This window comes from Lates calcarifer, linkage group LG15, assembly GCF_001640805.2.
Source record: "Lates calcarifer isolate ASB-BC8 linkage group LG15, TLL_Latcal_v3, whole genome shotgun sequence".
Classification (NCBI taxonomy): Eukaryota; Metazoa; Chordata; class Actinopteri; family Centropomidae; genus Lates; species Lates calcarifer.
The window spans coordinates 15,541,386-15,648,637 of record NC_066847.1 but is presented as its reverse complement, the minus strand read 5'-3'; the positions used below and the strand labels follow the sequence as shown (position 1 = coordinate 15,648,637).

The following is a 107,252-nucleotide window of genomic DNA, read 5'->3' as shown; positions in this document are numbered from 1 at the left end:
CTTTATTAAACCAGTTTGCTAAACATCACTGGCAAAGTTAGAAATACCAGAGAGAAAAAACAAGACTATTTTCAGGGTATGCAAAGGATCTCAACCAACACATACAAACAACCCTTAAATCATAACTTCATAGTTAGCTCCCCATCTCCTTCCACAGAACACAAGACCCCCTCATAGCCGACACATGTATGAAGTCCTGTAACTTGTCCAATGTTTTATAAAAAGCATATTGCAAAACATTGGCTCTTCAAAAACCCACATACCTGGAGTCTGATTGCTTGCACGTTGGAACTTGCAGTACAGAACTGTAGAATGGCGTAAGTCCAGACAGATCAAGATCCACACTCTGTACCAGGAAAAGTTGCCCAGCTCTTCTCAAGAGCAGCTGAGCTGTGTCTAGCCAGCTTGGACGACTGTTGTAGAGGATACATTCTCGCAGTCTGAAAGCAGCAGTTTTGGGCTGAATGTCAATAAGTCCTTGCCCACCTTCGGCTACAGGTAGGCACAAGGATGCTGCCCGGATCCAGTGTTTACCAGCCCAGAAACAGTTCAGGATTGTCCTTTGGATATCCTCTATGAAGCCCCTCAGTAGTGTCAAAGGGATAAGTTTGTGCCAGAGAGTTGAGGCAACCAAGTTATTAGCAACCAGAACTGTACCCCTTAATGACAGCTGGGGGTAGTAACCATTTCCATTTAGGCAACCAAGCGCACACTTTGCCCCTGATTCCCTCCCAGTTCCTTAATTTGTACCCCTCAGTGCCCAGAAAAACTCCCAACACCTTCAGCCCCTCCTTCTCCCAACTAAGACCTCCAGGCAGAAAGGGCACTGCCTGATCCCTCCATTGACCTAAGAGTGTATCACTTTTTGCCCTGTTCACCCGTGCTGATGTTGCCTTCTCATAGAGAGACAGAGACAGTCTGTTTAAGCAGACAATGTTAAGGAACGCTCAAACCCGCAGGACCTGGGCAAAGAAAACCCACTGAGCTGATCCCTCAACCTGCACAGCAGAGGCTCAATTGCCAGACTATACAAGTGACCGGAGATGGGATAATTCAATTCAATTCAATGTCATTTATATAGCGCCAAATCACAACAAAAGTCATCTCAAGCCACTTTTCATGTAGAGCAGGTCTAGACCATACTCTTTAAAATAGATAATTACAGAGAGAGATCCAACAGATCCCACCATGAGCAGCACTAGGCGACAGTGGCAAGTGGCAGTGGCTTTTAAGAGGCAGAAACCTCGAGCAGAACCGGACTCAGGGTGGGCGGCCATCTGCCTCGACCCATTGGGACAACCTTGCCTTATGCCCTGCTGTACAGAGATTAGCCGGCTCAGCCCTGCCCCCATTTTCACCAAACACTGTGCATTACAATAAAGTAAATTTAACCAAGACACAAACCCATCACCAAAGCCAAAAGCCCTAAGTGTGGAGAACAAGTAAGAGTGATTCACCCTATCAAACACCTTTTCCTGATCCAAAGAGACAATACCGATATTAACATTGTAACAACTGCACACATCAATGGCAACTGTGATAAGAAAAATATTGTCCATAATATTCCGGTCCAATACACAATAGCTCTGATCCCTATGAATAATATTTCCTAGTGCTTCTTTCAGTCTGTTAGACAGAGCTCTAGGCAGTATTTTATAGTCTGAACAGAACAAAGCAACTGGCCTCCAGTTCTTTAAAAGTGCCAAATCCCCCTTTTTGGGCAGCAGGGAGAATATTGCCCTCTGACAGGACACTGGGAGAGATCCAGTTTTATAGCACTTCAAGAAAATTCAAATCATGGCTGATGATATTCCAAAAAGTTTTAAAGAAGTCTGGGCAGGCCGTCGATCCCTGGTGCTCGTCCAGATTCCATCTGATTGACAGCAGATGTTAGCTCCTCCAGAGTCAGTTCTTTGTCCAGATCAGCCTTTTCCTCTGCACTGAGCTGAGGAAGAGCCTTCAGAAGCTCTTCACAACACTCCTGGTTAAAAGGTTCTGATCCAAACAGGCCTGCATAAAAGTCCATGACATGCTTCCTCATCACAACTGGGTCAGTGGTAATACTTCCCCCTGGTAGCCTTAAGCATGTCATTGACTTTCTCTCTGCCACTGATCTCTCAAGGTTAAAAAAAAAAAAGAGCTTAGGGCATCCATGTCCTTAAGCTGATGGAGAAGAGGAGGAGGGAGGAAAGAAAGAAAGAGGGAGGAGAGGGAGAGAGAGGCAGGAAAGGGAGAGACAGGAGAGGAGGAGGAGGGAGGAAAGAGAGAGGGAGGAGAGAGATAGGCAGGAGAGAGGAGAGATGGGAGGAGACTGAAGAAGACAAACAGAAGGAGGAGACAGCAGCTGCAGCTCATCCAAAGAGGGGCCTTGTTTCAAACCTGAAGATCCGGTACCTTGAGCACCAGAGGGACCAAATCATCAAGGCCATCTTGAAGACCCACAAGAAGGAGGAGACCATTGATGCCAGTATTAACAAAGTCAGGTGATATACTGTTGTGTGTTTCTTTATATAGTCCAGTGGTCACTTTGAGTGTTTTTATTAAGATGTCAGATTTGCAAGTTTCCAATATTGACAGTGATTTTCTGTTTATTTCAGACGACACTCCTGAGATGAAGGAGATCCAGACATGGAGGCAACAGGGCAAGAGGAGGAAGCTGCTGAAGAAACACAAGATGGAGGAAAAGATAAAGTGCAAGAGGGAGAAGCGGAGGGAGAGGGAAGATCAAGAGGAGGCAGCCAAAGACGATGAGAAGAAAGCTGGTCTCTTTGAGGGGTATGGTGACCTGAACATGGCTGTTCTTTAAAGTGCAAATTTTAACAGAAATGAGAAAAATAAGATGATGAATGAAGTGTACATAGGTCAGCACAAAAACAAGGATAGATGATAACAGTAATGTTAGACATTGCAATTTAATATAATTCAACTTAACCAACCAGTGTTATTTGATTGAATCTCAAATTGAATCCAGTGCATTATTATTAATATTATTAGTAGTTACCAGCCAATAGCAATTTAATCAATACTGTCTTTATTACTTGCTATTTAACATTTACTTAATATTTAAATTAAAAGCTGAAGATAATGTAATATAATCTAACTGAAGACAAACAAATCACTTAGTGTAATTCTTTAGGTTTAACTGGCTGAGAAATCATTTCAAAGGAGGATTTACAATAAAAGAACAGAAAACAAAAGAGAGGAGAGAGAAAAAACAAGTAAGACAAAAACAAAACCAGAACAAATTAGAAAAAAAAAACAATATATATATATAAAAATAACAATATATAATAATAATAATTTAGAATAAAGTTATTTGTCCTCCTATGAGGGGTGGTGGTGGCAAGATACATTTTTTTTAAAAAGGAATGAGAAGCATGCAAAATAATTGCAGTGTGTTTTGTGTGAGGAGAGGCAAAATGATAAACATGGAAAGTATTTGTAGTGTTTATTATCCAATATAATACAATTTAAACAAATGCAATAGGTATACATTTAATCTTCCCTAGTCTGATCTAATGTAGTGACACATGATCTAGTGTCCAGAGAAGTAAGCAGGAAACTTGTGTGATAAAATACAGCTGAAACTAATATGATCCAGGCCTATTAAATATAATATGATAGGTACACACCACTGTCTACAGCAGTGGTGAGCAGGTGAACAGGGTTAGGGTACTGGGAATCAACATCACAGAGGAGCAACAGAAAGCATCCTAACTGGAAACAGGACATCATCAATAACCATCTACTGAGCATCAGTGATTAGTGAGGTGATAAACCCAGCCCATCCACAGCCTGTTCACCCTGCTGCTGTCTGACAGCCAACACACAGGTATCCACAGCTCTACCAAAAGACTTGAAAGCAGTTTCTTTCTTCAGGCTTTGAGACTACTAAATTTACCCTCCACACTATACGACTAATTTAATCATTCATTTCTATAACTTAAAAAAAAAAAACATTTATGTTTTTTGTGAATAGCATTCAGACAAAAGATGTGTAATTTCATTTTACAATCTTATGATGCATATTGATGATTAGATTGAATCTTGAATATGTAAATGGAGTCTTATTCTGCTTATTCTCGGTTCTGCTCGAGGTTTCTGCCTCTTAAAAGGAGGTTTTCCTCTCCACTGTCGCCTAGTGCTGCTCATTGTGGGATTTGTTGGGTCTCTCTCTGTAAATATCTATTTTAAAGAGTATGGTCTAGACCTGCTGTATATGAAAAGTGCCTTGAGATGACTGTTGTTGTGATATGGCGCTATAGAAATAAAATTGAATTGAATTGAATGTTTATTATGTTACTGTATAATTTGATATTTGAATTACAGTGTTAGTAAGAATGTGATAATAGCAGTGTGCAGTAGATGTGGTATAAACAGTCCTGACCAAGTAGATGATGTACCGATCTGTGGGACATGCCTGTCATGCAGAGTAAGACACATATAAATGAGACCACCAGAGGGCGCTGTTGGATTAGACAAAATCACGTGGAGTCCTGAGTCGTCACATTACCAGTCTGAGGAGCTCAATTACAGGTCTCAGCAGGAAAGAAATACAGCTGTGTGGGCTGGCTTGTTGGACTAGGGGTATGATTCCTTCTTAGGGTGTGAGAGGTCCTGGGTTCAAGTCCTGGACTAGCCCTGCTTTTAACCTCTGGAGGGTCACACACAGCTGAGAAGTAGCTGTACAGTTAATTTCTATGGGAAAAGGAAAAAACAAGGCTTCAACCTCTGAGCTCTCAGCTTGTACAAAAGCTGAAAGTCATGTGCATGCAGGTGGAATATGTTCAGATGCCATCAACATCTTGTGAGGGTTCCAGGCCACAGAGTTGGCTCTGATCAGACAGCAGAGAGGGTTTACAGTCAGTGTGTTTTCACTGAAGGCATCTCAACATTCACACAGATAGCAGCTCCTTACAAACTGACAAACATGCTTCTCCATCATTACAGGCTGAACCACATTACAGGCTGAACCACATTACTATGAAATGTTCCATGAAAGAGGAGCACAAACTAACAGGAAGAAACAGCACTATCTGGAAAGCATTGGCATTATGTTGAATCCAAGTCTTGACTGAAGTGTTCAGTCAGTTATTAGGAATTTCAGTCCTGGCCTGTTGAGTAATCTGCCCACTACAGCTACATGGCAGCGAATCATGTTGAGGGTGTGCTGTTTAAATGGCTGAGAATGAGTCACAGTCACAGACGCCCAGGGAGTGGAGAAAAGAATATGATTAATCCAAGGATTTTGTGTTTAGCTGTTTCATTTTACTTCTGCTCGTTTTTTGGTTGTAACTAACCACTCCTGCATGCTCTCTGCTTCAGAAACCATTTATGTTTATGTTTTGTCTGTGTATTCTTTTTAAAATATTCAACTACTTCTGAAAAAAACTTTGCAATTCAAATGAATGCTTCAGCAGTTGCTCTTAGCTTTCAGCTTCCACATTTAGTCTCTGCATGTAGCTGTTTTTAACGCTGTTTGTCAGCATTGCTTCAGTGATTCCTCAGCTATCAGCAGTCGCACTGTATTTTCTTCGGGAAATGCTTTTTCTAGTTGTACATCTGCTCTCTCTGTCAGCACACATTCCCTCTACTTCTGCACCAGCTGATGATTAAAAACCAGATATGTGAGGAACACTGACATGTCTTTACCTGTCTTTAATTACTCAAATTCTGTTTTCATGTGGGTATGCTCAACGTTTTGACATATGTTAGATCTCAGATATGTTTCATTATTTGTTACTCTGTTGAGAATGTCTGTCAATTTCCTCAGTCCAGTGTAATCTTATGTTTGTATCCAGCTGTTCCTTGTGACAAAACTCTCTACAGATCTAGATTCCTGAGATTGTGCTCTTCATTTGTCTGAGTTTGATTAAAATATATCAACACTTAACTGAGAACACAGTCAGTAGATCTTTTTTCTTTATTTGAGATTATAAAGTTATTTACAGTTCCACAGTCCAAGTTTGTATTTTTTTTAACAACTGTACTTTATTCATGCTTGGTGAGTATAATGTGGAAATAACTATATTTGAAATATGCAAAACACAAATGACTCTTATTTCAGCAGTTATAAACAGTACTGTGACCACTTAAAAAATATTCCCCAGTTATTATCCATAATAAAAAAGATGTATTATTATTGTAACATCTCCTATTCAACAAATACATGTGGAAGAGCAAGCTTCATGAAATCATAAATTAGATTTGGATATTTCAATTGATTGGTGATTTTTACTTTTAATTTGAGAAAAGTGAGAGGAGAAGAGAGAACATGCTGTAACGCCACTTTTGTGCTTTGACATCGAGCAGAGCTCCAACGTCGTGAAAAGTAAAATACATGAATTTTTCCTGAACGTGGAGAGAATATCCTGCTTATCCACAAGTCCATTCCATGACAGACGAATGAAGTGGGGGACAGAGGATCTTCACTGACACTGACAGTTCATCACAAATCCTTTCCCAGGTTGTGTATCTCATCCAGAACAAAGTCCATGTCTTGTTTGCTGACCTGAGGACTGATGATAATCATCCTGAAAAAGTTGGCCTTGTCTCCATGCGGCTGGTAGCCCACCATCATACTGCCCTTCTTCATCATGCGCTCCTTTATAACGGGGGCCACCTACAGGAGGAGGGAGGAGACACTGCAATGACTGACAGCACTGACAACGTACTGACAAAGAGTTGATTTTAGAATCATGTCCACATGTTAAATATCCCCACAAAATCAGTTACTTACAGTGTGAAGCTTTTTCCAGAACTCAGGCCCATCTGAAAGGTTCCTCAGACTTGGTGGAATGTACCAGAAGCAAACATTTGCATATTCAGGCTGTAGAGAGAAATGCAGAGTTCAAAACAGGTGAATCTACCCCAGATAGATTTGATCTAAATTCGTCGGAAACATGCGGTGTAATGAATTCACAATATTTTACCTGAGTAACAGTGAAGTTGGTAAAATAAGAGACTGTCAAAAACTTACATCCATCAACAGACGGAAACCCTCTCTTTTCTCGACCTCTTGTGCCAGATATCTGCAGAGAGAGCAAATTTAGCTTCAGAATACCATCTGGGTATAGCACATATTCCTTATAGGCTTACATGTTAGTGAGCTTTGGCGGGTACTAGTGCCGACTGTTATCATCAGTGTTCTCAGTAGTGTCGGCTGACCCAAGAAGTGATTTGATGTCCAGTAATAACTCATTATTTCACACTGTTAATGTGAAATTAGAGCACATATAATTCACTGCAGCCGCCTCCTCAGTCAGCATGAGGAACACTATAAAAATGTACTGTAGAGGACTGCTGTGCATTCATTTTTTCTTACTTATGGGCTCTGAATTATTCACTTAAACTGTCAATATGTTTGTACCCTTCAGCAGTTAAAGGTCACATGTTCATGGCTGGTGTTGATCTGATTTAACCAAAGTGGGCCCTCTTGTCACTGAGTGTTAGCTGCAGCCCTGCATTATGTGTATTTCCTCAGACAAACCTGGCCATGGCAAGGGCTCTGTCCACCCTCTGTTCCAGCTCTCTGGTTCCCAAAGCCTTCCACATGAGCCAGAACTTGAATGCATCGGGCTTCCTGCTGCACTGGACAGACTTGTCTCCCGTGTCGTAGCTGACATCATAGAACTTATCCTGCTGGAAGAGGTAGGAGGCCTGGGCAGAGTGGCAGCGCTGGAGGAGATGCTGATGAAGCACAGTGATGAGGTTTATGCAGCATACAGTACATTCATCTCACTGATTCTAATTACATTTTTTGTGTATTTCAATATTGAAGAACATTTATATCCAAAGCAGTGTGCATACATGAAGCAGGACAGCCCCCAATCCACCCCCCCAAAAAAATCCTCCATGGTACCACAAGTTTACATAGCAACAACAAAATGAATGTGATTGACCATCTAAATGCATCAAGTCTGTGTCACTGTTCATATAGATAAGTTTTTGTTCAGCAATAGTTCAGCATTTTGGGAAAAACACATGCTTTCTTTCCAAAAGTTAAATGAGAAGACTAAAGTGTTCATTAAATATATAACCACTGCCAGAATAAGTTCAGCTTAGCTTAGCTTAATTAACACAAAGAGTGGAGGCAAGCAAGAAAGAGCCAGTCTGGCTCTGTCTCAGACGAGATATAACATGTTAATTAATGAACAGTCAGGCTAGCAGTTTCCCTATTTCCATTCTGCGTGCTAAGCTAAGCTTTTTGCGGTTTGTATTGTCCAGATCATCATAACTGATGGTTTACCATGAAATTTAGTGGAGATGTCCAAGGCACACAGATGATTTACTATTCTAACTCTGATGATTCTTCGACTTTTCATCAGTGCTGTTATTAGGTCAAGTTTTAAACTTGTGCGATTGTGTGCTTTCTAAACAAATACCTGCAGAACTACAGTCAGTCCCATCAGCCTCAGCTGTACTTTATGTTTAGTGATAAATAACACACTAAAATGGTGAACATGGCACTCATTATACCTGCTAAACATCAACATGTTAGCATTGTCATTTGGAGCATGCTAACATCAGCCCTCTCAATCATCACATTTGACCCTTTAGAAGTGTGTGGTGGTGTATTTATCTGCAGAGACCCTGCCCTCTGCCTGTGTTTTCTTATTTCCTCCTTATTTTTGTGAGCCAGGGAGGAGGGGCCAACTTTGAATTACAAACAGCAATCGACAAATTCCACATAGCATAACATTAAACAACATCTGGTGTGTCTGGTGCAGGTGGAAACATCAGAGAACAACTGTCCAGAGGGAGCAGAGTATGCACAGTAGATGTGTGTGTTCAACACATTTTTAGGGCTATGCATGTTAAGAATCACTGGGTTGTAGGTGTTGTTTTATGTGGAGGTTATCAAACTGAGTTCTCAAATGATAAGTGAGCTTGTCTTACTGTTTTGTCTCTGACCAGGAAAGCAGAGCACTGCAGGCATGCCATCAACATCTTGTGAGGGTTCCAGGCCACAGAGTTGGCTCTGATCAGACAGCAGAGAGGGTTTACAGTCAGTGTGTTTTCACTGAAGGCATCTCAACATTCACACAGATAGCAGCTCCTTACAAACTGACAAACATGCTTCTCCATCATTACAGGCTGAACCACATTACAGGCTGAACCACATTACTATGAAATGTTCCATAACAGAGACGTTGCTTTGACATGTTTACCTGTGGATGCCTTTTAACAAGTGTTTATGTTTCTGAGACATCAGAGCTGCTCCTCCCCAGCATGCCTGAGGAAAACAAAAGAGAAACGAAGCATTTATAATGATGGTGAAGTCAGATTATTTGCTATTGAATACTGGATGGTGAATAAATAAATTAACTCACATCCACATGTAGCCACAGGTTGTACTTCTCACAGATGTCTGCGATCTCCTCGATGGGATCAAAAGCTCCGAGCACTGTGGTCCCTGCTGTGGCATTTACCATGAAGGGAACTGCACCCTGAACACACACGGACACACATGCACACACACAGCCTAAGAATTTTTCCTAATGATGTTGTATTGTGTTTCAGTTAAAGCCCAGTGCAGGTAATGTGGCTTCCTCACCTCACTTTTAGCGGTCTTTATTTGCTCCTCCAGAGCTGAGGAAATCATCTTCCCTCTGACAAACACAAACAACAAATCATGATTCATTTCGTGACAGAAGAACAAATGATTGAATATATCAAATGCATTCAGTGCCTGGGTAAAGTGAGTTAGTACTTTAGGTAGGATTATCAAGTGTGTGGGAAAAGCAGTTTTACCTGTTGTCAGATGGCACTACATAAACATTCTTGGTGCCAACACCCAGTAAAGCTGCTGCTTTGGAAATCGAGTAATGACACTGAAAGAGATTCAACAAGAGTCTATCAACGAAAACATAAAAGGTTATTGGTATTTTTTAGGTGGCATTAAATGTCTTCATCAGAGAGACACAGGAGAGGATTAACTGGAAAAAAGAAAAGGGAGAGATAGGGAATGACATGCAGCAAAGGTACCCAGTCTGACTCAAACCTGGGACGTTGCAGCTCATGGTCAGCACCTTATACCCCTGAGTCACCGAGGTGCACTGCAAAATCTATTCTCTCTTAAGTTTAATGATTCCTTATAAAACCTACCTCACGTGAAGTGAAGATGACCAGTCGTGGAGCAGCAGAGAGGCCAAGCTCTTTAATGTGTGGATAGTGATGGTACCTGGCTAAGTTCACAGCATACATGTTGGACATTGAGCCACCTGGAAGGAAAGTAGGTGCTATGTGTTAAGACCAAGGTGCATTGATGCTAAAACCCTGCACATATTGTATTCTACGCTGGATAAAATGATTAGCACACAATAAAACAGAAGCTGGCATCAACAGAAGTGTAAATATTAGTATGTGCCAGTGACTGTACCTGCATTGAAGATTCCATCTCCTCCTTCCTCCCAGCCGATCATCTCCATCATCTTTCTCAGCACAGCGTCCTCTATCAGGGTAAAGACTGGAGCCACCTCATATGTGTACCTGATGGAAACCACACATACAATATTATCATGGTAACATGATTTCACAGTTTGGTTCAGCACTGTATATGTAATATAATCCCTCTGGTTCTCTGCTCAAACATTTATAAATAACTTATTACAGTAAGTAGTGTGACTCACAGACTGGGTTTGAGGGCCTCTGTGATGAAGCTTGCCACCATGGAATAGGGCTCCATCCCAGCATACAGCTGGTTGAAGAAACGAGGATGGGCTGCAGAAATAAAACAGAGCAGATCCAGAGCAGGTTAATGTTTTTACTACTTTACATTACATTAATTGGCGTGTTTACTTCTTGTTCTATTGTGATAAACCTACAAAAACATTCATCTCTGTCATGCCAAAAGGTAGTGTAATGGTAGCATAAATAAAGTAGAGTCATAATGTCAGTGAACTGGTTCAGTAATATCAGTGACATAGCAATATGAACCATAATTTACTGGTCATTCCAGATTGAGTAAAGCATAGCAGCACAATGTATTTGAACTAAGTTCATAGTCTCCCTTTAATTGATTTGTCAAAGACAGCTGCAGTGTACTAGATGGCATTGCCCTGACTTCCAGCTCCATTGTACAAATTCTCAGAGTTATCTTTGACCAGGATTTGTCCTGTAACTCAAATTAGGGACATCCTGTCTTGATGCAGAAAAACTAGTCCATGCATTTGTTACTTCCAGGCTGTATTAGCTTCTCTACACTGACTGCCTGTTAAATCCAAAATAGAATTTTAAATCCTCCTCCTCACCTACAAAGCCCTTAATGGTCAGGCTCCATTGTATCTTAAAGAGTTTATAATTCCCTACAATCCCACTAGAACCCTGTTCTCCCAGAATGCTGGTTTACTGGTAGTTCCTTCCAGCAGTAAAATGGGTCCAGGAGGCAGAAACACCCTCTGTTATGCTGCTGTAGGCCTAGGCTGCTGGGATATTTCCCATGATGCATCGAGCTCCTCTCGCTTACTCTATTTGTATGTATTCATATCCCATATATGCATGTTACTGACTTCACATCTTCACTCTCACATAGTTTCATGCTCTTGTCTCTCCCCTCTTCTCCTGTCTCTTTCTGCAGGTATTTCTGCCTCTGGAACTACAGAGTCTGATCTTTGATCACAAACCACCTACTCCCCCCATGACCCTGCTCAACACACACTGCCATTCTTCTTCTTCTCATTATTATTAATATCATTATTATTATTATTATTATTATTATTACCCTGAGTCCGGTTCTGCTCGAGGTTTCTGACTCTTAAAAGGAAGTTCTTCCTCTCCACTGTCACCTAGTGCTGCTCATGGTGGGATTTGTTGGGTCTCTCTCTGTAAATGTAATAATATAGAGTACGGTCCAGACCTGCTCTATATGGAAAGTGTCCTGAGAACCGGTGCTAAATAAATAAACCTGATTTGACTTGATACAGGGGCCCATTGTCTCATAATCTGTCCATAATTTAGAGAAGTGCAAATCACCGTCTGTGGAGATGTAAATGAGGGAGACAGGCTTCACTGACAATCCCTACCAGGACACAGCCACACTGTTTGGTCACTTTTGCAAAGGAAACATTTCTTGAGTTTCACTCCCCAAATTGAATCAGTTCTTAATTCATTTAAGTTTGAAGACTTACTGGTCTTGATGCTGTATCTGATGGCATCTCTGCAGTGCTGCAGGATCTTGGACTCTGACTCTCCTCCATCTGTCAACTCAAGGTCCAACAGCTCCTTCAGCTGCTCGGGGGATCGCCACTCACAAACCTGGTCAGCATGGACAAACATCTCACTGTTAAGGTCAGCAGTTGGAGAATTTACCGATGTTTTGTTTATAGACTACAGACACCAGAGCAGAGTAAATAATTAGACTATTACCTTTTCTGTGACATCAGTGGCCTTTTTCACCACGTCTTCCATAATGATAGCAATAGATTGCTCAATAAAGCTCTCAACATTCAGAGAGGAGCAATTCAAGGCACCAATGTCTGTGACAACTGGAGGACATTTCTGTGGATCCTCTGGATCTGCAGCAGGGCTCTGGCTTTCACTGGGATTACCGTCTGAATTAGGAAAAATAAAAATTTATTAAGTTGTAACACCGGTGGCTTTAAAAAATATTTCTTCCTAAGCTGTATTTAGGCAGATCATATATAGAATCATACCAACATGATTCAGCTGTCTGTTAGCTATAATAAAGATAGAATGTAATATTGTGCCACTGGCTGGTAGAGTAGCAACAGCTTGTTTTCTGAGGACTTCTGGGCAAAGTTAACAAAGAGTACATGTGGTGTCAGTTGAGTCATACTTCCTTTTTCAGATCCCCATTCTATGAAAAACTGGTGTGGCGTACCCACTAGCTTAATTGTACTGTTTGATTAAAACAACATGCATTATGCATCAATGTAAACTCTCTGAAGCTAATAATTGTTTCACACTTACCCAGTTCATCCATGACTTTGCATTAAATAACAACATATTCCTCACTCTGTATTTGATTTGCAGCCATTTTCTTCTCCCCTGATAAAGTTGCCATACTGCAAAAAAGTTGCTCTTTGCCCAAATCTGTAATCTACATTGTGTAATTTCCCGCCCAAAACTGTATCAAAAATGTGTCATTACCAGCCCCAGTTTCACACCTCATGCATTTGGGTCATCCTCTTCTTTCATCAGTAAATTTCCATTAACAGTAGTTATAGAACACAAGCTTGTTAAAGCAGTAGGTTACTTCATGAAACAAAATGACAATATTAACTCTGAGTTCACAGACAGCCTCTACAACATATTCAGCAATAGCTTTTTAATTTTCATTTGAATATCATCTAAAACATTTATTTATTCTATTATTAAATTCAATTAAATATTTTCGTCCTGTGATAAAACAGATGCTATTACCAGTTTCCTCTCAAAGCTTACCTTTCAAATGTATCCCCATACTGCTGATACTGCTGTATTTTTCCTATCACTGTACAGCAAGTGTGTGTGTGTTTATATACCTCAGATCCCCCTGATGACACAGCAAAATGCTGCTCTACCGTTAATTTCCACATTAACAATCAGATTGGTATGAACTCAGTGAGCTCAGAGAGGAAATTTCCACAAAGTTTAACTGGAGCGATGTCCAGTTATCGTACAGGGTGGCCTTTACCTAGTTTCACCTTCTACACTGTCAGTATGGTGGCAACATTAAAGAGAAACCAAATGCAACCAGGTCAGTATAGGCTACATATACAACACTATAGTATACACAACAACATTATGTCATTTAATGGCTTTTTCACAGCTGCTTTCAAAAAATTATTTGTTCAAAACAAAGTGAATCTTATGAAGCCCATTACCCCTATACACATTTTGTGTGCTCATAAGCTGATTGTTTCATAACAGGCTGCGTTTAATTGTCCTCACTGATGACTCATTCTCCTGTTGAGACAAGGGTCATGAGTTACATCATGATCCTTGCCAGAGTTAACAGTACAGAATGTGGAATAATTATGTAATACCTGTAGTGGAAAATTTTGCTGCACTCATAGAAGCAGACAGTGTATCTATCAGTGAGCTATGATAGAGATTCAGCCCCAGTATTGAAGGGCTTAGTTATGCAAGCCACCAGATATCATTGTGCTTTCTTAAAAAGCTCCATGTCTTTTTCTGTATGAATAATAATTAATGGAGCTTTTATGCTTTTAATAATAGAGACAGTAGAGAGAGACAGGAATTGCAGGGAAAGAGAGCAAGAGGTTGCCCTGGTTGGGTTTTTAAAGCAGTGTGGTAAAGCAGCAATTGTTGTAACGAGAATACAGACAGTAGAAATTGGTATAGCGAGAAAATCACTCCGAATACATCTTGTGAATAAGGATCATTGAGCAGGTGAAGCAGCTCTCACAACATTTAAATCAAATTGTTCAACTGACTCATTCAAATCAATTTATCCCTGAAGTCTGCTGAAAAATGTTTTCTGCAGAGGGCCCAGTAGGTTTATGATGAAAAAGCCTGATCAGCACTGCAGGGCTAAGTAACGGGTCAAAACATCATTTAAAACATCATTTAAAATGAATATTTGGCTTCCACAGGAATGCTTTCCCAACTTGGCACATTTGACTGTGTATTGATAAAACCTGAAAGTAGAAAAGGCTGAGAAAATGTGTGAAAAGATATTTCTTACTGGATTTTAGCCAAAGCTTCATTTCATGATTGAACCTGAGCAAAACTACTGAATCTCATGCAAATGTTACCCTCTGATACTTGGGTTATAGAAAGACTCAACTGACAAAATTTATTTGACAAGTCATCAATTGTATATTTGCTCTCACCCTGCAACACGTCAACAAAATTAAGTTCAAAAGAAATTCCTTTTATCATAACAGGAGACGCCTGTACCGTGACTGTAAACAGATTTGTCCAATTACAATGACAGAGAAATTATCCATGCGTTCATGTGATACAGACATGGCAGCCAGGGGATTATTATGTATGTCCTTGAATACACAAGCAGTGGGCTTACCCATCTCCACCTTTAGCACATGTTAGTTTTATAGGCAGTCATCTCATGCCACACTGAATGAACAAATATCACTTTTTAAAACAGGGTAAGTGAAAGAGGGAATGCAGGTAACTGATGTACAGTAAAAGCAGAGATGTTGTGGTAATTATAGTTATGAGGTCTGTGACTGACAGGGAGGTTAGAACACTGACTCTTGCAGGAATCCAAAGCATTCTGAGTCTGGTTCTACTGGAAGTGTCTGCCTCTTGAAAGTTTTTCTTTGCCACTGTTGCCACGCACTGCTCATGGCGGGAATTGTTGGGTATCTGTAAATATTCTAATGAATACAGTGTAGACCTGTTTTACATGAAAAGTGTCCTGGAATAACTTCTGTTATGATTAGGCACAGAATAAATAAAAATGACATGACCGTGACAACACACTCCCTGAAACAGAGTTGCCTGGCCAACAGACAGAGGACTTCAGTCTAATGTACAATAACAGACATGGTGAGATCTAGTACAACAACCACCTTATGAACTAATAAAATAACATGTTTAGGCAGAAACATGAGCTGAGCTGCAGCTGCACACTCATTTACTCACACATATCCATATGGATAACTCTTTTTCTGGGGTTGCATTTAGGCAAGTGATTGTGAAGCAAGGCACACTCACAACTAAGAGTTTTAAAAGGAACCAGGAAATGAGTGTGTATGTGTTAAATAAAACAGTGGGTGAGGGAGTTATGCCTTGAAGCAGATTTTTTACCTTGGTGCTCATGCAGCCATGTAGCAACATAAAAACAAAGTTCATGAGGACCTTTACATGCATTCTCTAATGACCATGTGAGAGGGTGGAAATATGAGGTGCTGAGAGAACAATGGATTTCCTGTGGAGATTATGAATTTCACGACGTTCTGGCTCGTTCTGGGACCCTGTATTAAATGCACAGACTAATACCTGCTTAACCAGCAGAGCAAAAATCACTTCAGCAAAAGATTTCAACAACAGTCATCTCAGCTAGGTGGAATTACATGACAAGTGCAGACAGAAGAGAAGAAATAGCAGGGGGAAGGATTCATATGGCTCGACAATATAGTGTCAAGGTGAGATGAAAAGGGCAGAGCAAGGCAAGATGTTTGTTCTGAGTGATTGTATTGTCAAACATAGCCACATCAGGCCTCCTCCTTTCCCCTGCTCACTCATACTCTTAAGATAACCGCACAACAAACACACACACCAATATTCTATATGCTTTTCATTCAGCCAGAACTGAAATGCTAGTATGTTGTTTTTTTCACTCTACGTGTCTCTGTCTCTCCCAAACACTGACTGATATAAGTACCCCTCCATCCTGCCTTCCTCTGATACACCCTACATGGACAGCTACAGGTACAGTGCAGATCCTCTGGTGATAGTTGTGTTGGTTGGGATAATATGAATGGTACATTATGACGTTGGATCTTAGCTCATTTAATGGCAATCTTTAATTTTAAGTGTGTATATGTAAATATGTGTTATTTCAATTGTTTTTCTTTACCTTTGGACTTTTTGCGATGTGTTATATAACAGAACCACAAAACAGACTGATGGAGAATTTGTTCATTTCAACTTAAAGCCAGTTCAAGTCAACAGTTTGTTTTGTAGATGAAAAATCAACATTTTTGTTTCATAATAATACATTTTACTCTTACGGTTACTGATGTCACTTACTTAATCCTAACCTGTAAGAAAAACCATGTAAATATCGTTGTTTTTTACTTTTTGTCCCTGTATTAAAAGAACCTGTCAAACCTGAGGATCTGTCACATATATAAATTAGCAAGTGTGGCAGCCCCTCTCTTTGATTGTGGCTTCAGAAATATAGAGCATAGATACAGGTGTAAGTTAGACCTTACAGTTTTTTCTTCCTCCTGCTTTGCATCTGTTGGTGATGTCCCAACACTTTGCACATTTTTTCTGACTCATCTGTTCCATCCTGCAATTGTTCCTGTCTTCTACATAAAAAGCCTGACGAGGCATGATCCTCCAACTCACTTCCTGTTTTTAAATCCTCTCCTTTTTTCTCTTTGGCTTTTAACACAGTTTGAGATGTTGGCTTTTCTTGTTTTATCATATTGGCTTTTATCGTTTTTATTTGCTTTGTTTTATGTTTGTGTACAGCACTTTGGTCAACTCTGTTGTTTTTAAAGTGCTTTATAAATAAAGCTGATAAAGGTGGTGTTAACAGCAATTGTGGATTAGCCACAAACCATGCAAATGTATGTATGTATATATATATATATATATGTATATATATATATATATATATATATATATATATATGTATATATATATATATATATATATGCACACACACACACACACACACACACACACACATATATATATATATATACACACTGCACACTAAACATTAGAAATACCCATCTGTAAAACATAATACAATTCACACAAAACAGAGAGAGTGACCTCCTGGTTGCTCAGATATTATTCTGTTTTCTGTTTCTCAGTCTGTGCCTGTTTTCTTTAACTTTTCTTCTCTTCTCATATTTCAGTGCTTTTAAGAACACTTTCACAATGTGATGTGTAATTTGTATAATGTGTAATTCTAGCATGAGCAAATGAAAATGTAATGAAATGAATTGTAAATATGATCAGTGAAGTATTCTGTGGGGTATCAAACCAGAAATCCAGCCCTCTTGATGTGCCTTTTATATGAAGTATACATAACTGCTCAGGCAGGTTCTGTATCAGTGAAACAGTAACAGCTGCCCAATGAAACATGTCAGTTTGTGTGAAAACAGGCAACACATACAGTGTTACAAATTTGGACAGAGCATGCATGTTTTTAAAATCATTGCACATGTATATTTGTTTAAAATGATTTTTTTTACCATTATGTATGTCTCTCTCTCTCTATCAGCCATGGAGATAAAGGGTCTCTTGGTGTGTTTGGCTGCTGCACTCTTGGCAGGTATTACTGTAGAAGGCCAGCAATGTTTACAATAAATAGTATAGTGAGGATTAAATCCTTTGTCATGGATTATTTTATTTTGTAAAAACTCTTCTTTTCTTTTTTCTTCTCCAGTGTGTCATGGTTGTTCTACAGGAAAGGAATTTATCACAACATTTCTTCCTAACTACCACCATACCTCTGAAGCAAACCATAGACTCCATGTGGTTCTGACTGCTCAGGGCTCTGCTGCCAATGTTCACATACAGGTGAGAATCATATTTGTAAGGAAATGAGGAGAGCAATGCTGAGAACAATGGATTTTGCAGAACAACAAAGTGCTTTTTCTTTTACAACTTTTGGATATTAAACTAAGTATAAAGTAACAACAGAACTGGGACCACCTCCCAGGATTTTCAAAGTAAATGCTCAGTGTTCTAACATGTTGTATAGAGTTACCATTGCACAGTCACATTAGTTACACTTTTAAGTGTGTGTTTGTGGTTGTGTTGTGTGCAGGCTTTCATTAAGTGTCCCTGCTTGCAGTTGTACATCATGGACTTATACTAGAGGGAAGGGCTGCAATGTCAGTCAGGCTCTATTCTGTCCAAATATAAAGCAACAGCCAGTCATCAGCCTATCAAACAGGGACAGAGGACATTTTTGAAATTATTCAAATTTCTTCAGGCTGCAGTCTGTGTCCACACACACACACACACACACACACACATATACATGTAGCACTGCTAACATACACATTTCTGAACACAAAGATCAAAGATCATATGAGAGCTTAATAAATAAAAAAAATGCATGTTAGAATACCCATAATTTTTTCTTTGTAGTCCTATCTGTAGTATTAATCTATGAGGTACTGGTGAGAATTTAATCAACAGGTTAACTAACTTCTACCACAAGTATAAACATTAACCCACTAGGTCTGAGAAGTGTTTACAATAAAGACTAAACAAGCATTGACAGTATAATAGAGTAGCAAGCGAAAGCAGTGTTGTTGAGAACTGTTAAAATTCTGTTTGGCAGGACAGGCAAACTTGACAACATCATTCACACAGAAAGACCACAAACACACACATAAATATTAGTCACTTAAATAATACATTGAAACATTGCTTGTCACCTGTTACTGATTTTAAAAAGGATGAAATGAGGTTATATAATTCATTACTGAAACTCCTCATGACTCGATCTGCTGATTCTGTATACCTCTTATTAATAGTGTATTGTACATGCTCAACCTATATGGTCACCATTTTAACTTTTGTTTGTCTTCCTTCTGGCATGTTAAATGATCAGATAATGAGTCAAGGTGCTCAATCCCAGAATCTACTGATGAATCAGAAATATGACAACACTCCACTCAATTTGTTTAACTTTGTGTGTGTTAAAGAATCAAGAAGTGTCTGGTCATACATTACTATTGTCAAAATTTGTCACATTGTACTATTGTCAAACACTGAATATTTCTAGCAAAACTTTGTCAGTAAAGCCTGACTGAGCTGTGTCATGACATTAGCATTACTGTCTTTTTGCATTTCCAAGAAGGACAACATCCTGTTTGTTTGTGTAGCTTATGAATGTTGAACAACTCTGTACCTATTGACATATCTGCAGGTGGCGTCAGTGAGTTACTCCAGGCAGCTGACCCTCTCTGCAGGCCAAAGCCGCTGGGTTTCTCTACCATGTGGATCTGAGCTGCACAAGCTGTTTGTTACTGAGAACTCAGCTGTTCGAATCTCATCCAGTACTGAAATCTCTGTGGTCTCTTTCAACCGTCGCTTCGCCACAGGAGATGGCGCAGTTGTTTCCCCAAAAGAACTGCTGGGTACCAACTACTTTGTGTACACACCCTCAGGAGGTCCTGGATGCATGGACAAGCTATTTGCTATCGTTAATGACAATAGCTACAACAAGATCACCATCATACCTAGTGCTACTGTGAAGCTGAGAGGTAGTGTTGTGTGGAAACGTGGGAAGGCTGTGACCATTACCCTGGCACCCTACGCATCCTACCTTGTGCGAAGTCATGCGACTTTAACAGGCACACAGATCCAGTCCCAGCATCCTGTAGCTGTCTTAGCAGGCCACCAGTGTCTCTCAATGGGTTTCAAGTGTGAACATGTGTATGAACAGCTCCCTCCTGTGGCAAGGCTGGGTAAACATTACCTGGTACCCATGACCGGTTCGTGCAGGACCTCAAACTGGGCAGTGATAGTAGCTGCTGAAGACAACACAGTGGTGACACTGCACAAGGGAAAACACGCACACAAACAGTTGAGTTGACTCTATATCTACAGCACATGGTAGAAGACATTAGTTTATTAACAGGCAAACGCTCAACGCACTGGTAGCTCAAGAAGGCATCTTTTTTGCTTTAATAAAAACCAGGCAGAATTTAAAGGAGCAGTGTGTAGGATTTAGCAGCATCTCGTGGTGAGAATGCTAATTACCTTTCTCTTGAACTCTCCCTCATCTCCTACAAGTTTGTTTATTATTATCAATCATTATACAACCATGCCCTAACAGTCACTGTATGGGAAGCACTGTATATTTAGATATTTGTATTCAGTAAAAATGCAAACAGCCCCTGTATAGAGCCATTGTTTGGTTCAGTTTGTCTGTTCAGGGCTACTGTAGAAAAAATGGCAGACTCCATAGAAGAGGACCCTCTCTATGTAAATATAAACTGCTCATTGTAAGTGAATGAAAACACAATGATGATTAGTTATACACTAATGAAAACACATATTTGTATATCATATTTCATTTCTGACAGTAGATCCCCATAAATGTTACACACTGGACCTTTAAAGAAGAAACTGCTGCAAATAAATACAACAAGCAAATGAAGAAACATACTCACAAATATGATAACAGATGGGCATAAAGAAATGTCCTGGAAATATTGAAAACAAAGCAAATGTATAAACACTGCAGAACTAGCTTACAACATAAAAGAAGTTTCCAGGGTGACCCTAAAAATTGATGCACAAGCTGGCAATAGGGCATTTACTGTAAATGAAACTATCAAAATATATTTTCCTCAGTTCATCTAAACTTGAACTACATGTATCTAACCAGGTAAATTTGTTCTACTTTTAATCCAACAGGAAGCTAAAAGCTGGGGGTTATACCATGCAGAAAGTGCTCTTCAAACAGCCAATGATTGTCAAAAGCGACAAGAAAGTAATGGTGATGTTTATCAGCAACAACAAACCAAACGACCCTTTTCTAATAACGCTGATCCCTACGTGCAAGCTTGCCACTGACTGGACGGTGGAGACAGTCGACGGGATTCCAAGTACTGTTGCTATCATGGCAGAGAGGGAGGGGGCAGGCAGTGTGAAGCTGTGCTGGAAGGGAAAGTGCATCTCACCTAAGTGGAGAAATATCCTGTCAAATAACAACTGGGTGTGGTCTAATGTAAATGTGGGAAATGAGCAGAATCATCTGACAGTGGAAGGTGATGCCCGGACGGCAGTCTATGTCTATGGTGGGAAATATCGTCATGCATATGGAACTGCTGGAGTTTGTTCTGAAGGTGCACACACACACACACACACACACACATACACATACACACATTCACATGTAGATTCCCTTACACATACACCTTAAAGTGGGAGTATTCATTCAGATACAGTTTAACTTAATATCTACCCAACAATATAGAATATTTTTATATTAATGTCTGAAGAGATAAAACTTTATAGCATAACTAAAAGGGATGAGAGTCAACTGATGGGATATAATGCTTGTAGTAATGATGGCACAATAAAATGTATCTGCCATGGTACTACATGTATACATATGTGCAGGGTGTGCTTGTGTTTCCTGCAGGTGCCCCTCCACCTACACCAAGCCCGAATCCCTGCGAAGACGTGAAATGTCGAGTAAAGGAACATTGCGTGAACGGAGTATGCGTGCATACTTCCACAGCAACCTGCAGTGCGCTGGGTGACCCCCACTACCAGACATTTGATGGCCAGCGCTATGACTTCCAGGTAGGGTTTGGACAGCTTGACCAGTCATCACCAGCCATTTCATTGAATATGTTTCTGTGTGTGTGTGTGTGTGTGTGTGTGTGTGTGTGTGTGTGTGTGTGTGTGTGTGTGTGTACACTTGCTCAGCCAGACCTGGTGGGTGCTGGTTATCACCAACAGACCCCTTTTGCAAGGCTTACACTCAAACAGTGTCAGAGGATAAGAAGATAGTTGTCATGCTCATAATCACTGGAATAGCATATCATTTGGTGGTGTTGAAAAGCTCTGTTGGTTACCTCAGTTATGATGTTGGTATTAGGCTGCTTATCCTGATCAGCTGATCACATACTGTAAAAACAAATGTTCAGTGCTAAACAGAAATAATTGGTCCTGTAGGTTTTAGGTAATAAAGAGAAAAGCTGGTGACCACAGAAGATTAACTAGGGAAGCAGTCTTTGTGAGCACTTACTTCTGACTGCAAGGTAAATACAGTGGAGTGTTATGATTTTATTATCAACAACAAGAAAGGAGAAAGAAGATTGGGGTGTAAAATGATACACACATTTTTGGCAGCCTTGCCTCAGTGTCATCCCTGTATGTGTCTTAAAACTGACTTGTGTCTAAAGGCCCACTGTCCTGGACAGCCCAATTAAAGCATGGTGAAATGCTTATCAATTCAAACTCACCAGTGTCCACATTTGTCATCAAAAACCAAAACTGACTGCTTCAAAATTCTGATGTTGTGACAAGTTAAAGACTGACACATGCATTGCCCATTCTGACATGGCTAAAAATTTAGATCATACAGTCTGACCAAGTTTGTGACCCACCTAGAATATGTGTATATTGTCTTTAATCAGCACCACATCAGGTTTTGTTTCCAAAATAATCATCCTGGGAGTGGGGAGAGAGAGAGACCCTTGTTACTTTGCTTGTCTGATGGATTAGCTGTGGCCTAGTACCATAATTACAGCTCAGTGTTCCTGCTGGCTGTATGATATGATGAACCAAAAATCTTTATGTATTTATGTCTTCCAGGGTTCCTGTACATACATTATGGCAACTGTTGCAAAGGAGGCATCTGACCTTGTGTCTTTCACTGTGACGACCAAGAATAATCACAGAGGTAGCCGTCGAGTTTCATATGTGAGGACTGTAACTATCAGTGTTCACCAACAGACGATTATCATCGGCAGCCACACAGGACGAGTGCAGGTAACATACTCCCTCATCTGCTGTCTACTCTATCTACTGTAACCAACAGTGAATGAAATAATCAATGCAAAATGACAAACTATATAAAGGCTAGTGATTTATATTAAAATTGTGTATTTAAAAAAAATCATATCAGTGGATTTCTTAATGAGATTTTCATTCAGCTCGAACAGAAGGAAAGAAGGGGAATACCCAGGTTTACTTCTGCTCTATATACGATAGAGTTACCAGGCTGCTCTAACTATATATATATATATATATATATATATATATATATATATATATATATATATATATATATATATATATATATATATATGCTCACACACACACAAAGTGCGCAATGAGCAGCATATGTACAAAATGTAAAAGAACAGTGTATAGAGTGAGTAGAGTGAGTAGTGTAAATGAGCAGTCACACACTGCTTACAGTCTGTATGTACGTATGTGTGTGATTTCACAGTTCCAGGGGTTCTGGGGGGGTGGGGTATGAGGTCGGCATATCTTCATCATCGTTCATATGTACTGTTTCAGATGTACAGTTGGTTCTAGGTATTGTTCTTCTGTTACCTATAGGTGAATGGAGAACTTCAGCACTTGCCTGTCAGCTTGTTGGACGGCAAAGTGTCTGTAAAGAGGAGCGGAATCTATGCTGTTCTCAGAACTGACTTTGGCCTGACTGTAAAATATGACTGGAACATGAGGCTGTACATCACTGTGCCATCCTCCTACTACGAACACCTAGGTGGCCTCTGTGGAAACTACAATGGAGACAGCAAAGATGACGTCCCTGGAGGTGAGGAGGGGACCTAAAAGGATAATAGGAGAAGAAATGGTTGGGTAGAACAAATTGTTCAGTGTGGCTAAAATGTAATTTCCAATATCCAGTAGAGGTCACTTGAACCATTTTGTTCATTTCAACTCAAAGACTTGTCGTCACTATGCTGTTCATCCAGCCCAATGCACGTCAGTATGTAACAAGTAATACCAGTGTGACGTTTGGTCCTGTGTCTGACCATCTCTGGTCAGCCTAGTTCAGTACTCAGAGCTCACAGGTGCCAACAATCCCAAAGCTACTGAGCCATGGCAAGTGGTAAATAGAGAAGATTGCAGGTCAAGACTTCTCTAGGATGAGGAAGTTGTCCTCTGGAAAAGGAGATGGTCTTACCAGTCTCATCTTTGTGATGATAGAGGAACAAATGTGTCGAGAGGATCGGCAGTGTATGTATTTGGCTACAATTTCAGAAAAATTGGTTGATAGGTTTACTGTTGAGAATGCCAAATAGTTTCTGCATCACTGAGCAGCATGCTGATCCAGACTTCCATAAAAACTACAAAATCAAAATTATGTTGAAAAAGTTGCAGTAATGGAGGGCTCCTCTACCTGTACAAATAGAGGTATTGTTAGGACAAAGAAATAGAAAATGGAAATGCAAAAATGATGCATGAATGGCTGGGAGAAGCCTCACACCACTGAAGAAATTGTTGACCCAGTTAACAAGCTTATTGCTCACTACACAGAGTCTAAGATTTTAAAAAAAAGTCATCACTTGGGTTCTCAGACTAAAAGAAACACAGCTATAGGTGAAAAAGGCAAAACATGGAATAAGTACTGTTAGTACTGAAATATCCCACAGTCTGGACACTGGCTCACAAGGCTAATCAAAACTTGACTCAGACAAAGATACAGAACACCATGATGCAGAAAGGCATTAAGTGGACATTCAGTACCCCAGCATCCTTTCTTCAGGGCAGCATATAGGGAAGACACATTTGTACAGTGAGGAAGATTCCAGTAGGCAATGATGATCTACAAAATGTTTTGTGTGAAGTCTAACCCATCCTCAATAACAGATCTATGTCAGACATGCATCAGACAACCCCTATGATTTGGAGGCATTAACACCCATACTTAAGATCCAGTCTGAATCTTGATACAGTGCACAGTGGTGGATATTTCACAATAAACTCACTGCTTTTACACAGACTTTGACTCAGTATGAAAGTTTAGAAAACAAAAAGAAGGTTACCACAATGAGTTTCCTTATCCTCTCTGCATGTGAGATAAGTAAAGTTTCTGACTTGATGTCTTTATTTCAGTTTAACAGCTGCCATTTTGTTCTCAAGAACAATTGTGATTTCAATTAAAAACAATACTCTGAGCATGTTGATTGTGCATAAAATCCCCATTACTTTCAGGTCATTGACACACTAGCTGTAGTCTGGCCTTTTCCATTCATGTTGGACATCATGATTCCCAATTTCAAGTTAATATCTCAAACAGCTTTGGAAGTGATTAGCTTGAAAATGCAAAAAAAAAAAAGTAACATAAAATAAAATAAAACATGCCTCTGAATCATTTAAAGTTTTCAATTTAAACAGCAGTATACTTTTTGTCTCTTACAGGCTCCCATATCTCAACTGTGCTGAAGATGATCCAGCAGTGGAAGGTGAAAGATCCTGATCTGTTCTGTCATGATAACTGTGGGGGTCACTGTCCCCAGTGTTCACTGGAGCAGCAGGACCACTATCGACACCCCACACGCTGTGGGCTTCTGACAAAGGCAGATGGACCATTTTCAGCCTGCTACAAAACCGTTGACCCCACTATGTATGTGGACAATTGTGTCTATGATATCTGCATCAACAAAGGTAAACCAATAACTGAGGACGTTCACAATTTGGGGCATTGTTTCATTACATGTAATTTGCCTCATAATTTCACACTGCAACAGTCAACAGCTGTGTGTGCCTCTGCGCTGGTGACAGAAGTTCTTCAAATTTGGCACTTCTGCTGGACTCAAGGATGAACTGATTAGATTTTGGTAGTCAAAGGTCAGAGGTCACTGTGCCCTCACAGAACACATTTCTGGCCAAAACAAGAATTCAGGCACTAATTATGACAAAATTTCACACAAATGGATAACAATAGGATAAAATCATGAGGATATGACATTCCACCTCACTGTGACATCATAATGTTCATCAAAATCACTTTTCTGGCCATTATTCAACAGCGTATCTCAGGAACAGAAGGGGAGGTTGTGACCATATATCCTGCAACTTCACTGAAACCACGAGGTGGTGATTCTAATATGTAGAAATTCAGGTGCTGTAGTTGTGAGACATCTCATGTCCACTAATGTCACACTAATATGATATATAAATTGAATTCTTCTGTGCATTCCTTGGTGCTCACTATGACTGTTGCCTGAGGTAGAAAAACCCTTCTAGACTTAAAGCAACATTATTTCACTATTTTACCTTAAAATAACAGCTTCATTCCCCAGCCACAACCCAGAGGTGATACTGTTTCACTCATTTGAGAAAATTGTGAAACATGGAGAAGACTTGGCAGCACTTTGTATGTTGAGGTGGTCTGGCCTCACCTGCTGCAGTTCCTGAGCATGTTAGAGGATCCACAGTGGGTCCAGGCTTGTTGCAATATTTTTTTTTCTTCTTGTGTCAGGATGTCTGGATTTGTGTTGTAATCTTTGCAGTTCCTGTAAACAATAATGTGTTCATATTTCTGTGTGTTTGTCCAGGTGCAAAATGGGTTCTCTGTGATGCTCTGAAAAGTTATGCTGATGACTGTTTGTCAGAAGGAGCGAAGATCAGCCCTGAGTGGAGAACAGTTTCCAAGTGTCGTAAGTCACTAAGCAAAAATCAGTTTGCCACTCAGATCCATCAGCTTCCAGACAAACTAATGTTTACCTCAAGCTGTTGACAGAAATCTGTCAAGACACACACATCCCATCATCTGAATGTAACAGCTGACTCTTTTCAGTTCTGACAGACTGGTGGACAATCACAGACATTTTATCTCTATAGGGTTGTTTGCTTGAGTCACCTAGGTCAATGTGTCTTAAACTGCATGTGAAGACATATCAGGACAGCATTGTAAAAGGCAGATAAGTGGTATTGCAGACCACCTCTTCTTTATAGGCTGTTCACACATACAGATTCCAAGTAGCAGGCTGTGTTGTGGGTGTGTTGAGTTACACGCAGCTCTGACTGGATAGTTTGGAGATTCCATTTCCAATGATTTGGCAGCCAGTCGCTCGCTGTTGTACGAGTCTATATGTTTGTACAAATGAGGGGTTACTCCTCTATACACGTACTGCACAAAGAACACAGGAGTTTTGACATTGCACTTTCTGTAGATGTAGGTAGATGTCTGAGTCTTGACCTGTGTTTGAGTCATGCACTTGTTTAGTAGTAAGCATCATTCATCAGTCATCAGATCATAAAACAAAATGAAAGTTAATTTCTTCTTCTGTGAGTGTGTCAGAGTTTTTGGTCATTGTATCCTCTGCACACTCTGCACAGATCTGGAGGATGATCTGATTTTCACTGTAGTCTGTAGTTGATTTGACACTATGTGTTTGGTCCATTAAGAATACTTTTTCTTTTACCAGTTATGAAAAGAAAGTATAGTGGTAATTTCTGTTGTAAATTGGATATATAGCACTGTACAAAAGCACAAAAGTAAAGTGAGGCACCAAAACTAAAATAATGCCCTGAGTACTTTTTATTCATCAATTAACTTAATAATATATACATATGATCATTTCATCCTTTGCCTTTAAAACAGTACCAGTTTTTCAGGTACCTGGCAGGTAGGTTGTTTTAAGCAGTTGCCACAGTTCTGCTGAGGATTACATGCAGCATGACCTGGAGAAGTGTGGAAACGTTCAAGGTTTATGCAGATGTCCTCTGATGTGACCTGAAAACAACCACATTGAAATATTTTTTTCCAACCACCTCTAGCCATGCTGTTGTCTGTGTGGTGTACAGGCATCTTATATGTAGCTCACACTGTGAACATTGACCGAGTTTACAGTCACTTTTTCATCTGTTGCCTATGGAAATAAAAACTACAGGATGGGAACATAAATGTGATTTAAAATGGATCTGTTGAATAAATCTAGTGTTCTGAGCAAAACAATTCTCCACTCTCCCGTCCCCAGCCCTCCCCTGTCCAGCAGGTAGCCACTATGAGGCATGTGGTTCGGCCTGCCCCGCCTCCTGTGCGGACCTGGAGAGTGAAGCCAAATGTAAAGATCAATGTGTGGAGGGATGCCAGTGTGATAAAGGACTGGTGCTTAGTGGAGACAGGTAACACAGCAATGATGCTACTACTAAAAACTACTAATATGACAATACTAAACTGGCTCTTACAGGAACAGGAGCTTTATAATAGTTTGGTTGTTAGAAATTAAATATTTGGTGACTCTTATGTGTGAAAAACAAAATTTTGCCAGCTGCCATAATCACAGGCAGTGGCTGTAGTTACTGTCAGAGTTCAGCCCTCTGTATATGGATCAGAGCTAAATCATTGTAAACGAACACAAAAGTTCTTCAGAAAAACAAACAAACAAACAAACAAAAACATTGACTAATGACTAAAGACTAGTGTCTGTACACACACACAGTAATACACAGCTAAAGCACACAAAACAACATGGTCTTGGCTCTCTGTTTCATGTGTATGAAGTATAGTACACAAATATTCTGTGTGTGTGTGTGTGTGTGTGTTTCAGATGTGTTTCTAAGGCTAGCTGTGGATGTCAGTATAAGGGCGGATATTACCCATCATCCACCACTTTTTGGGGTGATAACACCTGCACCACCAGATGTCAATGTCATAATGGGAAAGCCAAGGTTGGTGTGTGTGTGTGTGTGTGTGTGTGTGTGTGTGTGTGCCTATGTATCCCATATTTCAGCATACTATTACAACATGTGAATGTGTGAATATATATTTTGAGACACATACCCTTCAAAAAATTTCTACACTGGATTTCTCCTTTTTTATTTGTTTTGTATTTGATGTGTAAATTTTCTGTTTCTTTGTATTTGTTTGTGTTTGTATGATAAACTGTAAATAAAATTAAATATAAAAAGCAGTTTAGACACATGCTGCCATTAGTAAGTGCTAATTGAAAGTTTTTTTTTTTTTTCATCTTCTTCATTGTGATCTAATATTCTGTTCTATTATGTTCTGGTGAAGTGCACAGAATTTGCCTGTAAGAAGAATGAGCACTGTGCCTTGAAGAATGGCATTAGAGACTGCTACCCAACATCCTATTCAACATGCCAGGGCACAGGAGACCCCCACTACCGAAGCTTTGACAATCGCTGGTTTGACTTCCAGGGTACTTGTACCTATGTTCTGTCTCAGCACACCAAGGGATCAGGCCACGACCTGGTCCCATTCCAGGTGCTGGTCCAAAATGAGAACAGAGGCCGAAACAAGGCTGTGGCCTACACCAAGTCCGTCTCACTCACTGTATTTGATATCACTATCAGCATGAGTCGCGCCAACCCAGGGAAAGTACTGGTAAGATCAGTTTTCAGTATTTACCTCTGTAGTCCTCCTCACCACTCCTCTTTGTATCACTCTATTGTGTAGTTCTCTTCATTTCTCCTCTTTAATGTGTGTGTATGTATGAGTATGTATCACACTTCAACGCTGAGCTAACAGCCACTCTGGAGTGGTAATATGAAGCCTGCCTAAGGTTGTGTGTTTTGTGCAAGTTGTTACAAACAACTTAAGAACCCAACAAAAAAAAAAATCATGGGATTTTTTGTGTTCTTCATTAAGACAGTTTATATGCTTTGTGTTTAGATTTACTTCCTCAGTATTACAGAGGCAGTGGGCTGGGGGCTGAGAGGTATTGTGAGTCAGACTAACTCATTACGGGCTTTGGATTTGTTGACAATAATAAGAAATACAGGATAACAGCAATGTTGTAGAAAATGAAACTACCTGGCAATGGGACAACATTTTGTGACATTACATGTTAACTGGGTCAAAGTTGCTCACATTTGTTGCTCACACTCTTAATCTTATATATTGTTGGTACCACTGTGGGATGACTAAATGTGGTGTTACAGGGGCAAAGTGCAGAGATAAGTGATGACTCAAGCAGGCACAAAATGATTCTGTCTGTATAGAGGGCCACTGGTGATAAAGTTGTAATACTGAAACTCCTTTCCCATCATGACTAACCCCACCACCACCACCACCTAGGTAAACAGTCAGTCAGTGAACCTGCCTTACTCTGTGGAAGATGGCAAGCTCTCCTTGTTCCGGAAAGGCTACTTCGGCGTTGTGACAACATCTTTCGGTTTGACACTGAAATTCAACTGGAACAGCCACGTCAGCTTGACTTTGCCCAGTTCATATTCTGATGTAACCACTGGTGAGTTGGGTGCAAGTGGTGAACATGTGACAGCTGCACTGTGGTCATAAAGTAAACAAACATGCAGAGCATACGACACAGGTAATCTAGGAATCTTTGGACTAAGCTCTGGCTTTCTAGTATCACAAAGCTGGTTCACTTTTAACTGATGTAGATTAAGGTGAATCACCATGGTAACCTGTGCTGCGTGGCCAGCTGTCAAATTCATACTCCAAACAAACAGGGGGACAGCATGTCACCAAAAGGCTGATGTCCACCTCCCTTTCCTCTTCCCCTGCATTTTTTTATATTAAGTTAGGCTAACATGTCCTCACTGCAGCTCTGCACTGAACTCACAGACATGAGATTAATGTCAGTCCTCCCTCCTAACTCTTGGTAAGAGGGCAATTATTTTTATTTCCACTACAGTAAAGTATTGAGATGCCTTTACTTTTTGCACACTTTATTGTGTTGCGGACTTCTTCCTCTCAGATTCTGGCTCCGTCAGATTGGATGGGAAGAGTCTTCAGGTCCCTCCACAGATGTTCTACAGTGTTTAAGACAGATTTTGATTTTAATACATTTATAAAACATGTTTAAAAACATGTTTTCACTTTGTCATCGTGGATTATTGAAAGTAGACTGATGAGCAAAAATACTAATTTTGTCAATTTAAATAATAATCTACAAGTAATCTACAACAAAGTGCAGAAAATGTCTGAATACTTTTTGAAGCCACAGTGCACAGTGCATCAGAATCACCATCTGTCCCAGATTCAAATTATGTTCATGCTTCCAAAAAGTTGCAGGAATGCAACTGAATTGTTTATCTAATGTGTGACTGGTGTGGTTGTTGCCTGTTTCTCTTTATCAGGCTTGTGTGGAAATTACAATGGCAAACATAATGATGACTTACTGAAACCTGATGGCACCCAGGCTGAACACGTTAATGCCTTTGGACACAGCTGGAAGGTATGTATTAGGTCATGAGTCTGACCAAAAGGACCCGTGAGAATCTCACACAAACCTGAAACTGACATGAAAAACACACAAGTGAAAAATTCATACAGTACATACTGCAGAATTACAAAACGAGCCCAAGCCACTGTTTTACATATAAAGTCTATGGCTCCTTCTCCAGCTCAGTGCAGCTGAGAGAGTGTTGTCTGTAGACCTGGTGAACTGGTGGGTAGGAGAATAAAGTCATACAGAAACAACTCCTGACCTCCAGCAAAGTTCACTGTAAAAGCACAAATTCAGTTACAGACATTCAGGGATAGGTCCAAGTCTATTTTAAAACAACACTGACATGTCCATATGTGCACTCAAAGTTGTTTGCTGTTATTGCTCCTCCTGTCTATTTTGGCCACAAAGAGATTCATTTCTAAATAAGGGTAACTGAAGGTCCTTCCACCTGACAGAAGGCAATATACAGCTCTTCATTTCCTGTATTATTTCAGTGTATACACATCTCATCTGCTTTCCTTCTACAGAGCATGATTGAGTGCTGATGTCACAATGTAGAGAAAACTCAGGAGGTGTAGTTGTCATATTATGACAAGCTGAGTGTGTGTGTTTTAGTTTTTAGTTTAACATGATGTACATACATTTAATTCGGCATGATGTAGTAGCACTTCCCTGCAGGCAGCTCCACAGCCATGCTCTGTTGATGTGTATGTGTGTGGTATCTAATGACAGACAGCTGACTGTTGCTGCCCCATGTTGTTTAATCTTCAAATTACACTTTTCATTTTTTTCTGATGGTCAGTCCAGAGCTGAAGCCACAGAGCACTGAGCCCTCACAGTTAAAATATTCTTGTAGGCTAAATCATTTATTGTACCCTGTTAATTCTCCTTTATACCTGGGGTCATTGATAACCTGGGACTTACATAAGTCTGATTAAACCATAATCAAATCATTTGTTTGTAAACTTTTCACAAGGTATTGTTAACAATAACAAACACAAAACAAATATTTCTGTAATTTATGAAATTATCATGATCATTTATTGAAAAAATAGTTTTTTCAGTTACAACCATCTGTGGATCATCCTACTGTGGATTCTTCCAATGTGTTAAGGCACACTTGAAAAATATCAACCTGTCCTTTAATGTCAGTCAGCATGGTTATCATCACATTATTATTTTATCCATCCTTCAAACTAAACCTCTCTATATGTTCACAGTTTTGCATATAAATGTTATTGAACCCAGACAGGAGGAGACCCTGGCTGCACCAGTAACTGTCCTGGTGGTAAATGTCCTGAGTGTGAGCCTGCTCTGTTAGTGCGTTACCAAGAGGATCGCTACTGTGGTATCATAGCTGACAAGAGTGGGCCCTTTAAGTAAGTACTTCAGCAGCTGCCAGGAGCTACGGGGACAGATAGAGGAGTAGTTCAACCAATTAAAGAAATAGAAATGATATATTCACATTCATATTTGTATTTAGGATGAAATTAACCATACAAATAGCACTACAGATTGGTGTGATACTGATCTTTAGTAAATCAATTACCAGACAATAGTATGTTGCTTGCTTAACTTACAGTGCTTTGAAGCCACATGTTGCCATTCAGAGTGCATGAAAATTAGCTAGCAGGCTAGCAGAGATTAAGTTTTCAATAGTTGTCAGTGGCTAAACACTTCACATAATTAGCAAAAAAAAATAAATAAGCAGTTGAAAAAAAAATCACCTTAAATGAATGGATAAACAGGTGAAATAGTTGCTAAAGGTTATTCATATTAGCAAACCTTAAGTTTGAAAGTTGAAATAATTAGCAAACATTTTTCAATAGACAGTTTAAATGATCAAATGGAAGTTTAGAAATTAAAAGATCAGCTTTTGCAGCACCAAGTGTTCATAGTACTGAAAAAAAAAAAAAAAACTCATTCCCTGTCAGTCAGTGGGAATTTAGCAAGTTTATTTCTCTGTGTATTAAGTGGTGTCTACAGACTGGGAGCTCACTGTGACTGCTCTGTTTCTCTCTCTGTCCACACAGACAGTGCCACAGTAAACTAGACCACAAACCCTTCCTCAGCGACTGTGTTTTTGATTTGTGTATGTACAAAGGCCATGTCTCCGCCCTATGCAACAGCCTGTCAGCTTTCAGCACTTCTTGTCAGGAGGCGGGAGCTACAGTGGAGAGCTGGAGAACCGAACAGTTTTGTCGTAAGACATGCGCACACACACAACCCATTTCCAGTCTTTGTGCTGAGCTAGGCCCAGACTTATCTCTGGACTGGATGTATGGAGGGAAATCTGATGTCAAACATAACAACTGAGTGTGCTGAAAACACTCCTGTTGAGTGTTTATCCTTCTGTTGTTTCACTGTTTGTCTTGATAATGAACTTTATGTCATGTTTGCATCATGAAAGCTTAAAAGTCCAGAGAAAGTCACAGGCCTGTTTCTGAAGTTTGCAAGGAACACTATAACTCAGTATTTCATGTAGATTGATTTCTGTGTTTGTCTCCGTGCCAGCTGCATCATGTGGTGAGAACAGTCACTATGAGGTGTGCGCCCCCCCTTGCCAGGTGACTTGCAGTGGTCTGGCCGCCCCTGAGGGCTGTGATGAAAGTGCCCCCTGCACAGAAGGCTGTGTGTGTGATGATGGATTTGTGCTGAGTCATGACAAGTGCGTGCCTATATCGGAGTGTGGCTGTCAGTACGAAGGACAGTATTATCAAAATGAACAGGTACTACAGCAGCAGTAATGTATCAAATTCCACGTCTACCAGCGCAAATGAATGTTGCTACAGCTTGTGTTTCTGACACTGCTGCCTTCTGACTTTACTTACTGCTACTGATGATTTCTTCTCTGCTCTTTTCTCCTTTCTCAGGTGTTCTATCCAGAAAAGTCCTGTAACACTCGCTGTGTCTGTTCAGATGGTAGCGTACAGTGTGATACTAAATTCCGTTGCTCGGCCAATGAGAAGTGTGATGTGAAAGACGGCGTTGCCACATGTATTCCCAAAGGTGTTGGTTCCTGTTCTGTGAGTGGAGTCAGGACGGTCAGGTCCTTTGATGGAATGGTAAAGTTTTTGTTTTTTTTTCTCACTAATGCAAAATATTATCCAGGATAATGTGTGACAATCTATTTTAAATATGAGCCTGTTAAAAAAAAAAACACAACGAGTCCCACTTTTGCTGTCAACACTTGCTGTTTTACAAGAAAGACAACTCACATTAAAACACATTCAGTGTGAAACACATTCAGGACATTTGGTTAAAATGCCTTCTTGACCTGCGTGCTCATTTGTTCTTGTTTTCTGTGCATGCAACCTCAGAATGTCCAATTCATTTTCTTTTTCATTCTTTTTTTTAATATAATTCTTTTTTATCCAATAAAAAGTGGGATAGTGTACAGTGTATCTCAATATTGACAGTATACTTTGCAAGTTTCCCAAAATTACTGAGATTAAGTGTAGTAGAAGAAGAGGTAACAAAAATAGTAACGATAGAAACATTAATAACTCTACTTGCAATAAGAATTATAGAGTGCAAAAATGAATTAAAGAAATGAGTTAAATGAAATAGAAATAAACAAGAATAACATAATGTGAAATGGTAACTAAACTCCACATGTCTATCCATCACACACTCTACACACTAGGTTGCCAATTCCTATTCTATTCTCCGGCAATATGATTATAAAAGGAGAAAAAGTCTGTAAAGGACTGAGTCAGTGCCACATGCTCACGTTTTTATCCAGACTCATTTCATGCTGTACAGCATCTCATTTCCAGTCAAGGCATGGGGCTGCCAGCCACTCATTACATTTTCCTCTGCCTTTTCCATCACCTGCACTGAGTTACCACTTAATAACTCAGCCATTCTCCCTTCATTCAGCACCAGGTTCCAGTTAACCCATTTAGTAAACGTCTCCTCATCTCAGCATCCTCATGGTGTTTCCATCACCAGAACTAGGTTGGCAGTTACTCTTACTTAGCTTTTCTCTCCTGACTTCTGGAAACCTGCTGTTTCTGTTTGAAGACATCAGGTTGTCAGTTATGCATCCAGCTAATTTCCTAATTTCATCCACCCTGGCCTTAAACATTACTGCTACCAGGCTGCCACTTACTCCACTCATTCATCAGACTGTTTTCAGTAGTGAGACTGGGTTTCCACTTGGAAAATCAGCAGATCTCAGGTCTGTTGTCTCCTGCTGTCTCTGTTACCAGCACCAGGTTACCAGTTACTTATTCAGCCATTCTGGTGTCGTGTCATTTTGTTTCCAGAATCATTACTGGTGCTATATACCCAGCAACCGTAGCCTGTTTCCATTAAAGGCACCAGTTAGTCACTGAGGTATTCTTGCTTCTCCTCAAAAATTTCTCACTATTTCCATCATGGGCACCGAGTTGCCACAAACAAATATTATATTGTATATTATAATATTTATTTGGCTTGTTGTTGGGTTGAAGGCGTGTAGTGTTGAATGAATGTGTCCACCGTGCTGATGATTTTCAGCTTCTAGATGTTTTACTTCACTTATACTACATGGTATATCACATTCAAACCTAAATCTCGACATGGAGGAATCTTGATTCATCATGTTTTCTGTAGGACAATCAAAGTGGAAGTCCTGCTGTATCATTAAATGTCTTCTAATCTCTCCACCTCTCCTCCTCCCTCCCATCCTCCAGGTGTATCCTCTGTTGGGAGACTGTGTGTTCACGCTGTCAGAGGTGGAGGAGACAGAAGGAGGGATGACACCCTTCTCTGTGTTGGTGCAGCAGCAAAGTGATAAGGAAGGGAATGTCTATCGCAACGTGGAGCTCCAGGTTTACGACGTGGAAATCGAAATGGAGACTGGGGTTGTTTGGGAAGTCAAGGTATGATATTTCTGTACTGGACACGTGTAGGGTGTATTCCCATAAAGGAGGATCACTGTTTTCAACAGGACAAAATAAAAAAAGATGGGGCCAATATGATCTATCAAAGGTCAACAGCTGTCTATTTATAACTCTCTACTTCAGTTGGCAACTTTGTGAACATGATGATCTGTCCTTATTAAAAAATAATAGTGCGCTAGCCTTGGGCACAGCAGCTCCTGAAAAGGGGCAGAGCTAATATGGTACCAACTCATCTGAACATACTTTGTGTCTGTGTGCCTGCTCTCCTCTGCGTCTCAGGTTGATGACATCAGAGTCTTCCTTCCTGTGTCACTGGCTGACGGGAAAGTGCGAGCACATCAAAATGGCATCAACATCATCATTGAAACTGACTTTGATCTGACGCTGACCTATGACACTGTGTCAGGCGTGTTCTTGCAAATCCCATCCACCTATAACAGCTTACCACGTGGTCTCTGTGGCAACTATAATGGTAAAGAGCCCTCAGCCGATGAGAAGCCAGAAGACATAGCAGCAGCTTGGGTAGTGAAGCAGAACAACACTACCTGTGAGACAGGCTGCGGCTCTAGTTCCTGCCCTAAGCCAGATGGACAGAAGGAAGACAAAGCCAAAAAGGACTGCGACATCATCAAAGACCAGAGCGGTCCATTTGCAGGGTGTCACTCAACAGTGAACCCAACGATTGATTACAAAGCTTGTGTCAGGCAAGGAAATATCTGTACATACCTGCAGTATCAAAGAGTTATTTTTGCATTTTTGTCCATCAGTAATAATAACACTGTATGCACCAAGTTACATGCTAAGATCAAAGCAATCAAGTCTGATAGGACAAAAGACATGAGACAGGTTACATACACTACAGCTTAGTCAAACTATTTGGAACTCAAGTTTGATTTAAAATTTCAAATATACTGACCTCAAATATGAAATAAAAATACACAGTCTAACTCTTAAAACACAGTTTATTCATATGACTATTCATCACATAGTGTAGTTTTTAGTGATTTCATATTGAACACTTTGGGGTACCATGACTTCCTGCTTCAACCTTTGACCTGCTGTATTTACTGTGGTTGTTCACACACAGTCTTGCTGTCTGATCATCTGACTGGTTTTCCCTTTGACCCACCAGGGTATCACAGCAATTAATTTGGGCTGGCCAGGGTCATGTTATTATTATTACTGACAAAACTGCAAAGTTAAGATCCAAACTGTAGTAAAATGGAACATTCCTTTCTTTCTGTGTTAAGACTGTCTCTGGTTTGTTTACAGAGAGATGTCCTCTGGCCAAGGAGATAAGCACATCCTGTGTCGTCACATCCAGAACTACGTCACTGCCTGTCAACTAGCTGGCGCCAAGATACGCGAATGGAGAAAAGACGACTTCTGTCGTAAGTCTGACCTGACTCATTGATGTTAACTAGTGCCAGATGTTGCTCAGTCTGGGGAAGAAATCTCTGATCATGCTATCTGTGTTAGCAGAGGTACAGCCCTTAACTAACAGAGAACTGTGAGAGGATTCAGTGGGGCCCTGCAGTCTTCCATGAAATTTGAATCTTGCAAAAATTGGGTTTGAGCCATGCCTCCAGGGGCTTAGGCAAATCCACATCCAAAGAACAAGACATAAGAGCAGCTAACTTGGTAATATTAATACCATATAATAGCAGCTATGGGAAGGGGATGGTTACTGATGTTGCTATCCTTCTTGTGTAAACACTTAGCATACACTCTGTTCAGGTTCAGGAACACAGCTCCCACAAACTGTGGCTGAGGATCCTCTCTATGGTGCTTCTGTAAAAGTGAACTACAGCAGCTGAGAGGAAAGTTTGATCTGTTTGAGTTTTCATGGGAAGAGAAGCTTCTGTTAAGCTGTCTTCACCTGGTGGCAGGTGTTTAGGGACCATGAGAGAGCTTTTGTTGTATGGATTTGATGATGTAGCCGCTGTCCACCTCCTCACCACTTATTTGTAGAGGGGATGTTTGGTCTCCGCAGATCTCTCTAAGCCCAAATCACATTGTTTCTCCAAGTGTCTAATATATAAACCCTATGACAATGACGTGCTGGATACTATACTTTATTTTGGCATATTTTTTTAAATTTCTAATTTGTTAATGCTGTTCATTCCTCTGTTTCAGGATAGCTACATACCTATTATTATTATTAAGTAATAATAACAGTAAATTCAGTTTGACAGGTATCAGCAGTACCAGGCCACCAAGTCTGCTTTCTACAGAGTGGTCACAATGAAAAACTTGATTTGATGAACAGAAATTCCATTTTGATTTTCAATTTGTCAGTCTGGTGTTCCACAAGGGTTTAAAAACTGAGTCTGTCTTGCCAGAAACCTAAATACGTGAAGCATACAGCATACATTTTGTTTTATTAACATTTAAAACTAGCTTATGTTCAATAAGAGAGATCTGAAATAAAGTTTTCAATGGTTAAGAGAAGAGCCATCTGGATATTATGAAATATTATGATGCACAGTATTATATTTTAAATTAAAACCAGCAGCTTTTGAGCTAAGACAGAAATCAGAAAATTTGCAACAAATACTGTGGTTTTTAGGCCACAGAAATCCCAACAAACCTTCTCAGCACTGAGCCTCTTGGCCTTGTTTGTCCTTGCAGCTGTGACATGCCCAGCAGGAAGTCACTATGAGCTGTGTACCTCCACCTGCACCTCCACCTGCTTCTCTCTGGAGCAGGCAGGGGCCTGCCCTGTGTGCCAGGAGGGCTGCGAGTGTGACGAAGGCCTCATGTCCGATGGAGTCCAATGTGTTCCTGTGGAGAAATGTGGCTGTGTGGTGGATGGACAGTATTATAAGGTAATCATCATATGCCTATACATATAGATATACCATCATTGTCAAAATGCTTATTAAGTACATCAGTATCTAGTGTGGTTGTTAGTTGTTGTAGTGCTCCTGAATTCAATTCAAAACAAATTGCTTGTGGTTTACATCTGTTATTGAAAACTGTAACTTCTTTCCAAAATTAAACAATTGCTAAATCCCATGTTCATTTTAAAGGTACATACACGTCATGCAATTTACATCTCTCTATATTAATGTGTTTCCCCTGTGTACTGCTGAATTAAGACACAAAAAAATATATTTTTTAAAGAATGAAAGATCATATCAGAAATGGGGTGAATTGATGTCGTGTGCAAAATGGCGGTAAATAACGAAACAGCTCTATGCGTATTCTAATACCCAGTGACTCTTTTCAGTCGGGGACATCAGTATTACAGGAGGACTGTACAGAGAGCTGTACCTGCCAGTCTGGACAATACAGCTGCAGCTCTACAAGCTGCAAGGAGGGGGAGGAGTGTCGCAACAAGGATGGAGTGATTGGCTGCTACTCCACAGGTCATATACCTACTTTGTGACATCACTTTTGGGTTTGGCCACAGATGCAATACATCTGTGTATTTCATTTGTAAACTTAAACAATGATTGAATAACACAACATATGTGTATGTGTGTGTGTGTGTGTGTGTGTGTGTGTCTTCTAGACCCTTGTGCTGAGGTTATGTGCAGGGTGAAGGAGCACTGTGAGGTAGTAGAAGACCAAGGAGAGTGTGTGCCTGATTCTAAAGCCTTATGCTGGGCATTCGGTGACCCACACTACACCTCATTTGACGGCTTGAGCTACTCATTCCAGGGAACCTGCACCTACATCCTCGTCAACACCACAGGTTTGCAATAACCTAACAGCGAGATGTCTATTTGTAGGCAAAGTGGTGGTCCCTCAGCTTCCACTGTGTAGCCAAGATGGTGACTGTTGAGGGTGGGAAGTGTTCATTATTCCACAGTCAGCCTTTGCCTGAGTCACCATCCCATCCACACAGTCACAGCTTGTTAAATAAAACACTGCACATACACATATCATGCAGTTGTCAGAAAGCTGATACACCAACATTAACTTGAATTATTCTGACTTGGTCAGGTCTCGATCCGTCCCTGCCAGAGGTAACTGTGACCACCAAGAATGAGCTCCGTGGGAACTCTGAAGGCTCCTTTGTGCGTTCAGTCACTGTGGAGATGATGGGCCACCATATATCCGTCCCATCGTCCCCTAATTACAGAGGCAGCGTATTGGTGGGTCTTACTTAACAACACAGACTGTGTCAACACTGCCAATTGGTTGGACAATCAGACAGGAAACTAAAAACAAATTAGCAACACATGGAAAATATCCAATTATCCTTTTATAAACCAATTTATCCTGAGCATGGACAGGGTGTTATTTGGATTGAAAACTAATGCATCCATGGTGAAAACCTAAAGGCTCAGTAATAAATGGAAAAATATGTCTGGGTCAATTTTAGAGCTAATACTGGTCTTTAGGATCAGTTTGGGTCATCTCTAGTACACGTACAGTTTTAGTTTTTAATATTAATCTTGATATTTATACTGATGTTATATTATTGCCAAAGTCAATGACATATTACTGAGTATTAGATTTTCACAGGAAAGCTGAAATAAAAACAATAGAAAAATCATGAGACAACAATACTTCAGACAGTGCATTTACACAACATAGAATAAAGGAGACTCATGTTGTCTCATTGGTTGTGTCAGACATGGAGATATTTCGCAGCCAAAAAAGCAATTTAGCTTTTTGTCCTGTGATGTGAGAGGTTTACCCTCAGTGTGTTTCAGCACACTGAGCCTGAATGTCTTAGTCAGAAACAAACAAACAAAAAGAATGTATATTTCCACCACTGACATAAATGCAGATGTGTGTTTTGGTTGAACAATTCAGCAGCATTTTGGAAAGTCAAAATATGGCTCCATGCTTTGGGAAATGACTGGCACTAATGGAAGGTGTAAGAAGGTACTTAGCTTAACCTAGTCACTGAGCGGACTCCTTTCTCTCTGTTTCCCAAGTGGTATTGAAGCGAGTGAGAATCACCTGTTTTTCATCTGTAATGTACAGAGGCACCAACAGGTGGTGTATGGTACATTCACCTGTACTGCTTTGTTTGCCTTAAATATTTTCAGCTACCTCTGAATTAGGGCATCGTGTTTGAACAGACCTGGTTATGGTGTAGAATTGTATTTGAATTTGTCTTCTCTTTCACAACCAACTCAAAATTTCTAGTTGATGTTATTGTAATCAATATATCCAACAGACACACACTCTCTCCCCTCTCTCTTTAGATCAATGGCATTAAGACAAAACTTCCTGTCATTCTTGAAGACGGTAGCATCTCCATAATAGCATCTGGAATAAAAGGAATACTGCAGAGTGACATTGGCATTGAAGTCACTTTTGACTGGTCCACACTTGCCATGGTGTCCATCAGCAGCAGTTACTATGGTAATGTTGGTGGGCTTTGTGGAAACTACAATGGCAACAAGGAGGATGAGCTGACAACCTCTGGAGGCAGCACAGCTGCTAATGTGACAGACTGGGCAGAGACGTGGAGCATCCCTGATGGCGACCCATTCTGCTACCATTTCTGTGACGGGGTGTGTCCTCAGTGCTCTGAGGAGAACCGAATAAGGTAATGATATGTAATGCTGAGTTTGGTAGTGACTCAGGTAATAACCAGCACCTTTATAGATGTCATTGTTATATTTTTAAGATGTGGACAGAATTTAGGGGATGAGGGGGTGTGTTTTTTAGATTAAATTCAGGGGTATGCAAGATATATACTACTTTAAAGAGTCTACTTTAGTGTGCTAGCATTCAATCATAATATGACAATTAGCATGAAAAACAGAGCACAGGTGAGAATGATGGGTGTTTTGAACAAACTGAAATTTTGACCTGATGAATCTCACAGCTACAGTTTGGGACACTAAGAGGCTCTACAAAACACAAAGCACACATTTCAAACAATATCAAACGCTAACCTACCAATCTGACTGCAGAAGAGTATTCAGTAAAGCTGGGACACCAGAGTCTATTGTAGTGTATTAACAAAGTCTATTAGTCATTTAAACCCCTTTTGCATTTCCCTTGACAACTTCAGTCCATCTGTCCTGTCTCAATAAGAAACCAACCTCTTCTTGCAGCAGACCTGCAGTTCTCTGATGGGAGGACAATAAAAACTGAACGCTGTTTTTCAAGGTTTAGTTCTGACTCTGGGGGCAGAGGGTAGACCAGTTCCAGATGACCTGAGGAGTTGGGATGGTTCATGACGTAGCAGCAGATCAGAAATATATTTTTGCCCTAAACCATTCAGAGCTTTATGAACCAACATTGAAATCAGTTCTCTGACAGACAGGAAACCAGGGTAAAGATCTGAGAACTGGACTGATACAATCTACCGTACTTTCTTAGTCTTAGTGAGGACTGTGTTCTCATGTGAGTGAACTGACAATAAACCTCAGATATTTCCATCTTTTCTTCTTTGTTGCTCCTCAGGTTCACTGGTCCAGAGTACTGCGGCATCCTGAGTGATAAGAAGGGACCTTTCTCTGGCTGTCATGGTAGTGTGCCAGTAGCAGAGTTTGTGTCAGACTGTCTGTATGATGTCTGCATCAATGAGGGACGGCATGAGGTCTTGTGTGATGCCCTGAGCGGCTACCTGGCAGAGTGCCAGGAAGCTGGAGCGCTTGTGTCGCCATGGAGAGAACTGGCCAACTGCTGTGAGTTACATACAGTAGATCTATATAGACTGATATACTACAGACAGACATTGAGTCAGTCACTTATCATCATTTGCCATTGTGTGCAGTATTTTCAGATAACCTCATAGCTCTGACAAAGTGAAGGGTTTAATCCCGATCCTTTCCCTGAGCATTAATCTATTTCTCCCTGTTTCTGTCCCATACATAAATACTTTTGAATACCAAGGGCAATAAAAAGAAAAGAAAATGCCAGAGAAGGGAAGATACCTGTAATATTATCCACATTAATAGAGATTTATCCAGATTTAGAAATAAGACAGAAAAGGCTGCCAAATGTCATAAAACCTTCTGGTTACTGATAGAGGAGACGCTGATACAGTCTTTCTCAATCTAAGGACAATCAGTCAGTAAGCAGTGTAACACCACCTCATCTGGATGTTGTCCTGTTCTAAGAGGACCAGGACCACACCTGCATCTGAAGCTATTTTCATCCAGTTTTGGTTCCTTTAAGAACCCACACAGAGGGGGAGACACTTCCTCCAGACTGTCAATACAACGCCTCATCCCCTCCTCTCTGTCTGTTCTAACACCCCCCCCCCGTTGTGTCTCCAGCTGTTCTATGTCCTGCCCACAGCCAGTACAAGGTGTGTGGCACAGCCTGTCCAGAGACCTGCAGTCCTCAGCCAGTAGGATGTCCTAAGATCTGTGTGGAGGGCTGTTTCTGTGACCCTGGATATGTTCTCAGTGGAAAAGAGTTAGTACAACATTTTCATCAGGCATCAGAGAAGTCATTAAACATACTCGAACTCGATAGCAACTGTTACATATCTACTGGCTGAGATAGGCTGTATTATTTTGATTATTTTGTTGTTTTTTGTCAGGTGTGTTATCAAGGAGGAGGGCTGTGGCTGTAACTATGAGGGCCGATATTACCTGCCGGGTGAGGAGTTCTGGGCCGACTCACAGTGTGAGAAGAAGTGTGTGTGTGATGGAGCAACACAAAATGTGAAATGTGAGCAGGTTGGGTGTCGCCCTGGGGAGAAATGCGATGTTGTGGACGGAGTCCAAGATTGTTACCCTATCAGCTTTAAAACCTGCACTGCCCGCGGAGATCCGCACTTTACCACCTTCGATGGACGCAAGTTTGACTTCCAAGGAAACTGTGTCTACAAACTGGCCAGTTCGTGTGGAGATACTAAAGGTCTGAAGCACTTTGAGGTAAGCTGAGGGGAGAACAACACTAAACAGTAAAGGAGCAGGCTGTTCAGTTCTCCAGCCAGAAACCACACTGTACAGCCATTTCAGATTAATGACATGAACTGTGTATCCGTACTCCACTGAAAACACGTATGACACATGAGTTTGTTTTTGATGAGATCAAATAATAATAACTTTAATCAGTTCATGACCAAAATTGAAACTGGAATTGAAATCAGTGATAGTCGGTGAACTGTCAGTAATCAGAATTTGGAGCTCTGTAATGTTTTCCTGTTTCCTGTCAAGTATCAGTAGACTACTGCAACATGAAACCCAGTGTGAAGGGGTGTGGCTGATAGTACATTTGTGCAGTTACTTTGGAAAATTTTGAAATGTAGACCATATACTTATAATAGAGTATTTTTAATTTAAGTAAAGCTCTACTTATTCTCTTCCATTGCTGCTGCACATGTTGAAGCACACATTGACCCAAAGTGGGAAAAAGAACAGAACAAAGAAATTTAATGGATCCTAATTAAATTATCATTTTTATGTGTCTCCTTTCCTCATATCTCCTCTCCTTCCTTCTGTCTGTCTTCTCCTCTCTCCTTTTGCTGAACTGAAGATCAACCTGGAGAATAACAACCGTGGCAACAAAAGAGTTTCATATGCTAAAGTGGTGACTGTTATAGTCTATGGTGTCACATATACACTTTCAGCCGACTACGCAGGCAGAGTACTGGTGAGAAATATGCACACACACTCACATATTGTCAGTCAGCCCACTACCAAACACACATACATCAGTGCATGTACTGACAGTGTGTGTTTGTGCGTGTGTGTGTGTTCCACAGGTGGACGGGCTTGAAAACTTCCTACCATTCTCATACAATGACACACTGGTCCAAGTTTATCAGAGACACAGACTGGCCATCATTGAGACAAACTTTCTAAAGGTATAAACACACACAACACAGGTTAGGGTCTTAACCTTGACCTGATTTTTATCTCAGCTTTTTTATTTTCTTGACATTTTTGAAAAATGTTTTCAATGTATGCCATACATACCCCCTCTATACTGAAACACTGTTCCTCTTCTGTACAAAAGCTGATGTTGATCAGTAAAAAGTTCTAATGCTAACTGTTGTTTCAGCCACATTGCCTCATCTTAAATGTGTTCACATAATGACCTGAAACACCAGGTACATCTCAAACCAAATACATATTTCTATAACTTTTCCTTTTCATTCCACCTTGTTAAAGGTCTCATTTGACTTTGTGAGTACAGTGAGGGTGGAGCTGGCTACTAGTTACCACGGTGCAGTTTGTGGTCTTTGTGGAAACCTCAACGATGACCCTGCTGACGACCTCATGCTGCCCAACGGGAAACTGGCCTCCAACGCCAACGAGTTTGGAGTGAGCCAGTGGGTGGCCGACGTGGAGGGCTGCTCTCGGAAGTGTAAGCAGCTGATGCAGTGTTTTTTTTTTTATCTTCATTACTATGCTGCACTTTTATGTAAAAGTCACAATGGCGGTCTTTGGTGGTTGGACCTTATAACATTTGTGTAACACTTAAGACAATTTTAGGTTACTCAGGATATTCTTCTCACATCATATCAATCCATACAAAAGAATTTCCACTCTTGTCTGAGACAACAAAGTTTTGGTTTGCTGTAATTGTTGCTCATACATAGTGATGGTAAGGTGAAGCTTTCTAAAGCACTGAGGACTCACAGTGTCAGAAACTAGTTCAGTATTCAAGGCCTCATGTAAAAAAGTTGCTATCTACACAAATGGTCACAGGTTTGCTTCTCCTTTTGTCCTTTTATTATTAGCAAAGATTGATGTAAACAGCAGCAGGTTCCTTATCTCAGGAGGCTGTCACTGTTACTTCCATTGACTGAAATAACACCAATGGCCGATTATATCAGCTGTAAAAATGCTGAAAACAAAGAGGGTTCGGAAAGAATTCAGATTAAAATTCTACTGAACTGAATCTGTGGCCAGTGGCTGTGTTGAATGGTCTTGTCTCACTACAAGGACAGGAGGTGTCAGTGAATGACCTGCTGCATATTATTAGATGTACAGAATATAAATTTATACACAGTTAATTTGTACATGTCAGTTGTTCTCTAACAGTGGTTTGTTATTGGGTGTTTGAAGACATCCATGTTTTATATCTGAGTCTCACTGTAAGAATCAAATGTGCATGTGATGTATAATGCTTTTGATAATGTGGTTGTTGGTTTTCTGCTGCCAGGTGATGACTGTGCTCAGCCCTTCCCCCCTGACTTCAAGCCACCCAGTTACACATCAGTCTGTGATATCATAACAGCGGAGGACGGGCCCCTGGCTGGCTGTGTAAACCTACTAGATTCCAAGCAGTACCGCGCCGACTGCATCTACGACATGGTCCTCTTTGAAGGGAAACAGCAAGCGGCCTGTGACATCATCAGTGACTATGTGGAAGAGTGTCAGAGACAGGGCGGCTGTGTGAAGTCATGGAGGACAAGGCAGTTCTGCTGTAAGTGTTGTGTAATGTGTGTGTGTTTCCCCAGCCCTCCCTTACAGATGATACGATTGTTCTTTGATTGGACCAACACAGAGTGATGAATACTAATTACACACTTAGCTGTGAAAGTTCACTCTTGATCTTAGAAACAGCAGCTTGACAAACACACTAAGTCCTACTTTGTGTTTACAAAGCTTCCAGCAACATCTCATGGCCTTTCTCTGTAGATGGAGTTTGCTCAGTTGTCATGGAGATGGAACAGGTGGTCAAAGATGATGGAGGATGTTAACCCCTGTCCATGACAATAATCAGTCAGGCCCAGTCTTGGAAAAAAAAACCTTTATTTATTTGTTTAGAAGAACATACTCAGATCATCAACCATACATTGTACCATGGAGACAATGATGTTTACTTGTTAGCTAACCACAGTTGACAGGCTAATACAGGCATGTGGTAGAAATATTTGGAAATGTGAGGAAAGGTGCTGTGTACAAATTGACCTTGAAGAGGATTTTGACTGGTTTTCAGCAAGTTGCTCATTTTCTAAATACTGAAACTGAAAATGAAGCTATCATGACACTGACACTGAGTTCCATGCATCCTGGATTGTTTGTAAATGAGGAACCTATTGCCTATTGTCGCCTCATCTGAAGGAACACAAGCAACTGTCTATGGACATATTTAGATTAATTAGTATTATCATTTTATTATACACAATTCAGAAAAACAAACAAACAAAAAAAAACATTGTGTGTAGAATGTTAACATTTCCAGTGATCATATCAAACAACCCATGTAAACCTTGGAATTCAAATGACAGAGTAAAATTTCAGTGCAGCTACAAACCAATACAGAGTGCTGACACTCCTGCTGTTACTAAGGTCCAAGTCAGACAAGAGAGGAGTGAAGGGTACGAAGTGTTGACCACATGAGACGGTAAAAGTGTCAGCTGTTATAAACAGCCACAAATAAAGATGAGGTGAAAAGCCACAGTAATAGTGAGTGGAGAAGCAGTAAATGGTTAAATATTTGTTTAATGACACACATTTTCCATGTCTCTCCTGGAAGTAATTTTGCACTCTTTTTCTCATTCTCAGGGATGAGGTGTCCAGCCCACAGTATGTACAGTGTCATCGCTCCTGGCTGTCCAGTCAGCTGCACCTCTCTGTCTTCACGGAACAACTGTAAAATCCCACCCAGTGAGGGCTGTGTGTGTAACCCTGGTTACGTGCTGAGTGAGGTAATCCTCCACACAGTCCTGCCCTCTTTGACTTACATGCAACTTTAACCTTGCTGTTACTTTATCTTCTCTTTTAAATAATCAGTTTCTCCAGAGACACATTTTAATGGAGGGAAAATAATGAATAACAATCAAATTCCATCCTTTCTTTACTGAACTGAACTGTGTCTTGTCCACTGTGGACAGTGCTGCAGAACTGTGAAAAATGTTTTGGGCACACCCATGACTGACTCAGACACTGAGGTTAATTATCATTAGCAAAGAGCTGTGTATGGTCACCAGCAGGAGATCATATCAACTGTCAACAATCAACATTAACTCTATGCATAACTTGATGACATGCCAAAACTGAACTGGTCTATTGTGTGGTTAATGTACTTTGCTGTCTGTACTCTGCCAAAGATCTGTGAGATTTGTGAGGGAAGACGCTCCACTCTGTATCACCATTGTACAATCAGAGTGTTTCTGTAGTTCCAACAGAGAGATCTCTTCTCTCTAGATGATCACATCAAGTCAGTTTCAGGAGAGGTGTTCTCCCAGCTGGACTTTCAGTCATATCATATTAATCATTTAAGATCATCAGCTTAATAGTTTTGAACCTGGACCTGGAGTATTTGGATTAGGATGGTTGTGAAAAATAAGGTGTGCTAGAGTTAACAGGCTGTAACTATTACTATTTTTTCTACTACTATTTTTTCTAATATTTCCACTCCTCATTTTCTGATACCTACTCTGTTCATCCACCTGATATATTTGTTATTATAAGGTGATTCATTTTTCTGAGTATGTGTATGTTGCTCAAGGGAACCAGGGCAACCAGCAATGTATAAAAAATACAGAGGTTATAAGTCCACATTCCTTCATCCCCCCACAAAAGTCAGTCTCTTCACATTCACACTCTTCATTTCTCTGAGTAAATGTTTCAAAGCCTTCTCACAAATGTATGGAATTTAACTTGAATGAACAAATAGCATAAGTATGTGTTTTATTATGAAAATCAGGGCAGTGGTAGAATGTTGCACACACATTCTAATAACCAAGGATCACATCCTCTACTCCAAAGTGCAGGTTGTCCCCTTCTGTCCTGTTAGCCTGACATGGAAAGCTGGATTCTGGGATGCACAGGCAGCATTAGAGTTATAGTCTCTGATTATTTACTTGAAAAACTAAACAGGACTCTTACTCCCAACATTTTATTCACTGCACATGTAAAGGCTGCAGTGAGCATTGTAATGATGTGACTGCTGGCACTGCACTAATGTGAGGTTGTCCTGACCGCTGACTCTGACCTTCCAGGAACGCTGTGTGCCACTGGCTGAGTGCGGCTGCCGCTTTGATGGCCAGTACATTCCTTCTGATGAGAAATTCTACGCCGACGCTGACTGCCAGAGCCTGTGTGTGTGTCACCGAGGGACGGTCACCTGTAAAAAGAGGCCCTGCAAAGGGCAGCAAACATGTGGAGTATGGAAGGGAGTGAGGGGCTGCTACAACAAAAACCATAAGTTGATAAAAGGATAGAACCAGGACAAACACATCCACCTTCTCCTAATTTGATCTATCTTTAGGGAGAATATATCCAGCCATGTTGTGATTGTCTATTGTAAGCAATGAATTATAATAACAGCTTCCTCTGTGGTAACAGTCCAAATATATCCAGGTACTGGAAGCTACAGAAATCTCAAATTAGAAATCGAAAAGTAATTAAATAATTATCTTGCACCTTGCAGTTTACTCCAGGTTACATAATGTACTCTGAATACTCTGTTACTGTTATGACTGTCAGAACTAAAACAACTTAATTCCATACACTCTGAGTTGCCAGTTTATTAGGTACACTGTACTGACCACCCCCTTCATATCAGTGAGGGGAGGCTAAATAACATGAACTGCTCTCGGTATAATACACTGCAGTTCAACAGCAGCACAGACAACCTCCTCCAGAATGATCACTCACGTTTAAACTGAACACAACCTTCACAGAGGAGGATTTACTGCAGGTCTGTGTGTATTACACTGCAGTTTAAAGTAGGAGTACACAATATACTATCAATGGAGTGTGGCTTAGTATCTTACAAAATAAAAGCTCTTATAGTTTGTATGGGATGAGGACTACTATTTACAACTCTCTTGTAGCTGTGGAGGATCATAATAACCTTTCGTAATTGTCTTCATTTTTCCTATCCCTTCCACAAGCACTAACCTGTGCAGTGCATGTCAGTCTTTGCTAATCACGTTTCTAATGATCATTAAAAGTGCTTCAGCAGCGTAACTGTGTGTTGTGTCTGTGATTGACATATATGCCTATATACTGAGATACTCACCAGTGTAACTACATAAATAGAGTATATTCTCTCACACTATATCCCAAACATTATCTGTATGTGATAATTCAGTAAGTGATTTTTACACAATGCACATTAATGTGTTGCCATGACAACCTCCACTGCTCTATTTCTATTCCCATATTTCTCCTTGTTCAGACTGCATATAGGTGAGCATGGAAAGGGTCTCACTCAGATATGTTTGTGGGACAGTGTCTTTTATACCTGTACGTTTAGGTTTGTTTTGGTCTCCGTGTTGGACATCTGCAGACACACTGTTGAGATTTGAGATGTGTGCACGTCAGCTCTCTCTCTCATACACAAGGCCAGGTTGTTAAAAGCATTCTACAATAAACCTGATGAGACAACAGATAAATAACACAGTTTTTATTCAGGTCAGGTTACAAAGACAGACTTGTTCATCTAATTGTCAGATAAACATTACTCATAGTCATGATTAAACAAATCATAATCATAAACAACAATTTAGAAATGTTAGAGGATAAGTCCGGTGTTATTCAACATTTTTCTTACTGTCAACAAATTCAATGAAAAGACTAAAAGCAACAATGTATTTGTCTTTATTTTGTATTTATCTCTCAGTGCTTCCTGATTTGCCTTCCCTGTCTGTGGTAAATTATGAAGTGAAGAGGGTATTCTACTGTTTACCTGGCAATCGTCACAATAGAGAGGAACTTAACAATCAACATGATAACTTGCACTGTTGTAAAATCCTGTCTCATGGTATTATCAACAGCTTCACTGTGTTTTGGTGCCTCACAAAACTTGTGATTGGGATCACCTCACTGTTGGTTTTCATGGCATTTGTTTACAATAAGAAAAATACAGAATATCACCAGCCTTATCCTTCAGGAACTGTTGACTGCCAGTTTGGAGATCTGGTGGAGAAATATGTCGTTCCATATTTCTTGTCTAGACTTGAAGCAGGACAGTTCAGCGTGTTTCCTGTTCAAAAGCTGACCAGTACATCCAGACTCTTCTGTTACAGATGATGGACAGAGGCACCGGCTACAGTATGGTCTCATTCACTGCAGCTGCTTCCTCAGACAGTATTATTGCAGTAATTAGCTGCTCTTTGCTTATTTGCGAGTACAAAGGTAAATACAAGGTACAATAAATCTGAGTATTGAGGGCTTAAACAGTCAGAAATGAAATATGCTGACTTGCCACATATAAGATTTATTAGAGGGAGATTTGCCCCAACCTAAAACGATTTGAAGTTGTTGTAGCTTGTGACTGCCAAGGTGCTATATGGCCAAATTTAGGCCTTAGACAATTAATATAATCTCATGTCCCTGACTAGATGAGGAAGTCTTATATCAAAGGATGAATGTCAAGCATTCACTCTGTTGCACTGACTTGGCTCTATTCATGAAGAAGGTTTTCTGTCAGTGATCACAAACTAATTCATTTTATTTGGGTTAACTGTGAATCAATAACAACTCAGTTAGTCAGCTTTACTAACTCTGACCACATTTTCTAACGTCAAGTCCCAACCATAGAGAAATTCAGCATTTGTGTTGAGGGCATTTTCACACATCTGAAAACAGCAGTTTTTGACCTCAGTCTTCAGAGGAAAGAAGCAGTAAAGTGGTAGATCATATTGGCTGGAAATGAGAGCTGTGTCAAGTCAAAGCAGAGGACACCAGAGGGGTATGTCTGAGGGTTAACAGTAGTTAGTATTCCAGTACTCAAGGAGGAGTGTCAAGATCCTGGTTGCTAAGTTACCCAGAGGGCAGGTCCCCTGTCGAGTCACTGTCATCAGAGCCCTTTACTGTGCTAACATCCTGCAGGCCAACCAGTGACATATCTAGTTGAACATCCTCTTCATCTGACTGCACCAGAGGTTCATCACTCTCCTCACTGGCCACCTCCTCCTCTCGCTCCCATACTGCGCTCTGGTTGGATGGTTGGTTGTTTGTGGGAGGGGCTTGGTTCATTTGGCCTCTTGAAGATCCAGAAGAGCAGGACTCAAGGTCTGGACCTGTTAGAGAAGACAATAGATGCTTCACTCTGCCCTAATGTCACCTGGGGACCTAATATCATTTAGTTCAACCTGTCACACTAATCAATCCTCCCAGAATTTATGTCCTGTCCAGAGAGAGGATCTGAATGTTCAGCTGACAAAGTTACTGACTGGCTGGTGATCTAGTAGCTAAAGACCCTGTGACAGAAGCAGAGCTACACGCTTACACTTACATTCATCAGGTGGCCAGTAGCACAGCAACAAATTAGCCATATACTTTATAAGCCAGCAAAATGCAACATTCAGTATCTTAGCAGCTACTGTATGTGTCTGGGTCTTCAGGATGAATAAGCGAGTTGGGGTTACCTGAGGTCAGTGATGAGCCAGTACTGATGTCATCACCGGTGGAGTTCAGGAAGTCATCCAGAGCCTCCTGGTCTGATATGTTAGTTACTGTCATCTGATCTAGAACACTCACATCAGCTCCTGTTGGCTCTACACACACACACACACACACACACACACACACACACACACTCTTAAGCATTATATACAATTAACCTTTCTTTAGGTGAGTGATTGTTTTGTTTAGTTTTCTTCAGCTGTAGCCGCAGAAAGCAGATGGCAAACATGGCTGCCTCCTTCACTCTGGGCCTGTCCCAATACCCACACTGCACCACATGCCTATTTATCTTCATACTGCACTGAATTATCATCATGGTCTTCTGCACAACACCACTCCAGCTGTCAGCAGCAAAGAGCCTGCAAGCTAATTTTATGACCTATAATCAAAAACACATCGGACATGTTGAATTCGTCATGACTCTGATCAAATGTTCAGACGTTAGATTCGTTCCTCACAATATCAATAGAGAGGAGTATAAAACACAGGACTTCTGATGACTCTTTAACAGCTTCAATGAATACAGTGACAAATAAGACTATTGATTTCCTAAAGGTGAAGAAATGTGAAACTGAACTCTGAGTGTTGATGACAACTGTTTCATTTCAAGGTCAAACTCATTCAGGGTTTGCTAGTTTAGAATAAGACTGCTATCTGACATTGCCAACATATATGTTACCATATCATATGTACATTTATCAAGGATTTTCAGAAACAGATGCTTTGAATAAGACTTTACAACACAGGACTACGGAAATGTATATTAGTGAAAGTCATATTTATACATGGTTCAATTAAAAAAAAACAATTAAATAGCGGTGCGGTCATGATCAACAGAAGCAGAACAATACGTCAGTGACACTACAAAGGCTTTGGTGACTAAGGACTAAAACTGTGTGTCCACCCACAGAGGCAGACATATCAGTTCATAAAGTATGTGTGTGCACGGTTCTGTTTTATAAATCTCAGTCACTCTGGAATTGGCCAAGCGTGCACCAGCCGTACAGCCATGAACAGATGGAGACACACTCCTAATCACTCTTCAACTGTAAGACTACAGGAGTGGCCTAATTATCTGTAATCTTACTGTGCTCATTTCATTTGTTTGAAGAGACCTGGATGTGCTGGGCTCACACCTGATGTGTGGGTGTCTGTGATGGGAACTGGGACTTACTGGAGGTATGTGACATGTGTACTGGATCTATCAGTAGTTAAAAACACAAGAAATCTTTATATGGACCTTTTAACATAATAGACATGATGCATGTTTATCTGATTTGCTGATTTTATACACACATATATTTTGTTCTCACAAAGTAACAGTCATTTTACTTGAGTACAATTTTGCCCATCACAGGACTGTTGTTCTCACACCTGGGGATTTGTTTTGAAAAGCAGCAGCTTAGTGTGAATGAATGCCAACAGGGAAAGGGGATGCATCTTTAGTTAGAAAATCTCTGCCATTTTAACTCACCTGAGAAATCTCTATTTCCACTGATGATTTTATTGGCTAATAATTAGAGCAAGTAAAACATACATGCTATAACTTACAGTGACTTACCTCTGTGCTGTAGGTATCCAGTGGACAGGTACTGCTCCATATCTTGGTGAAAGGCTTCTTCATAGACTTTCTGTCGTTCTCTCAGTTTTTGCTGCATGGCCTGCTCCAGCTCTGCCACTTTCTGAGCATGCTCAGAATTCAGCTCCGCTACAACAAAGAAGAAAGGTTTTCGTATACCCTCTAATCTCTACAGTGATTCATATCATACAATTAACAGCAGTATCAATCAGTGTGTCTGCTGCTGCCTTCTTTATGTCATACTATCATTCAGAATATTAAGATGCCAATCAGTATCCCAGTCGCTCATCGCCATCGTGTCACAGGCACCAGACATAATGAATGGATTTACACTGACATATGTCCCCAACCACCTAACTTCAGTGTATTAATGATGACTAAAGGAAAAACTGTTGGAAAACAAATGTCTATTTGTCTGTTACATTTTGACTCTACATCCAATACCATTTATTATGACAAATATTCAATGACAGAGAAATTACAAAAGTGGAAAAGTTTTTTTCACAGCACTGTAATAAGTTGGTAACGTAGTCAGTGATGTGCAGTAATCACAACGGTGTGTTGCACAGATGACCAAACAGCAGCTCACCTTCCAGTGCCTCCAGCTCCCTCCTGTTATGAGACAAACAAACAAGTTCCAATTAAAACACAAACATACTCACACAAATTAGCATTATGTCACTCTATCTCTCTGACTAAACAGAGTATCGTGTTCTCCTGTCAACCAGCATAGGTCATAAATGAAAAATATCAGTTATCAGTTAAGACATACAAATTACCTGATAATGGCAAAGAGGAGAAAAAGAAAAAATGGTCATGACTGTATGTGTTAGTTCTGTGCATCACAGACAGAAAACCTGGAAACACGTGTCACCGACATGCAGGCACAAAAGTCTGACTAAGAAATGCATTCCAACTCTAAGTACCAGACAGTTTTCGGCACTGTGGGTAAAGACACAGTTCAGTTGGTACTATCTATAATCTACTCAAGCATCTGCTGAAACAGCTCACATTCAAAAATTGTCATTTGAAAAAAAAAAAACAAACAATCAACCAGAAGTAGAGCAGAAGAGCAGCAGTGACTGATAAGTGCATCTCATACCTCTTCTTTTTCTTATAAACTTCAAGCTGGTTGATATGATGTTGTTTGAACGTCTGTTGTTCACACTCACAACACAGAGTCTCCAGGTAAACCAGTCTGCTCTCCATCTCTTCAAAGTCACCTTCCAAATGAGCTGGAGACACGAACACACACACACACACACAAACACACACTAAGTTTAGCTATCACCCAAAAATATGTGCAATGCATAATTATTTATAGACATGTATTTAGGTTGATGTGATTTCCAATACCAATGACCTGAAATCCACACCCACAGTAATTGGTCAGTATTGTGGAGGTGAGAGAGGAGCCAGAGTTCTCTCACAGTGAATGTTCTTTGAGATGTTTCTACACCTTGATTCAAGTCCTCCTGTGCTAAATTCAACTGATTGGACAGTGCTGACAGTGCATATCAGACATTAGGTCTGCAGAGCTCAGAGACAGGATTGTGTTGAGGCACAGATCTGAAGAAGGTTATGCAGCTAATTCTGCTGCATTGAAGATTCCCAAGAGCACAGTGGCCTCTGTAATTCTTACATGGAAGAAGTATGAAACAGCCAGAACTCTTTCTAGAGCTGGCTGCCCAGCCAAAACTGTGCTATCTGGGAAGACGGGCCTAGTTAAGAGAGGTGACCAAGAACCTGATGGTCACTCTGGCGGAGCTCCAGAGTCCATGTGAGAAGATGGGAGAAAGTTTCATTCACTCATTCATTATCTATACCACAGGGGGGCTTGAGACATCTGAGAACAGTGCTCTGTCCCACAGAGGATTTGATGTTGCCTGTTTGGAGGCATCTTGTAGATTACTGCCCTCTTGTGGTCGTAGTAGACCACCAGTTGTTTTGTCATTTTCATGTACATGGTCATGTCCCATTGACAAAGGCTGGGGCTTGTGAATCAGAGGGGAGAGAATGTGCACCTGTCCATGACTCCACCACTCAGTTATGATACTGCACACGTTATTATACACATGGATGGATCTGTGTGAAAACTGTACTTGTACGTTAGATAATTACTTCAACAGGTTTTTTTTTTTTTCTAAGAAGTAACAGAGGCAAGGAAACAAGCAAATTCCACTGTGATTTATGTCAAATGAGTAGAAGTTGTCGTACGCAGAGCCGGGCAGCCCTATATGCTCACTATACTAGATGCATAGGGCCCAAGTTTCATGTCAGCAAATAACAGTAACAGTAATCAATGTGCTGCGTTGATGTGCACCTCTCTCGTCTGTCTCCCTTGCCAGCCATACCCAGAGCTGTGTTCTGTGTTTACCGGTGGAGGTTAGACAGCTGCTTGTGTTAAACCTATATTTAAAAGCGCACTGTAGTGTGACAGAAAGGTACAGAATGATGACAACTCTGCCAAGATCTGTGTAGTATGTGTGTGCTACATGTGTTGGGCTACTGGCTTTATTAGAAGAAATGAAGCAGGCTCCATACCTATGTTAGCAGTGATAGCATCAAGTTCACTGATAAAGGCTGGTAAACTTTGCAGTTGTTCCTGTAGTTGAGTCAGAGCTGCTCTTCTTCTCTCCCAGTGTGCTGAGAGCATCACTATGTCCCCATCTACTGCCTAACAAACGCACAGAGGAGTGGGGGTAAGACAGAGCACAGACAACGGCTGCTACAAACATAAGCTGCAGCAACACCCAGCACCAGACTCACCATTCTTTCATTCACTATCTCACAAAGTTTGGCCAAATATCTTCTCCCTAACAAAAAACCTGACACCTCTAACACGTTGTTTGAGTTGGATAGAAACAGCTCGCACAGACTCGGCTATTATTGATTTCAACATGGCAATGTGGGTGACAACTGAAATATTTTGCTGCTCTTAGGGTTAAAACTAACGGTTACTCTCACTATCTGCTGCTTTACATTATGCATTTGGTCTAAAACATGGAGGTAAATAGTGAAGGTTGCTCTTTGCAGTTTTCATGCAGTCAACAGTGACATCTTCATATGTCTTGTCACTGTAAAGATATAAACTTTACAGTAAAGATATAAACTTTACAGTGATATAATACAGAGGAGAGCAGCAGATACTTACATTACTTAAATAGGTAACTGATAATTAAAATAGTTGCCAATTAAACTTCTGTAGTTTGGCCAACTCATCAATCATTTCAGCTCAGGTTTGTGCAGATGTGTGTTTCTCTAAAATACTAAGTTCTGAGTAGAAATCCAATCTTCAGCATCACTTCACTTGTTTGTTTGCTGAAATTATCCACATCAGATATTCAGGCATCCATTAACACAAGCACACCACCCACCACAGAACAGTGTATACTGTTAATCATTACTGATATCATTGATGGTATCTGATCTATCAGAACAGAGAACTGATCCTACCTCTGCAGCCTGAGCACAGTCTTTAGTTCTTTTGTGGAGCAGAAACCAATTCTCCTCATACCTACAGAAACACATTTTATATAGATCATTATATTCATATACACCAAAGCTGTTTAGACACTGCCTGAGTGTTTGTGTGAGCAGAGACCTGCTGAGGATTTCCAGTCCAGCACTGAAATGAGGAAGGCTTTCTTCAAACCTGCACAACAAACAGGAGAATCAGTATCAATGATTAGCACTGTCACTTCTGAATAATGTGAGCATCGATACAGTTCAGGAGGAGGTGCACATCTTTTACTGTAACCCATGCAGTGGAGACAAACAGGTGTTAGTGCTGCTATTTTTACCCCCTGGACACTTATTTCCTGCAAAATCTGTGGTAGCAAGGAAAGAGCCACTTCCAGAAAGATGTTTACCATATACTTAATGTGAGTGTTGGCTCAGAACAGGGCGCTGTGGAAGAATGTTTGACCTCTCTAGTGATACCTTTATATCCTTACATTACAATCCACATACACACACACACACACACACACAGCAGTTTTCTGACCTGGGTCTCCTCTTGATTTTGGTGTCTCTTGATTTGTCTCCAAGAGTCTTTAAGCTGGTGGGAGGGAGAGAGAGAAGCTGTAAGTTCAGCAAGAAGGTAGAATAAATGTACAGTTGCATTACGGCACTGGTTAAATGCACTGGACTCCACTGACAGTACTTCAGTTCTTCCTTTGTAGTGACTGACAGAATGGATATGGACATGGCAGGTCCGTGTATTCACTGCCCTCCATTTAAAGCCTGTTGCTAAAACACTTCATCACATGATCGTCAGCTGAGAGTAATAAGTAGGAAGCACAGGAACAGGACCGAGGCCGATCGGACTGAAACAAACCGAATCTCTGCTCAGTTCAGTTAAACATCACTTTAACGATAAAGCACACCAAACACTGGTTCCTGTTCAGGCACTGTATTCGATAAATAAAGGTCAGGGCTGTCAGACAGGACCACAGTTAGCTGTAGCCACCGTGGCTGCTGATCTGATCCCAGCACGGTTTCATCATGAAGTCCGTCCATCAGGCTACATGACGAGGTTTAACACACAAACAGCTAAGCTAACCACAGCTAACCATACAGGTATATAGGAGAAGTGGCAGCTGTGTCGCAGCTACTTCTTGTTAGCTAAAGCAGCAGGTAACAGCATGTCAGAGAGAGGACCAACCCGGTGGTGAAATCCTGCTGGACCATGTGAAGTCTCTCTCTGAAGTTTTCAAACATGGTTCTTGTTTCTTCTCTGATCCGATCTGTCTCATCCACAACACCAGCTGTAGGAGACTATCAACACTGAGGAGCTTTACCCTGTTGTGGCCTGAAGACTACCATACACCGTACTGGTTTGTGCTGCAGGTCGTGGAGCTACTTTTGTCCTGAGCCTGGACTGCCAGGCAGCCCCTCCACTCCTCCGAGTATGTAGAGTCTGATGACTCCTTCACAACAGCCTCTAATACTTTATGTGATAGTTACAGATGACAGAGGATGGAGTGATGTCTGCTGGAGGATAAAAGGAGAGTCTGCCTGAGATGATGAACTCAGGGTAAAAACAACTAAAGTGTCCCTGTTCTACTGTGGTAGGTTGGCAGAACTGTTTGGTGTACTGCGCACTACCGCCCTCTACTGGCTCTGTCTGTGCCTCACAGGATCAGAGTCTATACAATGACCTGTGCTCAGACGAACTGTCTACATTTGGTCAAAACATTCTGTCCTTGTTTGTTTGTTTGGAGAATGGGAGTGGGATGTGACTGCCAGGTTACTGATAGAGACACAAACAGAGGATAACTGTATGTTAAGGGTAAAGTTGTATTTTCTTTACTCAGCACCTGGTGCAATGTGTGGAACTTGGTTTAAATGAGGTAAATGCACCCGGCAGATAAATATACAAAGGGATTTTATTGCAAATTCTCATTCAAATCATTCACATTTATACAGACTTTTTACAGTTACCTTAGATATCACTGTTTTAAATGTTATCATATTACCTTGGGGCTGAAAGAGGTTGTTGATCTGAGCAAAAAACCATGGATACATAATGACAGACAGAGATATAACAAAACAACTGATTAACAGTAACTTCAGCAACACTTGAAAGTTGTACTAACTAGCATGAGATAACACATACATTCAAAAAATCAGGAATAAAGGCATGAATTCATTTGTTATGTGAAGACCCATTTCTTTTAGAGACCCACAGCTGTCGAGACAACAGATGAAAAACTGGACATTTTGTCCAAATGAAGTGTCTGCAGGAAACACAAATATATTGTACATTTTTGCTCCTCAGAATTTTCAGGACAGCTAAATGAAGATGAAAGGATTCTATATTAAATAATACTTGTTGATATGTGTGAGTGTTGCTCACTAAACTGGTGATCACATGTCTTACACAGCATGCAGCCTGCATCAGGAAGCCAGACTGTCCAACTGTCTGCAGCACTACACAGCCTGATAGCTCATTAAGAGACTTTTTCAAAATACCAATCTATAGGAAACCACTGATACTTCATGTGGGAAAGAAGAAGCACAATTTCATCTCATAAAAACTGTGTTAAACACTTAGTTTTATTCTTTGTGGAAGACCACCTTGATGGGCCTATGTTGTGGAGCCATTAAACAACACTTGACATGAACACAAGTGGAAGAGCTTTCACTTCACTTGAAGGTGAAATTTATTAATGAAGCACAAATATCTAAATTTAAAGTTGTCATGAGTGCTTCTTCTATGAACCATATACTAATAATAATATTAACAAATCTCAATATATGTTTTACTAAAGTTCTACAGCTGAGACGGGTCATAATATAGAATTCATTCATGCCTTTATTCATAACTTAGTTAAACATGTGTTAGCCATAAATTAAAACACTGATGATTCAGACTGATAATAAAATATATCCTATGGACAGAGTATAAATAACTCATTTACAAATGCAATTGTTAATTAGGTATTTAAAGAACCTATGTGTAGAAATATGTTATTACAGCAAGGTAAAAATGATTCTGGTGGCAGGTTTTTTTTGTTTTTTTTTTTAAAGTGTCCACTGTTGTCTCCCATTGTGACTTTAGGAGTTACCAAAGTCAGTCATTTTTAAAATTCTACACATAGGGTCTTTACTGTTAGAAAATGCAACGTTAATTAATGTGCAGACTCATTTTATTTAATACAGCCTGACAGTTTTACCACTCCTCTACTCAGCTCCCCAAAAATAAGCTTAGGAGAAAGCTAATAGCACCTGATAGCACCTGATGTAATCCTAAAACCCACTGACATTTCACTGTGTCTGAGGCAATTATACAGTCATTTATCATATGATGGCCATGTTAACAGTGAAGGTCAAAGTCTGTCATTCAGTCACCTCACAACACACGTCCTTCCATATCTACAGATGTATCAGTTCACACAGACTCAGAAATAAACATACCACTTGTCAATACATGGCCTCCCCTCTTTTGACACAGCAAGTCTGTTGTTTTTCTCTTGCACAACTATTTGTACAAAGCATTAACAGAACAGTAATGTACAGCACCATTGGCAACAGTACGTACAGTACAGACATAAAACACTTCAGTGGCAGGGAGAAAAAAAGAATCAGTAAATAAAAACTTCATTCAGTTTTGTTCTCGTATACTTCACATGTAACCTACTTGAAAATGAAATTTGTCCATTAAACAGACCAGTAGAGTGGGAGGTCCTTCTTATATCACATACGCTGGTGAAGACCGTTGGGCTGGTGACTGTGCAGCTGGTTTTACACAACCGGTTCTAGTGGCTGTAATGAAGGTCAGAGTGATAGAATGGATGGATGTTTCCATTGTACTTATGTGCTGCTGACTTCTTTAAGGACAGGTTCACATTTTCTTATGTTAGTCTCAAAGCAATGTTTGCTTGCTGTAATTATTCCTCCTGTTCAAACTGACTATTAAAAAAACTCCATCTGAATTCAGTGAAAGCCATATGAACAGTTAAGCACAGCTATTTTACACAGAACTGTGGATTTTCTCTCCCAGCAATTAAACTGAAATCACTTTAGGAAAGAATCTTTTAATGGACAATCTCAACAGGATCTGATTACTACAACTAAGAACTGCTTGATTGCTCATATAAGCACTTGTTGTTCTAAGACCAACATGAAAAAAAATCTAAACCTCTCCTTGAATTCTGGTGAGAATTTTAGGTGAGAAACCCTTAAGACTTTCATGTTATTAATCTAGACAACCTTGAACATATTATTCTAGTTTAAATGAAATGGCAGTAGGTAGGTTAGACTGTAATGACTGTATTGTAACCTGTCTGCCAGAGACCTGCCAAAAAGTGCCAGAGCAAAGGCGTATAGCCGTATGCAAAACAGCTGTCTCTAAAATAAGCTACTGAAAACTGTTCTGCAGACTGACTCAGCTTGATGTATGTGCTTCGATAAAACCAGGGCCTTTTCCTTGTGAATAATACAAAAATATCAAGCTACTACTTCAGATACAGCAGGGAAGCATCAGAAATCAGTGCCCTTTCACTACACAATCCACTACACAACATGTCTGCCATTACACTGTCCTCCAATTATTTATTCAACTTTATTTATTTTACTTAAAATGATCACACAGTCACTGACAGATATAGAGAACAGGCCATAGTCACTATGTCACTATCCAACCAGCCAACAACCATCATCATGCATCACCTGTAATAGCATCCAGTGTTGTTTTAAATATTCTTCTAACTGTCTTCAGCATTAATTCTCAGTATAGTGAACAGTGAATCTGTGAATGTTTTCAGATGTAGCTCAGGTGTTAATTAGCGCTTCAATAGGATTCTGGGGCTGGTCCTGGTCTTAATTGCTGAGGTAGTAGACTTGGTCTGGGTAAGGCCCTTTGTAGAGCCCTTGGAAGTGCTAGAATAGCTACTGACAGGTGCACTGTCCTTAGACAAGTCCTCTGTGGTACCATTGGAAGAGTCTTTTGCAGTACCTTTGGAACTATGGATAGAGTAACTGCTGGCTGGTGAAGTACACTTGGTAATGTCCTTGCTAGTACCTTTGTTAGTTCCCTTAGCAGTGTGCTTGGCAGAATAACTGCCTGATGGGTCACTCTGTACGTATGCAGATGTCACTGAGTTGATAGCAGCTTTAGTTACAGTAGTCCTAGCAGTAGCAGCTCTGGCAGCAGTCCTAGAATCAGTAGTCCTGGTAATTGGCTTAGGGATTGCAGATGAAGGCTGATTTCTCTGGAGTCTTTTTTCTCTCGCATGTCTGCATATGACCTCACTGACAGGGCTGAGGTCATAGTTCGTGATGACGTTGGTTAAGTTGACCCTTTCCTGAGAGGACTCCAGAGCAGTGACACCTGCCAAATTCAACTCTCCAACATTTACCTTGACCTGTAGGTCTTCACTAATACAACTGCCCCCCTCAAGTCTCATCTCTCCAACATGGCCACATCCCTCTTGTCTAAGTTCTTCATTGTGGCTACCAGTGGTTTTACCCAAATGGCTCACATACTCCTCTCTAACATCTTTATCACCGTTGCCCTTCTCCTGTGGCATTTCACCAATATGGCAGTGATTCTCCAGTGAGACATCACCACTGTTGTATTGCAGTGCTCTGCACCTCTTTGATGAGTTGCTGTCCAAAGGAACCTGATTGGGAGGGGCAGGGCTGGTGTCTGGTGGGAGGCCTCTCCTCCTTCTGGACAACCTCAGGACCCCAGGGCTCTCATTTAGCTGTCTGATGACTGAGCCATTAGTCAATGGTATCTGAGCTGAAGTCCTGCTTGAATTTCTTCCTGAGTTCTGGAGACTACTGAAGGTCTTGGGGTTGCTATAGTAATTAGAGACTGTTCGTTGATGGAGGGGAAGGGGCTGTTTGCGAGGCAGCTGGTGGTTGCTATGCCGGGAGAGGTGTTTGTTGTTGGTTTCCTGGGGTCTGCTTTGAGAATGGCCTCTTGGTTTACAGGTATTGCTAGGCCTTGTGCAGGGCCTGGGGGATCGTCTGCTGCCAACCCCTGCACTAGGCTTTACGGGAGGGACTGACCTGATACAGGAGGTTCTTTGTTGAGTGAGTCCAGTCACCATGGCAACCTGCAACAGAAAGACGTCATGACAGCTCATATTAAAGCCCAGGAATAATCATATTAGCAGAAAACATTTATGAACACAATTCTGACCTATTGTTCTTTACAGACCCAGTGACACAACGGTTAAAGCATAATCTGTAATGCCATTCATTTCTGAGTAAAAGGGAATATGGTGAGGAATAATTATGAGATAGTTTCATTATGAGATAGTTTCATAGAGGTTTCATTTAATTGCTAAAAGGCTGGCATAACTTTCATTTGACCACCCCATGGCAACTCCTATCTTAAAGAGGAGACTGTCTGAAAATGTGTATCTTATCCACACTTTAAAATGATGTCATGTCACCCCAAACACATTATTTCCCCATCTGTGTGTGAGTGAGAGAATTTTGTGTGTGTTGTGTGTGTTGTATGTGCTGTGTGTGCGCTGCACAGGCCACCAAGCTTTTTAGGCCACAGGCCACTATAGCAGGCTTTTTAGCCAAGCCTGTTATAGTTTGCACCTGTTGGCTGCCTGATACTCTTGGTGTGCTCAGGGGTCACTCAGTGGATGCTGCATTAAATCGGCGATTAATTACTCAAGGTAGATGCAGCTTTTTTTAGCCTATGTGAAGTATAATAAAGCTAACCTTAACCATAGCCCATAATGCTGTCATCTTCCATCTTTTGCATTGCTATCCATGTACTGTACTCATCACAAACTGTTAAAGCTCCTGGGCCCAGGTGTGCCTGCACTGTCTGAACCCTCTAATTGTATATATCATAGAAGAGGCATTTTTCTCCACCACTGTGTCCTTTTTAACTTTTCTCTGCCTCTGCAATCTTAAATTTGTAATCGACATGATTGAGAGTACTGCCTTGCATCAACTGTATGTATATGTATCGATGTTACATTTTGTAGTTTTTTTCAGTTCAGTTTTCATAATACTGAGGATACAACCATACAGCTTTCAGACAGTGAAGAATCTAGAAACGATGATCAGACCTTGTTAGTCCTCCTGACCTGTAGGGAGAGCTGGCGAGGTCTCAGGAGGTGTCTCTCAGCTCCCTCTCTCCCGTCCTCCTCCATCCTCTGTTTCCTCCTCCTCTGCTGCTCCTGCTCTCTCCCCTCCCTCTCCCTCCTGCTCTGTGCTCGGGCAGTTATAGGGCAGAAGGAGCTTACAGCTGCAGATCCACCAGACCTCCCTCTCAGAGACCTAGAGTCCCGTTGCCCTGTAAGACACCAAAAGAGAAACAGGGGTACAAAGACAGACAGATGAGTATTTATTTAAGCAAAGAGAAAAACCTGAGGCCCAAGATTCAGCTCCTCACAGGCAGATACACAGACAGATGCATACCTGCTGTTCTACTGAATATGCTCATGTTCCTCCTGTCAGCTGCAGTCCTGTGATTGGTGGAAAGACAGGAAGTAAGTTGCTGAGTGTCAGCTGGCTCCTTCTCTCGTCCACTTCCTAAGAAGGCCATGTTGCTAGGCAACGCTGCTGAACCTGAAGTGAAAAAGAAAATTCCATTACTGTATGTAGGTATGTGCTATACAGTACATATGGCCCCTAGACATTCCACAGGCAACTCCCCACGTCATTGCTATTCATTAGAGAGGGATGACACCTCACTGCTTTCTGCTGCACTCAGAGATTTGAAATGATTTGATCCCTATTAAACTACATGTGCTGTCTCCAGGCAGCAGGTGAATAAAGAGGGAGCCTCATCCATCCAATCAAGTCCAAACCTGGCCTTGACAGGTTGTGAGTGGACTCCAGGGTCTACAGTGTGTCACTCTGCTCAGCAGTATATGTAGACTACTATGACAAAGTGGAGCTTATTCAGCTCACCGCTGTGAAGCAGGCCCTAACCCAGAGTAATCTAACTAAAAGTAGCTTCTGCTCAGGTTCAGCTCTGTCAGACGCCTTCCTCACTACAGACTGCAGTGAACCTCTCTGAGTCATTCCCCATCCAGCCAGTCTGATTAGTCCAGTACCCAGCTCCCCCAGAGTCGTACATATGATCCACACGGCACAGGAGAAGACCATTTTTCCATTTACAACTGTCACCTCTCACCAACAGTCCCCTCTGCTCTTTTTGAATCTATGTCTGGGAAAGCAGGAGGAAAAACAGTATGTCTACTACAAAGAATTGTGGGACTGCAACAACAGCAGCTCAGTGGGCTGTTGTTTTTTTTCCTTCATTCAGTGGTGTTGCCTTGAGACAGTAAAAGGCAATAGTACTCACTCTCACTCTTTTTCATAAAACCCAGTTTGTAGCAGACCCTGTGTATTGGTCTTTCCTCAGCCTTCACTGAGCAGTAGTACATTATATAATGGTATGGAGCGGAGCTCTTGGCTCTTTGACAAGCTCAGTTCAGACCTGAAATGTATTTGTCAACAACCTTTTTCAAAAACAACACTGGCGTCGTTAAGCAATAACTGAGGCTCAATCTCATTTGACAGATCATCATATGATACCTCTGACAAAAAAGAGATGATGAAAATAGAGTTTAAAATAAACCTGAAATTACATCTCTCTATATTTTTTATTAGTGATAAGAGACATAATCCAAATGTCCCTCTATGAATGTCTGTGCTGCACACTTCTCTTCTGCATACCCAGATCATCTTCCTGCAGTGCACCCATGAGAGAAAAAGTGGATTTGTAGTACTGTGGAGAGAGAAGCCCTGTGGCTACAAAAGCACTGGGAAGAAAACCTGACTGACTCATATTGCAAGATTTGCTCATGTTGTTGCATCTTTCCAGACTTCAATGTTTTATCCTCTTTCATGTCTGGTTGTATTGTTAAAATGAATGACATCAGACCAAACACCATGTCTGCAAAGCTGCATTCTCAATCATACAACCTGTCACTGTGAAAGCAGTTTTGCTTTAATTTGAATAAAAGACTGAAGATAACTGACAAAATCAACACTATGACATACTGTGTATAGGTAGCTTCTGAGCTTGTGACTTACCCCTCAAACAGAGAAAAGACAGGAAGTCCTCAGTCTTGGGTCGACGTCTGGTCAGACAGGTGACCACAGCTAGGTTGTGGCTGTGGTTATTCCGGGCTGATGTCACCAACACTGACGGTCCTGGAGAGTTGGGAGGCGACTGGGCAAACTTCCTCTGTGCCTGCAGTCTTGGTCTGCACATGCATTCGCACACACACACACACACACAGTTATTTTTTGCATTCCTGTTCTGACCGAGTTACTTCAGCAGGTGAGGGTGAGCCCAGAGCATTTACCGCTCTGCTTATTATGCCTTTGACATCTGATCAATAAAATGAATCCTCATCATTACCACAGTCAGACTTACACATTTTTTGGCATATGAATGTGTAAAGTTCCTTCCATCAACATATTTATCCTTTTACTGAATATCAACAGCTTGCAACTCAAACTGAGCAAGCACCTGTCTACATAAAGACAGTACTCCATGGAGCATGTTCTGGTTCTCAAAAGCAGGATATCATGCTCACACATGCTCCTCACTGAACACCAGCACACAGTGCAGAGTTGTGGAACACAGTACACCTTCTATCCAATTTTTATATATTAGTCATGCACACAGGCATGAATATGCAAACACAAAAAAAAACGCACACTAGGGCAGCTGACCTCTTGCTGGCAGGGTCGTCCTTGTCACGATGAATGCTGGCAGGGCGGCGCTGTTGAGGGCGTGTCTGTAAGGGCCAGCTCCAGCTCGGACTAGCTGACAGGAGGGACTGACACCGGCTGATGCCATTTACCAGGGAGCCTGAACAGAACAGATATAAGTTATTGATCTACTTAAAGCAATATGAACAAACTGTAACAAAAAGAGAATGTCAAATTAACAAAAATGGAGCCCCAGACCTGCAGCAGTGGATGTTTATTACACATGAGCAGTCAGACAAGTGGACAGGTTGGAAACAAACTTATTTGGAAGAGAAGATGAAGGTGAATGGTAAAAGTTACATCTGTGCGTCATAAACCTCCATCACAGCTGACAGACTCACTTCCTGTTTCAGTTTTGATGTTCTCTACTTACTGTAGTTGCATACACACAGTTTTCCTGTGCAGTGAGGGATTCTTAGCGACGCTCCATGTATACTCACTTTTACTTTAACCTCTCTGGATAAAATGTTGGCTCGTTTACATCCTGTCTGATCGTCCAACTGCTCTTGTTTTGGAAACTAAGTGGGAACAATTATATTATTACTGACTAACCAAACTGTGAAAATAAGACAGGCCAGTAAACTGGAATTATCAGTTGTGACAGTGCTACTGAATTACAGCTGTGACTAAGACAGAAGAGAAGAGGAGTACTGATGGTACTGACCACTGAGGCTTGTGGGAGTGTGTGATCTCAGAGTCCTGGCCTGGACTGGAGGGCTCAGCAGTGTCTGTGTGTCTTTCACTGAGTGCTTGTGCTGCTGTTTTTCACTTTCTGCGTATTTGGAGTTCATCAGCGACGGACTATTTTGTGTTTTGTGTGAGCGTAGTGTCCTGGTTGATGCAGAATTCCTCTGGAACGTGTGTGTGTTTCCTTGCATGTCTGTATGCTGCGCGTTGTGTGTAACTTTCCCTGTACATATTTTGGACTGTGTCTGCATGTTCTGGAGTGTGTAGGTAGATTTAGTTTTTGGTGTGTGTGAGTCCTGAGACAAGTTCGTTTTTTGCCCTTTGTTACCATGTTCATGACGGTGTATGTGTTTTGAAATGTGCATATTTTGTGAACTGTGTGTTTTTTTCGGCGTGTGTGTGCTTAGTGGTCTGTGTGTGACTCTTTGCTGTGACGCGTGGACACTCTGTCTCGTACGTGTGTTTTTCTGGCTGTGCGTGTTAGGCAGCGTCTGTGCCTTTCGCGGAGCGTGTAAGAGTGCGTTTTTTGATGTGCGTTTGTGCGCGCGCGTGTGTATGTGTGAATGTTTGTGTGTGGTGCGGTGTGTGTCTCTGAATTCCCTGAGGGAGAGGAAAAGAACTTTGCGAACCAGACGTTCTTCACACCACGGCATCCCATCACTGATGTCCTGCAGAGTCACAGACACAAACACCATCAGCTTTGCTCACACCACCAGGAGCACTTCTCCTCACATGACATGAATTCATCAAACTCTAGAGATGATCAGACTACAGCACAACGTCACACACATTCAAACAATATGAAAAGAAAAAAAGGAGTACAATATTTAGTTTGGTATTTGCTACGGTGTCTCAAACTTGTCATTCCCTGCAGGTATACACCAACCTCACTGATAATAAACCCGTAGCCTCAGTGTGATGAGAGGTTGTCTATTTATATGATTTATTCCACTGAGTCTATAAAGACAGACGACGACACTGAGGGATCAGTGTGGGATGCAGCCAGGAGGAGGCTGTGGCAGCAGGTTTTTCTCTTTGCCTTCAAGTGTAGCCTTTCACAACAGATACACTTTTAGACTTTAAATGTGGTTGAACCACAGCCTGGTTCATCTACAGCACACTGAGGCCTTGAGCTGAAATGACTTTGGTGATTTCCTGACTTTTCATCATCAGGTCAAAATTTGTCCAAACAACAACATATTAATTGTATTAGTTGTGAGCATGATGATTATTATATATTTGAAGTTTTGAAGTTGTTGAAGTATTACTGGATTTTTTTTTTTTTTTTTTTGGAAAACTCAAGTACCCATAAAGGCGTGAGCTTTAAATATTTAGCATCTGTCCGGTTCTATCTGGAGGCAAACACCCCACTTACACTCAGCCACTTGAGACTTCAGATAGAAAACACTAAACTAGAGCCCAGATAATCAAGAGGGGCTGAGTCAAGGGCAACTGGACTGGCTGTAGATATTTGAAGATGTTTCACCTCTCATCCAAGAGGCTTCTTCAGTTCTGATGGTAGGTTCTTCAGTTCTCATCAGAAGTGAAGAAGCCTCTTAGGTGAGAGATGAAACATCTTCAAATTTCGACCACCAGGTCCAGCCCTTCTAGGAAAACCCTGACCTGGATGACTGAGAATCCTCACAGAGCAGACTCACGTCTATTCAGGACCAACACTGTGTAGGCACAAAAACATACATGGGCCTTTTGATCAGAATTATAATATAATGTGAATGTGTGTGGTTTTGTATTATCATCATTATTAATCATTATGGAACTGGGCGCACATTATACTCAGTTCTACACCGACTAATCAGCTGTTAACATCTCAGTGCTTTTGCCAGCTCCACCGATCATTAGACCTGTCAGTCAAACTGTTCCTCATCTGAATGTTCTCCAATAATGTCAGAGCAGCTGTCATCATGCTCAACCATTAACACTACTGTGGCTATTTACTGGTCTCACAGGCACCTGTAAATCATCATTGTCTGTGAACTCTCACTCAACAATTATGAAACACAGAAATGACACAGTGTTTCACAATAAAGGACAAAGTGAACAGGAACATGTCAAATAAAATGATGCTTTCAGTGTTAATAAAAAGGATGCTAAAATGTTTCATACGAAATGACTGTGTGAAGTGTACTCTCCATCTCTCACTGTCATTTTCATCTCCACCTTCTTCCATCAAACTGATCTCTCTAGACAAATATGTACAGTGGTCTGCCACTCCGTCTCCTTTGAGAAATACCAGTTTATGTGTAAGAAATGCACCATTAACACATCTGGCCCCAGGTGTTTTATGTTATCACGCTATGTCTGTGCAACTTCAACAGTTCTGCAAAGAAGGGTGAAGAAACACTGCAGTCTCAAACTGCTGTTAAAGGTACATCCTCTAAAATCTGACCTGAAAGCAGTGAACTTTGTGATTTATGCTTCTAATGAATTCAACTTTTAACATAAACATATTTTTTTCTTTTGTTCAGAGTTAAAAAATCCTAAGTACATCCAATGAGGTTCTATGTTGTAAATAAAGCCAGAGTATCTACCACAGAGAGGAAAGGAATTCCACTTACATATTTTTTCTTGATGATATTCCGTTTGGGTCGGCCTGTACTCATCTTGCCCAGCAGAGACCAAGGGGCACATGAATTACAGAAGCCTCTTTCTTTGGCCTGTGACTGTGACTGCTGTGTTTTCTCTACAGGTGTAGAAACTCCACCTCTCTGTCCTGGAAAAGAGGAGTCAGGAAATATAATATGGTTATGTTATGTTGACCTGGTTTCTAATATAAAATATACACAACGGTCAGTATACACACAAGGACAGAGCTGTACTGTATAGAAAGTGTTATTCAGGATATTCAGGCCAGTAAAAGAACGAAACCTGAACCGTACTTCAGTTGGTATTCACAGGTTTTGTGGACATGTCTGACTGTAAACACTGACAGTAAATGAAGAAGCTAGTAAGCAGATGATTTAACTGACGTTTGCTGTTGATAACATAACTTATTGAGCTATTGCCTGACTTAAGCCAACCTGAACCAGCTGCCTGCATGTTTCATGATTTATTTTTCTGTTTTATTACAAATTTCATTTAGTCAGAGCTGTTGCATTCAAACCTGCAATCACTGATACGTTTGGAAAAACTGGGTATATTGTGTTAAATCAAAAAAGGACTTCTACAGAAAAACATTTTCATGGTCAACAAACAGAGGTATTGTTGCAGAACCAAACTGATTTACAAGGGGAAATATAAACTGCTGTTCAAAGAATATCTCCAAAGAATAACTCAATGTCCTGATCCACACAGAGCTCACTGAGTTTGACTTTAATACAGTGTATAAGACTTAGACTTAGACTAGACTTTATTGATCCCTTGGGATGACTCCCTCAGGGAAATTAAGTTAACTGCATTTCGCTGTGTTTCTCTGTAATGAGGCATGGACTCCATGCTCCTGTCCAACCCCAGCCTGCTACACATTCATAAGCTTCTCCACCTCCACCGTGGGAACAGCCCTGCACAACCAGTCTTGCTCAAGGGCACCAAGATGGAAGCTGATGGTGTGGATCGGCAGACTGCATCTGGCTTCTCATGTCTAGAAACTGTGATGATAAGATGTAAGGAATAATCAAAGGCATTACAGCTGCAGCCCAGCTCCACAGTACTGCAGGTAGAATTTAATAAAGGTCTGAGCACGTTATGTTCTATGTCATGGAGCCCTGGTACAGTGAACTGCATTAGGAGCTTGTGTAGGTTAATGTATATAATAGATCTGCAGCCTGCACTGTGCATCTGTCAGGAAGTCTAACAGCAGACATTTAAGTCCAGTCATGTTAAACAAAGCTGATGAAAAACAATGAATCTCCATCCACCTGCAGTAGGATCAGTGGCCTACAAGCAGAGCAGTCAGAGCCGCTCATCCACATTTAACTCGGTTGTCTGTGCCAGTACACGATGTGACGACGGCTGTGGACGGCAGCCTCCATGTCTCTGTGCCCACGATGAGGAAGGACTGGACAGCACCTCCACCTCAGCTTTCACCACACCAGCCCTCACACCCAGCACATATCAAACAACAATAATCCATCACCCACCTCCAGCAGGATTACCGGCCTACATCATGAGAACATCGTCAACCTGCGGGAACGGCACACAGACCCAGTCACACCGTCTAACACACCCTCAAACAACCAGTCACACCAAACCTCCCACCGGCTCCGCTCAGCCGTTATTCACCTCGCTGAGCCGCTGGGCTCGGTGTGCCGCTGGGAGTCGGCACCAGCACGGCTGTTCAGCGCTGGAAGGCTGCACCGCTGCGGTCATGTGAGCCGCCGTTTCCAAACCAAGGCCAGCCCCGGTTAGATGTCGGTGCGCAACTACTGTAAAAACTACGGCCGGTAAGCGGTATCCACTTCGCTCGTTGTGCGTCCACCACGTGACCCGGAAATTGGTTGAGGCCCACAATCCGCGAGGCTGGAGTTCCTTAAGTATCAGTATCAGTTTCCCATCACATCGTTCGTCGCGTATCATATAAGTTCGCGTTAACTGGTAGAGTTTCTACCGTCTCTTCGGTGGATGTTCAGATTTTGATGCGCATCTATTCCTGAAATTAAGGTACGGGCGCTGAGAGCAGCCAAAAAGCACAGACGACGAATATCCACACAGCTGAGAGAACTAAACACAGGAAGTACAGAAGACACAGACCAAACAGCTACACGGTATCATAATGTCATATGATACAGGCAAAAAATACACTTTAGAAAACTGTATCAATTTAGATTCACTTGTGTACTTGTGTTTGCATTGTGCACAGCTCCACACTGAAATATACAAAAGATCTTATACTATTCAAATGTGACGTCAGAGGCTCGGACTGTAGAGTCTGAGAGCAGAGCTGTAGTTGCATCACTTCATGTCAGAGTACACTCATTTCCAGCTGAGATCAAAGATGGATACGGGGGAAATACATTCTAACATTATGTTCCTAACGTCCTCACTGAACCAACTTTACATCCCCAAGGCTTCAGAAGCTTCATTAATACTGCACATGTTTCAAAAACGCTGTAGGTCACACATGAATCATGAGTACACCCAAGTCTCTGTTCCAAAGAAACACTTGAAGACTAGAGGGGAAAGAGTGTTGGCTCAGGCTGGCTGCGTCAGTGACTTCTTTGAAATCTCTTTTAAAGCTCACTTTTAGCACAGAGCCCATCCTAATTATACTTCATGGTTTTTTTTTACTCTTATTTTCTTTTAATTTGTTTTTTCCATCTTCATTTTCCCATGATACGTTTCTCTGGTTTCTCTGCTGGTTTTAAAACAGGACAGATTCCTGAGGTATCACAGTTATAACCTCATCAGACAATGCCATTTTAGTTTTTCAGCTGTTCTCCATTAACTGCAAAGCATGATGGGAAAGGCCTGGTATTCCCCTGAAAATGTTATTTTTGTTTGAACTATGGAGAAACTGATAACAGAGTGCTGTGTGCTTAATGAGAACTTTTATTACTTTTCTGAGAAGCTGAGTCAATTCACCATTGTGTTGTTTTCACCTTGTGTGTCTGTGTGTGTGTGTGTGTGTGTGTCATCGTGGCAAAATGTGGTCACTGTATCTCAGTTTTCGGTTATTCCTGTACACTCTAAGACATTAGATAACATCTGTCAATAATGTACTCATGGGTCAGAACATTCATATGTTGACATAGGAGCTGGTGTGATCCAGTGACAACATGGTCTCTGATTGATGATTTATATTTGTTTCTTGGGTGTGGGAATATGTCTGAGATATGATTTATTTACAGTAAGATAATGGGATATGAAAGAGACAGTAAATGTAATCATGTTGTGATCTATACAGTAGCTACAGTGGTTGTAGTGAATCACACAGAATTTGAGATGTCTCTCAGATCATCAATTAAACAACAACTGTTGGTGGCTGGGTAAGATACAGTGATAAATAACACTGAAGCAGTAACAGTGTTGACAGATACTGTGTTCTCATTCTCTCGCTGAGTCCAATCAGTAGTGCAGCAGGTTAGATAAGGACGCTGAGATCAGCTCAGACCAGATCCTCCACAGGTGTCCACCTGGACTCCTGCTGCTCCTGTTGTATGTGGTGTTTTTTTTTCTTTTTTCTAAGAGGTGTGGTTTATAGGGTCTCACATAGTGCCCAGCATCTGTTATTTTATCTGAGACTGCTAATGAATCCACTATATACACAGTCTCAGTCTATGAGAACGTGTGGGTAGCACTGAGGTAGAAAACATCTTTTCACAATGTTATGATATTTTATATTCCACTAATTTGAAATAAAATAAAAGCTGGAGACAGTCTGTATGACTCTGTCTCTGCATTGCATGCCTTTTTCTTTCTTTTCTTTTTTTAATCACTGGCCACATTTTATAGACAACACTGGTGTCTGATACCACAGTCAGAACCAGCAGCACAAAGTTAGCTCCACAAATAGAGTGTGTCCAATAACGTAGTTAAAGAAAAGAACCCTCATAATGTCAACATTAGCATAAAGAAACTGATGTTGTCAAGTTACTTGCCTGCTGCACACGTCATGTAAGAAAAAGTCAGACACTGATGTCAGATGTGCTACATGAATCCAAAAACTTCACTTCTGACAAACTGTGTCAGCACAGGATTTAATCAGTCTTACCAATCAGCTGCACAGAATCATGAAAAGAGACTCTGCACACCTGTTAAATGTTTTCTCTGGAAAATTCTAAGCAAAACCAAAACCAAGATCACTGGAGCTAACGACTAATTCTGCTCTCTCAAACAGGTGAGTTTCCCTCCTGAAATAATGAATGTTTTCTACAGTCCTCTGTGATTTGTGCAGTTGATTGTCAGTCATTTTTCACAGTATGACAGCTACTGTAGCTTGGAAAACGCTGATCACTGGATTTGATGAATTTACATCATCATCGTCATATTTCACCGGGTTTGTGTGTGTGTGCGGTCTCCATGAGAATGCAGCCTTTCCTTAGCTTTCACCAAACGGAAGTGGACGTGGTTTCATTTAAACTGGTTTGGAAAAAATATGGAAGCATCCATGCAACCTGTCCATCAAAATGAAGCTTAGAACCTTTAGTTTTTAGCTGTTTGTTCATTTCTCTCATTAAAAAACTGGGGGGTTTCAGATGATTTACAGTCTACACAAACTTAGTTCAGTAGATAAAATAATACATAAAGAAATAATAAACATATAGATCAAGAAATAAATCATATAAAACAGGTAATAAAACAGTTTCTGAGTGAGTTGTTAACACTGAACATAAAGGATCAGGTTCAGTTCCACCCATTTACTCTAAACTATTCCACAACTTTTTACTATAAACTTGAATATGGTTTTAAGTTTATAAGAAAAGTAGAAGATACACTGGAGTACTAACTCAAAGAGGCCAGTATGTGTGAAATAAGTATTTAATAATCTACTTCATCAAAAGACAAAGCACAACTACAAGCTAAGTAAATATTCTGTATAAGGTAAGGATACTTAATTATACTTGTCTTAAGTATATCTGTCAAAAGATTAAGTACATGTATAAGCCAAATATACCTAGATTTGTCTTTATACTTGTCAGTACAAACCAAGTATACTTAAGAACAAGTACAAGTATAGACCAAATATACTTAGACTTTACTATATATGTACTCAAGATTAATCTTAATTTGTTTAGTATGTCTATGATAAGGACATTAAAAAGTAAACCAGAAGCATACTTACTCATTTTCAGTTTAAAAGAATTATACTAACAGCACAATTAAATACATTTCTTTTTGTAAGGGTTTCAGCTATTGCTTGTAGGTAATTAAGCAATTGTTAGATCCAGTTAGTTATTAGTTAGAGGTAAGACTTGGTTACTGGATGTAGTAAACTAGGTAGCCAGACATACTAAAGAGAAATAAAAATGTATTTAAAAAAATATTTATTAAAAAAAAATGGTGCTCTAAACATCACACTGTTTTGGCATATAGAGAAACCCAGAGCCTGATATACCCATCAGATATAATCACTTAGAGAGCTGTCAGTTGACAAAGATCAGACACATGGTTAGGAGATGTACCATTTATTTCAGTAAGTTTCCAGGGAGTAGATTATAATGCATACATTTCTTGGCCTTTGCTGTTGACACGCTGTATGCATGCATAACAGTTTTAATGACCACTATCCATTATCCATGGATTACAACACTTTCCAATCCAGATGGTGGACCTTATTTTCCATACTTGGACCAATAAACTTGAATCAGGTATGATTTATCCTAAATGATAAACTCTAACAAGATGGAACATTTGTTCAGACAGAGAGAAAAGGGAGAGAGAGGCGAGGAGAAGGTCAGTGTACTGACTGTCCTTGTGCAGATAACATTAATGGACATACTGATGGACAAGAATAACACTGAAATGGAGTAAACAACATGTAGCAAAGCCTTGATGAAGCAGCCTTTCAGGGCTACAACAACAGTGTTCCCTGTCTCCCCCATCCACTGCCTAAAACCCTCTTGAAAGATAGGTTCACTTCAGCTCTTACATCAGTGCCTGTTGTTTAGATAATCAGCAAACATAATGATGAAAAAAGGACAAATCATCTTCTAAAAGAACTTCATCAAGACGGTTGTTTCAGCAGCTGGCAGCTGAGGGAGAAACAAGTAAGGCTTTTACATTATTCTTCATTTAATTCAAGCTTTTACATTTACAATGTATAATCAAGGATTGAGCGGAAGAACAAAATGTTTTGTCTATGAATACATTACATTGGAATGCATTACTGAAATGTTCCCAATGTTCGGATTTTTTGAAGCCTAATAACGCTACATAATGTCATAGCTAACCTGGGAGAAGAGAACAAAACAATCACAGTTACATTAGGAGAGTGTAATGCAGGGAAACCTTTTACTTTAAAGTACCAGCAGAAAATAACAGCTAAGATCTGGAGCTACTGTGTTATGAAAAAGCAGGAAACAGAGGTCAACAGGGCTGACATTCTGTCGACATATAACTAAAGCTCTGTCCATTACCATTCCTGCTGGACCTTTGTGCAGTTCTGGCTGATTCATATGGCTTTAATCATCTATTGATGGGAGTTTACAGTTGAGGGACTCTTCCACTGTCACGCTGACGTAAGCATCCGCTCTAATACGAATCGTGACAAATTTCAAGGAAACAAGAACAAAATAGACACTCTTTTATGCTTTAACCTAGTACTGAAAACTATACTATGTTTAGAATTTCTGCCAAAAAGACCCTATTTATCAGTGATCTACAGGATTTGTAGTCTCACCAGACTCCAGCTGTATGTGTTATGCCATAATCCCACATGCTGTCTAACCTTTTGTTGGCTAATAACATTTAGTGATTTAATCAGACCTGCTGCTGAGCCCAAAGAATGCCAATTATGTTCTCCTGCCATCTTTCAGTGGGCGCTCACTGTTTAGCCATGGTTCTATCATCATGGCTCAATTAAGCATCTGTTCTAATAGGAACCGTGATATATTTCAAAGAAACAGGAACAACATAGACACACTCTTATACTCCAGCCTAGTGCTGAGAACTATACAGTGTTTAGAATTATATTTCTGTCAGAAAAAAAACCCACCCATCAGCTACACATTTCACAACACATTTGTAGCTCCACTGGACACCTGCTGCACGTTATACCATATTCCTACACACATTCTTACCTCCTTATGGCTAATGATATTTAGTGATCCATTCAAACCTTCTCCTGAGCCCAAAAGATAATAAGTGCCATTGCTATGCGTACCACAGCCACAGGTCTTTGTCTTCCTTAATGTGCAGTGTGGGAGGATAGATCATGTGATCATGAGGGACAACCAATAGTCAAAAAATGTACCAATGTCTCATAAGGGAAGACTAAGGTAGATAAAATGTGTATGTGTTTTGGCATTGGGAAAGGGATAGGCTGTAGGTGTTTCATTGTGGTGCTAATGGTTTGGGCTGTTGTAGATGAAAATCCTGCTTGGAGGACCAGTCTTCCTTCTCTAATCAGCTCTAATGGTAGGATCAGTAGCATTGTGGTGCTCAACCTGACTGTCAGTTCTTCAGTTCTGCTGCAGTGCAAGGTGGTATCTAGTTGTCCAGGCAGTTTTCTTCTTTTTCTGCATGTAATTGGTTTAGGAAGTCTCTCCTGCCAGTCTTCCCTGGTAGCCCTCAAATCTTTCCTGGATGCCAGATGGTCTGTTCACAGTAGTCACTGGTGAGTCAGATAAACTAGATGTGAGCCAAGGTGAGTCTACCTGCTGGGCATTTCTGCATGACTCACCCCCGATGGTGTCATTGGGCCAGCTGCAGGGTTTTTAGCCATCAGAGGATATACACAGACTGGAAATGTGATCAGTCCGTAAAGAGCATAATACATAGATTAGAGTTGAATATGCAGGGATGCATAACAAGCTGAAATCTGTGCTGATGTTTGCCAGAGTCTGAAATCACAGAAATTACATCATGAGGATGCATTTAAGCTCCAACAACAGGAAAGATGTCAAAGACAGAAAAAATTGCAGGGATGGTCTTCAGAGTGGTGAATCAATGTTTTCATATAATCAATACTGTGGTAGGTCCCTGCAAATGTGCCAGGGGGATGTATTAACACACACACAGGCACACAAAGCATAGTGAAATGATTTCCTGAACTCTTTGCACCACCACTGGAAATAAGTCCACTTTCTGTCATTATGTTGTCAGTAAATCCTTTGACAATATTGTTTGGACTGCTGCTGGAATTCAAATGTCTCTTAAATAGCAAACGCAGTGGATTACAGTTTTACTTTTACATTTCTGCTTTTGTGCTGTCCTTTCTACAACAATGGCAAATTACTTAATGCCCATGTCATAGTTGGTGATGAAGTTTGTATTGTTACATAGCAGTTTAAAAGTTTATTTTATTGGTTTTAATAAGAACATTTGATTATTCTGAAAACCATGAGGCCACTTTGAGATGAGGCAAAGAGGGATCAGAATATTTTGAATAAAAGCGAGGTATAATTATTATAACCATCTTCAGTCTGCAGCTCGGCAGGAATTCTGACTCATATCCCAAAGTACAAAGTATTTAGTTCATTTTAAATCAAATCTATAATTATGATGATTAGAAAATATTCCTCTAAAAATGTGTTTCATAACTGCTGGAATGACATTACAAAGAATTACAAGGATGAAACTAACATTTTGAAGTAGAAGGGCAGAATACTCAGATGAGATCAGATGAGTTCTGTTCTTAGGCCTTGGGCAAAAGGTCACACTACTCATCAGAGAGAAGAAGCATGTTTAATGGAAATGATTACCTGCATATGTGGTGTTTCACCATGTGAAACATTGGATATTGAATGTATTCCACAAAAGCAGAAGGACAATGTCTCTGGATTTCAGCAACACAAATATTATTGTGTTTCCACAGGAAGCATCAAGCAAACATTCTCTCCTGAAGCAGACAAGATTGGATCGACACAGACCAGACCAGCAATGTAAATCACTGTACTGCAATCCCATGTAAACCATTTTTTGCAAGGACTGACTGTTGGTAATCCCTGGACAAACACTCACTGTGTGTAAAACAATATACAGTTTAGTCAAATGGCTGGAGATTATGACTAAACTGTGCCAAAACTACCACCTCCAACCCCACAGCTGAAAATAGGTATGTGAACACGACCTTCTGCAGAGAGCAGCCTGTTTCCACCATTCCTGCATGTCTTCCTGAAATTAGACCGTCGCTCACGAGATTGCAGAGGAAGAAGTAGTCACCAGTGTATGGCAGGCTAACACACTTCAGTAAATTCAATCCAAACTGTCTATTTGAATAGACATGCTCAATCTGTCATTCCTGCTGCTTAGCCTTACCACAGCTACCAGCCGATTCATTCAATTTAGTCTATCCAGTTTCTTCCAAGAACTGGTAACGTTAGATAACATTACTATTTGAAATTGGGATATTCCAATTATATTGCAGAGGCCAGATCTTGACACAACCTTTAGCATGAACTCAGCAAATGCATAAGTGATGTTTATCAAAGAAGATGAGGCTACAAACTTCCATATGAACCTTTCCCTCGAGCGGTTCTCACCACCTGCAGCACTTAACCAGCCTTTTAATCTTAACAGAACGCCATCTTGTCTAACTATGAATACTGCCTCAGTGAACCAGTCGGACTGCCCTGACGTGAAAGTTCCTGTCCCTCTCTTCTTCACCATCGGATTAGTGAGCCTAGCTGAAAATTTCCTGGTTGTAGTGGCCATCATACGGAATCGGAACCTTCACTCACCCATGTACTGCTTCATCTGCAGCCTGGCAGCCTTCAACACTATCGCCAGCCTCACCAAAACCTGGGAGAACGTGATGATTGTGTTTGCTGATGTGGGACAGCTGGAGAAGAAAGGTTCTTCTGAGACCAAAGCCGACGATGTGATTGACTCCCTGCTGTGTATGTCATTCATTGGCTCCATTTTCAGTTTCCTGGCTATTGCTGTGGACCGGTATGTATGTAGGGCTTGGATTTGCACACAGAAATATTTTCGATGACTGTTTACAATATTTTTACACCATATATTTGTTATTACAATGGCATCATAATGGTTAAAGTGTTTTTTTTTTATTATTGTAAATCTCTATGGATTTTGGGCCCTATGATCAAGTATCCTTGTGTTAATATTTAAATTCAAAACATAAGGTCCCATGAACTAGGCCTCTGATGGTAACTTTGCTAGGCTGTAACTCATAGACAGGACAGTATTATGCAATGCAGACTCTTACCAATGTTCAAATGCTTACAGTAAGCTTTGACATCTAAGATCAGAGAGCGGGTTGCATAAAAGTACTGCATCCACAAAGAGGTGGTTTGTATCATAAAGTACCTGAATGCATCAACTGTGAAGACTTTATATAATGCCCAATCACAATTGCGTCACCATTCAAAAATAATGTAACTTATGTGGTGTAAGTCAAGTAGCTGCTTGTTGTTATTGATAACCCTAAGCCTGCTTTGGAAAATGATCTGCAGCAATGAAATTCACTGGCTATAGATGCAGCCTTTCACATATTTTCACAACTGTACTCTCACAAAGTATTTGTTCACTTTAAAGCTGTATGTATTGATTATTGGCCACTTGTGGGGAACAGAAAACACTGAAAACAACTGCCAATTTCCACAGCCAGCAGCCATGGCCGAATGTTAGCATTTATGTGGAGTTGTTTTTGTGTCAGCCTGATGAATGTAAGATGTAATTTATTTAAAATATCTCACTTCTCACTTTGACTGTGCCAATCACATGTGTTCATACTGTCATGTGTTGCAAGTATTTATGCAATACCCAGTGGGAGAATGAAGGAGACTGAGTGTAGCTAAAGTGTGTCATTAGCCTGATGAGCTAATGTTTAGCAATGAATGAAAAAAGGAAAACAGAGTTTGTAGGCAGTAAACAAAACAACTAAACTTTATTTAACAACTCTATAGGGTTAGGGGGAGCCGCAAAGTTGGGTGATAATATTTTGTGGATTTGTCACATTATATCTAGTCATTTACTTAGTTATTAATACAAAAATACTGATAAGCGCAGCTTTAAATGGGCCATAATCAATTATTTTCAGACTGTCACATGACTACTTTTATGTGAAAAGGGTCGCTCATAGTAACAAACCCAAATAAGATGATTATCACTTGACTCTGCAGTTCCCCTCAGCTCTGTGAAGCTCAGGAACATCTGTCAGCTGAGTGTTTTGATTCACTCTGAGCCCCTCTAAGCTTCATCTCCAGCAACAGTAGACAGCTCCTTTGAGTAAAAAAACTCTAAAAAATCCTTTGTACACATACCTGCCCAGCACCAAACAGCAGACAGACAAAGTTACTGCTACCTGGTGAATATGCAGAAGATTTAGCAACTAAAGAGCTGCTAAACGCTTTCCCTCAGGTGCTGGTAGAGACCAAAATAAAGTTAAAATGAAAGTGAATATCTTATAGTCATCAGGTGGCCAGAACATGACTCCAAATTAATGCCAAAATGGTTGCCTGTCAGCTGGATATGTAAAAAGGCAAACTTTTGCCAAACTAATTCAACATATTAACTTATAATGTGAAAATATGTCAGTGCTGTGTCAACAGTTTGTTTCCAATGCGCCAAGTGGTAAAAAAAATCAGTTATTGCAAGTTTAAACATCCAAATGAAACTCACTGTACCAATTATGATTTGAGCAGAGAACAAAATGATTTGTTTTCATTTTCAGGTACATCACCATCTTCCATGCACTGAGATATCACAACATCATGACAATGCAGCGCACCAGGGCCATCTTGGGTGTCATCTGGATGACATGTGGGGTGTCGGCTGTACTCATGGTGAAGTTCTTTGCTTCTAAGTTCATCATGATCTGCTTTGTCGTCTTCTTCCTCATCTCCCTGGCGACTATCTGCTTCCTCTATGTCTACATGTTCATGCTGGCACGCATACATGCCAGGAGGATCGCAGCTCTGCCTACCAGTGGTGGGAGGAAATGTCGGTGCCAGCGGAGGTGGGGTAGCAGCATGAGAGGAGCGCTGACTCTCACCATCCTGTTTGGGACATTCGTGGTGTGTTGGGCACCGTTTTTCCTTCACCTCATCATCATCATGGTGTGCCCCATAAACCCATACTGCGAGTGTTACCGGTCACTGTTCCAGCTGCACACGGTGCTACTGATGTGTCATGCTCTTATTGACCCAGCCATCTACGCCTTCCGCAGTGCAGAGCTCAGACAAACCTTCAGGAAGATGCTGCTTTGTTAAAATTTGTAGCAATGCTCGTAGAGAAATATTTGACATACATCCACAAAACCACTGCTCTTTGCGCTTTACATTCACTGGGTTGTATATATTTACACCTGGGAGTCAACAGTATATAGATCGTACTGCTGCTGAGCAGCTGTGGGTGCTCAAAGGCATCCTGCAGCAACTTTCTTCCTTCACTTCTCCCTGTCTGTTTTTTAACGCTGAATCAAGGCTGCTGTCACCTGTACGTTTGGTTCCTTAGCGTGAACATTTGTGTGTTCATGTGTATGTCTGAATACACCTCTCCAAACATGAATGTTTTAGTGAGTGTGAGTGTTTTCTTCACTTCCCTGCCTCGCTGGCTGTCTAACCATCCATCCCTGCTCCATCTCCTTTTCTCTAAAGACTTGGATGTGATCTCATTTCACCCCAAGTGTCAGTCATGACATTCATTTCAACATTACTCAGAGGAGCTGAGTGTACCTCAGACACAGAGAGGAACATTAATATGAAAACAGCTCTTCATTCTACCTTTCACCTTTATTCAGACATACAATACAGACAATAAAATTATTCATCATACAACATTGCCAACAACTACAACAATCATTTCAACTGTAGCTCACATTTATATTTCCACTGCAGCTGTTTTACTGTCTCAATGTACAGAAACATAGGACTGAGCATGCAATTTATAATCAACATGTCTGCTCTGTCCAGTGTCACATCATGTCACATCATCATGTCAGTGGCTTTGCTGCTGTTTCTGTGGGAACAAGAACTGAGTACTTCACAACAGTAACAAGGTAAAGATATTATAGATATTGATAAAAGATACAATAAACATTAATGAAAGCTACAGTTTGAAAATTGTAACACAAAACTGAAAAAAAACATCTTTTTAATACTTTTTTCCTCATATTTCTTCCAAAAACATTCTTTATCTTGTTTTCTATAAGCATAACTGCAAAACAAATGTTTAGCATCTACAATGCAGCGTAACATTGGTATGAAAAGCAGATTCAGAAGATGGTTGATTTTTGTGATGAAGTTCTGTCAAGCTGCTTAGCTGGGAGGTAGGAATACACTCAGAGCATTGTGAAGCTATTGTACATTCATTTTTTACATTTTTTGTAAACTTGAATCGTTACTTGAGTCTAATATAGAGTGGAGGGGAGAAAGGCAGTATGAGGAGATCAGAGGGCACATTGGCAGAACACAGCAGCTATAATTAATATGAAGGTAGAAGAAAGAGACAGGAGACAGACACAGTGACTTTGCAGTCAAATCACAGCAGAAACTCCTGTGCTACTGGCATATTTGAAGAAGCGGATCATTAATTTTTATCACTAATGCTGCAGCAGGCTGAGGCAGGGCATATAGCAATAACAGAAAATTGGCTGTTGACAGGTAAAGCTATCCAAAGGTTCAGAAGCAGCACAACTTTTCCATACTTACAAATAACAACCAAGATGACATATGTCTGAGGCCATAGACAAATAATGTGTGACTTGTTGAAGGTTAAAAAAATAATCCACCAAAGACTCAGTCAGTCTGCATCAATGCTGTGGCCTACTTCAAATAAACTTACTCACACAGGGATGTCGTCAATCTGAGTTGAATAATGTTTTGATTTACATATATGCATAAACACTTTGTGTGTACTTGGAGATGAGGCACATCCACGATGGAGCAGATTGGGACTGAATCATCTTCGAGTGGCACCAAAATATCTTTGTCCAAAGCTTCAGATTTGGCACAATAACCAGTCACTAAATGTGTAGCCAAGTAGGTGACTTTAATTTAAATGTATATTGTAACAGAATACTCAACCAATTAAGCACTGCACTCCTATAAAGCCCTAACCATACTCCAGGATAGTCAGCTGCAGACTGTCTTTCTATACATACTACAGTCAAGTGGAAGTGTTCCACATGGACCCTTGCAGGATGCAGAAACCACAAACTGGCAGTAACAGTTTTGGACTTGGATGGATTTTCTTTAAAAAAGGGTTGGGTGTGTTATGCTGGTAGCAGCTAATGTAGCCTCAAGGCTCTAGCCTCAAGCAGAAATGAAGAGCAGGCTACAGAGGTCTGGTAAACTGCCTTCTTTCTAACTCCACATCCCCAGAGTTTTTTTTTTTTTTTTTTTTTTTTCATTTTTAAGCTTGTAGTTCCTCAACACCTGTAAACAGACTTTAATGTGGAAAATCTGGTTGCCCTTTAATAAAAGGTGGCCACAGCAAGAGACACCATATGAATATGAGTAATTGTGAACTAGATCTATTTGGTTTTCTACCCAATTGTTGACTTCACTGCCTCCATCATTCATGCTCAACCAATTCTCCAGAGCAGCAGTGGGCAGTCATTATGTGTATGCCAATGCATAATTAAAAGAAAGTATATACACAACCATGTTGAAGGTTTACTAATAAGTAAAGTAAGTAATGGTAGTGAAAATTAGTGATATAGAAATTCTGTCAAAAGAAAGTAATAACTGTTCACTGATTTAAAAAGGAAGGCTAAAGCAGAGGAGTAAAAGAAATATCAGTTAGAATGAAAGGCAGACCAGAAAATAATGTATGTAATAAAGTAGCATTTGTTTTTGTACTTTGTATAACAAGGCATACAGAATAGGAGATAATAGTCTTCCAACATAATGTTCCTACGTCCCCTGTCCAGTCCATATTGGTCAGAAGACAAAATGTGCTTGATTTAACACTGTACTAGCTGAAAGGTGTAATGAACCAATTCTCAGTATATTTTGATAGAATCTCCCATAGTTATACTCCAGTGTCAGTTTCAGTCAATCCATTATATCCATCCTGTCATTGGTCCTCTCAGTCTGTCTCTCTCAGTACTTACCAGTCAGAGCACAGATGTTCGTACAGGCATTTCTCAAGCTGCAACAGCAGATGATTTCCTTAAACGTCTTCCTCATCTCCTGACTCCTGAAGGCATAGATGAGCGGGTCAATTACAGAATTGCACATGATGAGGATGAGATACATGTTGAAGTGGGACATGAAGCACACGCAGTAGAGGTTCCGCGGACAGGAGATCATTAGGATCAGGTGGAGGAAGAAGGGAGCCCAGCAGACGATGAAGATCCCCAGCAGGATGGTCAGCGTGATGGCCCCCTTCATGCTGGTACGCTGGTGGATGGAGTTGTAGCCAGGCAGGGCGGCGATGCGCTTGACGTGTGAACGAGCCAGCATAAACATATGGCTATAGAGGGAGGCCATGATGAGCAGCATGGCAAAAAACATGGAGACAAGGCAGATAATGACAGGGGTGGTGTCTGAGTAGATGATGAAGACGATACCGCAGCCCGTGCAGAAGGTCCAGATTCCCCCAATGATGCAGCCAGCTCTCCTCACTGTCATAATGTTGTGGTATCTCAAAGCATAGAAGATAGTGACGTACCTGTGGATATTAACATATATTAATATCTGAAATAACCCTGTGATTTTTAGCAATCAAGCCTATCTAGTCACTGCAGACAAATGGTTATTGTGTCACTTTGTTTCTGTACGGTTTTACAGAAACAGTGTTCTGATGCATTGCATGTAGTATATATTTATGTATGTATGACTTGTGAAAGACACAGCAACACAAAACAATTAGTTTAATGAGTCCATTTGAGGTGGTACTGTTTACTAATTGGATATCTGCAATGAATACAAAAGGTAGCATCATATCTTTCTTTTAGTGTTTTCACTCTAATTTTACTGAGTGATATCATGGAACTCAAATAAGTCAAATACAAGTAGTTCTCAGCAATCAATGACCAAACCATATAGCATTACCTGAAAGAATGAGCCTCCCAAACTGATGCAACGTTAAAACATTCAGTCTGCTAGTGGCTGCACAATAGTGTTACACAGTGGAGTTTCTTCCCTCACATACTAACTGTCTTTGGGTGAGCACATACTTGTTAAAAGACACGTTTTTTATTTTGCTCTGCCATCAAGTCAGTCACAGAATGAAGCTGCTACCTGAATATTTTGTACGCTTATCATTACTAATAAGCATGAGATTGGAGAGAAGTTTTTTTCTATCTAGTTTCAGTTGGGATGTCAGAACTTGGAGGCAGTCGCACTGGTGCACCCACATGATTCTTGATTTTCACACATTCTGATGGTCACTTTATGCAGTGCCAGCAGTGCTGCAACACTAGCAGCTGAGGTAACGTATCAGAGCACAGAGGACAAGAAAGGATTGTGTTTTGATTGGGCTTATTTTACCTGAGACCGTTCCATTAAAATATGCATGGATTGACACCAGTACCAATCCTTAGGATCATCTCAAGATATCTCTAGTTGAACTCAGAGCAGTATTACATGGCTGGTGCAGGTATAGAGAGACTAAGCTGTATGTGTTTAGCAGTAGTCTCAGGATAGCTAGCTAACTTAGAGTGCTGTTAGATGACAACAGAATGGGGATTTCCACACAGCTGCTTTATTCTACAACACTAAACATCAGTCATTCAATGCCAGGCCATTCACCAGTTATACATTACATACATACAGTAGAATATAGTAATCATAAACTGCACCAACTTGTTACAGAGCCGAGTTCAGTCTGGTGGATGCCAATCAGAGCAGCACCACAGTAAGTCACCACACCGCTCTCAGGCACCACCTTATGTAACTATTTGGCGTTACAGTAGAACCATATTACTAAACTGTGACTGTCACAGCAGCACGAGATATGCTGAGTGTTAGTCTGTAGTATAGGACGAGCTCCAAAAAACACCAGATCCTACATTTCCTATAATGCGACTCCATATTAAGTTTCATTAGACCACCCCTGCATGGTAAACACTCATGTCTTTTGAAAGTCCATACCCCAAGTCACAAGTGCAAGCTAAATATAAGTCTGATGACATCATCAGGGTAATTTTCTCATATTTGAGAAAGGCTCCTCCAGAGACATAGAAAAAATGATGGCATTGTTTTCACAAGCTGACTGCTGCCTCTCATGAACTGAATGTATTAAATCGGTAAAGTGCCCTTTAAAAAAAAAACACACACACACACACACACACACACACATATATATATATATATATATATATATATATATACACACACACACACACACACACACACACACATATATATATATATATAGAGAGAGATCCATTTTAATCAGGTATAATTTTTTTTTTTTGTACTTGTTTAATAGTATGCCTGCCTGGCTGGCAGTTATGCAGAGAGATACATTTTACATTTTAGTATGTTCAGCTGAAGGTCTGTGCACTGACAACAAGGAGAGACTTGATTAAAGAACATTATGCCACAGTACACACTGCCTCCTGGTAATTAGCACAAAATTACAGAGTCCTCTCTACGACCCCTCCTAAAAACATATTATTACATTGTCAGTTCTGTTCTAAGAAATTATTAGAGAACTGTGGGACCTGAAAACCCAGTTATTCTGAGCACCAGCATCTAACTGCTGTTTGCTGTTCACTTACAGTGCACAGGCTCTTTTGTTAGACAAACTTATTTAAGTAATTGTTTTCATGTAACATTAACTAAAATAAAACGGCAACCTTGTGCTGTGTTTTAGGACAAAATGCAATTATGTACAGTGTGCACTCTTGTGAGAATATATTAGTTAAAAATTGAATTTCATTCAAAAGCCTTGAAAGAGCTTCTGCAGATATAATAAGAAACAAGTACACAAGTGTGTATATGTGTACTTCAGTGACTGAAGGTCATACAAGAATGTTAAGCTGGAGATAATAGTGCTTGTATCTATCCATACACACGTCCCTCCATCATTACCTGTCCACAGCAATGGCCAGAAGACTGCACATCGACGCAACGACAGAGATGCAGATCATGGAGTCAAATACATTGTCCATCTGCCGGATGAAGTGGTCCTCCACCACCAGCTGTCTGTTGTTAAGAAGGTAAATGATGATGGTCTCCCAGGCGTTGGACACACTCACAAGCATGTCTGCTACTGCTAGGCTGCAACAAGCAGACAAGTTAAGTCAAACTTTCACAGAGGTGGATATGTATAAATCTGTGCATGTGTTTCCTCCCTATGAATGCAGACCTGTGTAATGACACATATCCATGTCCCAGTGGGCAAACCAGTTAAATGATTTGATGATTGAAGGAATATTACACAATTTATGTAACATTTTCTACTGGCAACCAGCAGACAGAATTGAGGCCAAGGCATTGTCATGGCAATCAAGATGCTAGTCCTAAACATTAGGACATCCACTGTAAATGTCAAAATGTAGAAGCTAGAACAACAACAGAGAAATAGTTAGTGGTATATCAAATTCACATAAATCAGGATTGCTTTTATCAATATCTACTAAAAATATCAAGAGTACTACACATACTACATTATACACTATATACTATAACATTTTTAGGCTATGTTCAGCACCAAATGCCGACATTATCATGTACACAATGATAATAAGCAACGCTAACGCTAATGGTAATGTTTACCATGTACACAATCTTAGGTTAGTGTGTTAGCTTATGGTGAAAAGCCACTGCATTCAAAGAACTGTGCAACATTTCCCCACTTCTCAGTCATCGCCGTGGGCACATCAACAGTCGCAAGCTTTCAATAGCAATCATGTAATTTAGAAAGCCAATGAAGAAGACCACCATAGGTGAACATATCACACAATGTTTCCTCCACCACTTCTTGCTCGTCATGTTAGCCATTTCATTTCCAAACTGGTGGGTAGCTTGTTTATGAGCAAACATACATAAGCAACCTGCACTTCAACAAATGTGATGTTGTGTCAAGCAGCACTTTTTGTTAGTATTTGTAATCCTCAAGGCCAAGGACACAGAATTGAGGGACCCTACAAAGTACAATGACCACCAACTCCTCTACAGGCATGTCTCCAGACCAGGTGACCTGTGACCTGAAGAAAACCTGCACAAGCCATCCACACATAACTGCAACCTCCACGCCATGCTATGTTTATATTATATTATATTATATTATATTATATTATATTATATCCAAAGTCTAAATTGAAATTTTGACAATGGCACCAGATGAAAAGTCAATTAGTTATCAGGATATAATATGTATTAATCCTCCAAAGACCATTAAAGGCTCCACCATATATCATGGCAATCAGTAGTTGCTGGGATACAGTATTTCACTCTGACGCAAAAATGTCAATCTTCACATTGCACATTTACAGTCACTGACAGGTAGTTGCTGTTAATTTCAAAATTGTGTTGCAGGTAATTTTTTGATTTATCAAAGTTGTGACTAGACCCTGAAGTCTACATGTCTGTAGTGATTGCAATCTTACGTGGAAAAAAAACAGGTATATTAAAATGTGTTTTTATCAACTACGATTATCTAAGTATTCTAAGTAGAATTGAAGTGATGAGGTAATTTATTTCCTCTGACATCATATTCTGTGTGATATTTTTGTAGGGGGAAAAGAATAAGCTTACACATCCTACATCATAATTTCTTTGATCTATTGCTGTCAGGTTCAAGATGTGCAAATTATTATCGCTTCTGTAAAAAAGCCTACTAAGTGTAAAAACATCATTGTGTAAATGTTTGCTGTTTTCATTCAGGTCTTGTGTAGTTCAAAATGCTCATAAAGCAGGTGCTTGGAAAATTGAAACCAATTATCTCCTGAAGCACAACTCTCTGGCACAGACTATGGCCACCCATAATTGTTAAACAATTAAGGGTGGCCTTCACAGCTGTCTTGTGCTGAGAAATCAGCTTATCTGATAATGAGCAGAGAGCATGCTTTGTATGACACCAAACACCAGAGGAGCTCTGTCACCCTGCTCTCTTTCTTTCTTAACAACCTATTTAGGTCCATTTTCATCAAAAAATGACACGAATGAGAGAATTCTGATCATAAATCATCAGTTATGTTCATCATGTCAACAAATGAAATGTGGAAAATGTGATCTCTGTGACTTTGACTGTAGTATGATGTTGGTGTCAGTGGGCTGGTTTGAGTATTTCTGAAGCTGCTGAAGTCTGTTTGACATCTCCGGGGTTGTGGCTGTAAGGAATAGGCTAAAAGTCATAGACACTTCCTGGAATACTTCTAAGCAACACATTAATGGAAAACTAATTATACACACAAGTAATCTACTTGTGCCTTAATGATGGTTTTCAGCTGCCAATAGACTTCTCCATATTTGCAGACGGTCAACACTGCAATGATGTCACCATTCTTCCAAAAGATATATGTTTTGATGATGGTGATAGAGAGCACCAACCTGTGAGTCCAAAATCTCCATAAGCAACTCATGAAATCGCTCAGTGACCCCTTGTGCCCCATGGGTGGGAGCATATATAAATGTGTGTGTGTGTCTGTGTGTGTGTGTGTGTGTGTGTGTGTGTATGTACATGTTCAGCAGCAAATCACCTGCAAACAAAGAAGTACATGGGTGAATGGAGGTTCTTGTTCTTTACTATGGCCGTGATGACCAGGATGTTCTCCAGCAGGGAGACGATACCCAGGATCAGAAAGATCTGAGGAGAGAAAAACACAATGTAACAATGAGAGGAGTAGACATGAACAGAGCAGAGGAGTGGTAGCACACTTGCGGTTTCCAACCTCAGAGTTGGGATCCCCCAAGAGGTCACAAGATAAATATGAGAGGTCCCAAGATAATTGACAAGGAAAGAGGAATAAAAAAAAATACTACTATCCAAAAAAGAGTGTTTCACTTCACGTGAACAAAAACCATTAAAATGAATCAGTGGGTGATGGGAAAATCACTCTGTGTTTAAACTGCTTGCAGCTCGTAGACACATGACACATGCAAGGTGTAGGCCCAAGGAAGTGTTAATTGGCTTAAAGGGCTGAAAGCAAAAACAAAAACATTTGCACTTTGGTGTGATTCTCTTTTACTCACTATGTACACAGAAATACAGACCTCTACAGCAATGTGGAGCTGCTCGCATGCTGCAGGTTTGGAGGTGCTGGTCTTGTCTGGTAGCAGCTGTGGGGGCAGGGTGTAGTTTTGGTGATAGTAGGGGTAAGCCCAGGTGGAGTTATCCATCAGCACCTCCTCGTGGAAGGGGGACTCATCAGACGCATTCATCCCTGCTCTCACTCTGGTCCACATCACTGCTGCTCTATTGTTAATGGCATTTCTCAAGCAGGCTGCAAATGAAATTTCACATTATGTTATCCATGTAGAATGTAGAATGTGAATCTTGACTCTGTAGCTCAGATATAATATTTTGTGTGCTGACAAAAACTGATGTCCCTCCACAACTTTAAGTCTATTCTTCAACTTCAACTGCGTTATGTTCTGCTGAGAAACCCACCATAAATCTCTACACAGCTGAGGGGAACTGCAGACTCACCTGATAATTCTTGTTAAGTTTTGTATTGTCATTTGATACATTGTGATTATAAAAATATCAGTTAGCTGATTTAGTGTCACAACTTTATCAAGCTGTAATGTAATATTTAAGGTTATTTGGTGAAACATTAAGTAAACAAGCAACACTTTAATAACATCTCTAAGGGCAAAGTCTGCCATAAAGGGATAGATGTAAATGGCTGCTTTTGGGAAATGCTCTGTGTTCTTTATTTTACTGTAATTATTTTCTTCCTGAGAATTAGCTAAGAAAATCAATACCACTCTCACTGTGGTAAATATCAACCTACAGCCTGTATGCGTAACTCAGCATGAGGACTGGTAATGAGGGAACAATTAACCTACCAGCACCTCTAAAGCTCTCTAGGTTATATGTCATATGTCATTTGTTTAATCCATACAACAATAGAACGTAATCAACAGACTGTGGGGTACAGGGAGTTTTGTGCTGGACAATTTCTTGACAATTCAATTCAGTTCAGTTAAATTTTCATATAGCGCTGAATCACAACAGAAGTTATCTCAAGGCACCGTTCATGTAGAGCAGGTCTAGAGCGTACTCTTTAGATTATTATATTTCTAGAGAGAGACCCAACAGATCCCACAAGGCGAGGAAAAACCTCCTTTTAAGAAGCAGAAACCTCCACAGAGTGCAGTGACTTTCTGGTATCTCTTTGTAGTGTCTCTGCTGGTTGCCTGGTACCCTCACATAATTTGCTAATTAGCTAACTTTGGAGATTCTGGTTGGTGGATTTTATCACCTTGTTACCATAGTGGCTCCCTCCCTGTTTCCAGTCTTCTTTGTGCTAAGCTAAGCTAAGCTAACCAGCTGCCTCAAATTTACTGTACTTTTCATTTAACTCTCAGCAGCTCCTTTACAGTGGACATCTCTTGTGATACATAATGGACTGGCAGCTTATTGTACTGGTTGACATTGGATGAGTTTTGTAACCACTGCTTTCGTGACGCCTGGAAAGATAAGAAGTTTCTGGGGAATTCACTTTATAAAATGACGTAAAACTATCACCGTCATCAAAGGATGGCATTCAAATTTACATGTCTTGAGATAAATTTAGTCTCAGCTGACCAAACATAATGGAACTTAAGTTTGTTTTGAACATTACAGTTTGGTTATGAAAGAAAAGAGATAAGAGGCCCTGGTGTGTCGCTCCTACAGCAAATGAGCAGGCCACAGAGGAGCCTCATTGTTAAGACCATGCCTGCAGCTGATGAGGTGATGAGATGAGATCTGAAAGAGTAGCTTTAACTCCTCCCTGCAGGCATGTGCCTCCCTGTTTCTTAACTCAACTCATGATCGGAATAATGGACTCCCCAGTGGTGTCAAATGACTCAGTTTCAGTTGCTTATATATAGCTTATACAGTCATATGGTACATGAGGCATTCCCCAGAGACGAGATCTGCCAAAAGTGGAACAAAGTGGAATCAAAAAAGAGAGAACGAAGCAAACACACAGATGACAAAATAAAACCATTCATGCAAAGTCAGAGTGATAAACTTAATTTGTTTGCTTCTACATTATTCCCACCATAATCCATGTTTGGACTGCAGTCAGCACATTTCATCAGAATGTCTTCATCTAAATCCTATTACAGAGTGACACAATGAGCTTAGCAGCACAGTAATTATTAACCTTTGCTGCAGGGTTAAATCAGAAAGCTGTTTGAGTAGTTAAGACATTTTACTACATTTTGCTGAACACAATAATTGCAGGAATACGAATAATATTAGTGCATTAGTGCAATTGCATTTGCAACTGATTTTTTCCAGTACATAGTGACACAGCAGTTATCTTAAGCTGTGCACAGATGGGAAGCAATTTCTTGACCTAAAAAGTAAAAGTCATGTTGGCACTATTTACAGTTTCATTAGATGCCAAGTCTACTTCGATGCCATTAAAAGTTTACATTTTCTCAAATGGGTTTATATCAGTATCACATAATATTCTTCCCAAATATACAGAAACTGTTACTGATCTCTCTAACCTGTTATAATGACTGCTAATACACCTATATTTAGTATCCTACTTGTTGATGTTTCCCATATATGATCCTTCACGATGGCAGGAGCCGACGTTATTGACATCTGTCCAACCCACACACACTGATTAAATGATATATAAGGTCGATCTCACATTTCAAGCAGCAACAAACATAAACTAAAATTATTTCATACTTTTATCTAAAAAAAATTGCATACAATTCAATAAATAAAAAAGACTTAACTTTTAATGAAAAGTTTATTTTAATTAATTTTAAAAGTGGACCAAATGGTTCTGCATGGGCTCAGGGAACAACCCAAATTGCTTTTAGTATTGAAAGTGTGTTTGTTCAAAGAGGTCCTAGCAGTCTTGTCCTGTTTTGTCCTATGAAACTAGAAATACTGTAATCAGTCTATCCTCCCATTATTTCACTTTTCAGACTTTTTAAGATTCTCTTGGCTTGTCGTCTTGAGACTGAGTGATGAATAACACACAGCACAGCAGAGAATTTGGTGCATTAGAGGCACTTTATAGTCATAGATTATAGAATGGTAAAGTGCTTCAGGGTGCTAAGGAGTTCCCCATAGTAAGAGTCTGTTTTTGCAGAGACTCACTAACATGTCAGGACATCCTGATCACTTCTTTTTTGGTGCTGATTCTGGTCTCAGTCCTTTCATACAGAGTACAAAATGAGCGTGATCTTATATTAATTTTTACAATATATTTTCCCCACACTATACAGTTGCACAATGCCTGCTTAAAATACAGTGAGTCTAAATTAAAATTAGTTAAGCAATTTAAGTACATATGACAGCTGCGTGGCTCTGCTTTTAGAGATACAACCTATAATTCAAGAGTCAAAAAGTTCTTGGGTTTCTTGTGATATTTTGTATAGTACCTAGAATTGGCCCAGTGGATATTGCTGCAGCTGGGAACACATGGATAGTGGAATAGTTCAGCTAATTTGAAAAAAATGTGTTGTGTCATCAAGGCAGGCAAATCTAGGCATTTTCATATAGCTAGCCTATCAGCTATAAATCCAGATGTCTGCTTCCAGAACAACCCTGTCAAAATCTCCCCACTATGCCCCATTACAACACTGCAGGCCTGGCTCTGAGAGCAAGTGACCTGCTGAGCTGCAAAATATATAAAAATGGCATTTAGTGTCAGTTTCAGTTATATAAGAGTAGCAGTGAAGGAAGAAGCAAGCAGTTGTTGTGCATCTGTTAGGGTGATATTTAGTAGGTGAACACTGTGAACCCTCCCACCCCCTGTAGTGCTGCTGTTAGTTTGGTATTTTCGTAATGCTGAGGTTAATGAGTCTCAATCCTGTCTAGAACATCCTGCTACAAAAGATTCACACCGACATCCTTTCTCATGGTGTAGGCCTTAAGTATCATTGCTCCAGATTAACTTTTTCCACTAGTAGCACTGGTGCTCCTTACAGCACAAAACATGGGAGCATCACTTCCACTGACATGCAATGCAACAAATTCATATTTTTTCTGTCTTAACTATATCACTGATAAATGCTTTGGTTAAAAAAAAAAAAACACCCAAACCCAAGAGCCCAGCTGCAAACAGGAAGCATATTAGTACTGGAGCTCCTAGTTATAATATTTAGTCCCACTGTAACTAACTACAACTAAATGGATGCATTCTGGAGCCCTGAGTATATTCTGAAAGGTGTGTAAAGAAAAATTTGGATAGTACAGTGCATTCAGAAAGTATTCAGACCCCTTCAATTTTGCAGCCTTGTGCAAAAATATTTTTTCTCCTCATCAATCTACACTCAATACCCCATAATAACAAAGAAAAAACAGAATCTTAGAACTTTTTGCAAATTAATGAAAAAGGGAAAAATTGAAATATCACATTGACATAAGTATTCAGACCCTTTACTATGACAATTTAGCTCAGCTTCCTCCCAATTCACTGCATCATCTTTGAGATGTTTCGTCATCTTGGTTGGAGTCCACCTAAAATTCAATTGATTGGACATGAGCTGGAAAGGCATACACCTGTCTATATAAAGTCTCACAACTGACAATACATATCAGAGTGAAAATTAAGCCATGAGGTTGAAGGAACTGCCTGCAGAGCTCAGAGACAGGATTGTGTCGAGGCACACAACTGAGGAAGAAAACTTTCTGCGCATCGTCTGTTTAGACAAACAATCATCCACACTCACATTCACACCTACAGGCAATTTAGAGTCAACAATTAACCTGCATGTCTTTGGACTGTGGGAGGAAGGAGAACCCAGAGAGAACCCACACAGGCACTGGGAGAACACACAAACATACAGTCAATGTAGTTCATTTGAAAGGATGTATACACAGTTTGTATCTGGTTTCACTTATTAATACAATAATATTATGTAATATAATTACAGTATAATTTACTGATATATTTCAGTTGTATTTTTGACTTGTCTGATAACCCTTTATTACTTTTTGTGCCTTTTGGGGCTGCATATGCAACATAAACCTGTGTGATTTCTGGTTTTTTTAATTGTGAAATTTATTCCTTAACATGCACAAATTAAAAAGGACAGTCATGCTGAATGCTTGTCATCTGTCAGCATTTAAAGGCTCACAGTGAAGCAGAGAGCTAGTCCTGGTGAGCATCTTCTCACTCTGATCTGCATGGACAGGACAAGTGAAAGCCGATCCAGCACCCCTAACTTAGAACACTGACATTCCAATCTGCAGCTGATCCCATGATGTACTGACTCCAATGATAATGACACGGACAACAGCAAAATGTGACAGTCATGAGGACTTTTTCTAAGGTTGCCATGGTTACACTAACATAGTGTTAAATGACATTTTCTTTTTCTCCCAAATGTAACAGCATTATCATCATTCAAATCATGATCAAGAATTTACTGACTTGTACCCTCGGTCAGTCAGTGCTAATTGATTCTGCTGATAGCAACCACCACCTGAATCACCTATTATGACTTTGTACTGAGATACTTAGAACACACACACACAAATATATATATATATGTGAACTAGAAGAGCATAATGTGGATATGAGGAGAAACATACAGAAAAGATGAATGTCATAATGTAATCCAAATAATACTATATAACTGAATTAAGCTTGTGTATGGTGGTTTTTGTGCCTCCAGCAGGAGATGATTTTATCAGGAGCCCTGATTTGGGTCACTCAGTGAAAAGACAGCTTCTCATCACACTGAGTGATGCTCACTGCTGCTGCTTTGCCACAGTGGGGACTATTCTTTGTAGGGAAAAAAAAAAATTCTCCAGACAGTTATTATAGCATCAGCAACACACAACACACTGAAAAAGCACAGCATCTCCTGCACAGTGGGGGTGGCATTTATTAATTTTTCCCTTTGCTAATGAATCAGTGGTCTCTAAGCTTTTACTGTGTTCATCTTCTTAGTTTTTGTACCACAAAGGGAGACACTCTGCTTACAGGGCTGTAGTAACTTAAGCTAAAGAAAATGTACATCTGGCAAGATGCCATTAGACTGAGCAACCTCTCTGTGTTTGCGTTTCCACAGGAAGGAGCAGAAGATCTAAAAGGGAGGTATAGCTGTGAAATCAATCATATATAAGTCACAGTAAATCATAGCCTCAGCAAATAGAATTAATGCATATGATCATGGTGACCTAATTTCTCAACAGACATGAGGACTGTACTGTTTGACAGGAGGAGCTTGGAGAGCGCTTTGAGATACATTTTTTTGGCAGTATTTCATTTTGAATACACATGCTGCACAGCTTTGAATCCATTTAAGACAATAGCTATAAAAACTGTTTAATTTCTATGGTGAACTATCCTTTCATGGACAGTGTGTGGACAGTGTTTGTTATGATGCAGAGTTTCAAAAACACAAATAAAGGTACTTTCCTTTTTATCCCTTGTAGGATTTAATGGGGATTTATGAGTTTTTAATAAAATGTATGAAATTTTTTACATGATATGTGGATTTAGTTGTTGATCTTTTTATACTATTGTTGTCACCAAGACTTCCACTACAAAAAGTAGAAATACCATCCTAATGTCACAAAACAATATCATGCAGTTGCTACATGTTCAGTCGTATGATCCTGAAAATCCTGTAAATTCAGTACAAAAACTGCAAATCACAAACATGAAGTTTCCAGCATATAAAACCACAGAGGATAAAAATAATAATCAAGTATGACAATGTCACAATAAAATCACAGACACACCTGAGGTCCCTATCAGCCTATGTAATCAGCTATGACCAGCTACGAACTGTATGTGACAGTTTTGTTAAAAAATAATGTAAAAATGCAAAGATGTCTTCTGGAGAGACAGAGCTAAAAAATGACTCACCTCTTTCAGGAGCTATGACACATCCTTCCCACAAGTGGCTCAGATGGACAGTATGATACCTCTGTGGAACACCAGACCTGTGGATTTACGCATTGTGAGTGTGGAGATGCTGAGCTGTGAAAGAGACAGACAGAGAGAGTGAGAGAGGGAGAGAGAGAGCGAGAGACGGAATGAGAGATAGAGAGAGAGAGAGAGAGAGAGAGAGAGGGAGGGAGGGAGGGGGAGGGGGGGGAACAGCATGGACACGACATGCAGCTACTGCCAGCAATGTTTAGCCATCCTCTTCACAGTAGGTTGAAAGAAGCAGCAATCAAAAGCACAGAGCTTTCTCTGTGTTGAAAAGACTCTGTCTGTGAGGGACGCCATCTTAGAAGAATTTAGCTCTTATATGTGACTTGATGCAGAACTCCAGCCTGCAGTGTATAGAAAATGAAAGACAAAGCAAGCAGCAATTGCACGGGTGTCAGAGACAGATTTAGAAGAGAGTAAAGGCTTTTAGTTAAAAGACATTTGTACTGTGCTTATGCTCATTAAATATTTATCTTATCACCAGCAGTCTCACATTTTTAATTATGAAATTATCAGTTTGTATGAGTTTATATCGTACCTCCCAGCATTCCATGGTACAACAGATTTATAGCTATAAATCTCATATGTGTTTCTGCATTGTCATTGTGTTTTACATGTATAACTACATTTTTTTTCAAATTCCATTACTTATTTATGAAGTTGTATGTTGTTGTATTTTTAAATTATGGACTTTACCATTTAATAGCTTGATTCCCCTGCAGAATAAATATATCTGAATACTTTCTGCTAATACAATCAGCACAAAAATTAAAGAGAAGTTATATATAATAGATTTTTCCAGTGTTTTGCACTATGAATGAAATCAAGTTGTTTCAGAGGCAGCTGGCTTGGTTGTGTTTGGCTTTTTTATCCTACACATTCACCATAAAGGCTGCTTATTTTGTTTCATCTCATACATGCAGCAAAAGAGGCTTTTATTAGGGATTAGATTTGTTTTGGAATTACAAAACAGAATCTCCCATGGATGAAACAAGAAATTTTAATCAAATTGAGATTTGAAATCATTTTATGAACTTAGACAGTATTTTTTTATTCTTTTAGGCAGACTTCACAGTCAATGAATGTTCATCAGAAAGCTGTAAAATTATTTATGGTGCACCTCAAAGTTCAATTTTAGGTCATACTTTTTTAACCTTTCCATTCTGCAACTTGGAAATGTCATCAGGAGGCACGGCATCAATTTCCACAGTTATGTTGATGACACACAACTTGACATTCCCATGTCTCCTGATGGCCCAGGGCCAATCAATGCCCTTTTTATGTCAATCACACTGGCAACACCTGTGGTTGGAGGGATTATGTTTATTATGCATATTCTTTCATCTATATTAATCAAAAGTCATTTGCATTGTGTACAGGGAAATATGACCATTAAATTGTAAATATATGTTTTAAAGTTATTGTGTGTGTGTGTGTGTGTGTGTGTGTGTGTGTCTGCAGTACCCCAATTATTATTTCTGATCTTACTTAAATATATCTTTTAGCATTACATTATTTTATCTTTGTTGTCTCATCTTTATCTCTGTTTTCCTTTTGATATCCCATTTGATATTTTTTTCATTTCAATACATCGCTTTTCAGTGTTTTATTATTTTATCTTTATTATTTTATCTTTGTTTTGTTTTGTCTTGTTTTGCTTTTTTTTTTTTTTTTTTTACTTGAACAATTACAACATTTTGTAATTTACTGTGAGTAATTAACATTGGTCTGTTCATCAAAGTGAGTCAGCATTAATTGATGGCAAGGAAACTTCAAAGGACTAGAAGGCCTGTCATGACATATCTACAGTGCATCAATCTGCTAAATCTGCTAAGCAGCCATTATCACAATCAAAAGAGCCTTGATCTGAGGATCTGCTTAATGATATCACTGGTGATGTCTCAAGTCTTTCTGCAGATGTCCACTTTGTACTGTATGATCAAGTATGCAAAATTTCAACTCCAGACCAGGGCGTGCCCTGAGGAATGGATCTGTGTGTAGAGATTTCTAGGTTCACTGTGATCAGAGTCTCAGGTTCTGTCACGTCTATCTTGAAAAGTGCCTCAGAGCATTCAAGCAAGTTTTCTGTAAAACAGCAAGAAGCTACTGCTGATGCTGCTGCAAACTGCTGTTCTGGAAAAACAAGAAAAGGTACAATTGGAAATATAATACCTAGAAGAGGAAGTTAAAAAGAGGCTGATCAAGAGGCAGCAGCTGCAAAGCACTGTTTAGAATGAGAGGCAGAAGAAGTGAAACGAAGAATAACAAATAACAAAGAGAGGGAGAAGACACTATAATTAAAGTTCATCTAGAAGAAGAACATGCAGCTTTACAAAAGACTCTGGAGGAAAAATGGACAAAGTTAAGTATTTGGAGATCTTGCAAGGATGTGAGGATGCAGGTGTACAGTCATGTGAAGGCCACAGAAGAAGAGTTTAAAGACATGCTAGAACATAAGACAATAGCAGATAACCAAGTGTGTGCTCCTACAACTCTGCTGTCCCATATGTCTCCCCAAAGCTATGACCACCTAAAATTAAAGTACAGCATAATTCTTTGAGGTGCTGGCTGGTGCTTTAAGTGCCGACAGAATTCCAGTCCCTGAACTTTTTGTATTCAGTGGGGATTCACTGAAATACAATAACTGGAAAAGCTCTGTTGAAACTCTGATTGATCAGAAGAACATTCAAGACGAGATATACTACAAATACGTAAATGAACAAGCTAAGAAAGTACTTGAAGGCTATTTCCTACTCAGAACTGAATTTGCCTGTGTTGCTACATGGGAGAGCTTGGAGGAGAGATATGGAAACCCATTTGCAACTGCAAACAAACATACAATGACAAGCTCCAAGTGTGGCCCAAGGTGGTATCTAAGGACAGCTTTGAACTCAGAGAGTTTGACAATTTTATCTGTAGTTTCAAGGCTTTCATGATTTACATCAAGTCACAAAAACAGAAGCAGAAAACAGAAAAATCCTTTCAAAGTTACCAGACTAGTTAACAGCAACATGGAAGCAGAAGGTTATTGAAGTACAAGAAGAAAGTAACCAATTCTTTTCCTTCAGCCAATTTGTCAAATTTCTGACAGGGGAATCAAAAATTGCTTGCAACCTGTCACATCACTGTGACTGAAACAAAGTGAGGTTGAAAAACCAAAAGGCCAAAGACAACAAAGAAACAGCAAAGATACTGACCACAAGTTCCCATGAAAAGATTGTCACATCATGCTTGTTCTGTGAGAAGACTGGGCATACTTTGCACAAATGCAGGAAGTTCATGGAAAATGCAGTTCCAGACCAAATAAAATGTATTTAAACTGAAAGGCTATGCTTTGGATGTCTCAAGTCTGGTCACCACTCAAAGATCTGCAACAGTAGGAGTGTCTGTGACATGTGCCACAAGCAGCATCCTGCCTGTCTGCACGAGGAGTGAACCAAAGAAGAACAAAGTCCACCACAAGCCAAACAAAATTCAAATCAAATAAAGACAAGTACAAGTCAAGAGAAGCACGAACAAAGATCTTCCTACTGGCAGTCTATATGCACAAGTTTACTCCAACCAACAGAAGTTATGTACCAACAGATAAAACACCAACGACTAGACAAACTCCCATCTAAAGTACCTCCAAGAAGAAATCACACATCTATAGGACTGCAAAGTAGGTCTGTTCATTGAGTACAACTGCTCACAGGGCTTGTGTCAAGCAAAGATGATCAACCTTACGCACAGTGTACAGACGCACAGAGTACTGTTGGCCATGGAAACCCATGTCTAGACTATGGTAATGCTATTGGAATTAGCCATCCCATGGTGGTGAGACAAGTGACACCAGGTATGGAGCCTTCTGTCAATCTCAAAACTTCTAAGAAAAATTTGGAGAAGATGATCATATGTCTCAGGAAGACTTCAAGCTTGAAGTTATCACACAAATGGACAATGGTCATTATGAAATGCCATTAGCATTCAAAGATGAAAGACCAAAATTACCCAACAACAAGACATGCAATGCAGACTTTATGGATGACATCATTTCACCTGGTGATGCAGAGAAGGTCCTTGAGGATGAAACTGACAACAATCCAGCTAGGTACATACCACATCACTGAATGTATCATCTGCAGAAACCAGTAAAAATATGTGCAGCATCAGTGACCATCTACTCACTCATCCTGACTTGACAAATGCATTGGTGGGTGTCCTATGCTGCTTCTGAAAAGGTTCCATTGCAGTCATGTGTGACATTAGAGACTGAACCATGACAATTTTTGCAAGTCACATCCCTGGCCAAGAGGCTCTCAGTGGGAAAAACAATGAACGCCTACATATCTTTGCCTCTCACTGAGTATCATAGACATTTTAAGGACTAGATATATTTTTGTAGAAAGCAAAATAATAAGAAAGAAAACATAATGGTTATATATTAATTAAAAGTCTTAACAGCTTTAGCTTCTTCGTGAGCTCATAAACAGTAATGTGTGTTTGTTTTATGGAGTTTTTAATCAAGGTTTTCTTCCTGGAAATTTCCATGATGATGGAAATTAATTCAAGCTCCCCATATCCTGTTCTCTGTGAAGAAGTGAAACTTTTTACTTTTAACTTCAAAGCCTACAGTGAATTAAGAGAGTTTGATTTTTGAGTATTATATTAAAGCAAGACTGAATTTTTTTTTAATTTTTAAAGAAGTGGTAGCACACCATTCTCTTTGTATTATAGTGAGCAAGGATGAGTTTTCGTCTTTGCTCCTACTGGCATAAATGGGTTGCCATAAAACTCCACAACAACAGTACAGTCAAATAGATGATGATGTCTTGAAATTACAGCACAAGAGAGGAGTTTAGTCAGTTTTATAACTTGCATCAGAACCACAGAAAAACATGTTTATTCACTAAATGGATATCATGCATCTCTTGTGAAACTAAATAGAAGCTGGAGCTAAAACAAGGAAGTATTGAGCCTTGTATTCACAGGACATTATGTTACACAGTGAAATACCTTATCTGTCCTCAGCTGACATGAGAAGCTAATAAACATGAAATGAAAACTATGCTCCCATAATGCCGAATGCATTTCAATGCGTAGAAAAAGCAGCAATCATCCTCATTTCACAAGGCTTTCGACTTTCAATCATGCTTACTACTTTTGCTGAGTTGCTCCAGAAAGGACCTGCTAAATAGAGTCCTACCTACCAGGCCAGTTGTGGCTGATTGTAGCTTATCATATGGTGGCCAAAAAGTAACACGCTATTCAGTACAGAATTGGCAGACATATGTTTAATGTCATTGGGAAACAGTGTCTCTGTGTCTTAGTGTCCGTTTGTCCACCAGAAATATGGACAAGTTTTCAACTGTAAACTGTTGCACTCAGGATGTATCTCAACCACATTTCTCTGATGAGGAAATATATGGAATCCTTGTTAAAAATGATTAGGTTATGTATATATCTTAAAACAAAGCTTAATATCAGTATAAGCCTTAAAAATTCTTGAAGTTGTCTGTCTGACTTTTTTTTTTATGTTTTACTGAATACTAAGACTTATATTAAGAGTAATATGAAAAGGGTCACTAGTAGAGACAAACCCACAGAGAATTATCATCACTCTATGGAGTGTTTTAATCTCTTTCTCCTGATTGTTTTGGTTTTACAGATCGTAGGTTTAGGGTTTATTTTACACTCACTGCTATAACCAATCTGATTCCAGCAGCATGCAGCCATTTTTGGATGAAAAACATTTACATCACAGTCTTGTACTCGCTACCAAACATATCTGAAAAAGATTATGGCTCAGTCACTAACAGTATGATTACCACAGCGGCAGCTTGTGTCTCACTGCAGCAAAGAAGATCTTGTTGGTATGACATTGTGGTTTATAATAACAGCCTGATGGCAGGAGCCTGGTGCACAAGGAAAGTAAACCAAACGAACAAAAAGTTTATTCACGGAGCATTTGGTTCAAAAGAAAATACAGTGAATACACTTTAATGGTTTGTATCATTATATATTCAGTCTCAACTGCTGAATAAAAGCTAGGAGGCAGCCTGCTTGGAGTGTGTTTTAGACGAGGTGATGGACTGATTTTTATCCTATTGAGCACCACTGTCTGCTGGCTGCTGATTGACAACAGTATTACATTTGCATATAAAACACCACCTCAAATTCTGTGAAGTAGGCTGAGAGTGTTTCGCTTTTTAGATTGAAGATCACCCTGCAAGCTCTTCAGCCCTCACTCACATCACTGACATTTTCCCTGCACTAGCTTCCTTTTTAACTGGTTGTGTTACAGGGTGCCTGCTTTTCCTCTTCCCTTTTTTGGTTGCATTTCTGCTCTGTGCTCCTCTTCTCTTGTGTTTCTTTTTTTCACTTCTATTTCTTTCTGTGTTTTTATTGTGTACATCTGTGTGTGAAACCTGGGTGTCACATTCTGGCTGCCTTCCATCTTTCCACCTGCACATCTGTTCCTGATCACCTCAACAACTTACCAAGACTCTACAGTATATAAAGACTGGCTTTTCATTCTGCTCGTTGCCAGATGGATAACCAACATCCGCCCTGCTTTTTGAACCTCATTCATTCCTGTTTCTCTGTGCCTCAGGTCCTGTTGGCCAGTCCTGAATCCTGCCTCACTCAGCTCACCAGTTCATCTATGAATGCCAGCTCAAGATCCTGAACTCAGTCTACCTAGAATCATGTCATTCCTGGACTGCTGCCTGTCCTGCTCTCCAGCCAATGTAGCCCAAAATCCAGAATCAAACCCCCAAAAATAATAGTAGTAGTAGTAATCATAATAATGAACAAACACTTTATAAAATTTAAATCTGTGTCTGAATTCTACTGCTCCAAAACTTCAGTCCAACACAACAGGTTGTTATGGTTGTAAACAGGTGCTACACTCTCACAGCTCTCATGTCTGTCTATGTATCAAACAACTGGCAACTGTTTTCAGTGAAACATGTGGATAAACCCACGGTACCCTTCCTCATCAACAGAAGACAGACAAAGTTAGTGACTAACTGGTGCACACAGTGAAACATTTAGAAGCTAAAGAGCCAGATATTTTCCTCTGTGGCAGGTGCAGTGAAACAGACACTGAGTACTGGACTAGATTTATCATGTGCCCACATGACCCCAAATGCTAATTTTGATTTGTATTTACTGGATATGTAAAAAGGCAACAGCTAACAAATTTACCATCCCCATTATATATATGGTGATGATAATTACAGTTGTGTTTACAGCTTTTTGCACTGCCCCAAGTGTCCCAAAATCAGTTATTTATATGGTGGTGTTAGCACACAGTTATTCATAGAGCAACATTATTGTTTATTTGAAGTCATGTTTCTGGTCACCTCATGAATGTTAGTCCAGTGTTCCCTCTCTTTTAGCTCTGTTTTGGTCTCTACCAACTTCTATGGGAAATACCTGTCTCTTTACCTGCTTAATAAATGCTTCAATATGTTAACCAGGAAGTTGTAAACTCTGAAAACAGTTTCCTGCTGCAGCCAAAACTAAAACTGTGAGAGAAGTAAAACAGTAAAATTACAGGCAGAACACAGAAGCTCCACAAAACCAAGGGGAGCCGCAGATTCACTCGATAATTCTCTTTAAGTTCATCACTGTGTGCGATCCATTTCACCTTCATACACTTTTACATTGTCATTGTCTTGCAGATAAATTATCCCATATTCTCTAAAAGATGCTAGGCTTTGGAGAAATTTTCTCTTTGTCCATTTATTGGAAATCTGTTGAGTTTAATTCAACATGACATTATTTAGGACCATGAATGCTGTGGCCAAAGTATTAAATATTTCATCTTTACATTGTTGCTATCAGTTTTCTCATTGACTCACTTATTGTGATACACTGTTTCTAACTGTAGCTTTTCCAAGTCTCTGGAACACTACTACAGGGATGAACACCATTTCCTCATTTGCTGTTTAAATTGGCTGTTTTATTGCTTGGTCGACAATATCCCAGGTGCTCAGTTGAGTTTATCTGATGATCCCTTGTGCCCTGCAGATGGGGACATTTTCTGTTTTATAGCAGAAGGAAAAGTATAGTATTATTATATATAATATTCTCTGTAAGTACAAAACTCTCTTAGAATGAGGCCCTCCTGGATTTAACAACTATACAAACACCTATAATACTAAAACTAAATCAAAAAAGTGTATTCTTCAACAAATACCTCTGTAATGCTCTTAATACTTCATAAAGATCAACAGAACTCTAATTTTCTGTTATTCCAGATATCTGCATACTACAACACACTGTACATGTACAGTTGGTGGCTGACCAGCATCACAATATCAGATTCCTACTAATACTGCCAGCTCCGTGCCACAATCCTACCTTATCTCATACATCGCTTTCACCCCAGTTGCTCTAAAGGATTCACAAAGGAATCCCTCCAGTCACAAACTCATTTCTTTTACCTTTAGCTCATGTTATTCTGTGTGACTGAGATTCAGGAATACAGCATGACCAGATTTTTCTCTGCTTGCGATTAGATAAGATAACAAATGGTCCATTTAAAGATTGCATGAAATGTTAACATACATGAGATGCTTTTAATATGTGTGTGCAATCTATAAAACACAAAAAGGCAGTCATCCATATGCACAATGTTGTACTTTATTCTTGCAGACTAATGCACAATTCAGGACTTGTACACCTCATGACAATATGTACTCACTGAGCATTTAATCAGGAACAGCACACTAATACAGGGTAAGGCTATGTTTTACTCTCAAAAAAAACCCAAATTCTTCATGGCATGGATTCTGCAAGATG

General features: G+C 40.2%; 6 protein-coding genes across 10 annotated transcripts; 2 read left to right on the top strand and 4 right to left on the bottom strand.

The window, feature by feature from the left end:
* Positions 1-5,904: 5,904 nt before the first annotated feature.
* Positions 5,905-13,560, bottom strand: LOC108876319 (acidic amino acid decarboxylase GADL1). 2 transcript variants are annotated; one of them, XM_018665767.2, is made up of 15 exons: positions 13,405-13,560; positions 12,367-12,551; positions 12,129-12,255; positions 10,632-10,722; positions 10,382-10,491; positions 10,108-10,223; positions 9,754-9,833; positions 9,557-9,611; positions 9,333-9,449; positions 9,171-9,235; positions 8,899-8,980; positions 7,490-7,689; positions 6,980-7,031; positions 6,740-6,829; positions 5,905-6,622 (listed from the first exon to the last, which is right to left on the bottom strand). In XM_018665767.2, the coding sequence occupies exons 1-15, from the start codon at positions 13,421-13,423 to the stop codon at positions 6,449-6,451; spliced, it is 1,563 nt and encodes a 520-aa protein (XP_018521283.1). In that variant the 5' UTR covers positions 13,424-13,560; the 3' UTR covers positions 5,905-6,448. The 2 variants fall into 2 exon arrangements, with proteins under 2 accessions (XP_018521283.1, XP_018521284.1); XM_018665768.2 differs by lacking the exon at positions 13,405-13,560 and adding an exon at positions 12,931-13,091.
* A 2,760-nt stretch (positions 13,561-16,320) lies between these two features.
* si:dkey-65b12.6 (IgGFc-binding protein) lies at positions 16,321-49,986 on the top strand. Its single transcript, XM_018665677.2, has 36 exons — positions 16,321-16,362; positions 17,897-17,947; positions 18,062-18,195; positions 19,559-20,217; positions 21,055-21,485; positions 21,785-21,948; positions 22,966-23,142; positions 23,719-23,938; positions 25,549-25,794; positions 26,688-26,789; positions 28,113-28,260; positions 28,686-28,806; positions 29,153-29,482; positions 30,176-30,347; positions 31,201-31,298; positions 32,541-32,671; positions 33,326-33,495; positions 33,807-34,021; positions 34,166-34,357; positions 35,972-36,160; positions 36,461-36,885; positions 37,454-37,572; positions 38,813-39,009; positions 39,414-39,552; positions 39,699-39,881; positions 40,133-40,284; positions 41,350-41,696; positions 42,563-42,786; positions 43,381-43,522; positions 43,650-43,986; positions 44,591-44,707; positions 44,820-44,921; positions 45,229-45,424; positions 46,226-46,489; positions 47,575-47,717; positions 49,014-49,986. The coding sequence occupies exons 2-36, from the start codon at positions 17,899-17,901 to the stop codon at positions 49,233-49,235; spliced, it is 7,257 nt and encodes a 2,418-aa protein (XP_018521193.1). The 5' UTR covers positions 16,321-16,362; positions 17,897-17,898; the 3' UTR covers positions 49,236-49,986.
* Positions 49,987-50,410: 424 nt separating this feature from the next.
* On the bottom strand, positions 50,411-59,047 carry LOC108876283 (dysbindin-A). Its single transcript, XM_018665682.2, has 10 exons — positions 58,674-59,047; positions 58,014-58,067; positions 57,612-57,662; positions 57,464-57,524; positions 56,552-56,684; positions 55,110-55,242; positions 54,597-54,619; positions 53,990-54,136; positions 52,392-52,520; positions 50,411-52,043 (listed from the first exon to the last, which is right to left on the bottom strand). Exons 1-10 carry the CDS (start codon positions 58,727-58,729, stop codon positions 51,784-51,786), a joined length of 1,047 nt encoding a protein of 348 aa, XP_018521198.1. The 5' UTR covers positions 58,730-59,047; the 3' UTR covers positions 50,411-51,783.
* A 332-nt stretch (positions 59,048-59,379) lies between these two features.
* Positions 59,380-72,696, bottom strand: LOC108876281 (protein Jumonji). 3 transcript variants are annotated; one of them, XM_018665680.2, is made up of 8 exons: positions 72,007-72,696; positions 70,486-70,640; positions 67,887-68,577; positions 67,184-67,322; positions 66,536-66,708; positions 64,910-65,059; positions 64,576-64,784; positions 59,380-63,576 (listed from the first exon to the last, which is right to left on the bottom strand). In XM_018665680.2, exons 2-8 carry the CDS (start codon positions 70,528-70,530, stop codon positions 62,296-62,298), a joined length of 2,688 nt encoding a protein of 895 aa, XP_018521196.1. In that variant the 5' UTR covers positions 70,531-70,640; positions 72,007-72,696; the 3' UTR covers positions 59,380-62,295. The 3 variants fall into 3 exon arrangements, with proteins under 3 accessions (XP_018521196.1, XP_018521194.1, XP_018521195.1); XM_018665678.2 differs by having other exon boundaries at positions 64,558-64,784; positions 72,007-72,694; XM_018665679.2 differs by having other exon boundaries at positions 64,558-64,784; positions 72,149-72,694.
* A 3,397-nt stretch (positions 72,697-76,093) lies between these two features.
* On the top strand, positions 76,094-83,056 carry mc2r (melanocortin 2 receptor). 2 transcript variants are annotated; one of them, XM_051076221.1, is made up of 4 exons: positions 76,095-76,572; positions 79,341-79,580; positions 80,045-80,416; positions 82,161-83,056. In XM_051076221.1, exons 3-4 carry the CDS (start codon positions 80,064-80,066, stop codon positions 82,696-82,698), a joined length of 891 nt encoding a protein of 296 aa, XP_050932178.1. In that variant the 5' UTR covers positions 76,095-76,572; positions 79,341-79,580; positions 80,045-80,063; the 3' UTR covers positions 82,699-83,056. The 2 variants fall into 2 exon arrangements, with proteins under 2 accessions (XP_018521199.1, XP_050932178.1); XM_018665683.2 differs by having other exon boundaries at positions 76,094-76,572; positions 79,341-80,416.
* A 145-nt stretch (positions 83,057-83,201) lies between these two features.
* On the bottom strand, positions 83,202-98,547 carry mc5ra (melanocortin 5a receptor). The gene is made up of 5 exons (XM_018665681.2): positions 98,394-98,547; positions 91,600-91,829; positions 91,086-91,192; positions 88,474-88,662; positions 83,202-86,104 (listed from the first exon to the last, which is right to left on the bottom strand). Exons 2-5 carry the CDS (start codon positions 91,789-91,791, stop codon positions 85,534-85,536), a joined length of 1,059 nt encoding a protein of 352 aa, XP_018521197.1. The 5' UTR covers positions 91,792-91,829; positions 98,394-98,547; the 3' UTR covers positions 83,202-85,533.
* Between the last annotated feature and the right edge of the window lie 8,705 nt (positions 98,548-107,252).

Excerpts from the sequence above, each read along its gene's own strand:
- LOC108876283 (XM_018665682.2), bottom strand. The coding sequence starts at position 58,729 with ATGTTTGAAAACTTCAGAGAGAGACTTCACATGGTCCAGCAGGATTTC. Across the intron at positions 57,663-58,013 it reads AAAATCAAGAGGAGACCCAG|GTTTGAAGAAAGCCTTCCTC; the intron begins GTCAGAAAACTG and ends TTTGTTGTGCAG. Across the intron at positions 54,137-54,596 it reads GGAGCTGGAGGCACTGGAAG|CGGAGCTGAATTCTGAGCAT; the intron begins GTGAGCTGCTGT and ends TCTTTGTTGTAG.
- si:dkey-65b12.6 (XM_018665677.2), top strand. The coding sequence starts at position 17,899 with ATGGAGATAAAGGGTCTCTTGGTGTGTTTGGCTGCTGCACTCTTGGCA. Across the intron at positions 23,939-25,548 it reads CAAAGATGACGTCCCTGGAG|GCTCCCATATCTCAACTGTG; the intron begins GTGAGGAGGGGA and ends TGTCTCTTACAG. Across the intron at positions 30,348-31,200 it reads ATATTCTGATGTAACCACTG|GCTTGTGTGGAAATTACAAT; the intron begins GTGAGTTGGGTG and ends TCTCTTTATCAG.
- LOC108876319 (XM_018665767.2), bottom strand. Across the intron at positions 10,723-12,128 it reads CAGATACAGCATCAAGACCA|CCCATCCTCGTTTCTTCAAC; the intron begins GTAAGTCTTCAA and ends TTATTTCTGCAG. Across the intron at positions 8,981-9,170 it reads TTGTTAAAAGGCATCCACAG|AGCCAACTCTGTGGCCTGGA; the intron begins GTAAACATGTCA and ends CTGTCTGATCAG.
- LOC108876281 (XM_018665678.2), bottom strand. The coding sequence starts at position 70,530 with ATGAGTACAGGCCGACCCAAACGGAATATCATCAAGAAAAAATAT. Across the intron at positions 67,323-67,886 it reads CACTCCCACAAGCCTCAGTG|GCTCCCTGGTAAATGGCATC; the intron begins GTCAGTACCATC and ends TGTTCTGTTCAG. Across the intron at positions 64,785-64,909 it reads CATATTCAGTAGAACAGCAG|GGCAACGGGACTCTAGGTCT; the intron begins GTATGCATCTGT and ends GGTGTCTTACAG.
- mc2r (XM_018665683.2), top strand. The coding sequence starts at position 79,944 with ATGTTTATCAAAGAAGATGAGGCTACAAACTTCCATATGAACCTTTCC. Across the intron at positions 80,417-82,160 it reads CTGGCTATTGCTGTGGACCG|GTACATCACCATCTTCCATG; the intron begins GTATGTATGTAG and ends TTTCATTTTCAG.
- mc5ra (XM_018665681.2), bottom strand. The coding sequence starts at position 91,791 with ATGTGGACCAGAGTGAGAGCAGGGATGAATGCGTCTGATGAGTCCCCC. Across the intron at positions 91,193-91,599 it reads AGCTCCACATTGCTGTAGAG|ATCTTTCTGATCCTGGGTAT; the intron begins GTCTGTATTTCT and ends TTCTCTCCTCAG. Across the intron at positions 88,663-91,085 it reads ATGTACTTCTTTGTTTGCAG|CCTAGCAGTAGCAGACATGC; the intron begins GTGATTTGCTGC and ends TGCTTGTTGCAG.